This window comes from Pangasianodon hypophthalmus, chromosome 2, assembly GCF_027358585.1.
Source record: "Pangasianodon hypophthalmus isolate fPanHyp1 chromosome 2, fPanHyp1.pri, whole genome shotgun sequence".
Lineage (NCBI taxonomy): Eukaryota > Metazoa > Chordata > Actinopteri > Siluriformes > Pangasiidae > Pangasianodon > Pangasianodon hypophthalmus.
The window spans coordinates 23129973-23274151 of record NC_069711.1 but is presented as its reverse complement, the minus strand read 5'-3'; the positions used below and the strand labels follow the sequence as shown (position 1 = coordinate 23274151).

The window sequence follows — 144179 nt, the reverse complement described above, 5'->3', positions numbered from 1 at the left end:
TGTGTGTGTGTGTGCGTTTTTTTGTACACCAGTACCTTAACTTTGATCTCTACTCGGCTATGGGAAAATCTCTCAATAACACTTTCAATCCATATGAGGGGCTTCACCTATAGCAAGCACAATAAGTGTTAAATTAGGCATAAGGACATAATGCAAGTCATAAAGTTATAGAGCCTGATGCAAATGCTCACGGTGGTATTAAGGCGGTAGGACATGAGTTCACTCTCTCCATCAGGGGGAATGAAGGAGATGGTTCGGTCATTCTCAAAGCGAGAGAGCCGCACACACTGATGAAACTTCACATCCTCTAACTCCACAGACTTGCTCTTCTCCCCTGGGGGTTAGAAGTCACACATGCACACAGAGATAAAGCAAAAAAAAAAAAAGTAGTTACTGAAGAGTACATAATCAGTTTTAAAATAACATCTCATCAGATTTTATGCTATCTTAAATTTTTTACATTAATTTTGTATAGATATGGCCATAAAGTAATATAATACAGCAATGATGCATACACACACACAAAACACTGATGCTAGTGGCCAGAAAAGTGTACAAAAGATATCTCATGGGCAGAGCATCTGAAACTGAAACTACTTGTAAAATGACCCCAGCTTTCTAACAAGATGGGACATGTGAAAAAAAGAATTTCTCTGTACTGTAATGTACACTGATGAGCCAAAACTGCCTAATATGCTGTTGGTCTGCTGTGTGCTGCCGAGACAAGACCTCTGAAGGTGCTCTGTGGTATCTGGCACCAAGACGTTAGCAGCAGATCCTTTAAGTCCCATAAGTTGCAAGGCAGAGCCACTGCGGATCGGACTTGTTGTTCCAGCACATCCCACAGATGCTTGAGATCTGGGGAATTTGGAGGCCTGGGCAATACCAGGGCAAAACCATTCCTGAACAATGTGTGCAGTGTCTGCTGAAAGAGGCCACCGCCTTCGGGGCATACCATTGCCATGAAGGGGCATACCTGGTCTGCAACAATGTTTAGGTAGGGGGCATGTGCCAAATTGATGCCACATGAATGCATGGACCCAGGGTTTCCCAGCAAAACACTGCTCAGAGCATCACAGTCCCTCCAACAGCTTGTCTTCTTCCCACAGGACATCCTGGTGCCATCATGTCCCATTCCTCAAAGGTCCAGTTCCGACGCTTGCGTGCCCATTGTAGGCACTTTCAAAGGTGGACAGGGGTTAGCATGGTAGCAGGCTGCAGCTACCAATATGCAGCAAGTTATGATACACTGTGTGCTGTGACACATTACTCCCATAACAATCATTCAAATTATCTTGTCCCATAGTAGCCCTTCTGTCGGTATGGACCAGATGTGATAGTGTTCATAGCCCTCGCACATCGATAAGCCTTGAGCGCCCAATACCCTGTCAGCGAATCATTGTTTGTCCCTCCTTGGACCACTGTTGGTACATACTCACCACTGCTGAGAGCTTTGCCATAAAGAGCCATAAAGATTTGGCTCTTCAGTGGTCAAAGTCACTCAGGTCTTCTTGCCTGTCCATTTCTCCCACCTCCAACACATTGACTACGAGAAATGACTGTTCCCTTACCATCTAATATCTCCCAGACCTTGACATGCACCATTGTTATGAGATAATCAACGTTATTCACTTCATCTGTGAGTGGTCATAATATTTTCACTTAACTGTGTATAGGTGATAAATAATGGCTGTTCTTCTTCTCTTCTTCTAAAAAATATAAATTCAGCTCAGGTTTAACAACTGCCAACAATTTTCCTGTTCCTCCTAGTGATGGCAGGATGATGAAGAAATATCATACAGGCAAATATCATATGTTATTACTACAGCTCGTTCAAGCTGCCGACCATGCGTTTTGCAAATATAATGTGCTCTCTGTGTTATTCTGCTGACTCATTTATCAATGCTCCTGAGTTCATGTAAATTTATGTAAATTTATGTAAATTTATGTACAGGGGCAGTCGTGGCCTAATGGCTAGAGAGTCGGACTTGCAACCTGAAGGTCGTGGGTTCGAGTCTCAGGTCTGGCAGGGATTGTAGGTGGGGGAGTGAATGACCAGCGCTCTCTTCCACCCTCAATACCACGCCTGAGGTGAGACCCTTGAGCAAGGCACCGAACCCCCAACTGCTAACCTGGGCACCGCAGCAAAAAAGGCTGCCCGCTGCTCTGGGTGTGTGTGTGTGTTCACTACTGTGTGTGTGCGCACTTGGATGGGTTAAATGCAGAGCACAAATTCCGAGTGTGGGTCACCATACTTGGCCACAAGTCACAAAAATAAAAAAAATAAGACTCATGTAAGAGGCTCATTAATGTGAATGTTGACTGATAGGTTTTAAATAGGAGGTATAAGCAATTTTATATACGCATTTCACTGTCGAGAAAATTTTGTGAAACTCAGTCGTTTCATATTAATGACTTAAAAGAAAACCAATCCAAAAGAAATCCATCAATCCACAAAAAAAGTAAAATAAGACTAGCTACTCAATCAAGACAAAAGAAATGGCACCCTTTTAAAGGAGTAAGCATTAGTTCAATCTTTAGCAGGGTGGCGTTTTGTTGTGGGGTTTCCTTTGGGTTTTCCTTGTACTTCCATGGCTACTCTAAATTTGCCATAGGTGTGACTGAGAGTGTGAAAGCGTGTGTGCATGGTGCCCTGTGATGCCCATCCAGGGTGTATTCCTAGCTCATGCCCAGCGATAACTGAATAAATCTGAGTGATAGCTCAATGGTTAAGGCATTAGGCTACTGAATGGAAGGCCATGAATTCAAATCCCAGCATTGTCAAGCTCTCACTGTTGGAACCTTAATCCTCAACTGCTCAGTTGTACCCTGTCTCAATTGTAAGTTGCTTTGGATAAAAGCATTGGCCAAATGAAATAATTGTAAATTCATTAATAACTAGTCAATTTGGGATATTTGCATGTATGTTCAAGACATCAAAAAAACTATCAGATTGTCCTACATAAAGTTGGCCAGACACTGAAAATTGAATTGCATTTAAAATTAGATTAATTGCACCTTACTTAAGAGAGTGTGCAGGTGTGCCTTGTTTCAGTCTGTCTGAACTGTGAAAAGATTAAGCTGCAGCTGTATTTAGCATCCTAAAATCCCTAATACGACCAGCTCTGGGAATTTAACACTGTATTCTAAACTCCAGACTCTTGATTTTCAAAAAGATGAATTACAATACTGGGCTTACTTTGTATGTGTGTGTGTGTGTGTGTGTATGTGTGGTGTCAGGCGGACCACAGAACCAAAATAAATAGACGGACTATTTAAAGAAGCATTTACACAGGTAAGCCAGGTGAATTCTGAGTATTCTATCTTACTGCATGTATGCAGGGTGTCCTTGTCTACATATTGAGTGTATTTTCATGTATACACACAGATGTGTCTGTCTCTCTGTCTCTTGGCTATTGGCATTTACAGAGGCACATGAAAGGGCCATGAGGACAGTGTGGAAGGCAGAGCTCAGCAGTCTCTCTGCTCCCTCGGCAGCGGTGGAGGCCTGCTGAGACCCGACACTCATTGCTCATACTCAAACACCTTGGATGTCATCAGCCACGCTGCCTAAAGGTCACACAGGGGGGAGCAGCCTCTATTTCTAATGACTCCTGATTGATTCCCCAGGGGCAAGAGTAAGAAAAACTGATTGGTGTTCTGAAATAAAGAGCACTTGTCAATTGTAGCTTCTCAGAATACTGTTGATATTTCCAAGTTTAGTATAATGTTGTTTGCATGATGGTTAAGAAAATAATAAGAAATATTTAAGCATTTTTATAATTTATCAGTAGCCGTCAGTGGGTCCAGACTTGCATTCATTATGAAACTACAAACCGGTCCTATTGTTTCACTGCAGTTTCTGAATAATTTTTAGTTCATGTTATCATGAATAATAAACTGAAACTTTAAGAACCTAAACTATCACAACTAGACAAACCTCTATCAACTTGTTTGGCTTCACAGATAATCCTCACTGTAAGTCATTATGCACCACCCATGAACAAGAATATGTCCTCTGCTGATTTATCAGTCCTGTCCTGAAGAGGGCAGTGTTTCCTCTCATCTAAAGAATGTACATCACTGGTTTCATATCTCATCACATCTGAGGTCAGATGACTTTGAGAGTAATATTATCTGTTTGGAGCAGCTGCTTGATGCATTAGAGCGTCATTAAAGGAAGGAAATCAGGATGTCAGTCTGCCTTCAACACTTCCTCCAAACTCTGACATGGCCATTTTCTTTCTAGAATGTTTGTGCTCTACTTATTCCTGTTTGCGCAGTGACTTATTAATTGTTCACTTGACACTCTAGTATCTAGAATTTTCTAGCACTTGACAGGGATTTACTCTCTACTCTGTCAGAATGCATAGGTGAGTGTGGATCATTAGGGTTATTGACAGCTACAGTGATGGTTCAGGAACAGATGGGAAGATATCCTTGACGGGAATACAAATACAGTAGGTAGAGAATAAGTCTTTTTTAAAATCTCCTCCTACTCACACTTAGTCTATTGTCAGTAGACTCTTCAAAGCTCAGAGAGATGTTTTACTGTTTTTTTCACTATTTAATACAGTTTGCTCGATTAAAGACATCTGTGAGAAGTAAAACATATATACATTATATACATGATGTTTTCTTCCAACATTTCCTCCATTTTGATGACCAGGTCTTTCTCACAGTGTTAATTTTGTATGCAAAGGAACTCTGCTCTCACTGGACGCTTCACTGGAGGGCAGGGTGGGCATCGCAGCTGTGGTGCAAAGCTTAGCAACAGTCATTCATTCATTTTCAGCAAGCACTTTATCATGGTCACTGTGGATCCAGCGCTTAGCCCGGGAACAATGGGAGCAAGGCAGGATGTGATACCAGTCCATCACACACCATGCACACATACACACACATACAGGGGCAATATAGCATAGCCAATTCACCTACTGGCATGTTTTTTGGGAGGTGAGAGGAAACCCACATTGATTGACTTGGCCACTGCAGAACATTCTAATATTTTGCCTTAAAAATGTCTTGGGTTGCTTTCGAAGTATGCTTTGGGTCACTGTCCATCTGCACTGTGAAGTGCTGTCCAATGAGTTTTGAAGCATTTGGCTGAATCTGAACAGATAATATAAGTCTCTACACTTCAGAATTCATTCTGAAGCTTTTGTCAGCAGTCATATCAATAATTACAAGGGAAACAATTCCACTGGCAGCCATACACTCCCACACCATAAGGTGGTATGCTTCAGATCATGAGCAGTTCCCTCCCTTTATACTCTTCTCTTCCCATCATTTTGGAACAAGCTGCTTTTTGTCTCATCTGTCCACAGAATGTTGTTTCAGAACTGTACTGACTTTTCTTTAGATGTTTTTGGCAAATTCTAATCTGCTTTTGAGGCTGACCATTAGTTTACATTTTGTGGTAAACCCTCTGTAATTACTCTGGTGAAGGCTTCTCTTGATTGTTGGCTTTGACACAGATATGCCTACCTCCTGGAGGGTGTTCTTGATCTGGCCAGCTGCTGTGATGGGGTTTTTCTTCACCAGGAAAAGAATTCTTCTGTCATCCACAACAGTTGTTTTCTCTGGACTTCTGTGTCTTTTGGTGTTCCACCAGTGCATTGTTTTTAGAAACGTACCAAATATTTTATTTGGCCTCACCCAATGTTTTTGCTATCTCTCTGATGAGTTTGTTTTTCAGCCAAATAATGGCTTGTTTCACTGGCAGTGACAGGTCTTTGGACTTCATATTGAGAATTAGCTGCAACAGATTCCAAATGCAAACGCTACACTTGAAATGAACTCTAGACCATTTATCTGCATACTTCTAAGTGTAATGAGGGATAATGAAGGAATAAAACACCTGGCCATGAAATATCTGAGCAGCCATTTGTCCCATTACTTTTGGTACCTTAAAAAGCAGGGGACCACATAAAAAAATTTGTACAGTGCTCACCCGATTTGGTTGTAAATACAAAAATTAAAGCTTAAAGTCTGCGCTCTGAGCTCATATTCATGATTTAATTTCAACTCCAATATAATGTAGTAGACAGATAAAAAAAAAAAAGTGAAGGCCTGACTGTGTATTATTTCCTCTTGCCTTCTTGATCCAAAAAGGAGGTCAACTGGGCCTGCTAATCATTTTTATACATGGCACAAAGCATGGTAGGGTGTTAGTTCCTTAATTGCATCATGAAGTACTCGGCGCTCTTTAGGTTTCTATCTTCATTTATTTAGGGTATTCCTTTAATCATATATAAATAAATGGAGAATAGTCAAAAAATGTCTATGGAATGTAATCTCACCCTGTAATATTTCACCCTTATATCACTACTGGGAAAAATGACAAATAATTTATATGGGTAGTGACTAGAAAAATGCAGTTTGTTTGCTATATTCCCTTTAAAAAGTTAATAAATATGTGCACTCACTGCCTGTGATTTCGAAAAGCACTTTGTCATTGAGGCCTAGCCTCAGCTCAGGCATTCCAGAGAGAACAACCTTCAGTTTGATGCAGCCCAGAATCTCACTGCGCAAGACGCTGCCTGTAGCACTGACCTGAATGAAACAGAGGAGAAACATAGAGTGCATGCAAGATACAATCTCATGATAATCATCATCATCATCATCATCATCAAGTGAAAATAAAAAATATAAAACAACACAGGCAAAGACAAGGATTCCAAACGAAAACCCAATCAGCTAGAATTCCCAGCAGCAACAGAGAAAAAGTCAAAGAGAGAAACCTGCATGGGTGGATAGTAATGCCCCATTAGAAAGCAATGAGATGTGCATCTTGTGAAATGAAAAATGGTGCTCTCAAGAGCTGCCGTGGGCTGACTCTCAGACTGTGAGCGTGAAGGGCAGCAGAGCATTCAGCCTAGGACCAGGCAGAGACCAGACCTACAGCAAAAGTAAACACTCTTACCACCCTTCATGACTCAATGCAGGGAGGTGTGAAGATCTCAGCTTTGCCTGTAGACATAACTGTGAAGGAGGCACATCTTTCACTGGAACTAAGAGGCAATCCTCATTCAGTGGGACTAACAGGCAAAGAGGCCACACCTCATTCAGTGGTATGGAAAGGCACAGAGGCCACACCTTATTCACTAGGACTAACAGGCACAGATGCAACACCTCATTCAATGGGAACAACAGGCACAGAGGCCACACCTCTACCACAAGGACTAAAAGGCATATAGCCCACACTGCCTTCACTGGGACTAACAGGCACAGAGGACACACCTCTATCACTGGAACTAACAGGCACAGAGGCCACACTTCCTTCCCTGAGACTAATAGGCACAGCAGCCACACCTTCTTCACTGGGACTAATAGGCACGAAGGCCACACCTCCTGCACTGCAACTAACAGGCAATAAAGCTACAGCTCTTTCACTGAGACTGACAGACACAGAGGCCAGGCCTCTTGCTACACTGAGGCAACACGCCTTTACTAGGATTGAGACAGAAGCCATGCTTCCTTCCCAGGGGAGAACACTAAACACTAAACTACACTCAACTGACAGGCACAGAAGCCACACCTTTTTCACTGGGACTAACAGGTACACAGTGCACAATTCCTCAACTGGAAGTAACAGGCAGAGGCTACACCACTTTCACAGAGGCCACACCACCTCTTACAGAAAAACCACAACTTTTTTACTTAGAATAACAGGAAGAGTGGTTACACATCCTTCCCAAGGGCTACAACTGCTACATTGGGACTGACAGGCACAGAGACCACACCTCCTACACTGGGCCTAACAGGCATGACTTGTTTGGATGAACAGCATGCAGCAAAGTAATAGTAATAGACTAGTAATAAGTCTTTTTGACTGGACATGAACATGTTTTGCTACATCAATTCTACTGAATAATGGAAAATAATTAGTAATTTGCCATCAAATTTTGAGAATGTGCCATAAAAGAGAGATGATACTGAGGTGATAAACAAACCCTACAACCCCACTGAAACATAAAGTCTGCCAAATCCATTGTACGTTGGATTCATTATGCATCACAAATTGGGGATGGGACTTGTTTAATGGCAAATGATACTTGTATCTCGCTAAAAGACTACAAGTTTGAACGACACAAAGCTCCATTACTGGTAAAGTTGTGCTGAAATTGTCCCACTTACTAAGGGTGAAAACCGTAACTGTATTAGTGGGTGAGAGGTGGTGCCACAGACCTTCCACTCACACATTTATAGACAGTTGGTTCCAGTCTGACATAGATGACATAGACCTCCCTTATTCCCCTGACAACCCTCTGAAAGTCTCTGTTGAGAATGCGTACATTGTCCTCAAAAAGAGGAATCCTTTGTTCTTCGGGTTTAAGTAGAAATCTGACTCCTTACTTGAGAAATTTTCCCCTCTGTGTTGGGACATGCACCGATGAAGTGGCATAATGTTTTAATATACAAATCTGTACATTTCTGCCACACTGGAGTGTGTGTAATCAGTTTGCTCAGCTTCTGTTGCTCCATCACAGTGGCATCCCACCAACAGCTACAAAAAAGGGTTCATTGACTGCTTAAAAAAACTGGGTACAATCAGGGCCTGTGCCACTCAATTTACTCCACGGAAGACAGTTCCAGGCTTATATTGACACAAGAAAAAAGCCTCTTTCAGTAATACTGTCAGCTGTACCAACTCTGTGACCAAATATCGATCACTAATATCTAGCAACCTTCCTGGATTACCGAACTGCAAACAGAATGGCGCCCTGGGCAAACAGATCAAAACAGTGTTTCTTACTTGAACTATGTTTGAACTACTGCATATACACAGATAGCTGTAGATAGAAGCATGGATGCATTATGAGATACCCTATGGTAGCCTGTGGGTGACCTGGAGGACCAAACCATTGGCTTAGGTATGCATGTGACACCTGTTCCAAAACCAAAGACAAGGATATGAAAAATAGCAGTGAACATATCACCCCATTTGACAACCATATCACTCAAGAAGACACAACAGACAACAAGCCTAAACAACTGGAAAGAGAATGGTTCCAACTAACCACAGTTCCAACCAACAATGAGTCCAAGGACAAGTACAGGGGTGGACAAATGATAAATTCATTAGCTAGAGCAATGGGCAAGGGGAAGCTCCTCACTGATTAGGCTAACTGGGGACAACTGTGTAGCCATAGTCCCTGTACTCTCCTGATAAAGGGTTTGATGCAGCACATTGTGTTGGCGACCTTGACAAAAATAAATGACAGATTCGTTGGTGAATGTTTCAGTTATGAGGTAAGGTTTTCTTTCCTTGCATTTCCTTGCAAGTAAATATTTTTGTCTGGCTACTATCTTCATTTGTCTTGATATATTTTTCATTTGTCTTGATAACTGCAGGGAGACACTGCATTATGTTTAAACTTACATGACAAGCCTCTTTTTTATAAAAGTTAATAGAAGCTAGGGTATATTTTTCTTGCCATGGCTGTTAAACCTAACTGTCCACTGGGAAATATAAATAAAATACCAATAGCCCAGACATAAAATTAGCTTTTCCTGAGCATGCTAGTGATTCATCTAACCCTGAAGTAGATAAACATCCGAGAAAAGTTGCATTTGTCTAAAATGAACTTTAGTCAACAGATACACCAGACCAACAACTAAAGAGGAATAAAAGAGAAAATGGAACACCAGTGCTATGCTATGCACTGTGTGGCAGCAACAGGGCAACAACACACTTAGACAAAAACTCAAACCAATAGATCAGTTGTCAAATCGCAAGTGGAGACATTCCAGTGCTGTGAGAGTAAAATTCCTGGGGTCAGGACTTCCTAATAGCATCTTTGATTAGAGGGAAAGAGATGCCACATAATCACATACTTCTGCTGCTGTCCTGATATGTTTACCCCAGTACTCATTATTACTTCATTATTCATACACAACCCCAGACTCATGATGTCATGTGTGAATCCCGCACAGTGTTTAAATTGTTTCGATTTTCCTGCCATTCATTAAAACTTCTGATAAATGCAGACAAAGCTGAGATCCAGTTGAAGTCCAGTCACCAAGCCTTACTATTAGACATTAACTATGACCTTCATAGACCAATCTATGTCATCGGCAGAAAAGATTTTGTATTTACTAAATTACAAACATATTACAATTGGGTGAACTCACCAGTAGGTTTACAGACTCAATGACGTCCATGAACACTTCATTCTTTCTGTATTTGATGCCCTCTGACCTCCAGGACACAGCGTTGGTAACGGTTGCCGGGGGGCGTGGTGCACCCACCTCCAGTTTATGCCCTTGCTGGGTGATGTACCTGTAAACACCAAACAAATTAACCAACTAATTTAAAAAAAAATTCACAATTGTATTCGAAACTGAGTGGAATAAGGTATGAGACAGACCTGACAGACAGACTTAAGGTATCTGAATATAGGAAACCACTCTCACCACAGACAACTGTGATTAACAATATAATAGTTATTTTTATGGAACGCTCATGATATAAGCATAACCATTGTTAACAGGTAAGGAATAAAACAAGACAGGGCATAATTTCATAGAAAAATAATGAGGTGGTGTTTCCAATATGTGTTTCCAGCATGTGCTGAAGTGTCATATTCATTATATCACAGCAATGGGCCAACAATCACATTTTGTTACTTACATTCTTTACATGTGTTACATACTTTTTATCCATTCATACATACATTAATTATGTGGAACTTCTGCAAAACAAGTTATTTTCTGTTATTACAGCCATTACAGCAGCTAAAAATATCTTTGTTAAAAAACAAATCTATTTATTATTAGGCCTAGATTATGTATAACTTCCTTCATACAAATCTCTGTGCCTTAGCTTATACTACAGAAGTGATAATGTGAATGTGCGCATTAATATAAACCTGTGATCTGAATCATAGCTGGCATGACCATCAGAACTGCTGTTACAGAAAATTAATCAACACCTTCTAACCAGATTTGAGAATTCAACAGATCAGCTCTATAATGAAACTGTAATTGATGATCAGCTTGAATTATCACTACCAGCTCAAATAATACAATTAGCTGATTAGTTGATAACTGTGAGAGGATGATTTATGGTAGGAACTAACAAGGGATCCAAGCATGACTACTCATATCCCTTGTAACTTTAAAAATATACAGAGGTACTGAAAAGAGAGAAGGGCACTACAAATAAAAGCCTTAAAAAGTAAACTATTTAATTGGTTCTATTGCAGGGGGTATTGATTATGTTAAAAAAAAAAACCTGCAATAAAGGCGGAGAACAAGGTGCTGTACTCAGTAAACAAAGCTCTGCTGTTAATGTGTGTGCCAGTGCAGCAAGTGACTCCTGGGACAAACAGGACATCCATAGAGACACACAGGCACACAAACAACCTGTTTTTAATCTATTTATGTCACCTACATGGTCATGATGCACACATTAAGGCTCATACAAATCCATGGACTTTGAAGTATTTCACAGACTTATGAACAATAGAAATATTGGTTGAATGTGATGTGCAATTAACCATACTTTTTATACTAAATCTTGACTCATCTCATATTGAGACAAACGTGGACATAAGATGGTACAGTATATCAGCAGTATTAATAATTATTATGAGAGAACATAACAAACTAAACAAAAGCATAAATCTAAATACACAAAAAAATAAATCTATAAATAAATCTAAATGCTGGTTTATGCATGGAGGCTTGTGATTGTGATTATATCCTTGGGTTAGGGTTAGTAATCGTAAGGATTAAGTCTGGGGGCTTGTAATCAACATATTTAAGTAAATGAATTACAAATAATAAAATATAAATGTTGTGATTATTTAAGTTAAATCACAGAAATTAACTCTTGTTGACGTAAAACCCCTTAATTAGTTCCGGTACATTCAGTTGCGATCAGAAGTCCAATAATCGACCCGTGTGCAATTAAAGTGTCACGTGATCACAATATACATACACCTGTTCCTGGAAGGCCTCAGAGTTAGAAAATAAAATACTGTACCTAAACAAACAGCATCATGAAGACCAAGCAGCTATCAGAACAAGTCTGGGACAAAGTTCTGGAAAAGTGTCAATCAAAACAAAGTGTCCCAACCGTAAAACATCACATTTATCATGAATAAATCCATTATTTAAAAAAATATATTTCTATTTAATTAACCTTTGTGTCACAAAACATTTTATGGCCTTCAAGTGTTAGACATATTGTGTAAATCAAATGGAGAAAAAATTCTAATTAAATTATTTTCTTTTCCAGAATATAACACTACAAATATAGAAAAGTTCAAGGGGGTGAATACTTATGCAAGGCATGATAATAGAGGAAAATGGGGCTCTTTACCAATTCTCATTACTTTAGAAAAAGTAAAAAGAGAAAAAAGACATACAGTGAGGAAATGTCTTAATGTGAATTTGGGATATATAACAAGTTAAGAGAAAAATGTAATGCACATACATACAGTCAGTAAATAGTGCAGTACTGAAAATTCAGTACAGGTCAGCTGGGCTTTTATCAGAGGAACTACACTTACATTTCCATAAGTGCTGAAACCAGGAATATCTCACATATCTTATAGTGCTTCTATGTGTCTGCCACATGAAGTAAACCTCTGTTTGTAAAATGTTATCTAGCTCACAGAGCACGAATATAGCACAGGCAATGTATGGATGCACAGCTGTGACAAGTAACTGGTGGATGGGGCTTGTTTGAATAACTCCTCATGAATAAACAGCAATTCTGCCAGTACTCACTCCAGTAAGATCTTGCTGTCTGTGGTCTGAGGGAAACCAAAATCCATAACCTCATCCATTAGCTCATAGACAGTCACGAAGTTGTCACGTATGCTTTCCTCCTCCAGAACCTTAAAATACTCTGTGAAAATCTGTAACACATAAGCACACTGTGTGTCTTAATACTGAAAAAAATTCACTGGGTTCAGACGAGGTTTTGGTGGGAAAAAAAAAAAACAGAGAGTTGTTGAACTGATTGGTCAGAAGAAGCTAGGTTTTCAGCTCTGACAATAGTGCAAGCTGGTACTTGTATGATTGCTACAAAAAAAAATGAATTTAAAGAAAAAGGTGTGTAATTGTTGACATGTTTTCTGTAACCAGATGTTTATTTAGCATTTTTGGAAAGAGTCTCCAGTGTCAGCACTTTGTATGAGATAGAGTCAGAGCCAGTGATAAAGCTGTTACTTTAGGTTTTCTGCAACAAGAAAGTCTCGGTAACATGCATTTTGTTGGCTTATTACCTTCAAGAGAAAGATAAAGACAGGCTGGTGGAGTAATGATTGTTTATATCTGTTCTGATATGGTTTATCTTGGTTTCATTTTTTTACATCACAGAAACCTGCCATTTTAACAGGGGCGTGTAGACTTATATTATATACATTATAAGTGATAACAGGAAATAACGTCTGCCGACATACCAAAACATTACCTGTGACTATAAATGGATAAACAGTGCAACATGCCGTTCTTTAATAAATAAAACTTGTTATAAGAATAAAACACTACAGAACATGATGTTATAGGAAAATAATCAAGTTCAGGGTGGTAACGGTGCATCGCACCACCACGTTGTTGATAGTTTTACTATAACGCCGCGCACCCAGTGTTTTATTCCACATATTACAACCACTCAGGCTCTCCTTCTTAATATATATACATCAACGTGAGCAATTAAAACTTACAGGGCATGCTGAGCAGGCAGGACTGTATGGAAAGCATACTAACCTCCACTATCTTGTACAGGAAGGAGTACACAAGAGCAGCATTTGTATTCTTCTTAGTCATTGCTACCACTGACGTGTGACTGTTAAGGATCTTTCAGTTTGTCTTGAACATTTACACAGGCATTCAGATACTGTAATACTGTAAAGTATCTAAAAAATGTACTAAACAAGAAGAAGGACAGATCAGGGAATGGGAATGACAGCAGAGTAGTGGAGGATACAGTAGAGGTTGTTGTGTTTGATGTACAGGAAGTGAGTGGAGCCATGGCTCACTAGAGGTGATAATTCTGCATCTTCCTCCCTCTTCATCATGATGGGCATGAGGTGGTCGATCTCACTCATGTTAACATTGCCCATGTAGTTCCGGCATATAAGCACCTAAAGGGGTGACAGTCAACTCCATAGTAAACAAAGAGTAATATATATTTGGCACATAAAAATCTAACAAGCAGCTACACAATTTATGTAGCCAGCTAATGCAATAGTTTTTTTCAGTTTTCATCTACGTGGTATACTGGAAGTGTTATGAAACTCACATTCAGACGCTGCAGTAGATGATATCAGTTTCAGTTTTATTTGATCATACGAAAAGAGCTGATTCATCATGAGTGAGTGAGTGAGTCAAATATTCAGATCTTAAGCAAATCTTATTGCAAGAAGTTGGATTTACGAATAAACTTTCATTCATTTACATGAAAGAATTCTCACACAGGTCATTCAGAGATAAAGAAACATTCTGAAAATTAAAAAAAAAAAAACCATGGAGGAACTGCATATAATGATTACATGTCTCAAATCACATTGTTGTGTTGAGCAATATTTAAATACTAATAGTAAAAATCATGTAATTCAGGACTGCTTGTGCAGTTTTCAGCTATGCAATGTGGTTCTGCTCATTTTTATAGTTAACACTGCGTCATAGTACATTGTGGCACATTATGTGTTCAGCATGCAGTTTGCATTCTCTTGCTAATATTAATATCTTAGCTGTGGTTGATCTGCTATATCTGATGAAAGAGGAAATTCTGAGTAAATGTGATTTTCCCCCGTTACAAGGAAATGAGTTATAAGGTATGAGTCTTTGGGCTGAAAGTGAATCAATTTGATTACAATTCACTGGTGTTTGTGACCAATTTATTGTGAGCAAGGAGCAATGGCCAAGATAAATTAGTCAGGTGGTTAAGTAACAGTGAATAGCATGGCTATAGACTAATTTATATCATAGAAGACAAGCATCAACAGACGGCTATACTACACTGCTCTCCCCTTGCCAGACGTCCATTTATTGCACTTGCCAAATTTTAACATGCCATAACCTTATGACATTTTACTTATCCAGAGCAACTTACTATTTTTTCGTGTTACCCAAGTGCAAACTCCCGTGTCTCCTGCCATTGCTGATGCCATTGTATTTTTTTTTTGTCATGTTGTACACATTTTCTGTGTTATTTGTACAAGGAATGAAACATCTACTATTGCAGCTTTAATTCAATTCAATGCACTAAACAGCAATTCAGTGATTCATGCTTCTTTAAGATATATTATAATGTATAATTAAAATATTCTGTTCAATCTGGATAATTAATTTTATTTTTCTTTTTACCTAAATTCACTGTAATTGTAATTCATTGTACTGATTTGAAAACCCTAGTATAAAATTGAGTATAAAATAGTGTAAAGGAAATCAAAGTGTGTGTGCCAATCTAATGCGGAATGCCTTAAGGTATTGGATTACTGAAGGGAACAGACAGGAAAGCTTTCATCACTACTGCTAGAGACTCAGCAATATCATAGATTAATCCATCCGACCAAAGCCCTCCAGCTACACACACTGGCCTTCATTTCTCTCTCTCTCTCTCTTTCTCTCTCTCTCTCTCTCTCTTTGTCTTTCTGTCTCTCAGAAGATAATTATTCCTTACAAATAGAGGATGAGTTATACCAAATTCAGACTGGCTTTTCAAAGACTCAGACTAAAATAGACTAAACGGAAGATCAGAATGTGAGAATAAAATGAAGTGTTTGGAGGAAGTAAGTGTGTATGATAATAATTTGCACAGAGAGTTAACTCTCTCTCTCTTTCAGAAAATTGTTTTTCAAATAGCATGATCTATACAAAACTGAGATAAAATAAGTTTATTCAAAGAACAGACATGGAAATATTAAGCAAAATATTTGTAGTTATTAATAAGCACATGCTCATAGTAGGCATGGCTGATATGATGATAAAATAATCCAAATATACTTTACAGAGATAGTGAGTTTATCATCTGTATTTACATTGAAGTATGTTGTACAGAAAGCTTTATTTTCCACCCTTTTCATGTTAAATAGTTTTTCTGTGTATACATTAAATTAAAATAGAAAACATCATAGTTGTTCTGTTGTTGTTTCAGTGCACTGTGGTTTTGCTGGCATTTAGCTAACCTAAATACTGTAATACATATTGTATATTGTTGAAATGTCTGTGTTCATCAAATGCTGATCAACCAACAGGTGTTTGGTGTTCAAATGTTATTTTAGTTTAAGTACAGCTAACAGATTAAGTAATAATTAATAGGCCCAGAAGCTTGGCCAGTAATAAGACATAATGTGACACAATGTATGATGCGGTGACTATAAAAAAAAAAAAAAAAAAAAACAACCAAAACCACACTGCATAGCTGAAAATGTTTTGAATTGTGTGATTTTTAATATTAATATTTAATACTTATCTATTATTTTATGAATATTGTAGTACAGATTGGATGGCTTAGCAAAATGCCATGTTCTGAGACACATCCTCATTATATTCAATGCCATAATCAGTAGACCTAAACATATTTGAACATTTCTTTCCAGAATGTTTAAATCGCTATCTGACTTGTGTGCAAAGTCTTTCCAGTAAATTAATTATGTTTATTTGTAACTTCAAGTTCATCCAAGAAGATTTGTTTAACATTAGTGCTGTTAGAGGTCAGTGAATATTTGACTCACACTCACTCAGTCGTGCTGAATCAACCCTTTTCCAAAACTGGGTCTGATCCTATCTATCTGTCTATCTTTCTATTTATCTATCTAAAAAGTGGATGCTCTGTATAAAACAGGCTTTTCATCAAAACCCAAGTCCAGTTTAAGAACACCAGGCTATTTGCATGTAATCTCCATGATGTTCCACATAGCCTACAGTATACTTCTGCTTTTAATGACTAATCAGCCCTTCAGTGAAGTTAGATTAAGAAGTGCAGAATGGACTAGTCTGAACACTGTCAGAGAAAAAAGGTACTAAAATGTATCTTTCTTCCTTGTCGTCTTCTGTGGTTTTGTACCTTTAGTATGTAGGCCTATTTCTTTTACCTAGAAGCCTGCATGTAGTGTACCTTTCACCTAAAACCTAATCACAGTCCATTTATGTACCTTAAAAGATTTTAAAGGTGTACCATATCCACGTTTCCATGTGAAAGCTACATACTGAAGGTACAAAAGCAGGACTATTGAAGGTACTACTGCAGGGGCAAGGAAAGGTACAGTTTAGTTTGAGAGTCTGAGAGTGAGATTGCTTTATCACTTACTCCTACTTCACAAGTCAAGCTCTTTCACTGCGACTGCTTTATAAACTAGCTTCAAAACACTTTCGCTGCTTAATAACTGCTTATTTGTTAACCTGTAGTTAATATTTAATAAGTAAGCTATGTATGCAAATTACAGTCCATCTGAGCCATCCTCGTCTTCCGACAGGTGCAACTCACTTCTGACCGTCCAGTAGATCATTAAAACACTTTACCTTTCCCTTCAGGTCCAGGATGAAGACAGCAGACGCGGCCATTCTGCTCACACAACGATTAAAAAAACCAAAAGATTAACAAATAAGTAAAAATGAATGATTTTATGGTAAACCACCAGAAGACAAATGACAGACTTCCATCCCTCGCGTGCTCGCTCACGCTTCCGGGGTCTTGAGCCGTCCAGCCGGTTTGGCAGCTTTTTGAAAGGTGGCTGCTGCCGGTTTAGTTTTTGTTGTTGTTGTGGTTGTTGTTGGTGTTGTTGTAATCTTTCAATGTGGCATCATGTGAAGTTTATATGCACATCCCTGCGCACAGAAGTTCTTTTAAAGCAGGGTTACGTAGTCAAAACAGCCACTGTGTGTGTGCGTGTGTGTGTGTGTGTGTGTGGGTTATCTCACCATGCTGAAGCGAAACGTTACGAAGGTGTGATGGGCGAGTCGCGAGCGATTTGTTTCTTTTTGAGCGAGTCTTCTAAACGAGTCAGGAGAATCGACTCGCGACTCATTAAAAAGCCCAAAGTTTTTTTTTACTGTTGTCTTTTTGTTTTTACAGTGCAATTATAGAATTAATTCTATATTAGTGACAATAATGCGAATTATAGAATATCAATTTATAGAATTAAATGCAGACTTTTGCATATAATGGCCTGTTTAAAGGGGTTAAATGAACAATGGAAGTGGAAATGAAGGCATTTGAAAGGTGTAACATCTGCCATATGTACATATTCTGTTATATATAATATTATATATTACAGAATTATTTTACATATTAATTGTTATTTATTTTATCTATGTATCACTATGATGCAAGCTCGCAATGAAGTAATATGTAATAGACTATTGAAACATTTAAATATAATAAAAATGTCTGCTGTAAGCCATAAATGTAAATGTAACCCAGTTTAATAATATTCTGTGGAATTTGTCTTGTGAATTGTAACAGCAGTATTAGTATTACTGTTATGATATATGCACAATATATCAAAGACACGTTGTAGGTATGCAATTTCTCGAGACCTGTAAGATTTATAAGAATGACATGATCAGTTATTATCAGTTATTTTCAATTTTGTGTGTGCATATATATATATATATATATATATATATATATATATATATATATATGCACACACACACACATATGCTTTGAGAGTCAAATGTGTATGGCTCAACATCTTATAAATTACAATCTCGCAATTCCAGGATCTAAATTTTGGAAAGATTTCTCTGACTGGAGAATCAATTAATTTAAAACCTTCCACAGCTCGATTCATGTAAACGGTTTGGTTCAAAAGAATCGAATCAGTGCGGTAAGTGGTAGTGAAAGCGACCACAGTGTGTCATGTGACATCTGACTATGAAGCCTGTTTGTCATAGTTAAGCCTTTTAAAAGCCATGAAGCTTAAACTGAAGCGTTACGATACAATGTTATTAGAACTCTGAATTAGAACTTAAAACTAACACTCTGGAAACTAAATGTTAGTGTTACTACAAGTAAAAATGTGGCAGTAATGCTTTAACGTTTATAGAAGAGTAGAACATCAGAAAACCTGACAGACTGAACATTCTTAGTGCCAAAGGACGCTGTGCTAAGCAAAAAATGGTTAGCTGGGTTGTATGTAACCTTTTGCTTCGACCAGCAGGTGTTGTCAAACTTTCTGTAAAGGCACCCCTATAAGTGTAAAATAAATTCCACTGACCCTATCTGAACACAATCCAACTATTCAGGTATTAGGCTCATTATTTGAAGGTGTGCAATAATATCACTGCTGAAAAAAAAAATAAATAGAAACCATCACAGAAATTCTAATGGTTTCCACTACAAATGCCATTACAAACCATCAGCTAACCATTGAAACCATTACCATTACCATTACTGGTCCTTAATGGTATCCACTAGACATAACATGCCACTAGTAAAAGGCAACAAGTTACCAGTAGAGACCCACAAGAACCATTACAGTTTCCATTAAAACCAATACAATTCCCATTATAACCATTACAAATTCTATGAGGGTTTCTACTGTTTTTTCAGCATGTATTGTAGCCACGGAGGCTTTCCACCAACATAATACATTAGATACAATTTGATATTATTTTTAGGCTGACTAGTTTTTGAATTATTGAAGTTTGGATTAAACCCATTCAGTTTAATTGAACAGTCAAACACAGATTAATAACTATAAAAGCTCAATAAATATAATAACTTTGACTTAGACAATGCGAAAGCACGCACCGAGATCAGCGGATATACTGTATGGCGATATTGCTTTTATTAATTTAGACTGAAAAACTTAGCAAAACATGAAGAGATGGCATGTAGGCCATTCAATCATTACGCAAAATATTAATGTTAAAGTATGAAAATCATTAAACTAGATGTTTAAAAAAAATAAAGGTCATTTGTAGGCTAATCAAGTCCTGCTGCTAGTTATCATAATCCATCTCATGGTAGAAAACCTCTAGGGACTGGGCTCCTGCAGCATCCAGCAATCATTTCTACTTTCTTGTGGGCGGGAGCGGGAAGTCAGATATGAAGGTTGTGGGACATCGAAAGGCTCATTAACATTACCATGAGATCATATACAGTGTTTGAGTGGTGCTTATGTGGCCCTGTGTGACATTTTATGCTTTCATTCATTCATCATCAGTAACTGGTTTATCCTGGTCAGGGTCATAATGGTATAAGTTACTGACCAACAACTATATTCAAAATAGTTGTCAAATAGTTTATATTTTGGCAACTAAGTTCATCAGAAAATTTCAAATGCAAGTGCAAACAATATTAACTGTGGGAACAGGTAGAATTAGTCAGATTTCTTCAGGAGTAGGCAGGAATGGGATTAAAAACAACAGTCCCACACACACGTCACACTCAGCTCATGGTTTTGTTTATCCAATGCTGAACTCTTCCATATCCTCATCCTCATCCTCCTCCTGCCAGTGTTCGGCCTCTCGTGCTGCTCTTTCCCTCTCACTTGCTTGAATGTAGTTGTCTTCAATGAATCCATCATCATCCTCCATGTTCCCATTTGATGTGTCTGAATTTGGGATGTTACCTTGGTTGGAGAATCCCACCTCAAAACCTGCAGGGTCACATTGACTGACTCCGTCCCCCTCACTGAGCCTCGAGTGCCTGTAGCTGGCTATATACCGATGGAGGAGTTTACACTTTGCCCCTATGGCAATGAGCACAGAGAGACTGATGGCTGTCACCAGAGCTGCCACAAGGTACTTCCAGCTGTCTGAAGACCTTTTTTCATTGGTATCTGTGGACATAGGACAATGAGGAAAAAGTGAAAAAGGAGGTTACTCTGTAGTTCTTTTCAGAACAATTATGGAAAATTGACTATAATATTCTAATTCGAACCTGTTATATTTTTGGTTGTGGTGGTCTCCAAGGTTTCTACCAGTAGTTTACGTAGGAATAGACTGTGGGTGGCCATGTTGAAGGCTGTGGCAATAGAACGACAAAGATAAAGTCTGAAATTATCTGAAATTGTCAGAAAAGCAGGTTAATAATAAACTGCATCTTGCACAAGATGTGACAAGCTGTAGCAAAAAAAAACAAAAAACACATACCATCACCAGAATGTCTCTCCTTCCTACAATCACTGGCACCAACTTGCACCACCTCTTTGGTTCTGTCACTTGCTTGAAGATTACTGGCGTGATCTACAACCTCAACCCATCCATGATCTTGAAGTACAGCAGACATTGGGGTTTGGAGTTCATTGTTACCTAGAAACAGCTTTTGCAGTCTGGGGAAGCTGAGCAGAGCCCCAGGCTCAATTGCCACCAACTTGCATCCACTGAGGTCCAGTATTTCCAGAGAAGGGAAGTGGTAGAAGTGCTGCTTTACCAGCAGGGGGAGGTAATTCCCTGATAAATTGAGCTTGCTCAAATGGTCAAAGTGCCTCAACTTCTTCAGGGCTTTAGTGCGTAATAAACTTAGGTGGTTCTCCGATAGGTCCAGCTCAGTCACATTTGGCCATATTTGCTGGGGTACAGACATGAGGTTACGTCTGCTGCAATCAAGTGTAGCCTGAGAAAGTAACAATGTGACTTAAGATTGGGGTTATAGGGTTGCATTATAGGTTGAAATGCAAACAATCTGAGTTGTAATTAGAGGAAAAATCCTCCCTGAATGACTTGTATATCAGCATTTCTAATCAACATGTGCAAAAAAAAATTTAATGATTAAATTCTGAGTTTACATTTTTGGTTTAAACTTCTTTCATCAACAATTTGGTCTATTGTCAGTTTCCTACATCACCCACAAAGCTGTTTGACTACTTGCTGATAGTGGTGCCAGTGGAATTTATCCCTTTCTCCATCTCTGCCCTAGGCTGATGCAGCAGAGCTTTATTCCTTTAGTCCTTCGAGCTCTCTCACCTCCTCGTCTGTACACTCTGCTCAAACAGATCAGCTTCCAAAACTTCAACTTTCATGCTAATACCATCATCAACACCATCTTGCTCATCATCTCATAGATCGCTAAAAAGCTGAGCTGAGTCACTTATGTTGGAGATTTCGAAAGAAAAAAAATTTCCTATTAAACACCACTGAATCTGCACTAGCAATATAGAAATAATAAAAATACTGCACCAACCAACCAGTAGAACAAACCAATAGAACCACTTGAAGTTAAATAATGAGACTTGTGTTTGAAAAAACCAATAACTCCAAAATTTCAAGACATCAATTATTATATTGTTTAAAGTTTGGTCAAACTCTAACAGTTTTACTCGTGACTAATAATTTTAAAAACACTGTCATCAGACAGGTCTATCATTACATTATCATAAATAAAACTACACATATTATACTTTTCCTCAGCTGGTATACACTACAGCTAATGCCTGTTGTTGAAAACAGGAAACACATGAATGCAAACAGGATGTTCCTAATGTGGCCGTGATTTTCATGGCTTGTGAATAAAAGGGGGAGTGGGGAAGCTGTTTCTCACTCACCTTCTCTGTGTCGCCCACACAGGGCCCCACAGTTGCGAGTGTGTGGCATAAACATGAGGCCCAGAGACTGAAGAGCGTAAACAGAGTAAAAGCTACAGAGCACATCCTCTACTGTTTCCTGTCGAAGTAAAATAGCAATATGAGATCTTTAAAGCTGATTAGAGAGATATCTATAAGGGGCTGTTTTCAGAAATAAGGAGTTGTTTTTCTAGACTAATCTGGTGATTCAATGATTGTCCTTTTATCATTTTTCAATAATTAAACTAAGAAAACATGCATTTTACCATTCAAAGCAATGTTTCATCCCATATCATGCAACAATATAATATTTACAAGGTTTTGCTGGCAAGTTGCAAGTGAATAAGTAAAAGGGTTGAGTTTTTAGAATAGTAGTAACACAAAATGTGATTAACTAGCATCCATGCTAATAACATGACAACATTAAGAACACTGTAATGATTTCCTTTTTTAAATCAAACAATTACATGTCAATTAATAATTAATAACTTCCTGAACATGTGATATATGAAATAGTCCAAACATTTCATAGGTGTAACTGTGTTCAGGTAACAGCGTTGATTGAATGTTGTGTTAAATATGCACATAGATTGACACTTTACCTATGTTTAAATTGCGGACATAATTTATTTGTCAGTGTAATATCAGTGGGATACAAATGGCATTTTATGCATCATTTTATGGGCCAATTTAAGTCTTGATTAGTCAAATCAACTGCATATTATGTATTCTGTATATTATGTGCAGTGCACTATGGGAAAAAATCATAAAGCTTTTGAGAGTAATGTAGGAGTTCACACCAGTGTATTTTTTTTAAAATGTTTTTTCCCCTCTTTCTTCTCTTAGCCAAGGAGCCATTGTTCACAAACTCTGCTTGTGTTCTTAGGGCCTTTCCTCTCTCTCTTTCTCTCACTATTCAGTGTCAGCATGTTGGCTGTAAACACTTGTCTGGAGCTCACATTTATCTTCCTGCCTTAAGGTTGCCTCAACACAACAAAAACTCTTGGTCCAAAACACCACCAAGTGTGAGTGGTTGAGGGTGTGTGTGGGAGTATCCATGTGTGTTTTTTTTTTTGTTTTGCATTTGTGTCTGAGTAGGAAAATCATAAACAGTGAGCATGTCTTTATGTAATGATCAGGAAGGACAAACGCTAGGCTTTTACAGTCTGCCTGTGCTTGAACACTAACTGAAAATGCCATTCATGTAGGTACTTTATCTCAGTATATCATTTACAGAACAAACTGGTAGTGCTTTTTACACATGTCTAAGATCAAGCAACATACAGAGATATGACAAAGTCCTTCACTTGACCTCCTCAACAGCACTCAACAGGTTTATTGCCCTTCCCCCAAGTGAAACTCCTTCTTTCTTAGTGCTAATCAGACTCAATAGTGATTACATTGTCATTGGGACTTTGTATTGTCATTGTCACTTTGTCAAGTTGGTGAGATCTCCTAAAGAGGCTCTGTTTTTGAAAACGCTGCATAAATCATGCAAGGAGATAGAAACCACTTAACGATACACATTTAATCATCATCGTGTTTACCACAAAGCAACAGTACAGGTGAAAAATAATCATGACCCCTACCTTTCACCACCTCTGCTGTCCACAGTCTATAATATCATATGACAGGAAATACCGTAAATTCTTCCCATAAACCCAGCAGAATAATTGTAAACCAGCTTCCATATGTCTGTAGTTAAACTCCAGGTTAGAGTCCAGCTTTCCTAGCGCTTGTCTTGTTGTGATCGAAGATGAAGAGTCATTGGATTTTACCAAGCATATTGTGTTTATAGTTAACACATTATGAGTAACAGCAGCATACACTGAGACACGTGATACCATCGCTTCTATCTATTTCCGCAGCCTTATCAAGTCACAGTTGAGCAGGATAATATCAATGAGAATATGCAATGAGATCCTGCGTCATGTTGTCAGGGTTTTGAGTAAGAAGCTGCTTAACTTTCTTAATCTTTTATAGTACATACAAGTTTTGCATTCATTTAATTCCTATTTTTCAGTCACAATATGAATAGTATTTAATTAATGGAAAAGACAGTATAGTAATATGTAAATGATACATATTTAAATATTGAATATAACACCATTTATGTAAATAGTCATGTGACAACTAAATACAATAAGGTAGCTACCTACCTGAGCGTTGATCCTTCAGTCTCTCTAAATATAACAGAGAGAGAAATCTTCAATAATTCACATTTTAGCACTCCAAAAACTCCATTTAGCCAGATGTTTCCAAAGGAATAAAATGGAGGCATGTTGTGCAAAGGTTGCTCGAGGTGTGCCTTTAACTTGTCACCTGAGGAATAAGTTAATGAGTAACAAGATAACCACATCCAGCTCTACATGGGCTTCCGGCTCCTCACAAGAATCATTCATATGTTAGACACCACACTGTATTTAACTCTGCAAATGTGATCTAAAGTTCATGAATGTAATCACCCTTCACTTCTTAAGCATAGGACCAATGTGTTATGCAGTAAGGTGTGATTAAAGACTCTGTGCTACATTAATTTTTCTTGAGGTGTAAGCATGGGTGCTATAATGGTGGTTTATTGCTCTTGCTCTTTACTCTTCCTGTTCAGTGGTTATTTTCATAGTCAGAAATTATTACACCTGCACTGATGTGGATGAAGCAGTACAACAAGTTGTGCAACATACAAAATCTGCCAGTGCAGAGGGATTACTGAATTGCACACTGGTCCACAATTGCATTAAGTTTGCAATCACTTCTAACCCCCTCTTAGTGCAAACACAAGGTCAAAGTGGCATTTTCCCGACTGCTATCGGTGCCTTAAAAGTCCTGTCGCATTTCTTACATCTAGGATTTGTGAATGTACCCTGCTTTAACAATAAATAGGTTAACCTTCTTTAAATACAAAATAAATACAACTCAGCAAAAAGACATCATACTTTTAGACATCCATGCCATATTATTTGCTGTTAACTAATGTAGATTATTTTGGATTTGGTATGAAGAAGCAAGGCTTGAGCTGATTTCTTTTAGCCCAGACTGTTGATTCAGTCAGATTCATCAGTGACAGTCATGTCAGGTGATTACACAGAGTGAAACACCCTCTAGATTTGATCTCCTTAAGCTGATATTTTTCAACCTGCTTCATTGACACATGGACACCTGATCATTAACAGAATGAGATGGATTATTTACTCAAGCATTTTTTTTTAATCCATGCATTTGGTGAAGAAACTAAAAGACTAAGTATGCATTGTCCAAAGTACAAATTTCACAAAAGGGCAGATGACAGAACCATAAGTTTAGGAGTTTTTTTTTTTTGTTTAAACTGTTTAGCATATTTGGTATTTAGCGGAAGCATGGCATGAACCCAGCAGAGCATTATGTGATTCGAAATCATGAAAGCAAATGCCAGTGTGTGTGTGTGTGTGTGTGTGTATGTGTAAAATAGTTTGCCCCACATACTGTATATACAGTATTTATTCCATCACTGATACAACTGTTTATAACATATCAGAACAAACATCTTAGTTGTAGCTATTAAATGTGAGTCAGAAAAAATAACATGAACTTCTTGTAACTGATTAATGTCTAATGTCTGTTTAGATAAAAACTATTTAGATACAAAATTGGCCAAATTTTACTGTAATCACGGAACAAGAAATTAGTTCGTGTAAACACTGGCTTGGAGGTTTAAACAAGTGCAAGTCAACAACCACAAGCAGAAAAATGTTGAAAAATTGTTGTAAGTTATCTCTGCCAAACAGTTATTTGTACCACTTAGATATCAAACTTACTTATAAACCAAATAGATATCTAATTAAATAGAAATCATATTATGAAAATGTCAATCATTTGACAAACCATTTGATTGGCTATAGCAAACTATGCCTCTCTGTCAGTGTGCAGAAGTGACCATGTGCACATGAGCACATGAGATGTATGACACAGTGGATATAAGAAGTCTACACAGCCCTGTTAATATTGCAGGTTTTATAATGAGAAAATTAAACCAAGATAAATCATGTCAGATCTTGCCCACCTTTAATGTGATATAGCAACCAACAAAACTCAAGTGAAAAACAAATACGGTAGAAACGCTTTAGAAGAAAAAAAACTTACAATATCCTGGTAAAAGTGTGCACACCCCTTTACTAATACTTTGTTAAAGCATCTTTTGCTTGTAATCCAGCACTTAGTCTTGTTAGGTAAGAGTCTACCAACTTAGCATATCTTCATTTAGCAAATGTTATACCACTCTATCTTGCAAAACCACCCTAGATCTACCAAATTGTGAGGGGATCTCCTGTGCACAGCCCTCTTCAAGTCACTCCATGGGTTTGTGATAGGTTTTAGATCTGGGCTCTGCGTGGGCCATTCCATCTTCTTCTTCTGAAGCCATCCCTTTGTTGACCTGGATTCATATTTTGGGTCATTATCATGCTCAAAGTTTACATTTTTCATCTTCAGCTTGGTATTTGGAGCTATCCATGATTCCCTCTATTTTGACAAGAGCCCCAGTCCCAGCTGAAGAGAAGCAGCCCCATAGCATGATGCTGCCATCACCATGCTTCAACATGGTTATGGTGTTCTTTAGGTTATAAGCTGCAGTATTTTTGCAGCAAACATATCTTTTAGAATTAGGCCAAAAAGTTCTACCTTGACGTCATCAAATGTTATTTTTAACGAGAAAGGGCTTCTGTCTGGCCACCCTACCCCGCTGCCTAGACATGTGAAGAATACAAAAGATTGTTCTCACATGCAGGGAGTGACCAGTACTTGGCAAATATTCCTGCAGCTCCTTTAATGTTACCGCAGGTCTCTTGGCAGCTTTCCTGATATGTTTTAATCTTGTCCTCACATTAGGTCTCTTGGCAGCTTCCCTGATATTTTTGGTCTTGTCCTCACATAAATTTTGGAGGGACGTAATGTTCTTGGTAATGCCCCTGTAATGCTTTTTATGCACTTTGCGGACCACGGCTTCGGCAGTCTGATGAAACCAAGAAGATGTCAAGAAAATCCTACAGAAACAGCTGATCTTAATTTATGGTTACTCACAATTACTTCATTGATGACGGGTGCATGATAATTACTTTTGACCATAATTTTGAATGAGAGTGGTTAATTATAAAAGGGAATGCATACTTATGCAACCAGATTATTTTTTCCCCTAAACTATTTCAGTTTGATTTTCACTTGCATTTTGTTGGTTTCCATATCACGTAAAAGGTGGGAAAAGTTCTGACATGATTTATGCTGGTTTCATTTTTTACATCACAAAACCTGCCATTTTACCAGGGCTGTGTAGATTTTATGTAATCATAGTACATCTGTTATAACAGGAACTATTTTAGGATTGGGTTTTTAAGAAGACTGGATGCAGCACCACTTCTGCTATAAGTGCTGTTTGGATTGAAGTGTGCTACCTTAACAGTATTGAGCAAAAGGAGCATGGGATCAGAAGGGATCATGAAAACAATAGGGTCATTTCCTGTATGACTCTTAATGTTTTGGCGCCATTATGGTGCCTCCAAGTCACTCTGAAGATATGTCTGTAAAACATTAGCTCTGTTTTGCGTATGTGTGTGTGTGTGTGTGTGTGTGTGTTTATGAAAAAATGGGATAAGAGGAAGGAGAAAGAAACCCTGGAACATCTGCAGCAGCTTCACTGTTTAAAGGGAAAAAACAACACGAGGATGAAACAATGGACAATTTGTCTTACGACAGATGCAGATGAACTGGTCAAGGAATTCATGTTTGGCACCTACACTGCTGTTATTGCGGTCAATACAAAAGCATCTGCAGCCTTCCTTATTACACACACATAAACACATGCACACACACACACACACATACTTTTGGCTCTTTAGGTTTTTGAACTAAATTAATCTTCATATGGATAAAAAAAGCCCCAAACCCATATGAACCAGATGATTTGTTGGCTCTCAGCAGTGTTGTTTAAAAAAAAAAATTACTTGAGTAAAATTAACGAAGGTGTCTGAGGAAATTTATTTTGCATTTAAAAAAAATGTAATGACATGCATGTTAAAGTTGACAGGAACCAGTGAGGGAACACACCATCACAGGTCACTATGCACACACACACACACACACACAAAAACAATTGCACATGCATTCACACCTAGGGCAATTTGGCGTAGTCAAACCACCTATCAGCATGGTTTAGAGAGGTGAGAGGAATCTGCACGACCCAGAGAAGGCCCATGTGGACATGGGGAGAACATGAGCTGTATGTACGAACAGTAACCTGAGATCAGGCTCGAACCAGGGACCCTGGGGCTGTGAGGAGGTTAGATTTCCTACATTACATTTTAGATTTTACATCTATAAAGAATATCATTAGTGAAATGAAGTACATGTTAACTGTCTGATTCATGTCCAGTAGCCACATTTACAGTAGTAGCCACAGATGTTATGGTCTTCAGAGACTGAGCTGAACATTATGACCATGCCGTGACACGCACAAATATGAGCAAGTGTGAAAAAAAAGTATGCAGAAGAGATTCTTGTAAAAACCAACCAGCCAATTTCCTGCAACACAGTTCACCTAAGAGAACTGATCAAGGGTCGGTCATGCCAAATGCTGATTTGATATAAGTTTTTGTTGTTGTTTTTACTGTTGTGTGCTCTTTAAATTTTTTTTATTTTTTTTATTTTTTTAATTTTTTTATTATTATTATTTTTTTTACAATATACTCTATATTTATATGTTTACAAAACATTTAATTATTTGAAACCATCATTTTTAATATGGAAATATGTATGTATATATAGTTTTAAACATACCCAAGGCTTTTTCGCTGTATTCCCACAGCACTTTCTTACATGTGTATGCTTCCTTAGGTGGTCTTCTTTTACTGACTCTTTTTGTTTTTTTGGCTCCCTTCAAGTGTTCAAAAAAACTCTCATTTCCTTTTGCAACGTGAATTGCCAAGTCTGGTTCCCGAGCAAAAGAGAAGTGATTTGTCCAAATGATATGTTAATCAGTGATTTTATCAGCAGAATGTTTGGCTTGGCCATGCTGAGTGTGTGAACACACAGGCACAGAACCAACAAAAAAACTAAAACTGTGTTCAAACTCTAGGAAATTGAAGAGATGCTAGTAAACACAATTCTACATAGTCTTAGTACATCACTTTTTGTTAGTAAGCAACAGATTCCATATTATTGTAATGTGTAAAGAAAATAAGTACATTAAAATATTAGGGCTATTGAATGTAATTGAAATATGTAATTTAGACAGGTATGATTGTTGTATATATGCCATACTGCTATCAGGTCATCAGGGTGTCCAAGCAAACTTGACAAGAACAAAACCCATAGTTTGTTATTTTGTTATCTACTAAACAGTTTTTTTCCCTCCCTTGTTCAAATCCTGGTTCAGTAAAGGGTAAGTATCCACCAGCTCAGCTGTGATCCAGCAGAACCTCATGGGAAAGAGAGGTAGCTGGCTGAGCAAACACTCTTAGCAGACAGGAGACCAGCAGCTTTTCCTGTTTCTCCTCGCCCGCTGTTTGATTCCTGATTGGCTTGCTTCCTGGTCACATATCAGGTCCAGCGGCACTGCTTCCTGCACAAAGTCTCCACAGCACTCTCTCTCCAGTTGCTTTTCTCCACGGCTCTCATTTTCTAGTGGAGTATATCTATCTTAGTTTATCTCTCCCTCCCTTTTTTTGTGTATTTACATTTGCGTGTGTGGGTCTTAATGTTCTTGAGGACAAAATCTCTCCCACTGAGGCAAACAAAATTACAAACACCCCGTGCCAATGTGTTTTTGTGTTTAATAGCTGTGCTTGGTCCACAATGCTTTAAAATGTCTTATTAGCAGTGACAGTGAAATGAAACATTCTGCTCAGACAATGGCGTTTATGTTAAGAAGCAACAGGAGAGAGGATAATGAACACGTGGGCACAGGAAACAGGAAAACACATTCAAGGTTGAAGGCTATTTGGAGCATATTGCATGTACAGTATGCAAGTTTTTTTTCTTCTTCGTCTACATCCACATACCTGTTACTGTAAAGTCTTTGTCATCACTAATTGGTTTTGTGTCACAAACATTAAGAAAGGCTTAACAGGTAGAATTTGTTGTAATACATTTGATATTGAGTTGAACATTTTTTCCTTGTTTTTTAAAATACTGTTCTACAAGTTACTTCGTAGACCGTAATGGGAAAAATTTTAATAATAGCAATATTCACTGGTGTCATGAGATATTAGAAATGACATATTAGAAATACCTTCTGCTTTAGAAATATTCCAACTTCTGTCATCTTTGACTTTTACTACATTTTCATAAGCATTTTTAACTCAAACAAATCTCCCACAGGCTTTACTGCAATATTCACCCTGCAAGAACACATTTAAAAGATTTTCAACTGTTATTTTTCCTCTACAGAAAATTACTGTAGAAAACGGTCTGAATTCCTCCTGCATTAAACTGCATTAAATCCAGTAGAACCTTTTAAAATCAGTTTTAAAATCACATAGCTATGGAAATGGACTACATCTGTAGGGCAGGAATGTCCCGTTCCAAATTTAAGCCATTGCAGTTCTGGTGGTCTTCTGCTGGTTTCTGCCCACTGAACTAAATTACTTCCACAAAAAACATAAGTAACCAATTAACCAGTAAACACCAGCTGGTTTTTGTATTGAAATACAGGACTTTTTAGCTGTATTCATTAGATGTGTGAGTCAGCTCCCAACATTCACCTAAAAGAGCCCCTGTTTCAAATGATTCAAAGAGTTGATGTAAAAAACGAACTCATTCTGGAACAAGCCCTCAGCGATGATAAGATGTTATTACTATGTATAATTATTTTTAGTCTCCCTCCCTGTTTCTCAAATACCTAATGATTTGGATATACACTATTTTTCTTAGCTCATGTATATTAGCTTGTCTCAGCTAGCTGTCTAGTGTCTAGCCTTCAGATCCACCATAACCCTGACCTGGTTACTACACTTATTGAAAATGAATCTCAGATTGAATTTTTCAGTTTGTAAGAACGTTTCTGATCATATGTAAAACATAATAAAATGAGAAAATATCCTGACACTTTTCTCTTTCCTTTTTTAATGTGCAAATAATTTTGATATGTAAGTACATATAATCACATTCAGATACTTCTAGTTTCTTTGGGGTTACTTAACATTAATAAGTCTATTCCCAGTAAGTTATCTTTATGTAAGTATGACTATACAGTATGTACAGTCATCTGTATACAGTATCTGTAACAGAGACAATTACCTGTAAAGGTGTCAGGTAAACAAGTTTAATAATAAAAAGCCATTGCATCTGCTGAAAGCACTAAAGCACAGTTATGTTATGATTAACACTTCCACACATTTTCCAGCATTAAATAGGTAAAGCTGTGGGGAGTATTGATTGAGGAAACTGGGTCAGACATGTATGCCTTAAACAGGTTCATTTATATAACCTGAACTTCCTGCATAAAAAAGGTTGCAGGTCAACATGGAGCCATGTCTCTTTTTAATGACAATACAGAATCACATTTCTGCCATTGCCTCAGGATTCCTAAGATCATTTTTATACAATAGATTAGTCAATAGTTTAGTTAAATCATTGTCTAACTAGAGACACTGCCCATGTTAATCTGTAACAGGCCCTGGGCCTTCCTGAGCCTCTCAATTCTCCTATAGTCATCCTCTTACTCAGTGGTGCCAGAGCAAATGCTGGGCCAAGGAACCAAAGAACTTTTGTATAACCAGCCCATGCTTCCATTGGTTTAAGAGCTGAATGATTACATAAAAGAAATTTGTAATTATTGTTGGTGCCAGATGCTGTTTAAGAGATTTATATGGGTCAAAGTTGACCAAGGTTTTTAAAACAGCTAACAAAAAAATACAAATAATTAGAACATTGAATAATGTTAAACAAGTTGGAGATTAATTTGCTGACCAGCATTCGATAATGAGTGATGAGTAGGTGAATTTACACTTCCTGTGATTTGTTTTGTTTTGAATGAATGAAATAAACCTAGTTTGAGATCTACACTCACCTGCTACACTCACAACTCACCGTGTTATATATAATTATAGCCACAGTCTCCTGACATTATAGGTTACGTAATGCTTCTAGTAGATACATTTTATGCTTCACTTCTGGAAACATGTGGAATCTTTTATGGTGGAAAAGTGCAGAGCAGTGAGATTTAGTGGCTCTTACATCAGGTTCTCTATCAGAAAAACTCTTGAGATGGCTTTCAGTGCTCAAAAAAGTCTTTCCATTCCTAGGAAAAGCACTGGATTTCCACCTCGTCTTGCCCTGAATCAACAACGAAAGTCAACCATTGTTTAATTTACATAATCTGTTGTAAAAGCAAAATTTATTACTATAATGGCACCCATCACTTTGGACTGGATAGTGTATGAGGTTTGTGATCAAGAGGTCAAAGTCTAGTTTTGTAAATACAAAGTTCTAGTAAATACAGATATACAGGTGTTAATATGTCAACAATGTATAGATTTCATAGGTAATGCAGTGCAGCAAAGGATACCCCTGAAATGAACACCACTGTTCTTTGTAAAGAGGGTGTGTTACAGGATCTAGAGCAGGGGAAACAGGATAAATGGTAACTGCCATTCTCACCTCTTCAGTTCTTGATATACAGCTGATTACAGCAATGGAGGCTCAGTGGTTAATGCATTGGGTTACTGGTCAGGTGGTTGTGAGTTCAAGTCTCAGCACCACCAGGTTGGCACTGTTGAGCCCTTGAGCAAGGCCCTTAACCCACAGTGACTTAGTTGTATCCTCTCTCAGTTGTAAGTTGCCTTGGATAACAGCATCTTAACCAAATAAGGAAAAAGTGTTGATAGGAGTTACATTCTCTCTATGTAACTGATGTATTATTTAAATTACATTTCTTTACTTTTACTCAGCACTAGTCGATGGTTCAGGTAAAGTCCTTCCTTAAAAACTGCTCGCTTATATATATATATATATATATATATATATATATATATATATATATATATATATATATATATATATATATAAAAGAATCTAATGTGGCAAGTACAAATCAATCTCACTATTTGATGTCTGCCTCTAAAGCAGTAGAAATGAACTATAATCCAACACCGACACTCTGTTTTGGGGGTTTTAGGGGATGTTCAAGTAGTGTATGTTCCAAGAATGTTCAAATGGTCACTACATGTAGTTTTGTTTTTGTTGTTGTTTTGGTTTTTTTAAAGAAGATGACAGGAAAGGGATCAACATTTAACTCATACTTCAAAACTAACGAATATTATTTTTAATAATAAAAAAGGTGATTTTGCCCTCGGGTCTATTAATAATACGGTCTATTATTTTTATTAAAAGAAAAAATATAGAACATATCATTTTTTTCCACCTGAAACTTAGTGGCCTTTGCTTATTTCAAGTGAGGACAGCAAAAAAAAAAAAAATTAACACACATCCTACACCCCCTACACATTTACATCCCTTATAAGGTTCTCAAGTTAATTTGACCCAAGGGTAATATATGGTTGAAAAGAGTATTTGAAATCAGATGGGTCATGGTAAATATGAAATTAAAACATGAGTTTATGTGAAAGACACAAAGTAAGGCACATGTGACCCCTCATATCCAGAGAAGGGAACAAGTCCCAAAGTCCTGAGCATCTGCAGTCACGGTGAGAAGGATTAAGAAGGAGGATCTTGTTACCCCAACTGCACATCCCAGACAACCACCACATCCAGGGCCTAAAGTAAGTGTGTGTAACTTTTTTGTTATCAGTGTGTGTGTGTGTGTGTGTGTGTGTGTGTGTGTGATTGTGTGTGTGCACATCTGTGAACATTTTAGAAGTATTAGGTGTCTAACAATTGTAGGTTGCAGCTTGTGGCAAAAGAGGAAGCTTTGCCGGGATTTCGTACCAGCAAAGGACACTAAAACACCTTCTGCTTGTACCAAGTGCAGCAAATACATTTGTAACGCGCACTCTGTGAAATTTTGTTCATCATGTGCAGTGTAGACTGACATGCACATTCTAATGGTGTTTGTTTTTCCACCACTCAAGTTCATTATTCTAGTTATTAGAATCGAATTCATCTATTTTAGGCATGAATGCACACACACTGTTCTGTTTTATCCGATGCTATTTCAGAAGGATGTGATTCATTTTTGAAAGCATAAATGAAAAAACAAAAACAACACAGATTTGATTGTGTGTGTTTTCTATTAATTTTTTATAGCTGTCTTTTGTTTTGTCATAGCCATTACTACATTGAATATAACAAGATATACATACAAATTTAGAGTAACAGTTAAACACAATAAAAAAAAACACAGTAGTCATGAAAACCTTGTTTCACTTAAGTTTTACAAGAAAAATATCAGGTCCAAGCAAACCACGAACTCCACTTCCCAGAACACACCATGGCATCCAAACATGGCTGCCCCGGACTACAATCTCCAGAACACACTGCCGTTAACCCGTGCCCAATCACCGGACTTCTGAGCACACACACCTGTTCCCAATCCCACACACACACACTTTAAAAGAGACTCCCACTCATACAGAATTTGTGAAGTAACGCTCAGATCTGTTTACATTGCTTGCATTAAAGACTCTTAACTGCAACTGCATCTGTCTCAGTCCACCTTTCATAACAAAAAAATGATTTATGCTACAAATATTTTAATTATGTTGATTCATTGCTTATATCACACAAAAACAGATGGCACTTCCATTGTTAAAAGTAATATAGCAGAGGTAAATTTCAAATTTTTAACAGATTTGTAATGGAGTTAGAGACATTATATACACTAGAATTATGTAATTTTTTTTCATGTCTGTGGTGTTTTAAATGTCCAGTTATATCCCGGGTCAGTTTGACCTGGCGGAGACCCCCAACAGGAGCAAAAAGTGAGGGTGCACAAGGGTCAAGTAAATTTCTTGCTGTACATTCAATTCTCCTCTTTTTGAATCCAGGTCAAAAACAGGGGGATTTATAGTTTTTAATAGTCTGTAATTTTTGCAGTTTTAACCTGACATTGTGCATATTTATTGTTCAATGATATGTCATCCATCCTCCTTATAGTCAAACTTGTCTTAAACAAACTCATCTTTTTTTTCTTAGCAACATCCACTATGCAGTTTGTACTATACCAAGCAATGCTCTATGCATGTCTAAAGCCTCCACTGATAAAATAAACCAAAAAGATATAGATTATTTGTAGACTAAGTTTATTTTCACAGTCTACAATGACAAATTTAAAAACACAATTTTCGTGTTTTGGCCACACTAGTGTTTTTCCAGTCCATTTCCTAAAAGTTTCCTGTCCAATTTGATAGAAAAGAGCAAGGTGACCATGCACATTTCTGCAACATGAACATAAAACAAGCATCGGTCCTATACTGTACAAAGCAAGAAAACATGAAATTAAAATGCCTAATACAGAACACTGCACAGCAAGCATGTTCCTCCATCTTGGAATTACAGAGATCACAGAGTCTGCTACACTTATAGAGATCATATGTCTTAACCCCTAAATCCCTTATCCACTCTAGAATGTGAAAATGACATTTTCAGATTTATCCACTTTGGAGAGCAGATTCAACAGATGCATTCTCGGAGGATGAAAATGACATTTTAGTGTGGAGGAAAAAGCAAAACAATTACGAAAAGATGCATTTTCAGATTCACTGATGTTAGTGTAGACTAGGCTTCAGTAATAAGTAAAACTTTAGAACTATAAATGCTTGGCTGATTGATATTTTAAGCCTCAAAAAGAAGACATCGCCAGGAATGAGATGATGTCTGACTTCCTCTGTATGTATCACTTTATTCCACATAATCATTCTCTTCAGGAGGCTTGTAATTTTGGTTTCTGCCCATTCATTTCTAATATGTGATGCATGACAAGCATGCTCACATTGTTCTTTGTACTCTTTCTGACTTTCTGTCTCCAGAACTTCATCCTGTTTCCTCACTGTTCCTCTCTGTCTCCTTTCTTTCAGAGATCCTCCTGTCTCTGGCAATCTGTAAACATTTCAGTAAGTAGAAACTTAAAGACATCTTATTTTCCTGTCCAGTGCTGCGTTTATTATTACACAGATGTTTGGGTGGGAAAATCATCTGGGCCAGTTGCGCTAAATTGACAGATTTGTTCCGGTGGGAAACTTATAGTGAATCTGGACTTGCGTGAGCTTTCACCAAGTGCCGTTCAAGTCTGTGCCATGCATGTAAACAGTCTTCAGTATGGCGTGAGGAGATGATAGATTGTCTTGAGAGCCTTGAAACAAGTTTACCAGCACATTTTTTAATATTTTTCACTGTTATCATTAGAGGATTTCCTGTAAACTCTTCAGGGGCTATCAGAGCACCCACAGACTCCTGGGGTCCCATGCTTGGCTTCCTCAGCAGCAGTGGTGACCTTGGAGCCTGACACTGCGTCTCAGGCTCTCACTCTTTCTCTAACATCCCAAGCAGCACGAGGAGTGTGTTGGTGCGTGTGGAAATCTGCCAGCTCCTACTACAATGGGTGGAAATGGGAATTTAATACAAACTTTCTCACTAAGTTCCACAGCCATTACAAATCACACTGTACACAAACACACACACACACACACACACACACATGCAAAAATAAAATGGAAATAAAAAGTTTCAATTCTGGGTGAAGGCACTGGTTACATTTTGGGGTAGCACTCTATTTGAAGGTGCCTTCAGAATACATTCATAAGCATTGCACAAATATTTTGTAAAGAAAAATTCAAGGATTAATCTAAAGATTGTACCAAAAACTTTTGAGCTAACAAACATTGTATTGTCTTTAAATTAAAGAAAGAAGGGAGAAGTGGCATCATTTTCCATTACGACTCAACTGTTTGAGATTGTTATGTCTTGGAAGATAATATTTGTCTTTACTAACAGTACATTCATCAAGTATTGTGAAATCTTCTATAAACTATCTTTTAATCATCTAATATCTACTGTATACGTATTCTGTCTACTTCTTATAGGAGCATGGAATTGAATGCTCTTCATAGTTCGAAACTGTTACAAATGACCATTCTTACTTATGAAGAGCATACAGTATGTCAGACAAATGAATATTTTAATACCCTCACACAAAAATGATAATCAAATTTCCATTTGTGACGCTATGTATTCATCTATCACACCTCTGCACCTGTCATCTGTGTGTTACTAATAACCTGCGAAAAGAAATTACAGCGAAAATACCTACATGCCCTTGCTAATTTCTTGCCATTTTTAAATTGTAGATAAAATATATCTATACATTTTCCTTTTTTTTCACTCAGAAGCTTTCCGCTAAACTGCTAATATACATGACAGTTCTCATGGGACTGCTTCAGAGATATTGGCATGTACATTGTGTACATTGCTTTATACTTGCTTATTATCAACTTTGAAATATGTATAGTGTTTTATGTTACAAGTAAATAAATATAATTTCTTCGATAATGTTATTTATACTTATAATCTTATGACCTCATTGTGCAGAGGCTGTGAGCATAAACAGGCCGATGCAGCTTTGTCTGAGGGAAAAAAGAGAAAAAAATCATCATCACATCATAACAACAGCGAGAGATAATTGCAATAATACAAAAAAAAAAAAAAGGCTAGAGGACAATGGCCGACAGTCTGATGAAAGTTATGGAGGCCAAATGTCCTCCCCCTTCCCCCTTTATTATACAGAAACACCCACCCTGTCTCAAAGTACCCAGAGTCTGTATTGACACAGCATCCAGTGCTTTCCCTTATGGCTTCCTGCTGCAAATACTCACTACTCTGTATCAGCTTTTGTATCTCTGTATGCAAACACACACACACACATACAGAAGTCCAAACAGTTCTGCTACAACTACAGTTACATAAAACAACTGCAGCAGGATATTAAAAGGACAAAGGCCAGAAAAAAATGTGAAATAACTGTTTTAGTTGGCAGTTTTTATTAAAATCTCAGAGTCTTGTGGATGGTCTTTCACATGGGTATGCTAAAGATCTGCACTCCCCAAAAACAGTTTATGTTTATATCTAACCCTTGCTTCAGCGGATAATCTCACCTGGATACTATAGACTTGTACCTATGAACTGCTGCTGTAATCATAAATACTATCCTGTGCTCATCCCAAGAGTCTTAGTCACAATCTGCTCTTAGTGAGTATCATTTCAACACCATTTATATTGTTTGAATTTATAGTATATTGTTATAGAAGTTTAATGCTTTATTATCTCACTATTCCGTGTCATCCAGAAGAGGATGGCTTCCCTACTGAGTTTGGTTCCTCTTAAGGTTTCTTACTCATGTTGTCTCAGGGAGTTTTTCCTTGCCACTGTCACCTCTGACTTGTTCATTGGGATGTAAATCTACATCCGGATTTCTGTAATGCTGCTCTGTGACCATGTTTGTCGTTAAAAGCAATATAGAAATACAATTTAAATTGAATTGGAATAAAACTTTGAGACTCTGACACATTTCCTCAACATATTATAACTTTCCTGACAATATGATATTTCTGGCTATAAAATAGTGCCATTTCTAAAGTGTTTAATTAGAAATGATCTTGACTAAAATGCTCTTAGGAATAATAACAACCCATGATAGTACTGTTTTTATACTGTAGCTACACACACAGTAAACAGGAATGACTCCAGAAGGTGATTTGCTATTTGCCACTGTGTCAGGTTCACTGGTCAGATATGCAGTGCTGAAAAAAAAAAAGCCTAAGGAGGGTCAGATTCCTATCTTTAAATGTCTGCTGCACACCTCCTGCAGCTGCCCTGATAACAAGACGCAATATATTTCCTAATCTTCCCACAGAGCATTTTTATCATTCTGCAACTCATGTCCAATTGAGTAAGTGTTACTAAAAATATCATTAGAATCAACCCATACCACACTAAATCAAAATGCATAAATGGTATATAATCTCTGTTTTATTAATCATGCTTGAACCTCTGGGTCACTGGAAAACAGGAAAATCCAAGCAATGTCATTCTGACTCAGCTTTGATTATCTGAGGTTACCAGAAATTGTAAAGAAAACAGAAAATCAATCATTTCACTGCCCACCTGTGCACAAATTAGAGAACTGTGAACTGGAGTAAGACAAATGTTTGGGTAAATGGGCAGCTCAGGCCTTTTCCTCACAATTAAAGTTGATTTGAGTGAGCATTCAGACACAACATGCAGACTCACATTGTTCCTGCTTTTCCTGACTCGGACTGCCACATTGACAGACTGGTCAGAGGCGTCCTGAACCATTTACTTCTGTTCTGTTTCCTTCTGCGGAATATATAGTAAAGCTGAATATACAGCACATGAGAAAAGCTGGTGTTAAGTGTCAGATTTTCAGGGTTTTCAGTGTCAGAAACTGAAAGCTCAGCTGAAAGCATAGCACCTGTGCACTAAGCTGTGTCAGCATTAAAGAGACTGCATATGAGCAGGCAGTAAACACACAAATTACAAAAACAAACTATCATGTGCCCCTGATTCAAGCAAATTATCTTATTATTGTGTTATATTGATTTAGCAAACAAATTTAGCAAACAAAAATACTTGTTTACACCGTCATACATGCACATGCTTCAAACAATAGGAACACTAACTGTTAGACAACACTTTCATTATAATCCCTTCATTATGAAAACTTTCACTGAAACAACATTAATAGATATTAACAAATCATTAGTCATATGATAATATTAATGAATGTTTATAAATGGTGGTTTATGTTAATGTGTCTATAAATTATTAACTAATAATTTAATAATCATGACCAAATCATTACTTATTCATAATTTGAATAAGTTTATTATTGAATCATTTATAAAAGTTATTCCAAATTTGAAAATTAACAGATCAACTGAGTCTTCATAAATAAAGTGATTTTTAAACATGTACTAAGATTTTTCAGCTCATTTAGTAATGAAGGAATACCTTGTAAAGATACAGGTAAAACATTAACGGTGTAAGCATAAATACAAAGATGAGCCACTACAATATAAATGAGCTGTCATTTATAAACATTTTCAAGTCGAGAACACGACAACATAACATAAATTACATAATCCTTCTGATATTTGTCAAAGAAAAGAAACCTGACATTGGTTTTGAACTTCATTTCAAAATCTTGATGTCACAGTCTGTAAGCTTTGAATCAATATGTAATAATAATAATAATAATAATAATAATAATAATAATAATCAAGTCAAGTCAAGTGGCTTTATTGTCATTTCAACCATATACAGCTAGTAAGTACACAGTAAAACGAAACAACGTTCCTCCAGGACCAAGGTGCTACATAGGACAAACACAGAACTACAGGAGACATTATATATATTTATGTAAAGTGCACAGTGCAGACATGTGCAGACGGCACAAGACAGTACAAAAACTATCAAAACAAGACAATGGGCACGGTGAGTTACAGTGCAGCGCCGACTAGCACACAGTACTAATGAAAAAGTGAATCTTATGACAATAGTGCAAAAGATTGACAAAATAAGTTGCTGAACGTAAACATAAGGAGTATCAGCCAGGTGGAGAGTATAAATATACAGTATATAATAAATATTTATAGCAGCAGAAATTGAATGCAGGTGTGTGCAAAAATTGCAAAGAGGATGGGGTGATGCTCAGTTGAGTGTGTTTTCAGTGCAGTCCCTGAGTGTTGAGGAGTCTGATGGCTTGGGGGAAGAAACTGTTGCACAGTCTGGCCGTGAGGGCCCGAATGCTTTAGTACCGTTTGCCGGATGGCAGGAGGGTGAAGAGTTTGTGTGAGGGGTTTGTGGAGTCACCCACGATGCTGGTGGCTTTGCGGATGCAGCGTGTGGTGTAAATGTCTGTGATGGAGGGTAGAGACACCCCGATGATCTTCTCGGCCGTCCTCACTATCCGCTGCAGGGTCTTGCGATCCGAGACGGTGCAATTCCCAAACCAGGCAGTGATGCAGCTGCTCAGGATGCTCTCGATAGTCCCTCTGTAGAACATGGTGAGGATGGGGGGTGAGAGGTGGGCTTTCCTCAGCCTTCGCAGGAAGTAGAGACACTGCTGGGCTTTATAATAATAATAATAATAATGTAATATCCTCATCTCACATTATCATGTGATAATAGTAATAATGAATAATAATAATGTAATAGCTTGACAGCAGAGGTAATCATATTTTATTCTAACACACCTTGAAACTTTAGTTTATCATGCCAAAGAATCTGTCATGATCAGATTTCCAATATCTTTTGAAGCAACACCTGAATACCTAAATTATCCTGCAGACAGTGAAGAAGATTCTTTTCTGCTTGATCATTGCTCTGGGTTCTTCTGACAAACCCTCATTTAGTATGTGTGTGCAATAATTTTGGTCTCCTACAACGTTCAATAAAAGTTCCAGTGATGTCTATCAGATTCTCTCTTTTGTGTATTGATGAGGTTTAGAACTTTCTTCAGGGAAACCTTCCACAAATCGTATCTTGTCAGCAATTATCTACAGTTGCTTTAATGAGTTACTTCAAAGTGTCTGACTTCATATTAAGGCTTCATATTTTAAGTATTTTTTATATAAGATAAAGGATTTATTAGGTTGCCAGAGATTCAGAAAGTGCAGATTGAATGTGTTGTTTAAAAAAAAAACCATAAGAAATATATGGACAAGAACAAAATATTTTTAAATATTAAACCATGAACCAGTTTTCTTCATGCTGCTCTAATTTAAAACATCTTACAGTCACCTAGAAGTGACAAAAGAAATAATATTCGATGCTGGCCTGCTAATTCATTTATAGTTTATAATTGCTTGCTAATATTTATTGTTATTGGAATGCGGTTGAATGTCTGATTACCAATTTCTAATTTCTCTCTCTCTCTCTCTCTCTGTCCCACTCACTCCCTCACTCTCTCTCTCTCTCTCACTCACTCTCTCTCTCACTCCCTCACTCCCTCACTCTCTCTCTCTCTCTCTCTCACTCTCTCTCTCTCTCTCACTCCCTCACTCTCTCTCTCTCTCTCTCTCTGTCTCACACACTCCCTCACTCTCTCTCTCTCTCACTCCCTCACTCTCTCTCTCTCTCTCTCTCTCTCTCTGTCTCACACACTCCCTCACTCTCTCTCTCTCTCACTCCCTCACTCTCTCTCTCTCTCTCTCTCTCCGCCTTTTCCTTCCTTTCCCACCCTGAGTCGAGTAGAGTGGAGTGGTCAGTGAGCTGAAAGAAGAGATTCGGGATTTGGTGTGTGAAATGTGGACATTCGATCAGAAAGGACAGTTCTTGTGACAGAAAATTTTACTTCAAGTTCCTTTACTTCAAGTTCCACACTCCCTTTGGAAATGTGTAATACTGTACACTGCCACCTGCGAAACTGGGAAACCCCACTGGAATGTGTTTATTTCTGATGCCTAAAACACTTGGATAATTTTGCTTGGATTTCCAAATAGAAAAGCAGGATTTAAGTAATGATTTACCTCATCTGCCTTTTGTGTTTCATCGGCACATCAGGTAAGTTGATCAAAACTACAAAATTTTCAACCAATACACATTTTATAATTTAAACCATTATTAACTATGTAAATATTAAAATTAAAAGTTATTATTTATAATGGTCTTGTTTTACGTCATGCCAACATTGCAAGAATATTGGCAATAATGTGAAAAACGTGGCTGGGCTAGAGTAATAATTTGCCAGAGCTCTCTCTGAAAGGCTTCTAACATGAACCAGAAACACACTTTCTACAATAAGCCTAAGAATTTCTGTTTATCTGGAGCTGGAGTCTACTAAACCAAAAGTGGTGTTATATGATTGTTTATAAACATATTGTACATGGTTCAGTAAAATATAACTTATCTTTTAGTCTTTCTCACTGTGCCCTTAAGAATAAGGTGATTAAGGGGGGTGGGGGGCTGGGTGGGAGATTCAGTATTATTCAGTATTATTCAGTTTAGTAATTTAGCTCAGTTTAAATTTGTTCAGTTTAAATAGTTGTTTAAATTTTGATTTATAATTTTAAGTTTTAGTTTTAGTTTGAATAGTCTCAGTATTGTTTTATATTTTTAGAATTTTTACTATATTTTCTAAATATGCTATATATATATATAAATATGCTATTTAAAGATTTCACACTACTTCTGTTAGTTTTAATTACATTTATTTATTTATTTATTTATTTATTTATTCATGCTTCACTTCACTAATTGTTTTGGTGATGTTTCACTTCACAAACTCTGCTGTGCATGGACGCCTATGGCTCATCCTTGTTTCCTGGTATTGTTCTTGCCATACAGACAGGGAACGTGGTGGAATAGCAGGATGTTGATGAGCACAACTGTGAACAGAGTTCAGATAATTTGTAATCATGTGGAATTTTTTTATAATTAAATCTGTTCTAGTCTTTATAAATAATTAAATAACTGTGCCCTTCCTGCTGACATACTTTATTCACTGACACTTGCAAAGTCACACCTAATTTTTTGATAATCTGAGAGTCATTAGTATATACATTTCCAATTAAATGTTCTATAGATTATCTACTAAAATCATTAACCAACTGGACTATCCAAATACAGTGAAGGAGAAAGGGCCAAGCTGCAACAACCATAAACTAACTTTCGACATGTTGTTGAGAATCTGTTGTTAGGCTGGGTGATCACAGTCACCTGACAGGTTGTTGTCTGGATTCAAGACCCTTACAGAAAAATCACATACATTTCACTCATCTCATGTGAAGAGCAAGTGAAAGTGCATATCCATATGTTGTACCCTTAAAGTGCACATGTGACATAATGTGAACAATATCTGATCAAGTGTGAGGAAAAACAGCATTCAGGTCAGAACATCACATCTGAAAACCATATGCCCTACATGTGAAAACAAACAAATCATATTTAAAAAAATTCACGTGAAAATGAGAACATACGTGCTACATGTGAAAAGTCCATTACATGTGAAAATTCACACGTGAAGTTTGTGTGACTGTAATGAAGTTTTACAATAAGGGTAACTTTTTGTAATAAAGACATAACGGCCCAAAAAGCTGTCTTCTGCAGTAGATATTTAGTCCACAGATGTTCAGAAGTAAATATGTATATACTATAATGTGTGTATATCCTCTCCAGATGCAGTCATGGATCTCACCATGACATCAAATGGGCGCAGTTCTTCGCAGCACTTTGCCCTCTCCTGCGTCACAGGGGAGCGCAACACTGATGGATTAGAACTTAGCATCAAAAAAGACAACAGCATAATGCGTATGACAAACATGCCTCGTTTCACTGTGCAACAGCCTCACTCTAGAGAAGTGCTGGCTTCTGGTTTTAGTGGCATGGAGCACAAGGGCATCTTTTACTGCCATTTGAAACAGGGCTCAAATCACCAGACCACTGTCACTCTCATCAGCAACTACAATAACGGTAAGTGTCTTCACAGGTTTGTAAGTATTTTTGGAAGCCTGGCCAGATAAGAGGTTATATATGGTCGTATTGTTTATTTTCTCTAAGGTCACCTCAGACCACAGAGGCTTTCTCTTGTGACTAATAAAGGAGATATGGTACATCTGGCAATGGAAGTTGTGGGCAAGGAGGAAAGAGATGTCACATGGAAATTTAATGGTAAGAGATTCACAATTGCAGATGTTTGCAGTTCTTGATGCAACATGAAGTTATCCTTCACATGCATTCTACAATTTTAATATCACATTCTTCAATATTCAGTAGGATTACCAGAATTCAGCTGTGTAATATGTAATTACTCCCTGCAAAAATAGTGCAAAATATGTTGTTGTTGTAACACACACACACACACACACACACATATATATATATATATATATATATATATATATATATATATATATATATATATATATATATATATATATATATATATACCAAGGGTCACTACACCTTCTGTGGTTTCCTACCACCTCCAAAAAGGATGCTTGTAGATGGATTGGCTATATTAAATTGCCCATAGGTCTGAATTAGTGTGTGAATGTGTGTACATGATGCCCTGAAATAGACTGCGATCACATCCAGGGAGTATTTCTGCCTCACACTCAGTGTTTTCCGCAATAGCCTGCACCCTGACCAGGATAAAGTGGTTATGAATGAACAAATAAATGAATGACAGAAAGAATGAATGAATTACTGTGTTTTCCAGGCAATTATTACTACATGACCAACTGGGGAGATGTTGAAAATCAGACAGCAGTTCTCACCATAAATGATGTTAAGCCAAGCAATGCAGGGATATACAGTGCAAGCTACGTAGGAGACAGTCCCATCTATGGAGCCTGGATGCATCTAATTGTTCGCGGTATTGTAGTCATATCTTAGTATTTGGTGTTTAATCCAAAGTGTACATGTACATTCAAAAATTGTGCATGTGTTTGTTATTCCTTACATAATTTTGTCATTTTTGTTTATCTAGATTGTCCAAAGAACAAATGGGGCACATCCTGTGACAAGGAATGTCCTGAGTGTCTTAATGGTGGTGTGTGTCATGACAAAGATGGAGACTGCGTTTGTCCTCCAGGCTTCATGGGGACACGCTGTGAGACAGGTATTGTGGTATTAGAGATGCAGAAATCAGCTCACTTGCTCAGGGTATAAGCCAGTGATCAGTTATTTACTCTACAGCTATTCAGCTAATTAATTGGGAAGACATCCTCTGACAGGTATGACAGGTCAGTGTATTAAATGCCTTTTGTGTTGATGTGGCTTGTAGCTTGTCGAGAAGGTATGTTTGGAAGAAACTGCCAGGAATCCTGTAAGGCGGAAAATGGATGCCAGGGTCAGACCTTCTGCCTTGTTGAGCCGTATGGCTGCTCCTGTGCAAGTGGCTGGTATGGACATCACTGCAACAAACGTAGGTTTGACAGGTTAATACATTTAGTAATCACTATTGGTGGAATTTTAGCACTAGTCACTCAGTGAGTGAGGTTCTGGGTTCTGGAAATCTTGAGAATTCAAATCCCAGGACTACCAGAAAGCAACTATTAGGCTTAGTCATAGCTGTTAATACTCCAGAGATGCCATACAATGGATAACTCTGAGCTCAAAGACCACTTCCTTTCCAAAGTTGGGATAAAGACAAAACTATTTCCTTACTGGGAAATGAAATAATAACGATACTAACAAAGACGAAAATGATAAATATTATTTTGGGATATGGCTGAAATCGGATCTCTGTAAGACAATGTTTTTGCGAGAGTCTCTCAAAAACAACTCTATAACTCTATAACCTTACTGGCAAGCCTACCCCGTTTGAGATGCTGACTGGTCTGAAAAGATCTAGAAGAGTAGTAGTACAACAAACAAAAACATTAGTAATGGTAATAAACTAACATGTTATAACTGGTAAAATAAACTAACATGTTGTCCTGTGGAGTAAACCTCAGCCTTAAAGTTGCAGTATTTAAATAGCTCAGAAATAATCACTACTCAATATACTGTATGTACAATAACAATGAACACTAGAAATAATCTATAATAGTAGAAAAGAAGTAATGCTTTCAGGTAAAAGCTTATTTACTAAAGCTCTAAAAGTTTTTTTTTTTAAATCTCTTCCTCAGAATAAACTTAAACCAAATTTAATTTCAGATAAAAAGTTACGAACATGAAACTTCATGAACAGTATGTTGACACAAATAGATAGTGAATGGTTCTTGCTAATCTTGATCTTGTTCTTTAGCCTGTCCTGAGGGAATGTATGGAGCTGACTGTCGTCTGAGCTGCAATTGTAAAAACAAGGGTAAATGTAGTCGCTTCAGTGGCTGCCAGTGTCCTACTGGTTGGAGAGGACAACACTGTGAGAAACTAGGTTAGCCTTCACTGTGTTTTCATCCTATTGACCTCCACCTGTACAATGGAATTTACTCTTTCTTTATGTAACAATACATCTGTTTTAATATTTTCCCTCAGATCATGCTCCACAAATCCTTGACATGGCTAGGAACCTGGAGTGGAACCTGAAATCCAGCCCAAAAATCTTATGCTCTGCCACAGGCAATCCTCTTCCCAGCCATACCAGCTTCGAGCTACGCAAGCTGGACAGCACAGTTCTTATGGTTAAAAACATATTACCTTGATAGTAATGTTGGCTTGTAGCAAAGCATCATTCCTGTTGTACTATGAATGCTGATTCATGTGATATATTAAAGCAAATTGATTTAGCCATCTTATTTAGGAAGATATGGACATTGTATACTACAGCTTGTATACTACGTATAATGTTTGTTTAAACAGAATCCAAAAACTTTCTCTTTTTTGGTTTAGCAGGCCTCCCACATCACAATGGACTCAAACAAGAGCACAGCTCAGTTTGAGATTCCACACTTGAATGCAGAGCATGGGGGGCTCTGGGAATGTCGGGTCTCAACTAAGGGTGGCCAAGACTTCTGTAAGTTCAACCTGACTGTTAAAGGTGAGGCGCACTTATATAAGGTTCTGGTTATCAAACAAATCATGACCTTGGTACTATTTGGCCGAAGAGCCATATTAAGGTACAGGACGTCAAAGTTTTGAGACTCTGATTACAAAACTGTAAATTACTGTGATTTACATTTACAGCTCAGCAAAACTTACACTTTAACATGATTTCAAATGAACATTATTAAAAGTAAGAAGCATTTAGAAGTCGATTTTTTTAACTACATGGCCCAAACACAAGTAGAACATTATTATTCTGTAAGCTCTAATACTGTTTGTTTTTTTTAAAGATCTGTCTATTTTTTAGTATGTAATCTCTCAATAATCTCTCACTAATAAATGGTATAAACACACACACAGAGAAAGAGAGCAAAATTCGCTGTGCTCTCTGGGTGGGAGGGATGGCATACTCTCTCTCTCCCCATTGAAGTTTATATGGTTAACTCATTTTTGAAGGAAATGTCATATAAAACCTTATAATACTGAGATTGCTGACTAATGGAATGACTCCTATTTTCATAAATCTTTAACAAGAGCCCCCCTATCCAACCACTCCTCCAAAACTGATTGAGAAGAGCAGCAAACAGCTAGTTGTAAAGCCTATGGAGAGCTACAGAGGAGATGGACCCATTTTGTCTATAAAGATCCTCTATAAGCCCACGGAGTCAGAACACCCCTGGTCTTCCATTATAGGTGGGAAATGATCATTCTGTTACTCAATTTTATAAAATTTCAACTAGTTACTCCACATGCTAAAAGACACTAAAGGCCTTTTCTTGTTTTTCTTTTATTTTCAGTGTATGGTGAGGAGCCTATTACACTAATGAACTTAAAGCCTATGACTAAATATCAGGTTCGGGTGCAGCTTACCCGGCCAGGAGATGGAGGAGAGGGGCCTTTGGGTCCAGAAGTTACCATGGAGACAGACTGTCCAGGTGAATTCTTTGTGACACCATGACAAAGACATGTGGAAGCAATCAAATATAAGCTGAGAAGAGTATACAGGAAAGTCTCAGGATAATAAAGTAATGTATGAATAGACAGTGCCATAGCTTCTATTGGTGCCCTCTAGTTCCTTAAAAGGCAGAGCTTGAAATTTCAGTGCTTGTGACTAACAGGAACCAAGGTCTGAAGTCAAGGTCTTGACCTTTTGTGAGTCAGATCTCTGTTGGCTAGCATTATTTCAGGGTTTGTCTGCTGTGGATTTTGAATGGGTTCCAAAGTCTAGGCTGTTCTGTGAGGTGCAGCAGACGGGTTCTGACTGTGTATTCTGTGTCATTAGAGATCACAGCCAGGCTGGAGATTGATTTCAGCTCTCAGGAGGGGCAGAACGCCACAGTGAATTAGTGCCTCTCAGGTGGTCCAAATGAGGCCAGTGGCTGTTTAGCACAGCTCTATGGACCAAACAATTAGAAGCTGATCAGCTGTGGTAGCCTTGGGCCTGCCTCAAAGCCATATCCCATGCACCTCAACAGCCAGGGTAAAGCAATCCTTTCTAGTCACTGTGGCACTCATAAATAGTGGATAGTGATAGATGTTCTCTAATGGGTTAGATGTCTTGTAGAATGATTATACTAACTAGGATATGGGATGTTTCATGTTTCAGAGAAAAAGGATTATAGCAGAATTACGAAGAATTGTAAGTTTGTGTTTGTGGCCTTGATATGAGCACCTTCTCTGTGCTCCATAATCCTTCCTTGAAATAGTTGTTATTAAAGTTGAACTCAAAATAGGGGAAAATATAGGATGTTTTTATTTCGCAAAACATCCACAAAAAAAGGTGGAAAGTCTGCCCTATTCTAGTGGAATACTCAAATTGTGAGCTAAATGTTGACATGCTAGCCTAACTTGCACTCTTTTTCTCACCCATTCAAGGTCCCTCTTCCCCAAGGAATGTCCAGGCTAACCCCTTGACCGTCAGCACAGTTCAGGTTCGCTGGGAGCCCCCTGAGGAGCCCAATGGAGACATTGTGAAATACGTCATTGAATACCAGCCAGTGGGCCAGGACAGCCTACACCCATGGGTGGACACTGATGATGGGAACAAGACCACCAAGGATGTGACAGCATTAAATGGCAGTACCTTATACCAGTTTCGTGTGCGAGCTTTCTCAAAGGTGCCCGGGGAGTGGAGCAAGTTTGTGCAAGCCAGAACCCAAGGAGATGGTATGATATTAGAGGAAATAAATGGAAGCCATTTAATATGTTTATTTAGTTATTGTTATTGCTTTATGTTCAATAGTTGATGTTCAACAATAATGTGTCCATCAGGCCCTGCCAGATTCATTCCAACCACTCAGGGGGTTGGAAGGCCTAGGAAGGAGGAGCATCAGCTGCTCTGGGCCGTGATTGGCTCAGTGGCAATCACCTGTGTCACCATCCTGCTAGCGCTACTGGTCCTCTTCTACATACGAAAATCCATTGTCAAACGCAGACGCACCTTCACCTACCAATCCGGATCTGTGAGTGTACATAATTCTTTAAAACTGTAAAGCTAACTTCAGACCAACTTTTAGACATTTTAGCAATTTTTATACATTCTATCTGATTTGTGTCTATATTCAATTTTAGAATAGTTTCTCTAATAATATTTCTCAACCCTATTACACCCCAACCCCTACCCAAACACACTTATACACGCAAAGGGAGAAGAGACCATCCTGCAGTTCAACTCGGGGACTCTCACACTGACTCGAAGACCAAAGCCCAACCCGGAACCCCTAACCTACCCTATTCTGGAATGGGAAGACATTAAGTTTGAGGATGTCATTGGTGAAGGGAATTTTGGGCAAGTCATTAAAGCCATGATCAAAAAGGATGGAACCAAAATGAGTGCTGCAGTCAAAATGCTTAAAGGTGAAGCTCACATTTCAAACTACCATGCACTACAAAATACATAGAGACATAATAAACATACAGTGGCAGCATTGTTCTCACACACCTGTTTTATAGTGATATGTTTGTTTGTGCAGAGTTTGCCTCAGAAAATGACCACCGGGACTTTGCTGGGGAACTGGAGGTGCTGTGCAAGCTGGGCCAGCATCCCAACATTATTAACCTTCTAGGAGCTTGTGAAAACAAAGGTGAGTGTGCCACCTATTGGTCATGCAGGCTGCTCATATACTGTATACTAAGCAGCTACTGAAGGTCTGATTAGGCTATGTCTAGTTAACCTGGAGAATTCAGGCTAAATTAATGCCAGCACTTTAAAAGGCTGGCATTAAAGGATATAGTAGTTTATGTATGCTGAAGATAAGTTTGTCAGGCTCTCACTTTCAGTCTTACCAATCAATGGCAGGACTATATGAAAGGAAAGATGAAGTTGTTTTTGTTGACTTGCCAAGTGATTCACATGTCTTTGTGGAAGTGAACAACTTCAGCTGAAATACTGAAGAATTTTAAAGCTGAAATACTTTACAGTAATACTTAAAAATAATTACTAGAGAGTTTTATATCATACAATATATCAACAATATAAAATCAATAGACAAAATGATTGCAATAAAAGCCTGTTGTATTCTTTTTTTTTTTTTTTTTACAATCTCTGAACATTGACAGATAATTCCATAATTTTGGGACACTGAAAAACAATTTCTTTTTGACTTTTCTTGATTTGACTTGATTTTGATACCACATTCAGACATGCATTGTGTGACCTTAATGAATGAAGAGGATTATAGGACAAAACTATGTCACTTTAAACAATGTCAAAATTAGAGTGGTAAACTATGTATTGTTTTATCAACAACAATTAGCAGTTGATGCAAAATTTAATGGAAAACCAGTGCAAGGTTGATAAAATAGCCAAATATGGTCTAATATGATCTATATTCTTAGTTTTAGTCAGAACTCTCACTGCCGAATTTTGTACAACTTTACAAGGAGCAAATGACGATAGTCCATTGTGGGCATAATAAGGTATATATATATATATATATATATATATATATATATATATATATATATATATATATATATACATATATATATACCTATCAGCCATAACATTATAACCACTGACAGGTGAAGTCAATAACATCAGCACGTGAACAGTCAGTTCTCAAAGTTGTTATGCTGGAAGCGGGAAAAATGGGCAAGCGTAAGGATCTGAACGACTTTGACAAGGCCCAAATTGTGATGGCTAGACGACTGAGTCAGAGCATCTCCAAAATGGCAGGTCTTGTGGGGTGTTCCTGGTATGCAGGGGTTAGTACCTACCAAAAGTGGTCCAAGGAAAGACAAATGGTGAACCAGTGACAGGGTCATGGGTGCCCAAGTCTCATTAATGCACATGGGGAATGAAGGCTAGCCTGTCTGGTCCAATCCCACAGAAGAGCCACTGTAGCACAAATTGCTGAAAAAGTTAATGCTGGCTATGATAGAAACGTGTCAGAACACACAGTGCACAGCTTGCTGCATGTAGGGCTGCGTAGCTGCAGACCGGTCAGAATGCCCATGCTGACCCCTGTCCACCACTGAAAGTGCCTACAATGGGCATAAGAGCATCAGAACTGGACCATTTAGCAATGGAAGAAGGTGGCCTGGTCTAAAGAATCACATTTTTTTTTTTTTTTTTTTACATCTTGTGGCAGAGGCAGTGTGATGCTCTGAGCAATGTTCTGCTGGGAAACCTTGGGTCCTGGCATTCATGTGGATGTTACTTTGGCATGTACCACCTACCTAAACATTGTGGTAGACCAAATACACCCCTTCAAGGCAACAGTATTCCCTAATGCCAGTGGCCTCTTTCAGCAGGTTAATGTGCCCTGCCACACTGCAAAAATTGTTCAGGAATGGTTTGAGGAACATGACAAAGAGTTCAAGGTGTGAGGACTTGGCCTCCAAATTCCCCAGATCTCAATCCGTTGAGCATCTGTGGGATGTGCTGGACAAACAAGTCTGATCCATGGAGGCCATAGCTCACAACTTACAGGACTCAAAGGATCTGCTGCTAACGTCTTGGTGCCAGATATATACACCAATCAGCCATAACATTAAAACCACCTGCCTAATGTTGTGAAGGTTCCCCATGGACCCCACAAGATCTCTGAAGGTGTGCTGTGGTATCTGGCATATATATATATATATATATATATATATATATATATATATATATATATATATATATATGTTTTGATCTCATAGGAGATTTGATCTCTTACAAACTGATCTCATAGGAGAAACTATAGAAATAATAAGGAAATCTTTCTTCTGATCCTTTTTTTTGTATTTCAGCATAGGAAGGACTTAGTCTTTTTGCTAAATAGTATGCAAGATTACAGTACATCAGCTAGCTATTGAGTGAAGTCCAGCATAGAAATCGATTAATATTAATGGACAGTTCTGCATTTTACAGACATGTAATTTTGTTGACAGAAGAATATTATCTTATAATCTGCCTCAGTGACTGTAAAAATAAAAAAAAAAACAAGCAGGTAGCTTTTCCGGACAAAATCTGTGCATTTTTGACCTTTTTTTTCATTCATGTTGCTATTTTTCTTGTTTTTGTTTGCCACTCTTGTTCCGCAGGTTATCTATACATTGCTATTGAGTATGCTCCCTATGGGAATCTCCTGGATTTCCTGAGGAAGAGTCGTGTTCTGGAGACGGATCCAGCTTTTGCTAAAGAACATGGCACTGCCTCCACACTCACTTCACAGCAGCTCCTGCAGTTCGCCGCAGATGTGGCAACAGGCATGCATTACCTTAGTGACAAACAGGTAAGCAAATAATAACTATGTACATATACTGTACATTTTACAGAAAGTGTACATTTTGAATTTTAATCTTTGCAATTAACAGTTTTGCAGTGCTCTTTTACAAAGTAATAATGCCCTGTAGCACTGACACTGTAATTTTTCTAATCTGTAATGATCTCATAATAGTGTAAATATTGTCAAATAATATTGTCAATTAGTAACACCATTTTTTTACATTTATTTATTATGTGCTGCCAGTTTATTCACAGAGATCTGGCAGCCAGAAATGTACTGGTTGGAGAAAACCTGGTGGCAAAAATTGCTGATTTTGGACTCTCACGTGGAGAAGAGGTGTATGTCAAAAAGACCATGGTAAATAATTTTCTAAATTGTGCAAGTGAATAAGATAATTCTGAAATGTGGTAATATGAGAGATGGAATGCCCTCTCAACAGCCCAAAATACTGACAAGTCCACTACAAAGTAAGTGTTAATGTATGCTGTGAATACCAGATTTGCATTTTATCACATTTTAAATAGTGCTAACAGCACTTGTCAGAGGTGCCAACTGCTACACTTTAATTGTAGCATTTCTAGATTTTTGACTGCTTGTTACAGCAATACAGAAGACACTTGCAAACTAGTCTTTTCTGCTTTAACTTCAACTAAAATTTCCAGTCAGACCAAACACAAATAAAATTTGATGATGAGGAAAAAAGTAATTCAGTGAAGGGGAAATGACAGAGAGTGTGAAAAATACTCTATAAGTGCTTCTGGTTGTGGTTATTTTCATTTTATGCTGACTTTATTGCCAAATTTGCAAACCTTGGACTTGTGAGCCAATAGAATACAATAAGGCAGGATTGTGGTCATTTCCTACTGTTGCTTGGCATGCATCTTAAAAAATAAGAAGCAGACTGCAGACCAGACATGCTAATATTAATTTTGTAACAGCTGTAGAGTATGTTCTGTAGAGTATGTTCTGTAACATACTCTAGGGATTTTGTGTTAAAATCCTTCCCTCTCTCTCTCTCTGCCTGCTATGATTTTCTTGTTTGCAATCTTGGCATATCTGGCGTGTTAACACTGTCATAAACCACTGTCATAAACCACACATGCCTACATGCACTGGATTTATATGTTAGCTCTGTATATTATCTAAAATAACATACACAATCGAACGGCAGGGAAAAAAACATCATCGTTTTCTCCTGATTAAACTTAAATCTTGCATACTTTCTCTTCTTGGGCAACATAAAAGATCAAATGTTTACATCACACATTAGGTTTTGAATAATTTCAAACATAAAATAGAACACTGAGCTAAAAAAATAACTAAAATTATTAAAGTACTAAACATAATCACAATCAACTCATCTTCCCTCAGGGGAGACTTCCTGTACGATGGATGGCTATTGAATCCCTCAATTACAGTGTCTACACCACAAAGAGTGATGTGTAAGTATCTTTTACAAATGTGTGTACTTATAACAGTTTACCCTGAGTTAATCTTTCCAGGACTTTTTAAAACTAATTTTTAAAAAACACCCTTTCCCTGAGAGTATTTTTTTGTGGTTAAGCCCATAAAAAGAATGTACTGAAAGTAAAATTTCAAGGAATACTATATTATTACACTATAATACTATAATGTTATTCTCCAATTGGTCTAGCTGTTTTCTCAGTTTTTATTTTAAGTATACTGTTAAGAACACTGTATCAGTTAATACAGAGAGCAGTGTGTCACGTCATGCTGTGGTTTCAGTGCAAAACAACAAATCATTCTGCGATCATCCTGTCTGTGTCCCTCTCCCATTGGTCACTGAGCAACTGATAAATATGAAGGGAGGAACTGATAACAAGGCAGGAAACTCAAAAGCAGCTAGTTCTTCTAGGCCACAACGACTGTGTTAAAACCCTACTTTTAGCCACTAAGGAACTTGCTGTACTGACAAGATGGAAAACAAAGAAAGTACTGGTTGTTTTCTGAACATAATGTGTTGAAGTTGGCAATGTAATGGTTGCAAAAAAATGTCATTTGCAGGACACATGCAGGGCTGCCAGCAGATATAACCTCCAAAATCAGGGGTATTCAGCTAAAATTTATGAAATTTTAACCAGTTTCATAAAATACCTTTCATTACAAAGGTCCAAATAAGTGACAACATGACAGAATTGGGTCATTAGTTACCTTTAAATCCTTAAGTATTCGTGATTAGCTTATGGCTAATAAATAAGACATTTTGAAGTGGTTACGTTTTGTTTCATAGTGGAACTTCACATTACTCAGATTGACTAAACCAAATGAGACGTGGTTTGAATTTGCCAATGAGAGAATAAACACATTCTCTTTTCAACATTGACTTTTTTTTAAAACAAAAAACAAGCCATGCCATCAGTTCACTACTCCAGAGAAGGTAAATTAAAAGCAAAATCTATGAAAGTCTGTGAAGATTTTTCCCAATGAGCTGCAGTCAGCCAAATAATTTACATAAATGCACTGGGTAAACTGCAACAGTGGATCTTGTATAGAAGCCGAGCAGAACTACAGCCAGTTTTGCTTCATACATTTGTCAGCTCTGTTACAGTAGTTTTTCAAGTACTCAGTTTAGCCTGCTGAAATACGCATCAGCATCTGGACCACAGTCCACCAGTTGACAGCTCCTGCTCTAACTGTACTAGATGATTTTATTCTTTTCTCACAAGGCATAACAAACACTTGAGTGTAAAATCTTAGTCTAGGATGATGCAGAATAAGTCGCATTTGAGTGTTTACTATGTCTTGTAAGTAAGAAGAAGCAGAAAGACACTTTTCAGTAATTAAAATTCCCAGGTCTGTGCATGAAAGACATGAACTCTGTTGATGTTGATCCTTTCTCTGTTACTTTCAGTTGGTCTTTTGGGGTGCTCCTGTGGGAGATTGTAAGTTTAGGTAAGTTTGAATCGAGTTTGTATAATCACTACAGCCTCCACAAAAAGTTCAAGCATGCAGTCAGCAACAGACACAAACTATCTGTAGACTCCAGCAGCAAAATCAAACACAAACACAGTAACAGGCAGAAACACACCTAATTTTCATGATTTGCAGAAAATGTAGTATTCACCCCCAATCCAACCAGGCAAGTGTTGGTGTTGGATAAATAGATGGTAAATCTTTTTCTGCCACATTAAGCAAATTAAAATAGGTACACATAAGTTCAGATATTGCTATAAATTTCTCAAAAAAGTCTCAAATAAAATGCCATTATTTTCCCCTTGCATAAGTGGAAAAGATGGCTATATGAATTACTAAAAGCAATATGAACAATAATGCATTATGCATAGGGAACAATACTAATATAAAGTAAATGTTAGGCTTTAAAGGTTAGTAATAACACTAAGAAAGTAGCATACCATGTCAAAGCTTGAAAGCAACACTAACTTTGAGAAAGTAAAAGTTAATGAAAACTAGTCAGTGTAAGGAACTGTTAATGACTGTTATTTTCCAATAACAGTACATCCAGAAGTGTTTTATTTGTATACCACACGAATTTCCCAACAATTTTTCACAATTTTTAATTTACTAAAGAATGACATTTGTCATGGACAAAATGTTATACATTTTATCCATTTATAGTTACATTTATCTTACAATATAACAGCTATCTTTCCCTCACAAGCCTCTCTATTGTTCTCTCTCTTGAAGTTATTAAGACAAAAAAACCCAGCTTTTTTTGGTAGCGAGAAATCGGAAAGCAAAAAATTCCTCTGTCCTGAAGACTTTCCCTTATCAGAAAACTTAAAGTTACAGCTGTATCTGTAAACTGTTACAAAGTGCTGACACTCGAGACTCCTTCCAAAAATGCTAAATAAACATCTCACAGAATACTTCGCCATATCAATGACTTCAGATTTATTATTTTTTTTAATCTGTTGATATAGATTATCTGGCATGTAAACCCCTCTATTGTTGTTTCAGAAATGATAACAGATTAGAACGAGTGCAGTAAAAATATACTAGTGATTTGTCTTGCAGCCTGCACTACTGTGAGAGCTGCTGTTATAGAAAATTGATCACTTTCTGACCAATCAAAATTCAATATTCAAAAATGCTTTGGTATAAGTTAAAATAATTGATAAATGGTAGTGACCTATGACATTTGGACCATAGGTTTTGTTGGCATACATGATCTAAGCAATGTACTATACTCTTTTACAACAGGAGGAACTCCTTACTGTGGGATGACCTGTGCTGAGCTCTACGAGAAGCTTCCTCAGGGCTACAGGATGGAGAAACCCAGAAACTGTGATGATGAAGTGTAAGGCTTAAGCTCTTGAAGTGTTCTTGTTTCTTGCACAAAGAATGGCGTTAGAGGCCAATTTGATTTTTTTTCAGTACCATTCATTAGCAAAGGAAACTACTGAGAAACAACCAGCGATTCCTTGCTGTGATATGTAACATTTTTTCCAGGTATGAGTTGATGAGACAGTGTTGGAGGGACAGACCTTACGAAAGGCCGCCATTTTCTCAGATATCTGTTCAGCTGAACAGGATGCAGGAGGCAAGGAAGGTAAGAACCAGTAATGTAGTTTTCAGTGTTTGGGAAGCTCTACTTCATCAAGCTACAATGATCTAAAACAGCTAAACTGCAGCCACACTGCCTATTTGATAAAGTAGCTAGCTACACTACAAGATACTAAGAAAATGTAGCTAACTACACTGAAGCTACTTTGTCAAACTGAAGATAATTATCTGTGAGAACTTTGTACAATTTTGTAGCTACTTAACTGGACAAAATAAAAAATTACATGGTTTTGTATGGGACATGCCATAGCATAGATTTTGCTTTTCTGTTTGTAAATGGCACTTCGTAAGAAGCAGTTAAAATTACTTAACTGTAAAACAAAAATCATAAAAAAAAAAAAAAAAAAAGCAACAGATATAGAAAAGGCTCATTAAATTACTTAAATTACTCTTGGTTCAATTTGTTTCAGCAATATCTAGCAAGCTAATTCATTTTAAAAGGCATATGGTAATCCATATAGCACTGAATTAAATAGCCGCATTGTGGCATTTACGGCAATATGAATAATAAGCTTGTCATCATTGCTTGTTATTTTAAACTAGTTGATGCTAGCTACTAGGCTAAGACATACCTGAGGTCAGTTATCATGCTCCATCGAGACAGTTAGCTATTTTGATAAATCATTGCTTTATCACCTTAATGTAACAGAAAATACTCAACACCTAATGCTTTCACTCTTGATCACCATCTCACCTTAATCAGTTAGGTTAGGTAATTATCAACAATAACTAAAACAGATCATGTGCTACCCGCTTTATATGCAGCTTAAAGTCAACAGGACTATAATTTCCGGTTTGCACAGGTTACGAACAAAAGTATATCCTTTGCAATGCAAAACTCTCACCCTCATACACACGAATATATATGGCCATGGATGTTCGATAGGCTTGTTTTCATCACTGGAAGAAACCATTCTCTGTAACTTTGTAGCTGTATTTTGAAAATAGCTCAGCTACTGCCATGCTACTAAAAGCATAGTCAAGTTAGTAACTTTGCCACATGTAGCCAGGTAACACTAGTAGATAGATACATGCAGTCCAACTAGTGCCAGTTAACTCTCCATCCATCTGTACATCGCATCACCCAACATATAACTCCTCTATGTTTTTCGTACAGGCCTACGTAAACATGGCTCTGTTTGAGAACTTTACCTACGCTGGAATAGACGCCACCGCTGAAGAGGCCTGACTACTCGCCCCCCCAGATTCCGGCAGGTTCCACAGTCAGAGGGAGTCTCAGCACAGCAGGGCGATACGTTACTGCCAGCCCCCTGTTGTTCGATTCCATCGCTCAAAGAAGAAGCACTTGCCCGTGACTATGGGCTGTAGAGGAAAGACTGTGAAAGGACACTTGTAGAGTCCCTACTCCCTTCCGTTAAGCTGTGGATGATCTCAGATTATTGTTATACACTGGTCAGCTTGATGATATATCAGTGTTTGAATGCTCAAAAAAGGGCATCTAAAAGAGATCACATTTGTGCTGTACCTGTACCTGCTGGGATCTGTGGGGATTTTGACATCTCTGTGAATATATTGTTCGCTATTATGCGTTGCCTTGTAACATTGTTGCAATGGAAAAACATATCAATGCAGTTCATACAGATGGACATCGTTCTATGTAGCACTAAATATAATGACAGAAAAACAAGTGTACCATAGTCATTTCAGCACTACATGTATACTGTATATTTGACCTTGGCTGATCTTATATGTTTGTAAAGGCAGTGTTCATAAGGCTACATGACACCCTTAAAAGCTTTTCCTGATAGCTGACATAACAAATATAAATTAAAGGCTTATTCTGACACGTCAGCTCCCAAAAACTGCTTTTATCAAATATGATTTCAACTTAATAAACCACCTGAGTTAACTTACAGATTTTAGATGAAATAAGGTTATGTTATAACGCTTTCCAGGCTGGGTTACTTTAGAATGTTTGACAGCTGACTTTGTATCTCTGTAAACTCTGTGTATGTCCGAGTCACATAATGGTAATGAAACTACATGACAAACATCAAAAGCAAACTTGCTAATTTAGGACCAGAGAAATAATACATAACTCTGACATTATAGTGTCATAACATTGCCATAAGGATTCATAAAAATCTTATAAGCAGCAATATGAAACTCACTTTAAAAGCCAGAGAAAGCATACATAACTCTGCTGTAATTTAATTCAGTTTTGTTTGTATATCACAGTAGATATTAGCATAAAGCAGCTTTATGGTGTAGTATTGTCATTGCTAAAACTTTCACTATGTAGCAGTGTTATACAGCAGGTTTTCACATCAGTGTTATTACCAGCATCGTTAGAAGTGCTCATGTTTATTCATTTTTCCAGTTTAGCAGGCTATGTCTCTCTGCGTCAACAGAAGCTGTGCTATTGTGCCAATTTTCGATTTAGGTAGTTTTTATGACAGCTTCTTCTGTTGTAGTAAGCCTTTATAAATTTTTAAGTTCACAAATAAAGTTTAAATTCATTATAGAAAAGCTTATGTAGGTGTTGTGTAGTTGTTTGAATAGTAAAGTCATGCTGTTTGCTTAGAAAACACCTTATCAAATAGCTTTTCTATGCATTTATTAGCAGCGATACCAGTTACATAAATTTGTGTATCTGTCTACATATATTACATGTACAGTTAAAAAAAGAACTGGAAATTCCATAAATTTCATTTAATTTTATAAATAAAGCATTTATACAAAAAGGGCTTGTTGCACAAATACATTATGTCTGATAATATGATGATTTAGTTACAGCAAGGAACAAAGACCATATTTTCTCTCCCATACACATCCCCCCACCTGCCCACCCATCTCTCTCTCTCTCTCTCTCTCTCTCTCCTTCTCTGTCTGTCTATCACTAGAGGTATTGAGGTTGGGCCTCTCGCCTTCTGCAGCTCAGTGATCTGTCAGATGGTTTCCTCTTTAAGCGAGCCACAGGCACTGGACTTGTCACGTTGAGGACACTCAGTTTCCTTCCCACTAGCACAATCTCTCACAAACTCTTGCTTACACATACACACTCTTATATGCATACATTAGAGGTGTCAACAAGTCATCATTCTGTAAACAGTTCATTCGACTCATGTCTTTTTAATCATTGCTATTCTAACATAAGAGATTTTTGGTTATTGGTATGCCAGCTTAAGAGGTGTTTGGAAAAGGATAGCAATAGTTATCAAGCCACATGACCATAGTTTGATATTTTCTTGCTTTTTCTAAAGAATGTCCAGTTGAGGTATGACACAATGCCACTATCTGTTTCTGCATTTGTTTGGTGCTCCAAATATTCATATCTCTATCTGTATTCTATAAAGAAAATGAATAGTGCACCTCCTCTAAGTATCTGTATTTGTTTCTATTTATAACACATTACGTGTTCAGTCTGAATAATATATTTGTATTCAGTTACATTTGTAATGTCCAGCATGTTAAGGTGTTTGTGTAACTTCAGTATCATAAATGTATATTCTATACACGGTACTGTTTGTCTTTAGAATGTTCAGTACCCTGTTATTATTACCCAGTATTTTGTACTATCTTTTTCTTTTTAAAAAGAAAAGAAAATGAAAAAGCTTACAATAACCTGGTTGCATTAGTGCGCACACCCCTTAACTAACAGTAGTTAAAGTACCTTTTGTTTGTAATACAGCACTCAGTCTTTTTGGGTACGACTCTACCAGCTTAGCACATCTTGATTTGAAAATTTAATTCCAATCTATCTTGCAAAAATGCTCCAGATCTATTAAATTGTGAGGAGATCCCCTGTGCACAGCCCTCTTTAAGTCATTCCACAGGTTTTCGATAGGATGTAGATCTGGGCTCTGACTGCACCATTCTAAAACACTGATCTTCTTCTTCTAAAGCCATTCTTTTGTTGACATGAACTTGTGTTTTGAGTAGTTATCATGCTGGAAAGGGAAATTGTTCTGTATCTTCAGCTGTCTAACAGAGGCCTGCAGGTTTTTTGCCAAAATAGATTGGTATTTGGAGATATCCATCAATGGTGATCGCGTTTTTACAGTTTTATAAACAAAAAATTAACTAACTAAATAAGTGACATTTCGGATACAATGTGAACTTTTTTTTTTTTTTTTTGCTCTGCTAAAGTAAATAGATCCCAAAGAAGCCACACTCAGCCCTTCAGCCAGGTGGCTAGGTTAGGTTAGGTTAGGTTCAACTTTATTGCTATTGTCGAGTACGAGTACAGAGACAACAAAAAGCAGTTAGCATCCAACCAGGAGTGCAAATAGGAAATAAGTTAAAATGAGGTAACAAGGTTATGGTGCAATAAGTTAACAGTGTGCAGTGTATGGTGGTAAACAACATGATGCATACCAGTAATGCAAATGGCAATTAAGTTAAATGAAATAAATAAGAATTATGGTGCAGTTAGTTGAGATAAACAGCATACAGATAGAGGTAAACAGCATGATGCATGCAATATGATGCAGTCGATACATAGAGTGGATAAAAATGCAGATGTGCAAATAGCAACAATGTGCAAATAACAGTCTCATATAAGTAATAATAATAATGACAGATGCAGTAAAGTGCAAGTACTTGCAAATAATTGCAGATAACAGTAGTGTCTAATGCTAATGTTTAGTTATTAGGTGGAGGTTGGCAGTTAACGTTTGGAAGCTGAGTTCAGCGTTAGTACAGCTAAAGGGAAAAAGCTGTTCATGAGTCTTTTTGTGCAATAACAGACTTCTGTAGTGCTTTCCCGATGGGAGACGTACAAGGAGTCCATGGTGGGGTTGGGAGGTGTCCTTGATAATACCTCTCACTCTCCTCAAGCAACGTTTTTGATAAATGTCTGAAATGTTGGGCAACTGTGTTCCAATGATGTGTTGGGCAGTTTTCACTACCTGATGTAGTGCCTTCTGCTCACACACTGTGCAGTCGTTGTACCACACTGTGAGGCAGTTTGTAAGGATGCTCTCCATTGTACAGAGATAGACGTTCACCATGATCTGAGGAGCAAGGTGAGCTTTCTTCATTTTTCTCAAAAAGTACAGGTGTTGTTGTGCCTTTTCGAAAAGAGAGGAGGTGTTGAGGTTCCAGGAAAGGTCAGTGGAGATGTGGACACCCGGAAGGGCTAGCTTACTGCTCATTGGGCCCACATTGTTTTATATATTAAAGGTGCAATGGATGCTGGATTTTATGCTTTTAGAATACTAGATGTGAAACTATACATTATAATATATGTCAGTTTTCATCCTCCATGTGAAGATTTGTGAGAACTTTGTGACTACTGGTCTGTGAATGTCCGAAACTGAGTGATTATGTGTGTGTGTGTGTGAGAGAGAGTGTGTGTGTGTGTGTGAGAGAGAGAGAGAGAGACAGAGTATATGAAGAGTGTTTATGTAACTTCCTACTGTGCGAAAGCCCAACACATTAGAGCCGCCCACCACCCAACAAAAATTTGCTCCTTTACTTGTTCTGCACAAGTACACACATGTAGCAAGACGATTAACTCTCACGGTTCTGAATAGTCATGACTTAAAAGAGTAGCTGCACAGACAATGGATCTACAGATCACCTGGTCAATATTGTTCTTCTGTCTGATTGTGCAGGTGAATTGCGACCCTTATCTGTCAAAACAAGGTAGGGAGAAAAACAGAACAGCATTTTTTTTATCATTCTATTAATTTAACACAGGAAGTGTCTGCTTATTTTAAAGTATAGCTTTAATACATTGTCCTGTGTTAATAGTGTGAAGGTACTATCAAATTACAGATTTAAAATGTACAACTGTCAAGATAGACTTGTGTACTTAAACAAGTTGAGATGTTTAATCCAGTGCATACTTTCTTAGTAGCTACATTATAGGTGCTTTTTTTTTTTTCATCCAATTTGATTACTTACCGATGAATATTTGATCTTTCATTGTTGTCATATGTATTATTTAACATGATACCGCAGTGCTGTTGAATTTATGAATCTGATTGGTCAGAAGGTGTGGATTAGTAGTGCCAGGTGCAAGACAAATCACAGGTTTATATTCATGGACTTGTATAGTGGATGCTCCACATAAACTAAGCCTAAAAACCACATTTAAAGAACACATTGCTGTTTAATAATGAAATGTATAATCATTGGTATGGGGAAGCTTTCCACACAAAGATGTTTATTTAGCATTTTTTAAAGGAGTCTCCAGTGGCTTTTTAACAGATATAAAAGTAAAGTTTTCCACCATGGGAAAGTCTTCAGGAGAGTTTATAGCTGCTGTAACATAAGTAATAACAGAAACTTTTTTGCAGATGCTCTACATCATTAAATGTAGTTATAAAGTATAAGAAAGTATCATATGTCATTCTTTCATTAATAAAAAAAACTGTAATCACTGACAAATTGCTGGGGTATAAGACATTTACATTTACATTTATGGCATTTGGCAGACGCCCTTATCCAGAGCGACTTACAATAGTGCTTTGAAGTCTATCAAAAATACATTCTGATATTGGCTCGCTAGGTCACAAACTAGGAATACCATCAGTCCAAAACTCTGTTGGGGAGTTTTTTTTTTTGTTTTTTTTTTTGTGAAAGTGCTAATTTAAGTATTTTATGAAGAGGTAAGTCTTTAGACGTCGTTTGAAGACTGCCAGTGACTCAGCTGTTCGGACATCTAGGGGAAGTTCATTCCACCACCTTGGTGCCAGAACAGAGAAGAGTCTCGATGCATGCCTTCCTTGTACCCTGAGAGATGGTGGGACCAGTTGAGCAGTGCTAGAGGATCAGAGGGAGCGTGGTGGCGCTCGAGGTGTGATAAGCTTTGAGATAAGTGGGTGCTGGTCCGTTTTTGGCTTTGTAGGCAAGCATCAGTGTTTTAAATCTGATGCGGGCAGCTACAGGAAGCCAGTGGAGGGAGCGCAGCAATGGGGTGGTGTGGGAAAATTTAGGAAGGTTGAAAACCAATCATGCAGCTGCATTCTGGATCAGGTGCAGAGGACGAATGGTGCTCAGAGCCAGACCTGCCAGGAGTGAGTTGCAGTAGTCCAGTCTTGAAATGACAAGGGCTTGAACAAGCACCTGTATGGCCTGTGAGGAAAGAAATGGACGAATTATAAGAGGAATAGATACTTTAGGATGTGCTGATAGAGGAAAATAATCCTCTGGATGCTAACAGCATACCCTGTTCTGCTTTGTTCCTTACTTATATCACAGCATTCATCATGTTTCTGTTTTCAGATCTGGCACTGCTGGCTGCTGAGCCATATCCAGCGTGTTTCACTAGAAGTTTTTCAGACTTCACCTGCTTCTGGGAGGCACCTGCGGGAAAATCCTATGACTTCCTTTATAAAATAGATGATGGGTGAGTACTATATGCAATGAAACTACTTATCTATTAAAAACCTATAATAAAATGCAATAAAGAAAATATGTAAAAATTTTTAAAAAAATCATTTGTATTGTTAATAAAAACCTCAACTCAGGAAAGGCTGTTGATTAGCTGACATGACATTAATACATGCAGTAGGACAAGGGGTACTCCAGGACTAGTACTGGGAACCTTTGCTTTAATTAATACGCTGTTTGTGATTAACTGCAGAAATTCAAAAGTGAGGCTGCAGTGTGGGTTATATTTACACCCAGAGACCTGAGCCCTTTTGAATATCAAGATTTAGTAACATACTGCAATTTAATTTATACAGTTATTATTAGTAGTAGTAATAGTAGTAGTAGTAGTAAACAATAACATAATAAAACAAATACTACAAAACAAACTATCACGTATTAACTGATGTCTGTATAAATGTTAAACAGATACATTTACACAAACATCAGTTAATACATGAGTTAATTTGTCTTGTTTTATTTGTTTTATTATGTTATTATCTACTATAATCTCTATTATCTACTATGATAATAATAATAATAATAATTAGTAGTAGTAGTAGTAGACAGTAACATAATAAAACAAATAATACACAACAAATTAAGTTAACACATGTATTAATTGATGTTTGTGTAAATGTATCTGTTTAACATTTATACAGACATCGGTTAATACGTGTTAGTTTGCTTTGTAGTATTTGTTTTATTATGTTATTGTTTACTACTACTACTACTACTAATAATAATAATAATTGTATATTATTATTATTATTATTATTATTATTATTATTTTATATAGTGTTTTTGTGGATATGTCCTTATGAGTAATTGTTATTCATTCACAGTTCAGAGAGCAGATGTAACACAAGTCAGCAGGAGACTGCAGAAGGAAAAATCCTCCATTTCTGCTTCTTCCCACCCAGTGATATCTTTATATTCGCCTACACACACGTCAAAGTGGTGGATAAAGACACCAATACATCTGTCTACACCCGCACCCTTAGTGTAGAGGACAACCGTAAGTATAATGTACACATTAGGCAGAGTTGGTGTCTGTGAATGAGTTATTAATAAGCGTTTCCTCTCTATAGGCCTGTTTTATCCTCCGTCAAATGTATCTCTTCACTCTACTGGAAAGGCAGGGCAAATTCATGTTAAGTGGCCAGCACTATCAGAAATGAAAGATCAGGTGCAGTATGAGCTACGTTACTCCTCTAAGGAATTACAGGATACAGTTGTACTGGTGAGTTGCAAACAGTCTCAAATTCATAAGCATACTTCTTCTATAAAAATGTTTTGTAGTTATTATTATTATTATTATTATTATTATTATCTTTTTGTAGAAGAAAGGCTCCAGATGTGAGCATACGTTGCTCTCCCTGGTCCCAGGACAGCCATGCACAGTGCAGATCAGGGTTAAGGCCAGTTTTGCTGATACTGGAGGCCACTGGAGTGACTGGTCAACTCCAGTTACAGTCATGGTGCCTCAGACAGCAGGTGATTTCTCACAGACGCTGTTCAACTTTTTGAACCTTTCAACAAAAAACATAAAACTATGACGAGATTTCCATGACTCTTTAATGATATAGGTAATGGGCTAGGTAACACACCATTATATGCTTTTATATGTATTGAACAATGTATCAAACTTCAGGCAATTGGTAAATAAGCAGGTGCTAATTTACATTTTACAAAAATCCATGGATTTCCCTTTAAATAATTTTTGTTTATTTTTTGTAAAGACATATCCAGACTTTCAAATGTTTCAAATTTATATTTATGGGGTGCCATTTTTAAACTTCTAAAAGCACTACAGGACAATGTCCTTTAATTTAAAAATTCTATTAAATATATAAATCCAGAGTTTTATATATTTAAAACATATATATATATATCTTTTAAAATAAATATTTAGCAACATATTAAGTATGTCATTTTTCCATATTTTATTATATTATAAATAACAATTTCGGGCTATGGTAAATATTTAGATTAAATCTAAAAGCAATTTTGAAATATATTGTTATGCTAAATATTATTTGTACTAATTAGTGTATAATGGAAGTAAATACTGTATAAGCAATAAATCTAAATATTTTATTAAAGTAAATAAATAAGGCTTGAAATTAAAATATACAAGACAAAGATTAATTAAATCTTTTAGTTTGGACACCATATTTTAAGTGATATTTGGTGGTGCATTTATTAAGTTTCATCACTGTAAACAAACAAACCCCTAGTTATCTGGCGAGATTTACAAATCTATGCACATGCTATATATTTAGTTTAAATGACAAATGCATGATTATGAACAAATATATAAATGAAAACTTATTTGTATATGAAAGATGTATGATATAGTATTTCATGCTAAATTAAATATTTAGTTTATATCTTACATCAGACATGTTAAATAAATATTTTAATAACATTTGATATACTTAAACACATTTAAATATTTCAGCTGAACATCTGACACAAATATTTGACTTATATAATCTTCCTCCCCTATCAGTCACAGCGACAGTAGTCAATCATGGGGGTCTGTGAGCTCATGCATGCAGAAGGGGGTGGATTGCACTTTCCTCCGAATGTGTTACGCCACCCCCTGATGTTACATGAGCAGCAGTTTGAAAAGATGTGGTTGGCTTCACGTGCCTTAGAGGAGCCCTTCCTGGTTGATAGCTGTCGTGTGATGGGGAGAGCTGTCTGATGGGTGGGAATTGGCCATGACTACATTAAAGAGAAAATTGGGGAAAGATCCAAAAAAGAAATCTGATAAACTGTCACAAACATGCCATTCATTCAGTGCAGCACATGAATTAATTATCTGTGGCTTTAAAAGCTAACCTCCCCTTGTTTTTCTTGTAGCTGACATTGAGTTAAAGTGTCACACTTCTGATCTGCACCAAGTCCAGTGTCAATGGAACGAGGAGCGATATGGGTATGCGAACCTACATTACCGACAAACCGACAGGTAACACTACGTCTTTTCATGGAATATACACTGTAGTCTCTGTTATTCATAATAAAAGAAATCTCTGGTTGAGTATGATGAGGCATTTGTTTCAGGAATATTTGGGGGAACTGGAAGACCTGTAACAAGAGTAATTCTTCTGCAAGTCAGTGTGTGCTCTATGGGGAGGAATACACCATGTTCCAGGTTTACCTTACAACTACATTCGGGCTCCTTAACCGAACCTTTTACATGGACGTGTTCAGGATGAACAATAGCAGTAAGCTAATTTCACACACTGTAACTTTCTTAATATGCACATTTGTGTTTCAAGGGACCGTCCTAGTACAGAATATTCACTACCGATTCTAACAGTTGATATTTATTAAAGAATGACATTTATCAGTTTAGAGCTACATTTAATGTTGTGGAATATCCACAAAACACGGTACTTCCTGTTATTCAATTCAATTTAATTTTACTAAAATACCACTTTATAGCGCTTTTAACAATGGACATTGTCACAAAGCAGCTTTACAGAAATATATAAATTCAGGATATTAATTTTCAATTTATAAATTTATGCCTAATGAGCAAGCCAGAGGCGACGGTGGCAAGGAAAAAACTCCCTGACAATATGAGGAAGAAACCTTGAGAGGAACTAAAGAGGAACTCAAAAGGGAACCCATCCTCATCTGGGTTCAACGGATAGTGCGATTATAAATAATTCCCTTCTATAACTGTGTACTACATAGTCAAAAAGGCCAATATAAACCGTCGTTCCCTCAGCAGCCTTCCCAAGCAGCTTTCCTAAGTCACTATGCTGTGCAAAAAAACACAATGGACCTCATTTATCAATCTTTTAGTAAAGCTGTTTATAAATGTTTGCATAAGCTAAACTGAACAAAAAATTTCCAACAGATTTACAAACGTTTTGGTAAGGCTGATTTTCTTCATACTAGCATGCACATGTTCATGAATACCAGTCACCTTTAAATTACGAGGCTCGTGCACAGGCACAAAATGACAAGTAAATGGCAGACATAGAAGTGAAACTTATTTTTTACTCGCCTCTATGCCAATACGATGTCTATTATTCAACCGTATAACAACTGCCAAAATCTGGAGAAAAAACTTTCTGCTGTACCCAGGTGATGGCGGACACTAAGCACATCACACAGAAAAACCACTTTTTTTTTTATTCAAAGCAAAGTCTCTCAGCAGCTGTTGGCCAGAATGCAACAATCTGCCCTTCTTGATCCCATGTTGGAAAAGCAGGAAGGCATGTGATTGACATAGCCCAATGATAGCACACTAGAGAATATAAGGCACTGCTTGAGACGTACCAGATCGGTCGCTTATCGGTCTCTTAGTGCTGGTTCTAAAAAAGTGCTGCACAGCATTAAAAGAAGATGCCACAGCAAATGGGGCTGACCTACACACTGCAGCCTGTCCTCCTTTTCTTACTTGAATGACGGGTCTTATTTGTCTTAATTTACAGATTTATTTGCTTACTTCTATTTTTTTCCATATTTAATATTTCTTTAGTTAATGCCTAGTTTAATCTGAAATGTCTGGTTTTCACAAAATATTCATTAAATTTCTCTGCATAATTGAAATACATAAGCTATTTAAACTTGATAGCATAATGTGTACATAAAAGTGCAGTAACTCATCTCAATGTATATGATTTGAAACCGAACAATCGAAATTTACATTAATTAGTCTTCTTATGCATAAATTTAAACACACACTCAGGACCATGAACATTTTTTTCTGAATTTACAGGATTTTCATGAATACCAAATATCCTATGAACAATTTATAAATAAATCCATCCCATATCCAGATTGACACCTGATCAGAATCGAGCATTCAACAGTGCTGTGATTATATATATATATATATATATATATATATATATATATATATATATATATATATATATATATTACAGTTAAACCACTGTTCTCAAAAGGAAATGCTTTATGTATTTAGAAATGTTTCATTTATTGTAATATCCTTACTTTGCACCAAGTCATTTTTTCCATGATTAGTCAAAACAGAGCCTCCAGGAGGACTTAAGGGAGAGATCATTGGAGAAAGGCTTTGTCTGAAATGGATCTCTCCTCTTCCACAAATATCTGAGCATTTAATGTATCAGGTTCGCTACCAGCTACAAGGAGAGAACAAGTGGAAGGTAAGGAAGAAGCACACACACAAGCAATAAAACTATTGAACGAAGTATATCTAAACAAGAAAGGAATATGATTAGATAGAAGAAACTTCCATCTCATACATTAACTCTGGTCGTAAATAAAACTCTTTACTGTGCCAGCTTTTTATGGTGCAAAATCCTAGTACCAGCACCTGTCTGGATGTGCAAGCAAGTGGCCAGTACACCATCCAAATAAAAGCTATGCCCAATGGATTACTGTACAGCGGGGTCTGGAGTGCTTGGTCTAAACCTCTCACAGAACAACTGTCTTCAAACACAGGTACTCAAGCTTTCACTTTGCTTTTGCTTAATAAGATGTTCACCAATATTTCTTCCCCAATACAGGGTTGCTGTTTATTGCATGTGTACCCTTTGGCTTGCTCATCATTTCTGTTGTATTGTTCTCCTTCTTCACCAGATATACTAGGTCAGTTTAAACAACATATTAACACTATACAAAATTCTAAAGAGGCAAACATGTATTTAGTGTGTGATTCATGTTATGTTTACAATCTTTGTTCTTTAGTAAGCTCAAGCAGGTTCTGTGGCCACCAGTCCCAAACCTGAATGATATGCTGGAAAATTTCCTGAAAGATATCAATGGACAACACTGGGTAAATTACATCTTGGCATACTAATAATACAATTCTGCAAGCGGACCATACTAGCTGGCTTGTAGGGTGTCACATATTATTAACCCATAGCTAAAATAAGTGCACATAATGTTGCCAAATAACTACTTTATTCACTATTTATATGCACGTTTTTGCTATATATGTCTAATATGTGACCCATGGTACTGGTGTTATGAATTCCATATTTATTTTATTTACCAGAAGTAATAATGCTGTGCTAATACTCTAGGAGCCCAACATCAGCATCAAGCAGTGTGATGACGACACCCCTGCTTCTGTGGTGGAGATCATGTCTGAAAAGGAGGCTCAAGTCATAAAGAAACCTTCCTGGCCATCTAACTGCCCATATTTCCCACAATACCGGTCGGCTGTGGATAGCAATGAGGAGCATGCAGTGCATGGCCTAGAGATGACCCGAGAGTATGTAATCTTAAAGTCTAGCCCTGTCAATGACATCTCAAGCCTGACTGGGAATGATTATGTGTATGGACTGAATGCCTCATCGGATCAGCTTGAGGAAAGTGTCTGCTGTTATTCTTCTCTCTGTTCGGACACTTTTTCAGCCTCCACCACCAACATCGTCAACCATTCCTATTTGCAGGCTGAGTTTGGGAGCCTCCACACCATAACTGGCCATTATACCAATCTGGAAAATGTAACAACGTCTAAGGAAGAGTGAAAAGAAGGAGTAGATTCATCTTCGAGTAGGCATAGTGCAGTAAAAGCAGGGCAAAACCTTTTGGAGTTTAACCTACATGCAGTAGGTAAACCCTGTCAGGTTTGAAAGCATTGAAGTAAAATAGAAAACAAGGTCAGAACTCTGAGATCAAGTGTAAATATGCTTAGATTGCATCTCTAAGAGTAGTGTAAATATGCTTTTTGCTTCCGAACTGAAGGATAGAGGTTGTACCGTATGAAAAATATCTGAAGACATTATTCTCAAAGTGAAAGTCAGGCCAATTAGAGGAAGAAAAAAAAAAAAACACCACGGCGCGTTTCAACAAAACCAAATTAAAGAAATTTCAAAATTACTCAACAGTAGTTCCCGGTGTTAATAGCCTCTTATTTCTCATCGTCATAACTGATATTTTATAAGACAGATGAAAAGCTACAACGCTCATTCCAACTCAGCTCATCATATTCTTAGGCACATAAATGTAGATGGAACATAAAAAAATACCTTGATGCATAAGAAGTTAAAACCTGCCATACTTTTCTGACCCAAATATTGGAAAAAGAACTAATCTTTGTGGCAAACATTTATTGCATTTTTGCCAGTTGTATAATTTTATTAGCGGAGAAATGAAGTTCACCGTATTGCAAACTATTACATTTATTCAGTGTGAAATCACTAAAATGAGCTTGAAATACATATTATAAAATGGCTTTATATAATTAACATATACAGTATAGCAAAATATTTTGCAGATGTGTTATGTATATTTAGCAATCTTATGTATGTTATTTTAAATTAGATTAATATCTGCATTATTTTCTCAATCTATTTTCAAAAAATGTTTTCATTTCTAGTTTTTCATTTCCAGTTTTTTTTACCTTCCATATTTTAATTAAAACATTCTACCTAAACTGCAACTTCTTGTACTTTACTTATACTAATATCTCTCATCCAATAATGAGCATTTTTGTCATTAGAAAGTTGGTTTTTGTTGGCAGTTATTTACTTAAGCTTTGGTTTGACCACTTCTTCATGAACAGAAAGTCCTGAGTCAGTGGTTTTAGTTTCTTATGAAGTTCCCCAGAAACCACATTCACACTCACGCTAAAATATGGTATACTTGTGTGATCTAGTTACTGTGGTTACAACTAACCGGATCACCAAAAAAAAAGAAGAAAAGGGGAAAGAAAAAAAAACGAAAAAAGAAAAAAAAAACTTGTAATTATTTTCGACAGCTTTATTTAGAGTTCATGTATATTAAAACTAAAACCATAAAGATCATAAAATATTATTTGGCTCTTGAAAGCGCTACAAACTTCATCCCACACACATAATGAGACAGACCTTACTGGATTATAAGCAGTGAACACAATAGGGGGAGGCTTGCTCTCCAATGTTAAAAATGAAATATTTCTTTACTTGTAATCAGTCTATTTTGTGCTCAACACCAGAGAATTAGTAAAATTACCTAACTGAGAAGCCCAGATTGATGTAAAAAATACTGTTATTTTACATACAAAGCATTAAGTGCTCAGTGCCACTAGCCAAAGAATGCCAGAGTCTGAGTCTAATATATATACATTTCCTGTGAGGGATCTTGCATCACTTGTGCATTGAAAGAAGATGCACTACTTCTGTTAACTTCTAAAGACATCAGCCAGTCTGATACTTCTAGTCAAGCAGTACCAGGTAGTATCATTTGGTCCAGGGGTATAAATCCAATCAAGTATGTCCTCCATTTCAGCTTTACTGAGGTTTTAATGTAAAGTTTCTTTGAGTTAGATAGCATTACACACACACACATTCTCAGTCTGCCTTCAGGGCATACAGCACATCATCCTGACTGAGATTGAGGCGAACACGGAGGAGAAGATCCAGACGGCTGGGCTCAAGCAGGAGCAGACGACAAGCTCCTAACCTCTGACACACTGCCAGGCTCTCAGACACGCTCACGGGCTGTAGGCCTTCTACCCGACACAGAGCCTGGTGCTGTACAAACACCTGAGAAATAGGAAGAGAAACAGTGCTTACTTAACACCAACTGACCATATTCACAGGTCAACCACACTGCTTGTCACATCAGGCTCAGGGTGTGAGAAATATGTGAAAAAGTTGTTGGGATCCATTTCCCCAGAAATAACTACACCACAGCACTGCTGGAGTCTCGAATCAGACTGGTCAGAAAGTTGATTAACTTTCTATAACAGCAGATCTGACAGTAGTACAACAGGCAATCTACATAAATGGATTAAAAAAATGTGTAGTTTTCTGCATTTTATTTATGTTTCTTCGAGGAGATTTTTAGCGTTTTGGAAGGAGCCTCCAGTGTCAGTGTTTTTAAACAGTTCAGCAGTAAAGCTATAACCAAGTTTTCACACACAGGAAGGTCTTCAGGACAGCTCTTCAGGGTTTTGTGGTTTCTTGGGAACATGATCAACTGCACTTTTTTGTCTTATTAATTCAAGAGAAAGAGGAAGAAAAAAAAAAAGAAAAGAGGTTGGTGGGGAAACATCTGTCTAGAAAGTATGATGTGTCATTCTTTAATAAATAAAAACTGTTGTGGTATAAGAGGAATAATACACTTTGGGATATGGTGTTATAGGAAAAGAATCAGCTTCGCCCCAAGCTGTTATGTATTATTTCTTACTTATCACATTGATAAACACAAAAGGAATACAGTACATGTCACACTTTAAACGACTGTAGTTGGCTTTGTATTACACATTTGACTTTTCCCACTCTTGGGTTTCTCATGAAAATCCAAAATACATCTAATGCTGTACTTTGCACTCCATTTTCTCTATACTCAATATAAAAAATATATATTTCAAAATATATTCCATTAATTCTCACTGAGAGTACTGTTTTAGAATTACCACTGCATGCTGTAAGATTAATTTCCCACAACCTGGCTAATAAGTCTCATTTTATCCAACTGAGTGGAAATTAATCTTCCAAAAACATCTAGCACTTTTTATGGTTTCTTTAATGATCTGTTCATGATTAAAGCACCTGTAATGTGTTCCTAAAACATTAACTTCAGTGAAATTTAACTGAGCATGTTCTGAAAGTGTGTTGAGTTTGGACTTAGTCAACAGACAATGCAAGGATGATTATTTGGGCATGTTCTGAATAAATGTTATGTGCGCAGTGAATATGACGTTCATCACAACCTTACAGCCACACATCAAATCAGACACTACCTGCTGAAAGGTGGCCTCTTCAAGACCCAGTCTGCGAAACTCTGCAATCACGGCCCTCAAGAAGAGCTGCTCCTGCAGAGAGGCACATCTGAAATAAACAGGACCACGATTAAGTACCAGGAGCAGGACTGCATCATACAAACATAACCATGATTGAAAATGATGCTTATTTACTCAAATTATTCCGTCAAATGAAGAACGAAAAAGTGGTATAAACAGCCCTTTTTTTTTGCATTGCACATAAATGCACACATAAATCTTTGAATAATAATAAGCTTGCCTCTTGGGCACATTTAATCACAAATAAACCCAAAAAGATTTAAATACATACACATACATACATATATATAAATGCAATAAAACAGACAACTAAAATATAATGTGCCAACTTAAGCCAAACTCTATTCAGGAAACAAACACCACACTTTGCATAAACCCACACCCAGGAATTATATGTCCACACAATCTCAAACACACCTGATAGCCGTGATGTAGGAGGAAGAGAACATTTCATCTAAGGCTTCCATCACATGACTCATTCCAACCAATCCGATGGCACCCTTCTGACCAGAGTGCTCACAGATCTCAGTAGCACGTCTGCAGATATCTAGACAGCGACGCGCATCACCTGACAGCGCTGCAACCTGGAGTGCAACATGACAATCACAATCAGAGAAGCAATCAGAAAATCAGGAAAGAGTACATTTAAGAGCAGTTTCGATGGGGAGTACTCAAGGACACTTATTCAACGTGGTCTTCCTGCAATGTTACGTCTATGGCAGAATCCTACATTATCCTACATCCCACATTACATACGGTCTAGAGAAGCATTATGTCATACACCAAGTCTGTTAAGCCTCATAGATGATTGAAGCCCAAGATTGGGTGATTAAACAATCAGACTGAAGATTTTCTTTTCAACTACTTTACTTTTGATGATTACTTTTAGTGAAGACATAATTTTTTTCCCCAAAGTAACAGTTTTTAGAATAAGGTTTTTTTTTTTTTTTTAAATATTCTACCACATCTGCTTCAATTTTCTAAACTGCAGTAGTGGTCCTTTTGTGCCTGTCAAATCTGTGATTATCTTTGGTGCGTCTCCGAGGGCTTTTGGAAAGGCATTATACAATTTCAACCTCATTACCTTTCTGGAGACCAGCTGAAGAGCATCTTCCTCAAAAGCTTTTACTCGGTTCAGGCGAGATGTGATAATTTGCTGCAGCTGCTTAAAAGTGTACGGTTGGAAGGACATGCGCGTCAGCCCCTGCAAAGCCACACACACATATTGGTCGTTTTTCTTAAACATATTTTACAAATAATTCCATGTGATACTACTAATACTAATATTCCATGTCACAACTCATAAGACACACTGCAGTTATTGTAAAAGCTTGTTGATGGGAGTCTTACCAGGCGACTGGCTACACGGTTGATCATGATCCTCTCAGGCAGGTCCATAGTGTTAGCGATAGTCAGGACCACCAGGCGCGCATGCCGTCTCGTTGGCCAGTCAAATAAATTATACATGACATTCTGCTTCCTGGTCCATAAAAGGTCCAGCTGGAAAATGTTCATAACTTTATTAATCATGTGTTATCTACATAATGTGTATCTACACTATACATCTAATGTATACGTTTATTCATTTAAAACAGTACTTTTTTCAGTACTTTTTCCAAAAGAGTGCCATGTAAGCATTTAATTAGTGATGTCATAAAATAGGCTGCAATACGCAAATTAGCTGATTTGTGTAGTACAGTGTGCACTGTACTTGAGTGTCTTATTGTCTGAAACAAAATACATTTTTGTTTGTGTTATATTTTTAAAACGTTTGGCTACTCGCTGCAAATTGAGATATTCCCACTGACTGGTCATACAAATGCTAAAATTCAGTTAGCTAGTTAGTCAGGTAATTGGTATAACAAGGGGGTGTGAAGGCATTTTTAAACTGGTGTATCACACAAATTCATAGATACTGGATTTTGTTTTTTTTAATAAGGATGAGGTGTAGATGTTCTTAGGCCATTGGCAGTACTTTCTTGAGCTCACTCTCTCTTTTTGAAAACAATTTCTTAGCCATTTTAACAAATATTGAACATTATATTTGTCAGAACATGACACTTTGTGAGAATTCCATAAAGCAAACCTGTACTGAACATTTATGCTGCATTTAAATTCAGACCAACCCTTTATATCCTTTTATATAATAATTCAGAATTTAAAATGCCATTTAGGAACTTTTAAAACAATCTGATTTACAATTTTTTATGCTCAGATTTTTTTTTAAACATCCTACAGATGCCCTGTATTGGTTTTGGGAGCTCACCTCGTCCACCAACAGCACTGTGGTCTCTTTCTTCGGTGCTGGTGTACTGAAGCGTTTCTCCAGCAGGGCAGAAGCATGGTCCGCTGTCACTTTCTGATCAGTCAGTTTCTATAACATGCCACACCATAACATTAATAAAAAAAAAATCAGTATGAGTAGAAAAAAGATGGAGAAAAAAAGAGGATTGATGGAGGAAATACAGCCATAGTACACACCTGCAGAATCTGGACATAGGCCTGGTGCGGGTCGGTCATCTTCATGCCGTTGATCTCTATGAAGCGGAACGGTGGGATCTCGTCCTGATCTGCTGCCTGCTGCAGAGACCTGATCACTTCATGCACCGTGGCCGTCTTCCCCGTGCCAGGAACGCCTGAGATATACATACACCTGTAGAACATCAAACACACAGCATGCAATTAAAAACCACTTTTTATCCAAATGAGCAGGACTGAGTTGGGAAATTTTATGCACAACACAGCTGGACACACCCTCCAGTGCCATCCATGATCTTGCTCTCCACAAAGTTGTAGATATCTTGGAACTCCTGCTCTCGACATGGCAGAGACTCGGGAACTGAAGATACATGCAACCTATTGAGGAAAGAAAACGATTTAAAGACACGGGGTAAAACCAAATGAAAACATATATACTTCTGGAAGCAATTTCAAAGTGATGAGTAAAATATTTAGAGCTCTGCAATGATATATGTATCTGTATCTGCTGCTAAGTCACAATGAACCTCACCAGAATGCAATCAGATTGGACTGAAGCAGCAATGATGTGGAATAGCAGAAAGACTCTCTATTAGCATAGGTCATAGACTCTACTAGTCTATACTTCATTTGCACACCAAGGTTAGAGATTTCATATAGCTACAGAATTTAATAATAAATAAAAGGAAAAGTATAGACTAATATCTTTGCCCTATGCATGTGGAACTCACACAAATCACTCAAGCATGGAGAACACGGAGCCAGCATTATTGCTGGTTATATCTATTTATATAATTATATCTATACACCACAGGAAACACTGCTTTGTAAAATAGCCTCCAGAAAGAGTTACGACACTGTCTTACCTTGCCCTTGCTTCCTCCAATACATTCCCAGGCTTCCTGGCTGGCAGACTTCTGCTAGGAATGCTGGGAGTGGCATGTCGAGGCGTACGGGGAGTGGGAGGAGCAGACTACATTCAGTGGGAGTGGGGGGGGGGGACAAAACATAATATAAATTTAAAATGTAATTAATTAGACACGGTTCTATTTAGAACAATACTTTTAATGCGTTTCTCAGTACTGAGAAACAAATGTAAAACTCGTTTATAATGGAAAGCTACAGGCAACTGAAACTGAAGAACTCCGTCTGAAAACTATAAAGGTGAGTGCAAAAGGTCTGCATCCTTCATGACGAATGGAGAATACATACAGAATACATACAGAATACATACATAATACATGAGGAATGGAGAACACATTAGCAGAAGTTTGTGGCACTTCACGATATGATGTGAACGAGATCATTATGCTCTTCTCACTATTAATATCTTAACCTAGACTATTTGACTACATGTGGGACATGAAAGAAAGAGCAAGAAAGTGAGTGATTGCAAAACCGTGCAGGAAAATATAAAACAGTGATAAAACAAACAGACTGGTGAGAAGAGTCCTTCAAAAGCTGTTGCCATGATCACATTTCAGGAGTGTAGCTGATCACAGTCTGACTGATGAAGAAGAAATGAAGAGGCTGTGGAACCTAACACACTAAAGATTTTGTTGCTATGAATTACATTTGCTTAAATTTAGACTTTAATTTATAAATATTCTTAAGTTTGACTGCCCCTGTGCATTAACACCAACTTCTTTCTAAACGCTAGAATGTGCAAAATGTCTCAAAGATTTTTCCTCCTATTTTAACAAACATATATAAAAATGTTGAGGGGAAAAATTTTGCTATTTATTTCTTTTTGTTTAATCTGATTAAATAATAAGATTATCATCATCCGGTTTAGACTCTGAGCTAGTGATTGAGAAGGTTGATGATTGAGATTGGGCCATTGAGCAAAGCCCATAAACCTAAAATGTATAAATTTAATCCTCTCTTATTTGCAAATAGACCTAGTATGAACATAAATATGAATTCTTTAGTCACTCTACTACGTTTTACTGCTTTGTGTTGCTGTACCTTCTTGTTCGGAGTTTTGCGAGGGGTTCTTGCAGAAGCACGGGTCCTTTCAGTTGACGGTGTTCTCGGACCTGCCGATCGCCTACTCCTCTTCACCACGAGCTCGTCTTCACTGTCCATTTTCGTCTCCTCTTCCTCTTCACTGCTGCTCTCCAGATCAATCTTAGAGGGCACGAAACAGCCGTCATCATCAGCGTCTTCCCCATCAGACTGCAGGTCATCATGGCTAGTCAAGATGTTCCTATTGCACAAGTCAATACAATACACCAAAATAACCATGAGAGAAATAAGAGAGAAGAGTGCACAATATCCCAGCCTGAGAACTCACAGCTGCTTTCGTATGCGAGAGGACACAAGCTGGGCCGATTTCCTCTTGGAGAGTGGAGTGGCAGTAGTTTGCGGAGGCGAATCTTCGTGCTCTTCTTCAGCCCTGAGAGCAGAATGATCACAAACACAAAGCAGTGTTTACATGCAGAGATTTTCCTCAGTGCATACGTACACAAACTTAGCACCTTGGCAACACCCTTATTACAGTACGTGCACTTTACCTTTAATCCAAGGACGGTCATATAGTGTCAATGTTAACAGAACGTTTATTCGATTTGGCCAAAAGCTGTTTATTCTGTTTTCTGACTGAGCCACAGAGAAACTTATCATAAAATTTATAGCTGTGTGTGTGTGTGTGCGCAAGTGTGTTAGGTTTCATATATGTGAATTCATTGTCACAAATCAAACAAGTGGGCAATAGGATAGTATTAATATTTTTAAAAAATGAACCAAGTCATCTCAGTTCAATTCAAACAAATTTTCTTTGTTAATTTTGCAGTATATTTTTGGACTGTTGTTTTGTCATAGCATACACACACACACACACACACTTCAAAAACCATGGAAGATGCTTGTACTGAACTGCACATACAAAAATGTAGAGGGAGAACACAACTTAGTGCAAATGTTTTGGCTCAACAGAAAATATAACTCTATATACTTACAGCACGGCAAGAGCAGGCTCTCGGACCGTAGCTGACTCTCTCCTCCTGGATGGAGTTCTTGCGCTGCCAACAGACAAGACACACAAGAGTTACTAATGTCATCACTTTTCAAGATGCTTATCCATGTTCCTCCCACTGTAGACATGTTTGGTGAAACAGATTTCCAACAGATGCACATCGAGCTCTAGATAGGTGCGTCCTCTATGTGCTGCAAAATGATTATATTATGTCCACAGACAACCAATCATATTCCAAACAAATAGATGCCATGGTGTGCTGTCCAAAATCAAACAAAGATTCTGAACCTTCACCAATATCAGTGCTTTGCAGTGATGTAGTTCTTTGAGGAAGAACCATGGTCAAAGTAAAACTGCTAGTGCACGTCATCAGAAATCAGATCAGTGGGAACAAAGTAGTTAGAAGAAAAAAAAACAAGCAATTCAAAGGTGTTGAAATCAGGTTTTGTGACTTGGCAAAACATCCCCTTAACTCCACCAACAGTGTTACCAAGCGTGCACTGCGTGTCTGCTCACATCACCATAAAGCAGGGAGTCGAACTTACTTGTGCCCCCTCAGACCAGCTCTCCTGGGAGTGGCCTCTCTCCTACGAGGAGTCCTGCCTTTACCGATGAGTGGCTCTGACTCAAACACATTGTCTTCCAGAGGCTCGACCCCGAGCAAGTCCCTGAGAGAGCAGCAGCAAGCTTTGCAGAAGGCTTTTCTTTACATTAATCATTAATTAGAGTGACAGCTCTGAATTAAATGTATAACTTTGTCTTCTGCTGAATGCAGCAGAGAACTAGAATGAATTATACCATGGTCTGTCTTATTCGATTCTGATTGGCTGGAAGGTGTGCGTTCAAATCGTTAAATGCACAGATAGTTCCAGTCAATTTAATCACCGTTCAAAATTAATGCACTGCCTATAAACAATAATAATCATACTAACATACAGTTACAGTTACATACAGTAGTTAAAGTCACAGCTTCGTTATTAGCAGAAATGCGGCACAGGCGCAGGTAATTCACACACGCTCACACTCTCTCTCTCTCCCGCTCTCTCATAACTATTTATAATTATTTATTCAAATAAACGTAATCTTATTGTAGCTCTGACAATAGAGCTGCAAGATTTATTATTGCACTTCTAATTCATTACAGTTTCTATATTAACAACTTCCACAAGGACTTGTATGGTGGACGCTCCATGTAAAAATTTTTTTTTTTAATAAAAATGTGTAATTGTTGATCTGGTGACATTTTTGTGAGGAGACATTTATAAAGAACATTCTGGAAGGAGTCTCCAGCGTCAGCTACTTTATGATGGTCAGGGGTAAAGTTGTACACAGGTTTTCTGCTACAGGAAAGACTTTAGGGTGTCTCTCTGTAACTTGACAAGCTATGCTTTTTGTTTTTTTTGTCTTATTAACCTCAAAGAGACTGGGGGGAGAAAAAAAAAAAAGAGGCTGCTGAGAGAATGACTGTTAGAGAATAGCTGCCATAACATTAGTGATATCAGGAACTAAGTTGTTTCACAAAAGGTCCACAACATTAAACATAACTATAAATGGATAAAAAGTACATGACGTTCTTTAAAAAAACAATACGGATTGTAATATTTGTATAAGAAGAATGAAATACTAAGTGGTAAGAGAAACTGTGCTTTGCGTCAGGCCGCATCACACCGCCACGTTGTTGATTACGCTCCTATAACAGCACATCCCCATGTCTTATTTTATCTTTTTTTACATAAAATACACAGAAGACATGCACATCTGCTAACATCATATCTCTAAGCTGACCTGGTGGAGGAGGTATCACAGGCAGAGTGACTGGGTTTATCGGGGCTTTGCAGAGGCTGGATGGACAGATTCTCCTCCTCAGGTGTGTTAGAGACTGTGCTTGGGAGTGGGGTCAGATGGATGGAGATGGAGATGCGACGAGGTGGAGAAGCACCTAGTTTGCTGCCCAGCACTTCCTCCGTCTCCTTGTCATCATCCAATATCTCTCCAAGAACATCGTCTCTTGTCGGTTTCTTCCTCGGACCTAAAGCGGACAATAAATAAATAAATCAATCAGACATCATTGTGTGTCTGTGTGTCATTTATTTTGCTGGATTTAGATGTTGAACTAACCAGATAAACACATTCTGAGCTTATAATAGCAGTATATGAAAAGGTTGCTGCCTTATTGGGTAAAGCCTTCCTTCTGAATTAAATTACTAGCATCAATTAATAATTTCTTCGAAAATGTTGGCACTGTGCTAAACGTGATGCGTGTTTACATGCACTTTTACATTTACTTCAACACTAATCAGCTGCACCTGAAACTGACGCCATCTGCAATAAAGCAAATTTTGTGAAAATTAATTGTACATAAAGTGAATTACAGTCGACTACATGGGGCAGATCTGTATCCCTCCGGAGACTTCCACTAGCTCAAGCCAAGACTAAACACAAAGCTAACTAACATGATGGCCCATGAGTATAGAACACATTAACAAACAAAAAGCAAAACAGCAAATAAAAACACAGCAAAACCAAAAAACACAAAAACAAAATCAAAAAACCCACAACAAATACGAAAACACAACACCAAATTCGGAAAAATATACAGCATTAACTCAAAGAGGAAAGATCCTTATTGAACATCACATACTCGCTGCTGATTGGCTACAGAGCCTGTCAGTCTGCAAGACTGTGGAAAACGGAGCGCTGAAGGAAGTTTACGGTAAGAGGACATATGAGCCTGAATACGTATATTTATTCTAGCTAATTTTTATCAAAGATATTCATATTATGGTATTTTAGATATGCGGTCAACTTTGCGCTGCATTAATATGAGTATGAGAATGCTGAAAAGCTGTGTAAAGAAAGCCGTTTTCACTAGGCTAACTAGATAATAAACTGAAAAAGTGCAGTACTGGAACTTTGTGATAGCTGTAAGCTGTGTCCAATCAGCAACAAGCATGGTGATGTTCAATAAGGACCCACACATTCTGTTCTTCCATTAATTTTGATGGGTTTCTGAATTTGGTGTTCTGTTTCTTCTGTGGTTTTGTTTTTTTTTTTTTTTTTTGGCATTGTTAGTCTGGTACTGTGTTTTTCACTTATAGGTCACTGTAATATAAGCTGTTTCCATCTAAACTTGCACAAAAAGCAGAATAAAATGTCAACATAAAACAAAGGAGGCAACAAGTTCAGTCAAAGCATTTGAAAAGCACGGACTAGGAAACTCCACCAGCACTCACTGCACAGGTCGAGCTTCTTGCGGATGTTTGGGTTGGAGGAGACTCTGCCTCTCCTCTTCACGTTCAGTAGTTTAGCGGCGGACAGTTTGGAGGCGGAGTGAGCCGACTCGGCCTCGGTGGAAGCCATCTTGCCGGTGCTCATGCTGCCGCGCGTGCTGACGCCGGACATGGCCCGCTTCATCACGCTGGGGTCCGGGGTGGGGAGAGCACGGAGTCGTCGTGCATGCTGGGCCGGCGGTGGGGATTTAGGGCTTTGAGGGGGCTTAATCAACTCAGAATCCATGACTTGAAATTTCTTAGTGTCCCATGTAAGTTTAACAAACAGAGTGTCTTTGCTCTTGTCATCAGGGAAAGGAGCCTCAGCAGGAATGTGTTTAACCTACATGAGAAAGGGAAACACAAAGCAAAGACCATGCATATCACTATTTACAACACAAAACCCTACACTATTCAGGTTATTAACTAAAAAATCTTCTGCATACATTTTCTGCCACATCATAGACTTTTTACTGTCTCCTGCCTGAACTAATTCATTTTTAAATAAATACACATATACACACCTGAACTGTTGCTAGGATGGTCTGAGCGTCCACTTCATTTTCACAGGAGCGATCCTGGTAGTAAAAGATTTCTTGTGGATGAGGGTCCCGGCCCAGTAACTTCCTTTTGTTCTGGGGTATTTCACACATCCGCACAAACCACTGCACCACCGCCCTCTTCTGCTTACCCGTATCTAACGGACATTCAGAGGTTATTAATCCCAGGAACAAGCGCTGAGCTGTCGCACAAAGGCTATGTTCACATTACTACGCTGAAGTGACACAAATCTGATTTTTTAATGACTGTGTAGATGCAAAAGTCTGATCTTGACCTGAGCCACTACGTTCACATTACAAGCTTCTTTGCACAATTCTGATTTTTTTACTCACGTTGAATCTGCCCATTTTGATGATTCACATTTGTACAACATACATACACACATGGCCCATACGTGTCTATCTTTAATGAGAATCCACTTGTCCTCCAAAATATCCAGCATGCGCACGTTAATTTCCTGAGCAATAAACATTTCTTGGTTTTGGTAGGTTCCTTACAGTTTTGCTTGAAGCGATTCCCCAAATATGAAATAACCGATCACCAATTTTATCATCTTTCTACTAAATATAGTCATCGCTGTTGCTTGTCTCCATTGGTGATCTGTTGAAATGCAGATATGACAGTGATGCGCAAATTAAAGTTGGCACCAGGCCAAAAGAATTCCGCACAGACATTTTTCGGATATATATCAAAACTAGGAGCACATATGAAACTGGCTGATTTGAAAAGATTTTGTTCTGTCCATATGATCATGAAGAAACAGGATTAGGGCTGTAGTCAAGACCGTCACTGCCAAGTCCAAGACTTGCAAGATGCAGAGATGGAGTCAAGAGTCAAGAACAAGTCAAGATTGAGTCTAAATGAAAGCGTGACAGAGTCGAGATCGTGACCGGAAAAAAAAAAACCAAAAACATCAAATCCTTTTCAAGGTCAAGTCTTTACTTCATCTAGGTGGCTTCAGAAATAGTAATTACTTCTTGTTCGGCATTGTGCATGTGGAAAGAAAGAACAAACATTACTTTTCACAAACTCTCAGTCGAGACCAAGACCATGCTGCCTAAGTCTAAGTCCAAACACCAATATGTCTGAGATATGTCCAAGTCAACAGAGGAAAAAGTCTCGAGACTAGACTTGAGTCCTAAATCTGTGTCCCTTCAACCTGATAATGTGAGCTGAGCCTAGAAGATGAGACGAACATTAATGTGACAGTGTGGAAGGAGACAGCACTTCTTACCATCACAGAAAAGCTTGAGGAGCTGTGCGACGTACGGGTTGTCATCGTCATCTCCTTCAATCAGAATGCACTGACCCACTGACACCACTACATCGTCCGGCCTTCCTTCCACAGATACGGTCAAAGACCTGAGAAGCATTTCATACATCTTAAAACTGCCATGATTTAAAACCTAAACAACTTCACACCAAGATCTGAGTTACACAGCTGCTTTTTATTCCCAGCTGAAGTCCAGCTGTCAGAAACAGGACTGATGAGGTCTGAATCCCAAGCTCACTGTGTGCTCCAGCACTGCACTTACTCGTGATAGAGTCTCTTCAGCTTTCTGTCTTCACTGATCGGATTTCCGGGCCATGTGTAAGTTCTTCGCACGCGCAGTCTTGTGAAGTAACGACTCATTTCCCTGAAATGATACAGAAGAGGTACTAGGCTGCATTACAGGCATACACACATTACCTACTGATCAAAGTACTGAGCCAAAGTACTGTGGCTGAACCCCAAATGATTCGTCCTGATTCAAAGTATAAAACATCATATAAAGTGTACAAGCCATTAGTTCACAGCTGATGCAGTGCACTCATATAGGGAGCAGGGAGCCATTTGGGATTGGGCCTTTCATCACATCTCTGCCCACACTGATCTCCTTACCTTTAAAACTCCTTTAAATTATATTAATGCGTGTTAATCCGGTTGCACGTGTGCACATTGACCGTGTAAGAATAGTACAACTCGCTGTAAACTCAAGATAAAAGTTTTAAAACCTAAATCTACAACTAACACAACTATAATCTGAACAAAACCTCCGCTACATAAAGTCACGACCACTTTTTCGCGCGTAAATGACGTTTTGTTACTGTCTACGCCTACTTGACCAGCGGAAGTGGTTAATATCACACCCGGAAGTTGTTAGTTATTGGCGGAATCTCAACCAAAACCCTGTTTTCTGTATGAGTGCACTACGTAGTGTGTTACATTTTACATCTTAAATAGTGCGCTACACTTCACACCCGGAAGCATTTAGTCATTGGCGGACTCTCAAATAAAACTCTTTATTAGTGCACTACGTAGGAAATGGCTTATATACCCTTAGTGTCTTATATGTTCAGTAATTAGCTATTTGAAACGCAACTATTCACACCCGGAAGCGTTTAATTACTGGCGGGATGTCAAACAAAGCTGTTTGCTATACGAGTGCACTACATAGGAATGAAAGTAATGGATTCTGCAGCCTTAAGTAGAGCTCTATGAGTGCAATAGGGAGCTGTTTGTAACGCAGCCACTTGCACCCGGAAGCATTAATTTATTGGCTTCATCGCAAACAAAATTGTATATGAGTGTGTAAAAAATCCTTCTACATCCTTAGTGTGGAATAATGAGGTGTTTGCGACAAAAAAAATATTAACACCCAGAAGTTTTTAATTATTAAGGAAATTTTAAACAAATATCAACAACTTTTTCTTCTATACCTGTGCACCACGTAGGGTGGGAAGTAACGTAATCTACATCCTAACTAGTGCACTTAATCTTCAATAGGTAGCTATTTGCAACGCAGCCATTCGCACCCGGAAGCTTTTAGCCATTGGTTGAATCTCAAACAACGCCCTGTTTTTATATGTGTGCACTCCGTAGGGTGTGATGTAATGGATTCTACAGCCTAAGTAGTGCACTATGCGATCAATATTGCGGTATTTGCGACGCAGCCGTTCACTGGGTTTCCGCCGGACTGCATGAGCGCGTTTGAGTTGTGCAGTTGCTGTGTTGTTGTGTAGGCCATGGCGAACAGAACAGTTAAAGATGCGAACAGCATACACGGAACTAATCCGCAATATCTTGTGGAGAAAATTATTCGGACGCGAATCTACGAGTCTAAATACTGGAAAGAAGAATGTTTCGGGCTCACAGGTGTGATAAAGAGGCTTAGCTGGTGCTAATGGGGTTAGCCGGCTTGTAGCATTAGCTAGATAGCAGAACAGTACAAGAATATTATTATCAGCCTTTTTCCTGATCCTGGAGAATATCCAGTGCTGCCTGCTTACATTTAGAGTATTTTAGAATTAAACCTACAATATTTCAAGTTATAGCTTTCATCATTTATTAAGTTAAATCCGAGAGTTTCTCTGTAATTTAAATGAAGAGTAATAAGGCAGAGTTTATTACACTAGTCCAGTGTAAGTCTGCAGTAAAGCTGCATCTTTATTCACATGCTCCAGTTCATTTACTGCGATTTGCCTCACTGAGGTGTTTAATGACTCAAAACTGTCCATTTAAACCAGTTTACTTGACTGTAAAGTCTAATTTAAGGCATGAAAATTCTCTCATGCAGGTTGCTGGGAGCAGCTGGCACAAGACCTTCAGTAGAAAATAAAACTTTATTATTATTTATTTATTTATTTATTTAGCTGAGCTGAAGTAAAGGATACAAACAATACCCAAAAAGTGTTTAGTGATCAGATTCTCAAGACTCTCTCATCATTTTAATACATATACATCGTGATTGATAGATAGAGTTGCAGAAGGACAATAAAAATAAATTGCATGGTCACAGACAATGCACAGAGAAGACAGATTACAGTATCTGTACTGCAGTCAACTAAGCAAATAAATATAAAATAAGATCAGCTTATCAAGTGCTATCTTCATTTAGACACAAAGACAACCGAAGAAAAATAACTGACCGAGATTTACAGAAATTCAAAACAAATGATCGGAGACTTGAAAAAATCCTTAGAGGGAAGTGGATTAAAAAAAGTCCACGTCTGCACCACATTAAGAAATATCATTCTCATTCATGATTTGATAGATTTATTTATTTTTTTTTCAATCATTGGAAAAAAAAATCTGTTAAAATATTAGTTTTTTTGTGGCATTGGGAATTGAGGGTCGTAACAGAAGTCAGAGAGAGCAGACATCAGATTATCTGTTTTGATTCAAATGTATTTTTATAATGTCAAAAAGACGCTTGCTGCTGGAGGAATAGCATCACATTTCTGTAGACAGCAAGCAGAAAATAATGATTGTTTTTTTGTTTTTGTTTCTGAGTTGAACTAAATGATAAAAAGGGTGAAAAGAATATAGTGAAAACCTTCAGTTAGATGTGAAAGAAATATAGATGCAAGGGCATGACCAAAAAATGGAATAAATGTCTGTATTTATGTCACATTCAATAATCATTTGTCTCATTATTGTTACAAGCCCATTTGTTAAGTAAAAAATCATCAGTCATCTTCCAAAATACATCCAGGGACGTAAGACTAATGATATCTTAGTGTACACGTTTCAACCACTTGTGTTACTTTTTTATAAAACATCTACAAAACTTGCATTAAATGGCTTATGCGGGGGTGTGCAAACTTTTGCACTCACCTCTACAGTTATGTGAATACTTAATTTTCTGTGTGTTTTTCTCTTTTTATTCTTCTCCCAAATGGTCACCGCTTTCGCTGCCTAAAGCCGAGCTGGTTGTGGACAAGGCGATGGAGCTGAAATACATCGGCGGTGTGTACGGAGGCAACATCAAACCCACGCCGTTCTTATGTCTCACTCTGAAGATGCTCCAGATTCAGCCGGAAAAAGACATCATTGTAGAATTCATCAAGAACGAAGATTTCAAGTATGGAGAGCAGTTTTATTTAGTGCTGTTGATCTGACGTTGCTGTTTGGGTTCTGTGTAGAGATTTGCTTTGGCATTGGGCTTCATGATACCTGAACATAATCCCGAATTACTGTGTGTTAATTCCTACTGGATTATGATTGACGTGTTGACAAGCAAACCTTAAAAAAAAAAATACTAATTACAAACTCGCATATATTCTAACAGAAATCCAAAACGGTGTAAACTTTTAATCTTCTGTTATGTATATGATATGACTGTATTTAAAGCACATGTCTGTTCCACTGATTCACCACAGCAGTGGTAGACTTGTCATCTGAGCAGATAAATCAAAACATTGGACATTTTATCTGAATTTTCTGTAACACCAAGCCTTGATCACGCTTATGCACATCTGTAAGATTTAAAAGCAGCATTTACTAGACGGCATATCAGAGCTAAAACATCCCAGTCCGTCACATTTCCAAGTCAAACTGTAAAATGTTTGTTGATTTTATGCACAGTGACGTTAAACACACTGATGAGCTCTGTCTCTCTTAAAACTCTTAGTGCTGCATCATGAATATTTCCTGGGCTGTGTCTCAAATCGAGAACTCTGACCTTTCACTCACACGTATTTACAAATTTAGAAAATCCAGAAAGCTGGTACACAAAACATAGTTTTGGTGGGTCTGAGGGCTACAGGAGAGGTTTTTTTGTTGTTGTTTGTTTGTTTTTAATTTAAACACTTTAATTTAAAACAGGTGTGTATTAGTATTCAGTAACAGTCCAGAGTATTAGATAACTATGCGATTTCAGACACAACGCTAGTTGATTCAGTGGCGGTAGATAGACTGGGAAATTTATTTATTTATTTATTTATTTTAAGTATAGTGTGTCAGGATAGTGAAAAGACTAAAATATTTACTAAAATATGTATTTAAAAGTGGTTCGTCTGAATGTTTTAATATATATAGCACACACAATCCATCTTTGTAACATGAATTTGTAAAATTAATGAATGAAAGAAAAGAGGAGGTTGTGAGTTTCTCTCTCCGCCCCATTAGTGAATCAGGCGACTCCACATTTGGGAACCCTGATGTATTGTGAAGCCGAATGCAAGAGCTGAAATCGATCACACAGAAACAAGGTTACTGTCAGTTTTTTTTGTAGAAATTATGTCATTAAGTGTTTTGGACACTGTCATGCTTTCTGTCCAGATATGTCCGCCTGCTTGGAGCCATGTATATGCGCCTGACGGGCACCTCGGTGGACTGCTATAAGTATCTGGAACCGTTGTACAATGACTACAGAAAGATTAAAAGCCAGAACAGAAATGGAGGTAAGCAACACCGTAGTCCAGGGGTGGACGAATCACAAATCACTAATCCATTAGCTAGTCCACCAGGTAAGTGTAAGCTCCATGTTTTGGTTGCCTGGAAACCCATGTGACTAGGTTGAATTTGTGGTAACTAATGGAATGTAATAAAGAATGGAGCGCTAGTTAGTGTCTTACATGCATCAGTGCAGACACAGACGACTATACAGACCATAGCATACGAGTTTGCCATAGTCTTTAGCTCTGTACAGACTGGATTAAATGTACTTACATTTACATTTACATTTATGGCATTTGGCAGACGCCATTATCCAGAGCGACTTACAATTATCTCATTTATACAACTGAGCAGTTGAGGGCTAAGGGCCTTGCTCAAGGGCCCACAGTGGCAGCCTGGTGGTGCTGGGATTTGAACTCTCAATCTTCCGATCAGGAGTCCAACAGCTTAACCACTGAGCTACCACTTCTACTTGGGGCCCTAGAGTAAATTTCATGTTTTACAGGTGCTCCTCTGTGGTTTTATTTCCTTCCAGATTGGCCATGTCAGTGTTTTTCTCCCGTCTCCGCTGAGAAAGTTATGTGCCAAATCACCTACTGTTCAAACCACCCTCAGCACTCGTCTGATAATTTTAGTCTCATCCGGATAAACGTTAATGATTTTCTATGCAGATGTCTCCTCGTATTGAAACAAAGATGTTTGCCTGCTGCTACTTGCTGTATTTATTCTCATAGCACGCATATCAGAGACCCTCCCCCAGATATTAAAGACTTGGCAAATCGTGAAATGAATAAAGAATGCTTTAGAAAAGGCGTCTCAGGTATGTTTCCAGCATCTCATCTCTACTCCAGTGCCTCTTCGAACGCTTGGATGCCATGTTGTGAATGAAAAACTGGAATGAAACGGGATCATATGACCACGTAACGAAAACATCTGGGTTCAAAGAAAATACAACTGGCTAGAAACTCACTCCTCCTGTGGTCATTGTATTGCTTTCCGCATGCGAGAGTTTTATCGCCGAGTAGACTTGTAACGCAGATGTAACGCAGATGTCCCCATGATAAACTAACCTAAACCGAATAGGGCTTTTTAAAAAGGTTCGAAGCTAGCACATTGTGTTTGCTCCATCAACCAGCATCTCCTCTAAGAGCTGTGGTGTCACTCGGTGTGTTAAACTGTGAGGTGGCTGTGTTAAGCTAGTAAGAGAGTTATGTAGCAGCTTTAGACTTATGGTTTTGTCAGCGTTTCCACATACTTATGTTTCTGATTCTGATCTGTGTATGCTAATTAATGTGACTAGGAAAAAAAAACAGATCCTTGGGTGATGTGTGTAGTGCTGGTGGGATTCAGAGCAAGTAACATTCTCTGAGATTACAGCATTAAGGTGTGTCACATCAGCCTGAAGCGTATAACGTTTATCTGTACCTACTGGGGTGGAGGGAAAAAAAAAACTAGGACTGCAAGTCTACTGAGCCTACTTATACACTGGGCAACTATGAATAAAAAAACCTAATTGTACAGACACATAATCCGATTGTCCTTAGCACCTGGGCCTGTGATTTGTCCACCCCTGTAGTAAAAAAAAAAAACAGGTTTTTTTTTTTTTTTGCTATATAAACATAGAGGAGGAGTCTCTGACCCTGTGTTTCCTCAGAGTTTGAACTGATGCACGTGGACGAGTTCATTGATGAGCTGCTTCATGCCGAGCGCGTGTGTGACATCATCCTCCCAAGGCTTCAGGTTTGTTGTCTAAATTTTTATCGAAATACAAAATTACATATTAAGGTAAGCATGTGTGCTCTAGCATGAGTCTGTGCTAATGGATGTGGTGTTTGTAGAAGAGGCAGGTTCTAGAGGAGGCTGAGCTGCTCGATCCACGTATCAGTGCCCTGGAAGAAGACCTGGATGAGGTGGAGTCCAGTGAAGAAGAAGAAGAGGAGGAGGAGGAGAAGGTAGTGATCTGATGGCTAATAAATTCATGATGGATTTTTCTTAAAGAAGGCCTGGTTTTTGTTCAGTAGTTTTACAACACAGATAATTGGATGTTCCATAAAAATTAAAGCACAGCCATTGATGTCACAGTGCCTAAAAACTGATAGCTACAGACACATTAAAAAATGGTGAAAGATTTTGTGTTTGAAAATGAAGGATCAGAAATATTCATCCATGTAAAAAAAATGAACAAATTACTTGGATTTTTTAAATGTGTAACAATAGTTTCTTTTTTTTTAATTTAAAAAAAAAAAAAGATTATTTGTTTTTTTAATTTAGTTTTTTTTTTTTGTTTTAGTGTTTAAAAAAATGCAGTGAATATATTTAAAAAAAAGAGTGCACAAATTTATTGGAAATTGGTGACGTAAAAATAACGTTCTTTTTTTCTGCAAATATTTTTTTCAAATATTTAGTTTTCATTACAAAGGAACGTTTTAAAGCAAATTGCAGTGCATACATTAAAAAAATGCACTGACTTGAAAATTGCGCGTGTCTGATTGAATGCTTCATTCATTAACAGTGATCTGTGTTAAAACTCTAAAATGAAAATTAAAGAGACTTTTGGTGAATACAAGGTGTATAAATAGCTTCCAAATATTTAAGTAACTTCTTTCTCTCTTTTGATTGTGTTTAGCCGGAGCGAGTGCAGGCGCCAGAGCCACACAGACGGAGTTACAGAGATTTAGATAGACCACGCAGATCTCCATCTCCTCGCTACAGACGAAGCCGCTCGCCTAGAAGGTCAGTAATTGACATATAAGATGAAATCAACTATATAGTGAATAAAATTCAGGAAGATAAGCTAAAGTTTTATGAGTGTTCTTGGATAAATGTGTGTTCTTCACAGTGAGAACTGCGTGTGCATGTTCTATAAGTACTGCTAAATATTTCCATTCTGCGCAACTAGACTAGTTGAGCGTAATGAGATGAACCTTAACATATGTATTGATGGAGTGTATCACGTTTCTAAACAGCCTGACTGATTTCTAATTATCCTTTTCTTTTTACATTTACAGACGAAGCAGATCACCGAAGAGACGAAGGTAAGCATCTGCAGAAACATTGTCAGTCTCTGTTTTTATACAACTTTTCCCCATTCTTCATAAACACATGTGAGGATGTGAGCGAGTCATGGAGTACCAGTCAAAAGTTTGAACACTCCTGATTGACTATGATTTTTATATGAACTTAACACTTTTTATAGAGAGGTTTTGTTGATTTGGAGCTTAGGAAAAGCTGTTTGAAAGCTGTTTCACAGTATGCTAAGAGTGCATGCAGCTGTCATTTAAGGTACCAAGACTTTTTTAAGACTAAGAATATTTGATTTGTGCAAAACAGAAATCATAATACATTTTTCTTTCATAATGTGATGCATTTCAGAGTGCAGGAAACTGGTAAAATGTGACATTAATGGGTAATATATGGTCTACAGGTGTAGAGAGTAGAGACAGAGTAATGATCAACAGTACTAAGTGTGTTTAAAGGATGTTCAGCATGTGGATATTGTGAATAAGTGAATCTTTATGATTAGGCACAATTCTACAGTATTCAGGCGAGAATATCCACTGAACCAAGAGTGAGAGTTGAGCATGTTGACAGGTTTACTTTCTCCTGTAGTCCTTCTCCCAGACGGGAGCGAGAGCGCGATCGCCACCGCAGTAAGAGTCCACGCAGACACCGCAGCAGATCCAGAGACAGGAGGCACCGCTCCAGATCTCCAGGTAAGCTACATCTCACTACAGTCTGCTCAGAGACTCCTCTCTTAGAGCTTTATAATACCTAGTAAATGTCTCAAAATGAAGACAGGTTCTATCTGTCTGTAGATTGTTCTAGTGATTGAATGGAAAATTTGAATGCATAATGTTTATTTTACACCACCATCTTTCCTCATTTTTATGAAAGTGCTACTTATTCTAGAGAGCACTGTGTATTTAGTGGCATGTAAATAACACTTATTACATAAACTCAATTTCATTAACACAAAAAAAAAAAAAGGTAATTTAAGAGTTTTGCCTGAAGAGAATTCATCTACTTTTGCTTTTTTGTTGCCGCAGGTCATCACAGAAGCCACAGGCACCGCAGTCACTCTAAATCACCAGAGAGGTAACAGCACTATTAGACATTAGCTCAATATTCATTCACAGTAAGATACATTAGTGTGGCACAGTTTTTCAAATTGCAAGCTTTTCTTTATATGTTTAATATGTCATGGCTTTCTCTTTTGTATGCAGTCGCTCAAAGAAGAGTCACAAGTCGAAGAGGAAATGAATGTCACAGGAGTTTTTTGTTTTGTTTTGTTTTTTTAATAAAATTCACTTTTATTATTGCTTCTGTCAGTAATGTAAAAATCCATGTTGTGAATTTTCTTATTCGCTCATTAAATCCACAAATGTTTTTGATGCTATCTGACCTTTTACTTGATTCCTTTTTACTTTTATTCTCCTCAAACAATTTTATTCTGTTCTAGCAGTCCAGTGTTTATCAGGTTTATCTGATAACCTGGCAGTTATGAATCAGCTTAAATAAGCCATTGTTCATGTTGTTCATCAGTTACTTCATATTACATTAAAGTAGCAAAAACAGTGTTTTAAAAAAATTACAAATAAATCGTTTTTTTTTTTTTAAGTACCACTTGTAATTTATAATGCCCTCTGCTGCCTGCAAGATGAATTGCAATTGAATTGAACAGATTAAAAACTCTTGCCTGCCCCCACAACTGACCCTGTCTCCTATCTTGAGACTACAAATGGACCCAAACCATGCCAGCAAAATGCATCTACATCATCACTGTTTTTTTGCTTTAATAATTAAGTTGCCATTTCAGGACAAGCAGCTCTGTTCTGGCTGGGTGTGGAGCTCATTTCCGGGCCAGAGACTGTAAACGGAAGCCTGTGATGAAGGAGCTAGCCAAGAGCCAATGTATGGCAATATTTTAAAATCTCACTTTTTCCAATGTTACTTTTTTTTATTATTATATAACAGCTACAGGCCTAGAGGCTTTTTAGAAACTGAGGTTTTAAACCCCTGTCTGTGCACAGCAGTCATTCTGCTCACTGAATCTTCAAGGTAAATGCTTCTAAGCCAAAAGAAACATCAGAAATTTTTCTAGAGGCAAATACAACTGATATGAAATGGAAAATACAAAAATAAGAGTAATACATGCAACATTTATACTCTGGGGAAGATACAATACATATGTTTGAATTGAGGGTTGAATTTTTTTTTAAATGCCAGAAGATACCCTCATGCCCTCAGAATTTACATTCATCAGTGTAGGATTTATCCATGCAAGTGTAAGCTTGACTTGGTGATTCTCTAAAAGAAAAATATGTTTCGTCCCCAGTTCGATCTTGAGCTGGGGTGATTGTGTGGCATTTAAATGCACTCCCTTTTTGTGTGGGTTTCCTCTGGGTTCTCTGGTTTCCTCTCCACTCCCAAAAACATGCCAGTAATTGGATTTGTTGAATGTTAATGTGTATGGTGTCCAGTGATAGACTGGCGTCCCATACAGGGTGTATTCCTGCCTCGTGCAGCATGTGTTCCCAGAATGGACTTCAGACCAACTCTAACCCTGACAAGGGCTTACTGAAGATGAAATTATGATGAATACTTCCACAAATTGTATCAATAAAGATTTGAGATTTTCTAACTGCCTCACTGTTGTGTTATTTTCTTAAAAATAATTTTTCTATGATGCAACATCACAGTAGTAGCATCATTAGTATCATTAGCAGCATCAGCTCGGCCTGTGTTTCAGCAGCTGGTTAGACTAAGCGGAATTTTTTAAGCAGGGAGGGAAATGATGCTGGAATGAGCCAAAATAAACTAATAACAATAGGTAATGACTACAAAAGGTACATATACAGGTTTTTATCTGGGTAGATTTTATGAGTATGCTGAAGTATCACTTTTTTCCAGTATAATAGCTAATAATAAAGGCAATGTCATGATTCCACTCTGAAACTGAGCTCTTATTGATTTAGTATTGTTACAGGACTGCAAAGAAAGAAAAGAATTTGACATATGAGGTAGGGGGGTAATATAAAGGTATGTAATTCAATTTTTTTGTCATTTTACATCCAAAAAGTTAAATATATTACAAACACTGAAAGCTCCAACCGCGGGACATTAGACTTTTATTATGGAAACAGTACACGCGGCCGCCATTGTGGCTTTAATAACACTTGCTGTCTTCATTCTTGTACAGCCAGCGTTCAGCTGCTCATGGCAAGCTGTATGAAATGTAACATAAAACAGTCTGTCTGAACATGGCTGACATATAACCTGCAGGAACGGTAAGCGCTTTCACTATAACATGCACACTTAGTAATGTTTACTTAGCTTTGCCTTCCTTGCTAAGGGTAGAAATCTAGCTAACGTTATCTGTACTGTTGCTTATAGAGCAGTTAGCTACACAGATAGAGGGAAAGTCTTTGTTTTTGTGCTGTACAGTGTTATACTGTATATTGTTGTATAACTGTGCATCATATATTTTGGGCCTGTTTGTATATTTCAAGCAAACTTCAGTGAAATACCGCTAACAGTTCAGGAACGTTAGGAACTCGAGTTATGGCTTTATAACGCAGCGCTGTTGGATTCTTCATTCTGATTGGTCAGAAGGTGTTTCTATAACAGCAGATCTAGTTCCGGCTACAAGGCGAATCACAGCTGTGTATTCATCCGCTCGTTCAAATATAGAAGCCTGATTCAAAGTGTGTGTAATCATTGATATGGGGAGGTTTTTCATGAGGAGATGCTTGTTTAGCATTTTTGGAAGGAGTCTCCAGTGTCATCGCTTTTTGTAACAATGAGAAATAAAGCTGTAACTTTATGTTTTTCCGTCACAGGAACGTCTTCAGGACAGTGATTACTAGCTAGCCGTATTATTTTGTCTTTGCTATAACATCACTTGCTATAACATAAGTGATAACAGGAGCTAACTTCTTGCACAGACATTCCACAACATTAAATGTAACTATAAATCGATGAAGTCTTGGCATTCTTTAATAAATAAATATTTTAATTGTTGGGGAAATTGCTCTGGTATAAGAAGAATAAAACACAATACACTACCTGCTGTTATTGGAAAATAATCTTCGGGGTGGTAACAATAATGCCTTGCCTTGTTATTTTGTACATATCATTTACACTTAAAAGCTCGTAGCACTGCAGAGGTTCGCATTTCACCTTTAACGCCACTTGATTCAACTTCTCAGATCTCTGATTATCGGCTGTGTTAAAGCAGGATGACTAATTCATGCAAGAATGAATTAATATGTACATAAATAATAGTTTCTCTGGTGCCCTTTTTGCCCTCAGTAGCAGCAGCAGTGGGCAGTGAGTTACAGGGATAATGGACTCCTGGACCCCGAACCCCAGAGCCAAACCCTTCATCCCCCGACAGCAGCGCAGCCTCTACCTTACCTGGAAATACAAACTCACCAACAAACGCGCTCTCCGCCGAATTTGCCAGGTAACATCCTTTATTTCCATCAGGAACGTGTATAATGAGTAACATGAATGCATCATTTTGCACTTTTGCAATGTGACTTTGGGTGAGTTTTTGTGATTTTATTTTTTTTTGTGTGTTTGTCCTCAGGGCGGTGCAGTCTTATTCTTGTTCATTACTGTAATTGTGAACATCAAACTTATTCTGGAAACCAGGAGAGCAGCGAGCGAGGAAGATCCTGCTCCAGATTACGGTACTCTTCAGTGTGGACTACTTTTGGGTCAGACTTGACATTTAAAGGAATACGCCAGGGTGTTGTAACTCCTGTACCAAATGCAGTAACCACAGACAATGATTTTGACACGTTTGCTTGTATCGAGATAAAAAGGGAAAAGTCACTGTGCAGTTGTTAAACACAATAAACTTTAACATATGTGTTTAGAAAAAGAAAGGTCTTAGGATGAGACATGAGAAATCTCAGAGCTTTTACTATCTAGTTTTATACCACACCACTGTTAAAGTCGATTCCGATTGGTCAGAGTGTGTTGATTAATTTTTGTATAACATCAGCTGTGACAGAGGAGACAGAGATAGGGGCTGGTGAGGGAACGACTGTGTATCGCTGCTGTAATGTAAGTGAGAGCAGGAACTAACATGTCTTTTGGATGTTATACAACATTAAATTACTATAAACATTAAAACTGTAAATGGTTAAAACCATGATGTTAAAACCATGATGATAATCTTTGGCAAAAGACAAATAAAGAACTTTGTGACATTCCATTCTAGGAAAATAATCATCTTTAGGGTAGTAGCAGAAGTCTGCTTGGTGTCAGTCCAACTCACACCAGGGCATCATTGATTATTTTCTTATAACAGCATGCTTCTATGTGTTCACCTCTTATGTATCGAACTGTACAACACCAGCATACTAAAGAAATTCCCTCACTGTTTTGTGGTATCCATGCACTATTAAAACACACACAGTAAAACTTGTTACGTCATAAACACACACGCACACGCATGCACACTTCCCTCTGAAAACATAATCCTATTTCTGAAAGGATAAATTATACACATTTACATCTTAATAACATACCAGTAACTATATGAAAGATTTATGTTTTGCATAAACGTTTTCCCGGCAGAATTCAGCATCGCCCATTAGACAGCTGTTAAAAATGAGTTCTGAGTAAATAGGTTTTCTGTTCTTTTCTCAGAGCAGGAACTGTGTCCAATTTCTTACCTGTGATAATCACACACATGCTGCAGATGCAACAGGTAGAGATTAGGTTGAAAAAGCTTGGAGTTTTTAGTTAAGGGTGTTAGTAATCCAATGTGATGGTACAGTACTTCTAGTGTGTCTGTCATTAATGGATCATTATTTCCTGGGCTGTGTTCCAATCCCACTTATAAAACCCTCTTTCCACTGTCCCCGTGGTTAAATTTTCTTGGCTATCTTGAGGGTCATTCTGTTGTTTAATCAGATCAGGTAAAATTAGTCAGATAAGGTATTGAGTTGTCAACACTGTAGATTTCAGTATTTTTGTCTGCTTCACGTGACACGTAAACTGTCCCAATCATCTTTCTTATACAGTCAGAGTTAGTTTATTTCTTATTCTGTCTTTCATTTTATGCTGAACTTATGATTTATTACCCAGATGATGCCTTGGCCAACATGGAAACGCCTCGAAGACCGGCCAGCGGACGCAAAGTGTTGGACATCGAGGTGTACTCCAGTCGCTCAAAGGTGTATGTGGCAGTGGACGGCACCACAGTGAGTAATTCTTCCCGTTGAGCCCTTTCTACTCTTTTTGTCTTGTTTCCTGATAGTTCTTTTCATCCTGAATTTGTTTTTTTGCTTGTCAGCTAAGATTCAATTCACATGCTATTACCCAAATTTCTGTTACCTCTACAAGAGCCCACAGTTTGTGACGGTAGTTTAACTGGATCAGTACTTTCTCCCAGACACGTCCATTTGACTTCCGATAATCTATTAGCAATATTTGGGCTTGATGAAATGTTACTGTGACCAAATGTACTTTTTGAACTAATATGTTTCAGTAAGGCATTTATGAGAATAATCTTTTTATTTTGGGCTGCTTTCTTCAGGTATTGGAGGACGAGATGCGGGAGCAGGGAAGAGGCATACATGTTATAGTGCTCAATCAGGCTACTGTAAGTAGAGCTGAAGATTTTCTTTAACCTGGCAGAAAAGCAGTCCAATAGCTTATTTTACATTACAATGCGAACTTCTGTTAAGCCTATTATATTATTATATTTCCAAGGCTTAAATGACTCTTAATGCTTGATGTACAAATATAGCCAAATAAATATTTGTAATTTTATGTTCACATATTTTTTGAATTATGCATCTCTTTCCTAATCTCTCAAAATGTGTGTCCTATAACTGATATTCAATGGAAGTAGCATGTTAGACCCTGTGTAGTGAGTATGTACAGTGACACAATTGAAGAAGCCATTTGAGACATAGCCTATGAACAAGAATAGTTGAAGATTGAAGGAATTAATGAATATAAAATATTAGCTAAATATTAGTGACAAGAGAAGATTATTTTGGGTAAATAATTAAAACTAGTCTAAAGCATGACAATACAAACATACATGTTTGTACTGTATTGACCCCAATCAGTACTCAGTTTTGAATTGGTACATCTTTACAGTTACTATATAGTGATTCCTATGTGTCCTGAATATACAGTTACTATATATGACCGAAATCATGTAAGGTGATGTTATGAAGTTATCCTGTAATGTCTTGTCTTCCCTGCACAGGGTCATGTAATGGCTAAGCGAGTATTTGACACCTACTCTCCCCATGAGGATGAAGCTATGATCCTCTTTCTCAACATGGTCACTCGTGGCAGAGTCCTAATCTTCACCATCAAGGTCAACCTCAAACATTCATTTTTTTTCCTCTTGGATATATAGTATGTCTGGTAGTGTGATAATAGCTGATTGATGTGTCCTGTGTGCTGTACTCAGGATGAGGGAACCTTCCATTTGAAAGATGCTGCTAAGAACTTGTTGAAGGGACTGGGCAGTCAGGTGGCTGCTACTCTTAGCTGGAGAGACATGTGGACTCTGGTTGTGAAAAAAGGAGGTAGGGATGCACCATTTGTAACATACAAACACAACACAGTGCTGTGGGTTTTATAATTGCTTTATTTACTTCATATATTAATTATGTCTATGGTAGGGTCCAAGTGTCTTGAATGTATTACCAAAGACTTATGTCATTAGCTTTTGGAAAAAAAAGGGTTGTGTGTGAAGTTGACACTGAGGCCTTTAAGAAATTTTAGTAAATTTTCCTGACCATATATCAATTTATCAAAGGCTGTTTGCTAGAAAACCCATACATTTTCATCTGTTAGAAGATAAAGAAGATAGCCAGATTTGAATAATATCTTTTTAAAAATTCGACATGAGGACAGAACTCATCTCATACCCCAAACATTGGCCAGTGACTTGGTGGCTTTTTGTCAGGGCTGCTACATTAGAACCTATGGCTATTTTGTATGCAGCATTACTGTGAAGAGGCCCATGCCGATCGAGTCAAAATCACACCAACAGTTAAAACAGTGTATTAGGAGCATTACACAATCTCTCATTTGAATGAAGCATATGGAGTCACAACATGCTGAAACTGTGTTCTTAGGTCAGGTGTATGGGGAGAAGCACTCAAAATCACCTGCTCTCTCCACCTGGGGAGATCCTGTGCTGCTGAAGACCGAGGTTCAGCTCACGGCGGCTGAAGGTACAGACCTGCCTTATTTGTTTGATTCTGTGTTTATTGTCTTTCAGTCCTGATCATTAGCACTGCTTTTATTAGGGTTTGGTAATGTACACTACCTGAATATCATGACCAAGTTTAAAGGTTCAGCCACTGGACAGGTTATTTTAAGTCTCAGCTGTCTTTGAGCTGCATGTTGTGAAGAGAGTGAACACCATGACAGTCAGCCCTCGACGTTTATCCCAGTAGTTGAACAGCACATCTGTGTGTCATTATATTAGAGGCAGAGTGCCACTGGGCAGACACAGAGCTGAACCGAAGGAGGAAACTCTTCTGCAGTAAAGTGGAGGGTTATGGCAGCATCTGCAGTTGTAAGGATCCAGCGCCAATAGAGTTCAACCCAGAACCAGTAAGAACGTATTGAATTGTTCAGGGTCTATTTTAGATTATAGGAATTTTAATTTTCTTCTGTATAGTCTGTCCTGATTTCACCATGTGAATGGTTTTCCCAGGCCACCACACACATATAACTGATACATTCCAATTCACATTTTACTTTGTTTGGAGAGTTAATATATAATGTATTCTGTGTTGATTTAATGTGTATGCACAACAAAATGTGATGAGTTTAAGTTCTTGTTTTTCTTGTTTAGCTTCCCAACAATAATGTCTACAACGTCCCAGTTGCTGTCATCGCAGGGAACAGACCAAACTATCTCTACAGGTTAGTAGTGAGTACAGTCCTGTTTTCCTAATACAAGGTGCAGCATGTCTGATAAATAAGCAACACCGGTTGTGTCTGCAGAATGCTGCGCTCCCTCCTGTCCTCCCACGGCGTGAACCCACAAATGATCACTGTTTTTATTGATGGTTATTATGAGGTACGCTTTCTTTTGTCTTCTCTACGTTTGTCTTTCCTCACTTGATCCTCTCACTCTTAAATTAATTGAGGTCAGACTAAGTAAAAGTACTCGAGTGAAAGTGCCGCTTCAAATTCTTTTGTCAAATTAAAGCAGGAAAGATAAGATGATGCTTTATTGATCACAAGGGGAAATTAGAGAGAGAAAAGGACAAGGTCCCACTGAGATTTGAACATGGATCGCTGGATTCAAAGTCCAGAGTGCTAACCATTAACCATTAAGTTCTTATATTTGCTTAAAGTATTAAAGCAAAAGATGAAGAAAGAGTCACAAAAGACAATGTCTGCCTCACATCATTCAATGATTTTTAGTTACTGCTGGTAACATTAGCTAAGACTAACTGACAACAGCTTTATTCATAATCGCTCAAATGTTAGCTAATATGAGAATAATTCTGATGATGCATACTAGCTGAATGCCAGCGTCTAGCTGTTAGAATACAAACTGCATTAAAATAATGCAAAGTGTATACAGCAGGTAGATCTCTGTGATAGGTTTCATTCTTGTTTTCACTTCTGTTAAAATTTAGGTTTGTTAGGAATTTAGATCACCTCCTTGAAACTGTCAGATCTTAACAAATATATGATTATAGAGACATGTTGTGATGTAGTATTTGAAAATGTAGTGAGTAGAAAGTTTTTCTTCTGAAATGCATTAGATGAAAGAAAGGCTTAAAGTAGAGGAAAGTACAGCTACTTAAATACAGTTTAAAAAAAGTTTATTGTACTTTGTTGTTCCTGATCTCTGATTCAAGGTTTAATAAAAACTGTATGTTTTTATAAAGGTTTCACAAACTTTGATTTTCTCTAATTCTTTATCATATAGGAGCCTATGGATGTGGTGGAGTTGTTTGGGCTTAAAGGAGTTCAGCACACACCCATTAGCATTAAAAATGCCCGCGTGTCCCAGGTGATTAGGCCTGTACTGTTTCATATCCTGATACAATAACAGAGTTATTACGGAGCAATAATTTATTCACAATTGACTTTTGTCATAGCACTACAAAGCCAGTTTGACTGCAACTTTCAATCTCCATCCGGTGAGGATCATTCTATCCAGTAGGATTTAAATCCGTGAAATCTATTACAGCAGTTTGCATGTTTACGGCTTTGACAAATTCATGTTGATTTTTAGGATGCAAACTTTGCCATTGTCCTGGAGGAAGATCTGGATATTTCCATTGATTTCTATAGGTATGTAAGCATAATAATGTTTGCAGCACACGGTCATGCTCAGTAGAGGGCAGCAAGCTCCATCAGAAAGAGTTACATCCATGATTGGACATAGGAATTTGTTTAAGTATTTAAGAAACCATAAACACCTAAACAGCAAAACTGTGCCTTGTCAGTTGATAGCATATTTATTGTATAGTTGTTTTAAGTGGCAACTGTTTATAACTCAATCAATTTTTCTTTAGTTTTCTCAGTCAGACCATTCATTTGCTTAATGAAGATGAGAGCATTTATTGCATATCAGCCTGGAATGATCAGGTGAGTTTTACAGTAATATAATATATTGTGTACAAGAGCAAGTGCAATAACAGCACTTTTTACTGGACAGTGTGGTACAGGGCAGTATTAATCTAAATTGAGAACAGTTTGTACCCTGAGCTTCTTTCCTGTCTCATATGATGTGAGTGGATGAATACCACAAATGCTCTATATTTAGATTTATTTAATAAAGACATCAAGGATTTTCTGTGTTCTTTACACTTGATCGGTCACTATGGGAGAAAATGAGAATAAGAGGAAATACAAACGGAATGAAGCATGAAAATGGAGAAAGAAAAAAAATAGAGCGTATACAAAATATAAAATTTTATATATAAACTTTAAAGTATAAAATGTGTCTTTAGCTGACTTTTAAAGTAATGCATTGTAGTTTCGTGTCTGATCTCGGTTGGTAAATAATTCAGTTTTTTAAGGACATAAAAACGGAAGGCTTCTTTGTCACATTTTTTTTGTTGATTTTGCGTTCACTGAGCAATGCCTGCAGTACTATAGCTTAGTGAACAATTTGTAACATGTAGAGACAGACAATCCACAATATATGATAGTGCTGTAAAAACTAGTAACAGTACTTTAAAATCTATACTAAAAGAGACTGGGAGTCAGTATAATGTCACTAGGTGTAAATTGTACTTTTTTGCATTTACTTTCTGCAATTCTGGTTGCTGCATCCTGAACACCATATCTGTTAATGATTTCACTCCGTGCCAGCAAAGAAGAGGACTGAGTAAGGATCCCTGTGGACAGCCACACAGAATGTTGCGAAACATGATCACAGTGTTACAACAAATTTCCTACACAATGAGTAAGAATAAAACCATTTAAGGACATTCTCTAATAGTCCAACCCCCTTTCTCAAGTCTGTCAAGTAGTATAGAATGATCAGCAGAAAGAGCTAACAGTACAAGAAGAGATACACTGTTCTCATCAGGATTACCTTTAGCAGCACTTTTAAGGGTGGTGGTACACAATTCTTCATATTCAGTGCTTTTGGTACCTTAGTAAGAAGGATAACCGAATTCAGGACAGACACTTGGTTACCGTTTGGTTCTCTTGGCATTTGAAAGAACAGCAAAATGTGGGATTAGGTATTTATCACTGGTCCATGCCATACCCCACTGTCCAGCTGAAGAGAGCTATTACTGTACAACGCATGGTCAAGATTAGAATTTGTACAATTGTTACCAAAATACAATGTTTTTTGTACCATGCTAAAGCAATGTGTTTTATCTCTTTGTTTTTAGGGCTATGAGCACACAGCAGAAGACCCGTCACTGCTTTACAGGGTGGAGAGTATGCCCGGCCTCGGCTGGGTGCTCAAAAAGAGCCTCTACAAGGATGAACTAGAACCCAAGTGGCCCACTCCTGAGAAGGTCTGAATGCTATATTTAGAACATAATTTGATTTGTTTTAGGCATAGAAGTGAATCAATCCTGCTACCCAATACACCTGCTAAGAGACACGCTCATTTCACACACTGTCCATGTTCATGCATGATTCCTCTTTGGCAGTTGTGGGACTGGGATATGTGGATGCGCATGCCAGAGCAGAGAAAAGGGAGAGAGTGCATAATTCCCGATGTCTCCCGCTCCTATCACTTTGGCATCGTTGGCCTCAACATGAACGGTTACTTCCATGTGAGTAATGATTTTGCCAATTGCTAGAAATTTAATGATCATCTACAGAGCCTGCACTTAAAATTAGAACTGCAACTAACTATTATTTTGATAATAGATATTGTTAATCTATACTACTCAGATTGTTTAAGTTTTTTTTTTTTTTTTGAAGACTACAAATTCAGCTAAAGCCTAAAAATGTGTAATTATGCATATTTTATCATTCTTTTTCTGTGCAGGAAGTATACTTTAAGAAGCATAAGTTTAACACTGTCCCAAATGTTCAGCTGAAAAATGTTGATGGGTATGTATGAGATTCAGCTGTCAACTTTCTTACAGCTGCGGTCATAAGTTTACTTACGCCTTGCAGAATCTGCAAAATGTTAACAATTTTAAAAAAATAAGAGGGATCATAAAAATTTCTTTTTTTTTTTTTTTTTTTTTATTTAGTTCTGCCCTGAATAAGCTATTTCACATAGCAGATGTTTACATATAATCCACAAGATAAAATAATAAATGAATTAGCACAAATGAACCAGTTCAAAAGTTTACATGCGCTTGATTCTTACTGTGTGTTGTTACCTGGATGATCAACGACTGTTTTTATGTTTTGTGATAGTTGTTCATGAGTCTCTTGTTTGCCCTGAGCAGTTAAACTACCCACTGTTCTTCAGAAAAATCCTCCACATCCTGCACATTCTGTGCTTTCCCAGCATCTTCTGCATATTTGGCCCTTTCCAACAGTGCATCTTTTCACACTGAGGACAACTAACGGACTCGTACACAACAATTACAAAAGGCGCAAACATACACTGATGCTCAAGAAGGCAGCACGATATATTAAGAGCCAAGGGGATGTAAACTTTTGAACAGGATAATCGGTGTAAATTGTTATTATTTTGTCTTCTGGGAAACAAGTAAATATCTTAAGTAGCTTCTGAAGGGCTAGTTAGTTAGGGCTAGCTTCTGAAGGGCTGAAGAAAAATAAGATCTTTAAATAAAATGATAACACACAGTATAAAGAATCGAGCGTATGTAAACGAACTGGTTCTGTAAATTGAACTGGTTCATTTGTATAAATTCAGTTATTACTGTGTCTTGTGGACTACATGTAAACATCTGTTATGTGAAATAGCTTATTTAGTACTAAATAAAAAACAAAATGCAATTTTTATGATCCCTCCTTTTTTTTAAATTATTAACATTTTGCACATTCTGCAAGGCGTAAGTAAACTTATGATGCCAACTGTACAGTTAAATAAAGACAAACTTTTTTTTGTTTTGTTTTTTAATTTTGTTATTTACTCGTATTGTTCTGTGTTTGTGTTAATAGCCTGAAGAAAGATGCCTATGAAGTAGAGATCCAGAATCTGTTACGGTAAATCCAGTTTGTCTTATTTGGTTATCAGAATAAACAACCTTAGGCCAGCATTTTTTTTCTGTGTTAAATATTTTATTTTGGAAGATGTCATTTTTTACTTTTTTTTTTTATTATTTTATTTTTTTTTTTTTTTAATTACAATGTGTTGTTATTATCTTATATTCAATGCATACGCTATATGACCTATTAAAGAGAAACACAGAGATGTCATATCAGTGTTGTTTAATTGCAGTGAGGCAGAAGTTCTGGATCACAACAAGAACCCATGTGAAGACTCATTCATCCCAGACACTGAAGGAAAGACCTACCTCATGTTCATCAAAATGGAGCAGGAGACGGACACGAGCACCTGGACTGAACTGGCCAAGGTACAACTGACGTTTATTAACGAAGTGTAAAAGATCAGCTGATGTGGCACATAAAAAACATTACTTTTAGTAGTGAACTTTGTTTTAATAGCACTATAAAAGATTTATATTGAAAAATCTTCTGTATGGACTGCTGTGCGAGTGTAAAATAGAAGCTTATCAGGACACTTGATTGAAATTGAGCACGAAATTGATATGGACTGTGAATTTTTTATTCTGTCATTGTAATTTGTCATTTTGTAGTGTTTTTTTTTTCCCCCAAAATGAGGTGTCTTTATTGCTGTCTATAATCTTGCAGTACTTTGTATTAGTATTCTGTTTTGTAAATGTTTCATGCTTTTCCCCTTAAATATTTCCCCTTTAATATATTTTTAATGTATATTTTTAAAAGATAGAACTGATCAAACAAAATCATGACATTGCATCATGCATACTGACCTCTGGTTGTTGCTCAGAGATGTTACCAGTACAAACAAAGGAATGGAGATTGAGGTTTATGTTCTCCGTCTGTAGTGCCTTCATGTGTGGGACCTAGACGTGCGAGGCTATCACAGAGGGCTCTGGAGGCTCTTCAGAAAGAAAAACCACGTCCTTGTTGTAGCTGTTCCAATCTCGCCTTACTCGTAAGTCATACATCCCATACCTCTTTTGCAGCTCTGTGTGTCTCTGTAGCTGTGTTGGTAGATCTTACAAACATAACATATCGCTTACAGCACTCGGAAGCCTGCCCATATTACCCCTATTCACTTGGAGCCGCCACCTAAAGATGAGGCAGCCCCTGTGGAACAGCTCTAGAGCAGCTGCAGTTGAACAGGTCTCATTAAACAAAGGGTCCCACTTGCACTAGGCCTGTGCTGAGAGAACCTTCTGCCTTTAGGCCACAGCGTAAGCTGCTACAGCTGCTACAGCTTCTCTACTGGAGAATCCTCTGATACGTGCTGCCTGTGTCGACTAGAAGCTCTTACGTTATGTGAGTGAGGAAAATGCAACTGGTGAGTAGAGTAGCTCTTCCAGTCTAATGGGAAATATGTGTGTTCTGTCAGCGATGGGAGAAAATGGCAGCGTTCTTTCTGAAAGAAGCATGTCATTTGGTGAAGTGATTGGTAAAAAGGGCTGTGTTACTTCTTAGAATAGTTATGAACAGGAAAAGTGGACAAGAAGGGAAGAAATTAATCTGATTTTTAAACACTACTGAATGCTTTTGGTTGTACTGTATATACATTTTAACTTAAGTCTATTTATTTTGCCAGTATCAAGCTAGTTAAGGTTGTCGGCAACACTTAAGGGTGGTTTTTATAGGGCTACGTGTAGCCTACATGAGTCCTTCATGATAACTGACCTAAGTGTACATAAATATTCATAAATGCTAATGGGGATCAGCTATCGTAAAGGCTAATTTTTTTCAATCTTGATGTGAAGTTGACATCCTTCAGTCAGGTGACAGTGTTATGACACAATCCAGCCTAATGACTTTATAGCGTAGTGTACTTTTTGTTTGTCACAATCTCAAAACAGTAATTGTCACAAATCAAATATCAAAGAAAATGCACATAATTCTGACATAAGTGCAATGATATTGCCATAGGCATTCATAAAACTCTTATAAGCTGAATTATGAGATTCAAGCTATGTCACATCATTGCCATTATTTCACTATAACATATCAGAAGTACACTGGGCTACAAAGTCAGTTGTCATGACAACATTCTAATGTCAAGTGTCATTAAGACAACAGCAGTCTTTATGATAGCTGATGCCTGTTGAAGTAAATATTTATGTAGGGTTGTATCAGTTGTCATGAAGCACCTATGGAGGTGTTATGTAGCCCTATGAACACTGCCCTGAAATATGTTATAAGTTATGACTTTTCTGTTTTGGTCAGTGAAATCATTATACTTAGTTCTAGCAGTGTTTTGAATAAAAAGTTTTATAGGCATATATTTTTGCAACAAAAAAAGATCATATTTTTGATCACGCATTTCAGATGAGAGGTGGTTGTGTGTTTTTATTTATTAATCACCAGAGGTTGATTATTGGTGGAGAGAATGTCTGGTACACATCATTGCCTGAGGTGGAGTTTTCTAGTTCAAGGCAGCATCAAGATGCCTCCTTCTAGCAGACTGGAGTATTGGCAGGTCTTTGTATTGATGATGCAGCCATAGGCGTTTTTACAGACTGCAAGAAGTTCATGTATGTTTCGTTTGCTAGAAAACAACACCTCTACCTGATCTTGAATCGAACCTGCTTGTATTAGTCAGAGGTCACTTGAGGTTGTGTGATGGTTTTGATGAGTTCAGCCATAGGTCTGTAAAACACTTTACACTTATAACATTGTTTTATCATTTCAGTCTCAATTCTTTCATAGATTTATCTGTATTGTGACATTTATTTTATTATATTAATGTAAATGACATGTCGTACAATGTTTTCAAATCATTTCAGGACTGAATTTGTTTAATTATAAATCATAACGGTACAACTGGAAGTATTGAATTTATAGTTTGTAAAAAATGTGCAATAGGTTTGGTTTCCCCATTTCAAACTGACTTATTGGAAATTCATTTGAAGAAACCACTAGTCCTCAAGTCCTTTAAACATTTCCCTGTTGAGTTTTCTATAGTTCTAAATTTTGTTTTGTATTTTGCTGTTGACTTTTTTTTTTTAATAAAATGAAACGTTTATAAACTTTTGCTTTGTATTATGCCTTACTATTTTTTTCAGTTAAGGACACTTTGCTTTGTCAGCTTTTATAATATATATATTTTTACCAGGTATATTGTCGTAAATCCTTCATATTAAGAAAGTTTTTGTATATATTTAGATCTTGAGGGATGGTTTGCAGTTTTTACTAATGTAATAATTTACCTAGTCATGCTGATATTTACTCAAATGAAACATCCAGAGTAAATAGACATCTATTGAAATTAGCTGCTTCAACATTGTGGTTAAGAGAAAAGATCCCATTATGCTTACAGCTGTGTCCAACACTGGCCCCATACAGTAATTTTTTTTTTAATTTACCCTTTTACAGTATGTTTTTATTTGCCCTTTACAAAAGTTTTAAATTTGCACTTTTCCATCGTTTTTTAAAAATTTCTCTCTTTTACTGCAAGTTGTTTATTTTCCCCATAAAATAAGTTTTATAATTTTCCCTTTTACAGTAATTTTTTTTTATTTGCTCCTATAAAGTATGTTTTTATTTACCCTTTTACAGTAAGTTTTTTTTTATTTTGCTTTTTTACGTTAAGCTTTTTAATTTGCCATTTTACAGTAAGCTTTAATTTGTCCCTTTACAGTATTTCTTTAACTTGCCCTTTTACAGTAAGATTTTTATATTTGCCCTTGACGATAGGGTTTACAGTACTTGGTTTTTCAATATGCCCTTTTTACAGTAAGCTTTTTTTATTTATACTTTAGGATTTTACAGTACGTTTTACAATTTGTTTTTTATTTGCCCTGTTAAACTAAGCTTTTTTATTTGTTCTTTAGGGATTTACAGTATGTTTTACAATATGTTTTTTTTATTTGCCTTTTTATACTAAGCATTTTTTATTTGTCCTGATTTGCAGGAGATTAGATTGTTTTTACTAATCTAACAATTTACTAAGCCATGCTGATATTTACTCAAATAAAACCTTTAGAGTAAACAGACATATATTGAAATAAGCTGCTTCAACATAGTAGGTAAGGGAAAAGTTCCCATTACACTTATAGTTGTGTCTAAAACACTGCCATGGTTATCATATGACTTTTCATTGACTGGATGATTATCTACATTTCTATAATACTTAACTCCACACATACTATACATTTCCCCCAACCTTTATTTAACCAGCTGTTCTGTAGAGACTCCCCTGGCGAGCAAGTCTTTATACTCAAAAGCATTTAATTGCTGTATTATGATACTGATACCAAAAAGTTCTTTGTGTATTTTACTCATGAAAGTTGTGTACACAGAAGAACAGTGTGACTCACTGCACTTCTGGTAAGCACAGAGCGCCGCAAGCAAATCAGTTCTGAATAGGAAATTGTGTGGGCAGTGAAATCCAGGCAAATTTGTCCTCTGCTCGGTTTCTGATGTAAATATAGTTGGTTCTGTGGATTTATCTGCATGGAGGTTTTAAGATCCACTGATTTTATATCTCTATTCTGGTATAAAGCCAAAAAAATAATAATATACATACATGTATGTATGTGTGTGTGTGTGTGTGTGTATGTATATATATATATATATATATATATATATATATATATATATATATATATAAACAAAATGTAAGTTTTAAGATAACTCAGAACAGCAAATAGTCACAGTGTCGCACTTAATTCAGATTGATGGTTGAATTTGCTTGTTTACAATAAGGTTTTACAGTAAGGTGTTTTTTGTTTTTTTTGCCTTTTCAGAATAAGATTTACAGTAAGATTTTTTATTATTTTATTTACCCTTTAATTCACCCTTTTACAGTAATTTTTTACCCCCTTAAAGCAAGTTTCTTTATTTGCCATTTACAGTAAAGTTTACAGTATTTTTTGCCTTTTCGGAGTAAGATTTACAGTAAGGTCTTTTTAAATTATTTTATTTACCCATTATTATTATTTAATTCACCCTTTTACAGTAGGTTTTTACCCTCTTACAGTAAGTTTTTTACTTGCCCTTTACAGTAAAGTTTACAGTATCTTTTGCCCTTTTACAGTAAGTTTTTTTATTTTTGCTTTACAGTAAGTTTCTTTATTTGGTCTTTTACAGTAAGTTTTTAAAATTACCCTTTTACAGTAAGATTTTTTCAAATTTCCCATTTACATTATAATTTTAGAGCAGTTTTTTAATTTGCTTTTTATTTTTTATTTATTCTTTTACAGTAGTTTTTTAAATTTCTTTTTATAATACATGCTACAGTAAACTTTACAGTAAGTTTTTTTTTTTATTATTATTTATTTGTCCTTTTGTAGTAATTTTTTTTAAACAATGTTGCTGCTCTTTTTATGAAGTATTTGATTTCCCTGGTCTTCTGTCAGAAGTCACAAACTCCAGATTAAGTCCATTTGCATCTGTTGAAGTGCTTCTTCACTTATGTATTTTGTACTTAATTTTAGGCTCTGGCCTTTTGTGATTCCTGGCTGTACTTGTTTCTTTTCTGATGAGGATTGAATTAGACTGAGTTACAGACTTTAATGCATTAAATCAAAGGTCTTGTTCACCCAAATTCAGTTCCAGTATTTTCTTAAGCGATCTATAAGGTATTAGCTGTGTTAAAAACACAGTAGACAGCTCCCTGTCATTTGCACATGCAGATAGAAGACCGCATATATAAGCTTACTTACACATTACTGTCAATTACAGACAATAAATGAAATCTTCTGTGCTCCATTGGAAAGCTGTCTTATTTAACCAGGACCCAAGACCATTCATCTCTTTTCTCTTGAATAACATTTCTTCATTGCAGTCCTATAAAATTAATGGCCAATAGACTTTCCTCCGGTGAGTGAATCTAAAAAGCTTCAGACAACAAAATAACGAGCAGACATATTGTTTATTGATTGCGGTAGTGAATATGTGATAGCTAATCTTTCCTCTAAAGACTGGCACCTATCACATAGTGTTTCTTGGTTCTTATCACTGTTTATTGTGAAGCTAATCTACTGTTATGAACAGTTATAAAAACCTGAACTCTACAGTAGTATTTAAAGCTGTTTCCAGCATGCATGCTGTAATGTTTTGCAATGGCGAAAATAACATTATTCAGTACAAGATATACTTAAAGTGCATAGAATGTTTAACATTTGAACTAGTTATTGTTACTGTGTGTGTGTGTGTGTGTGTGTTCAAAAGTTTGGAATCACTCACCTTGTTTTTGAAAGAAAAAAAAAATCACTATTTTTCAATTAAAATAGCATTAGATTGACCAGAAATACAGTCTAGACATTGTTAATGTTGTAAATAACAATAATAATTATAGCTGGAAATGGGTGATTTTTAAAGGAATATCTACATAAGCATAGAAAGGCCCATTCTCAGGAACCATCACTCCTGTGTTCCAATGGCACCTTGTGTTAGCTAATCTTATTATGTTAAAAGGTTAATACGTGTTAAGGTTAATATGTTAGCACAACTGAAAAATCATTGTGCTATTCAAGGAAGCAATAAAACTGGCCTTTCCTCGGGCCACTTGATTATCTGGAGCATCAGCATTTCTTGGGTTGATTATGGTCTTAAAATGGCGAGAAGGAAAGAAAGAACTTTCTCAAGAAACTCATCAGTCTGTTGTTGTTTTGAGAAATAAAGGCTATTGCATGCAAGAAATTCCCAAGAAACTGAAGATATCTTACAAAGGTGTGTACTACCCCTTTCGTAGAACAGTGCGAGGATAAAAACATCAGAGTCTCTAGTCTGAGAAACAGACGCCTCACAGGTCCTCAGCTAGCAGATTTATTGAATAGTCCCCGTAAAACACCACTCTTCAACAGTGAAGAAGCGACTCCAGGACACTAGGTGATTGCATCACAGAGAAGAACATTTGTGAGGCAGGGAACAAATGAAAAGATGCTGGAGGAGTGCTTGACGCCATCTGTCAAAGATGGTGGAGGAAATGTGATGGTCTGGGAGTGCTTTGGTGCTGGTAATGGGAAATTTGTACAGAGTGAAAGGAATCTTAATCAAGGAAGGCTATCACTCCATTTTGCAAAGCCATGCCACACCCTGTGGACAGCGCTTGATTGGAGCCAGTGTCAACCGTACATCACCGCAATGACCCAAAGCACTGTTCGAAAATTAGGCAAGACCAATTTAGGGAAAGAAACAGTCAGCTGGAATTCTGTCTGTAATGGATTGGCTTGCCCAATCACCAGATCTCAACCCTATTGATCTGTTGTGGGAGCAGCTTGACCAGAGGGTATGTGAAAAATTGCCCATCAGTCCAATCCAACTTGTGGGAGGTGCTTCAGGAAGTATGGAGTGAAATTTCTGCAGATTACCTGAATAGACTGACAGCTAGAATCCCAAAGGTCTGCAAGGCTTTAAATGCAAATGGAGGATTCTTTGATGAAAGCAAAGTTTGAATTACTAACTTATTTCAAGTGGAAATCATTTTGTCTAACGGTGTCAATGTCTTGACTATTTTTTTTTTTTTTTATTTTGCAGCATATTTGTTGAATAAAAGTGATAGTCATTAAAGTTTTTATGAAAAATGTGATTTTTTTTTGAGTGATTTCAAACTGAACAGTAGTGCATACATGTATAAACTGAACGTTAGTGAATACACACACGCACATATGTATAAATTTGGGTTATAAGCTTTGACTTTCACTAATTTGAAATATATTAGCTATACATACCTATATAATAAATATTTTAATATTGTAAGTATAATAACTATGTGGCTGTCTGGGAAAACCCTTCATAGCGTGAAACTTTGTCATTTTCTTCTCTATATAATTTTGAAAACTACAGTTTCCTGAACTATTTCTCAGAAATATGAAATAAGCACTGAATTATTTGTTTTTAATGTCTATTTACCTCAGTGGTGCAGGGGCACCACAGACATTTGACAACTGATATTTTATTGCAAGCTTAACTCATTAGGCTTATGTCCATTTCTCTATGGCACATTGTTATCCAACAACTTGATCAAAGTGTCACATTCCCTGTAAAGCACTGACTGCTTTACCACCATGTTTGTTAAGCTGGCTCTTTACCCAACATTATCTTTGCTGGTAGACATCCAAAGACAAGATTTAAAAAAAAAAAAAAACTATGTTGGCCAGAAACTCAACTTTTTGATTATTTGCCAGAATTCAACCACATTGACAGCTGATGGGTTTTCCCACACTGCTACACTATTGTAAAGGCTATTTACAACTCAGAACTTACACTGCTGAAAAAAAGGCTAAATCTAGAACCCTCAGAGATACTTTGGCTTGTCCTTCTGGTGGAACGCTTTGTTCTAAGTGTAACCATGCAGCAGAGTGTTTCCCTATCAGAGAGGGTTCCGAGTAGAATCCCTTTATTAAGCCAAGAACCCTCAATTATCCAAAAAAAAACTTTTGAGGAACCATTTTTTTCCTAAGAATACAGCTTTGATAGTCTCAGCTGGCATCTTTGTCCAGGTAACAGAAAAGGTACAAGGACACCAACATCGCTCCAGTCTGAAAGACAGAAAGAAAAGCACAAAATGATTAAACTTTGTAGGTTTGAACAAAGTTTGAACCATGATTATCTTGCAAATTTTGATTATGCTCTGAATGTACCTCAATACCACCAACCCCTGCTGCGATTGCTCCAAGAATGTAGAGTTTTGAATCTAGGGCCTCTACAAGCCACTTAAAACAGCCCTGAAGAAAGAAAATACTGGCACTATAAATTTGACCAGCCTTATAGTATTATAAATATACCATTTAATACCACAGAACTGTTGAATTCTCCATTCTGATTGGTCAGAAGGCATTGATTAATTTTCTGTAACAGCAGCTCTGGCAGTAGTTCCGGCTGGAAGGTTTATATTACTGTGATTTTTGTAAGAGTTATCATTTGTATAGTAACAACTCAATATTAACAGGTTAAAAAATATAATAGTTGATGTGGTGAAATTTTCTGAGGAAAGACATTTATTTAGCCTTTTTTGGAAGGAGTCTCCCGTGTCGGTGCTTTGTAGCCATCAGAGGTAAATCTGTAAGTTTAAGTTTGCTGAGACATGTTCAGGACACTTTGTGATTTCTCAGTAACGTGACGAGTTGTGTGTATATATATATATATATATATATATATATATATATAAACAGGAGTGAACTTGTTTTGATGTTCCACAAAATTAAATATAACTATAAACAAATAATTATGTATGATTCTTCTTATGTATGATTGTTGGCATATTGGTCTGGTATAAGAGGAAAAAACATGCTGTTAACATGCTGACAGCTTCAGGGTGGTGACAGTATTTCCACTTCTCATCAGGACACATCACACCACCCTGTTATTGATTAGTTTCCTATAACAGTATGCCCTGTAGTTTTACTAGTAGATAGTGTGTACGTAGTGGATTGGATGTAGAAACCTACAGGTAAAATTGCTGCTGATTCTGCTATTATAACTTTCAGGCAATACAATTAGTTTAGCAGTGTGCTTCCTCACCTGTACTGTGCTGTTCTGTGCATGCTCCAAATCACATATGAATGTTGTGTTTCCACAGCAGCTGGGATGGTAAATCTCACCATAGTGCTTAGAATAATAGGAGCCAATGAAGTCGGTGTAGTTATCAAAACCACAACAATGCAGCTATCATGCAACAAAACAGGAGAGATGGCAGGTTATAGATTCAGCATGTGTTGCCCCAAGAAAGGAATGAATGGTTAATTTTAGTGTTGCTTCATGCCTACATGGCTGACTATTGATCCCAAAGCACCACATATGTTTTCATTACACTTTCATTACAAATTCCCTTTGGCAGTTTATTTAGCAAGCCAATTTGAAACCCACATATTATCTTCACCCACATTACATTGGCCTAAAGGTGGTCTAAAAGGGCTAGGGATATATGAATAATAAATTCTAGGTATCCACAATCCTGAGTTGCCACAGCATTGTGCACTGGGTCGTTTAGGGGTGGCTCTGCAATCATGCCATCACCATAGTGAGAGATGCTCTTCGATTAAGCCTTGGTTTACCTTTGTCATGGTCATGTTCCACAAGTTCGTGAAGTGGAAATCTCTTCCATATTGATCCTGCAGAACAGGTCTGCCCCATGATCTTAGGAATTTCCCAATCTGAAAGAAGAGAAGAATAGACAAGGCTAGATGTCCATGCACATTTTAATTCTTGCTAACCCATTTTCCTTACTGTCCTTGCATATGGCCATCAGTGAGGCCTGTAAAGGTATTCAGCCAAAACAAATAAAGACTCAAAGCAATAACACTGGAGATGATGATCTTCTGTAGGTTCTGATCATGGAAAATTTCCATATATATTGATGCATTTGGTTGGGAAGGCTTCAACCAATTATGTTAGGTCAGATTATCATTTCATGCAGCAAACCATCCAAACAGATACACTGATGAGGCAACTATCTGGCAGAAAATGTGGTGCCAATCTCTCCTTCTCTCTTTGTTTCTCCCTCTGCTTTGGTTAAAGTGATGAGAGGGAGAAAAAAACCTACATGACATTCTGTGAGAAAGATGGATGGATTGGGGGAGTGAGTGAATGAGGGGGGTCAGCGTGAGCGGTCCTCTATATGCCTGGGGGGACGTGCAGACAAGCGGCAATTAAAAGACCCCCCTCCGTCCCCCAAGAAGAAAGCAGAGGAACACAGATCAGTAGGGTTATTATGCACTAGCTTGACTAATCCATCACCATCTCCAATGGCAGGACAAAGTGCTGTAGGGAAAGTGAGCCTGCTAAAAGCCAAGATCACTAGCACTGTAAAGTGGAGAGTGCAACTCATAACTGGCACAGACCTCAGACCTGCTGAGAAAAGCATATTCCACAACAATACAGGCAAAGAGGAATCAATACTCCACTAATATAGCAATAAGGCATATATAAACTCGTACAAAGATGCTGTCTTAACAGTATACTTCAATCATGTGTTTTCTTATACAGAAATACAGCGTGTGTTGGAGATACGGTATAAAATGTAAATATTCAGGCTTTCAATGTGATATGTTTCTGTTTATTTATTGCTCGATATCACTGAAGCATGTTCCCATAAGGTGAGCAAAACAGTCCCGAATATGCCTTTGCACACTTGTTATCTCTGTCCATACATATTAGGTTTCTGATTTATTCTCGAGCATGAGATTGCAGCAGGGAATAGAAGCAGTACTGCAATACATTTGAACATGTCAGGACTTATCACTCTCACCAGTACTGATTATTCAGTTAGATGCATATACCGTTCAAATTTACATTACAGTGATATTGTAATGCATTCGCATTCCATATTTATCTAAAATACAGCAGATGCAGCCAGTTACAGACAAGCATATACATTATTAAAACGACATTTTCTGTTGGCACTGAAATGAATAAATGGACATTTGGGTGTCAATGATGGTGACAAACAGCACATTAAATGAGCTTGTGCATGCCTAATGTTCCCCCAAACAGTTCAGACTGTCCATAATTCAAACATATGTCCTTCTCAGGTCCTTCCTGTTTGCTAATAAATAGCCTTAGCAGAATTGGATAAGCTGATGAGCTGTTGTTCATTCAGATAGTGTTTTTTAAGTGTCAGAAAGTAGAATTATTTGCAACAAAAACGAGCAAACTTTGTATGAATAATGGACTATTCCCCATGACATTAGAACATAAATAAAACTGAGCATTGCATTTGACCAATAAGGTTTGGGAATTTGCCTAAAAACATTTTATTTACTTCATTAAAATGCATTATTTTCCTAAATCGGTTTCCATAACTCACTCAGAATTATTATAGGTTTCACTAAATGGCCACAGCAATGTATGTAAATAGGCTGTTTTGCATATAAATGCTTGAACTTGAGTTGTAGAGGTGAATAAATTGCTGGAAGTGAGAGCGCTGGCACACAGCTTGGAGCAATCACACAGTCATTAAGAAGCAGAATGCACTGGAGCCACCGCCAACTCCTCATATTTAATAATGGTCAGAAAAAATGATTTAAAAAATGTACATGCAAATAAAATAGGCAGGAACAGGAAAGGTCAGAAGGCACATGAGGAGGCTGGAACCTCAGAGCAAAACTTACATATGAAGAATAGGCCAGGGCAAACAACCCAATCGTCAGCTCCGAGATGAAAATGATGACAATGATGGAAAAGAACTGTATGGGGAAAGTGGAGAATTATAATGAGCATGGCTGTACTACCAAGTAATTAAATGTATCTGAGGTCATATGGCAATGTGCTAATGTATAGGAGACTGGAAGGCAACTTTACATTTTGTGCAAAGTAATTACCAAATGATTAATAATATTTAATTTAATTTAAAACTGTGAAAAAAAAGTTGACAAAATTCTAATCTAAAACTCATGTCTTTATGTACAATGCTTGATAACGTGATTGGTTTTCATTACCATAATCAGGAGACATTTGCTCTCTTTTTTTGCCCCACAGCAGCCCAGAAATCCCAGCAGGACCATTATAATTCCAACACTAATGAAGAATATGTCCACTTTGATGGTGTACGCTGCATTTATAGAGAACACCCCCAGTACATTCGACCCCAGTACATCTCCACTTAAACGCATCCAAAACCCCACAGCTATCAAGCCTGATCCTCCCACCTGAAAAAAAAAACAAACTAGTATTAAATAATATTGAAAACACTTAAAAGGAATTCAGTATTCATAATGCATTATAGTTATTCAACATGCGCAACACTTCATGAAGTATAAATATGACTTTATATTGAACAAGGTACATACTAATGTTGTGCTTTACTAAAGTACTATTGTACCACAGCAATTTTGATTTATTAATGAACAATACATAATACAATACATAATAAATGTTCATAGTTAAATTTAATGCTGTGGAACGTCTGTGAAACAAGTTTCTGTATTCATTTACATTATAGCAGCTATAAACAGTTCCCTGACCAGCCTCTTTTTTAGCTCTCTTGAATTTAATAAGACAAAAAAACACAGGTTGTCATGTTGCCGAGAAGTTTGCTATCCTGTAGACTTTCCCGTGGTAGAAAACATACTGACTGTTACAAAGTGCTGGCATTGGAGACTTCTTCCATAAATATTAACTAAACATCTCCTTACAGAAAACTTCACTATTTCAACAACTGTAGGTTTTTCTTTGCTAAATAGCACATTTTTAAAAATCTGTTTATTGTTAGACTTGGATTATTGTTGAGTGTCTTCATAGAAATGATAATGTATTAAATGAGCACATTAATAGAAGCCTTGCAGCTGGTACTACTGTCCAAGCTGTACTGTTATAGAAATTTAATTAACACCTTCTGATCAAGGAGATTTAAGCATTCAATAGTGGTATAAAATGCATTACAACATTAATGTCTTATCAAAAGATATTATAATGCATTATGTCATCTGTTATTATGAAGTCATATAGTCATAGTACATTATATAATATACAGAATACCATATAAAGCCTGGCGTAAATCTGTTTTATTCAAATTTAAACAGACTTACGCCAGGTTTATACGGTAGAAAATGCTACCCAATGTCTTCCCCCCAGCTGATCATAGCAGCACTTCCTCTCCATAAGGAATTTATTGTCTACCTTTAAGGGACTCGATATCCTTATTTGTTAATTTACCAGTGTGTAAGATAAAACAGTGATTTGATTACTCGTTTGGCTATACAACTTGAGAAACCGAGTTCTTCCCTGAGCCACAACTGAAAAACAGTCCCATCTGGGTCTATCTGTTTTAGACATTCTGGTTATTTGGGATTCCATGCCATTATATTCCCAGTACATAATCATCATTAACAACTGTCCCTCTTATCCTTCACATTTTCCCATGGCTTTATTTCATCACCATTTTTTCACAATACCTGAGGCAAGTGTGCAGCAACATGTGGGTCATTAATTAATGGTCATTAATTAATGTTAAAAAGCTCCATAACAAACACAAAAGAGTGTCTCTCTCTATTATGTGCCTGAAGCATCATGTATAATGGTGTAACCTTTCTAATAAGGGTGCAACCCAGTGACACTATCTGTATCTGTATCTGATTTGTGCTCCCAATATGCGTGTCTTTAACTGTATTTAGAATGAACCTGAAGTGGGTGTTGCCTAAATTGGTAGCTGAAGCCTAATTTAAACCACAGTGACCATGATCAGGCAGTTACTAAGGATGAATGAATGAAGACTGTAAATGTGCTGATAATGTTGACATTAATAAATGTGGTCTTTTTTTTTTTGTCTCACAAGCCTCATATCTCTAGCTCGCCAGCATGAAAATAAAAAAAAAAAAATGTTGCTCAAGAGTATTGCAGGATACAAGTCTCAACATACGCTTCCTTATCTTTGTATCTGCTCATTTTTCTGCTCATTCCTGTTTGTTTGGAATAATGTATCAGTATATATTCATTACATCCCATCCATCCTTTTACAAATCAAGCTCTAATTCAGCAGCTGTATTGCTCTATTGATATCAGTGATTCTCACAAAAAAACTCTTAATAAAACTGATTGGAAAGGTTAGTATTATTTTGTCTTTTTGTGTAAAACATGTTGAACTCTAGATCAATTTTACTTCATTTTTGTTGCAGTAGCATGCAGTTTAATGAGAGGGTTGATCTCAGTGTGTGAGTTCAAACATGGCACTGTAACCATGTCTGAAACCTGACAGTTTATGTCAAAGGCAATCACAGCTGTCACAGCTGTTCCTCTGTGATTGTGCTGCATGTCCGATAAAGCATACATGACTCCATAGTACCTTTCTCTGACACCAATTTTAACGTGGCTTCCAGAATAGTTTATGCGTTTACCACGTGACATTTTCCCCACCTGCTTTTGATAATCAGCACAGCTCACAGATAAACAAATATGACAAGCATATTACTCTCAAGTTCCTATCTCCAAATGTTTCCTGCTGCCTGTCATAATTGTTTTTGGCATTGTCCATTCTTTCAGCAGAACAAGCTCGAACCTACAATAAAATACACTGTATGGAGAATGTCATGTGAGGAGAAGTGGCATAAAAAATATTACATGTAAATCAGTTTATGGGAAGGGTACACGCAAAAAAAAAAAAAAGTGCAAACTGCAAAGGACAGAATGGACTGCCTTTGCAGAACAGCAAAAGGCCATGGAGGTCCCCAAAGGGCAGGATCTGGATGAAGAGGACAAAAATAGAAACCCTGCCATGCTTGAAGGAGACATGAAATAGAAGTGAAGGTACCATACATCAATAAATAGGAGAATTTGTAATCTTGGGACTCCGAAGCATGAGTGAAGCATGCACTTTAAACTAAATTTCACCAGGGATTTGCTTTTCTGAGAAAGTAGAAGCTATTTGGCTTGTATTTGCAAGTGTTGTCTCAGGGGATTTTTCCTATGCACTATCACCATTAGGTACCTAAATATAAATCTTCTGTAAAGCTTCTTTGTGACAATGGCTATTTTTAAAAGTGCTATTCAAATTAAATTGAATTCAAACTATGATAGCAAACCAACATATACTAATTCAACCTCCAGCTGTCAGAATCCTGCAGTCAGACTGATGTTAATTTGTTGTTTATTTGGCCTCGCAGGCTGTGACAGGCTTAAAGCACACATGAATGGCACTTAGGTTATGTATGTAAATATGCCACAGCCCATATTACTGCGAAATGCTACCACTAATTAGCATAGTTTCCTAATATATATCTAACACGTATTAATAATACAATAATATGCACTTCTCTATATTATAATACACCATACTTTATATTCTACAGATATGGATAATACAATATAATAATACAACTAATATAATAATACAACTTTTAGACCTGACTTCAGTACCATCCAAGTCAGATCGCTAACAGGTTCAGTGTTAAAGCCATCTAATCCCAAAATGCCATTTAAAAATTGCTTTTAGGAAAATAAAAACCATCCTCCATTATGCTATGAGATCACCCTTAACAATTAAAGCATACAAAACAGTCAAGAGTGCAGAATCAACTGCTCTAAAACATCTACTAGCGATTGCAGAGTTTCATCACCATTAGCTATCAAACCAAGTTGGGAAAATTAGAAGCTTTCAAGTTAATGAGATGAAAATTGCTGCATGTAAGAAATTGTAATTGCCTTGTTGACGATATAGACTTCGGTGCACGTCTGTGACATATAGTTTGAAAGCTCCTTTGTTATATGTTTGCATTATGGTGAGTGTAAATTACTGTGTGCATATTCACAGGCAAACTGAATCTCTTTAATACTTTACATGCCACATAAAAATCTCAGGCTATAAATACAGAAATGTAATTACTCTTCTAAATGCCACCACTGCCCCTCCCATCTTACGCTTACATGCATACATGTAATGAGAAAACACAACACGCTTACCAAGATTAACAAGTTGTACACAACCATCATAACTTTGGCGAATTCGAACAAGCCCATTTTAATCTGTAAGAAAACAATAAAGGTAAATTTTGCGCTGAATCTCAGTCACAGAAAGAGATCATTTATGGAACAGTGAGAAAAATATTAGAGATTAAAATAAAATAAAGTAACGTACCTGCTTCTAGGGAATGGTGATGAGACAGGTTGAAACAGGTGAGTGAAGGTGAGTGAGGTGAAGGAAATAGAGAGAGAGCAAGAGAGAGTGAGAGAGATGCACCCAGGTAGAATGGGTGTGGTGTAGGTCGTGATAGAGGTTACTCAAGTGGTCAGAGGTCTGTGTGTGTGTCGGCTGCCTGATTTCCGCTGCAGTGCTAAGACACACCTATTGTATCGCCACATTAAAAGAAGTGGCCTTCATCTGTCATGGCCTAATGGAACTATTTAAATACCATATATAACAGTAAATGAAATGAAAAATGAATATGTGATTGATGTGTGATGAATGGGAAGTAATAATCTGGACAAAAAACATATGCACAACCACTGATTGCTTGTTATTAAAGCATAGTTATTACTGACAACGATACAATTATGCCCTATGCATAAAAAAATAGATGCTATGCTTCTGGTTAATAGGTCATGTTTGTTTGCTGCCTTCAGTTCCTTTGTGTTCTTTCCTATGGGGCTCCTTTGTTCTTTTGTCCACAACTCTCAGCGATATTTTCTCATTTCCTCTGTAGAGGGCAATGTTGCAACACTCAGGTTCAGCTTATTCAACAGCGCTATAGGCTTCACTAATTCACTCTTGTGGTGTGTAGGGTTCATGGAGCTGATTGATGTTCCCAGTGTGTAGGACGCTGTCTTTCTTTGTTCAGTTTTCTCTATGAAAAATGCTCAAGACAAAACAAAGAGATAATCAGCTCAGCCAGTGGGAGACTTAAGCAGTGACCTGCTCTGGAGGTATTATTGAGGACTGGTATTATGATTTGGGTTAGCAAATTAATGTTTGATAACAGAGAATTCTTTTTTAAGAACACTTCATTTTTTGATAGAAGAAACATTTGGAAATATATCTCTGTAAACACAAATATGTTTAAAATATTTCATTTTCATTTCTTTCATTCATCCTTAGTAACAGATTCATTCCAGTCAGGATCATGGTGGATCCAGAGCCTTTCCCAGAAACACTGGGTGTGAGCCAGGAATACACCCTGGATAGTGTGCTAGTCCACTATAGATCTAATGCTAGCACTAAACAAAATTGTAGTAGTTGTCGTTATGGTGTTTTACCAAGCTTGGCTACTGTGGTTCAAACATATAGGGTTATTTTTCCCAGATGTTGACACCTTGACTTTTTGATATAGTTTAGTTGTAGTGTAGTTAGCTTACTTTGTATGTAATTTTGGAGTTTTGGATATTGATAATTCTTGCATTCATTGTATATCCTTGCATATTTTAGCACTTTCTTAGGTATCAAAAGGGAAAAAACGAGAATGAATGACCATTCTATCATCCTATAGTGGCCCCTTTTCATTTATGGATGGGACAGAGGCTGGCATACAAACTGTGCATGCAACAGACATGCTACCTTCAGTAAATTTAAACCTACAAATTGACCTGTATGGTAGGTGGACCTCATAATTGTTGAGTTCTTATCAAGTTCCTATGACTCAGGTGCTGCTATTTCATAACTATTAATAACTATATACTGTACATTAACACACTCATTCACTCCCAGGCCAGTTTAGCTAAGCAGAGCCTCAGACCTGCATGTTTTTGGGAGGTGGAAACCCATGTAAACATGTACCTGCTGTGCCACTGAACCAGACTTGATATACAACATGTCAAGTGTAATATGAACAAAAGAAAAAGAAGTCATATTTATGTACCAAATCAGGACCTTTGGCCCAAACTGAGTCCAATTTCTAGGCTCACTCGGATCTGCTTCTACCATTGATTCCTATGGGGAACCATAAAATACTGCCAACTGGTCATTCCTTATAGACCACTTTCATCCCCTCTCTCTATACCTTCCTCTTTTACTCCCTCTCCATCATTTCCAACCAGCATTTCAACATGTGCAATCTCTCTCCCTCCCCTCTTTGTTCTGATATCCCTCTCATTTGCTCTCCCTGTAATAATGGCCAGTAATTGATATGACTCACACATCTCAGAGTGGTGGCCCTGCAGGCAGGAGTTAGGAGGAAAATCAAAAATAAAAAAAATAGAAAAAAAAGCGATAGATTGCTTGGTGCCTCCATGCTGAAGTTAAACACATAAAAGCTCCAGCCTTCTCTATAATAACCTTTTAATGGCCCTTTTATGAGTTATGACAATTTCAGCAATGCCATCATTAAACGTCCAGTCCTTAATCTCAGTGAGAAGAAGACCTGTCAGGCTGTGCAGGGTATTAAAACCAGTTAATAATAATAATCATGCATAGTTCCGCATTCATAGACAGAAATGATCAGTTATTAATTTTTCATCATCTCAGTTATAGGCAGCAATGCTTCCGTGGTGCTGATGGAGCCAGTAAAACATGGATGTCCGTAACAAGGTTGGCTAGATTGCCCATTACCTGCTTGCTCTAGGGCAGGTGCATAGGTGATCCATCTCGAGTCCTAGCCTGTGCACCAGAGTGGCCGTGCCTCATGAAACTCCTCTTCCCTGGGCTCTTTTTTATAGCCTGGTGAGATGACACAAGCCCTGAACTTGTGCAGCAAGCTGCAAAACCTTTAATGGAGACAAAAGCAGCCTGACCAAAGCAAATAAACAATGTGCTGTGATCCTGCTGTCACAGGAAGAAATAACCTGTAAAAAGCCAGAGAAAATCCAAGTTGCAATGTCATAAACATGGAAGCACTTTTAAGCGCATTCTCTAAATCATGGCTCAAGCTCACCATCAGAATCATTATTACACATTATCCAAGGCTATAAAAGAATAGCTGTAGGGGAAAAGATGCATCACGGATCCTTCAGTGCCAGTGAATGAACACTCTAATGTACATGCCATGGACAGCAATCAATATAAAATAACTCTTTGTAAACATGTAATGTAGCCACATGTCATGCTTCTGGGCCCATTTAGGTGAGAAATTGCAACAATAGTAACAGGCAAATGCTGTAGAGACTATGCCTAATCACCCAGGCTCCTCTGTGACCCCTATTCTCTTTCTCTGAGACTTAATTCATCACTAACAGCTGTAAGCAAACACATATTAATTTTTAGCTGCTCCTTAGTGCAATAGGTGTCTGGGTCAATAACTCAGAGCAACTCAGTACAATTTATGCAAGGCAAAACGATGGCGAGAGACAGTGAGAGAGGATGCTGGGTTATGGAGATATTTTGCCTTTGTTGAGTGCATTATTGCTCATCAGACTGGATGGCTACTGGAGCACGAAGCAGATAAAAAGCTTTGATAGTCACTTGGCCATCTTCTTGAAGCCTTCAGAAATATGCATGTAAATGTTTTCAATAAATGCTGCTTGTGAAAATCCTTCTATGGACTCTCTGGAGATGCATATTCGCCACATTATATCAAATTCCAATATCCTCAAAGATAATATCCTGAAATAACGATTTGCATAAACACATGACCACATTGCAATATTTGGTGGTAACAGGGTTGCAATTCTTTCTGTATCTTCATGGAAAAGGCAGAAGAAACAGAATGAATCTTGTTGCATTGTAGAAATAGATTACTGCAGTAAAATTATTTATTCACTTCAGCACCTAATGAATGCTACTGTCACACTAAAGGGGTCAAGAATAAGGTTTTCTATTAGTTCTGAATCATCCACACACTACAGTTGCCCAGAGGTTAACAGAGACAGGATGTCTCCTGAAACCTGTAGCAGCCGAGCAAATTAACTGTAGGTGGTCCACTAACCTTGTAGCTTTTCAATCTGCTGTAGCTTTTGTCAACATTTGTTCTTTCAATTATGGAACTAGATAGAACAGCCGAGGTTGGAGGATAAATCTGAGCACCTCCGTTTTTCAACTATATTTACTGCATTATTTCACGTTGTGTCCATGTTTTGTGCACATTATAAGTATTTAGCTGTAGTACAGAAGGGAAGTCTAGAGTTTTAGAGATGGGATAGCAAAGAGGGGACAAGAGCACAGAAAGGTGTGTGTGAAAGGTAAAGTGTCCTTCACAACAACCTGTGTGCGTGTACAAATGAATATTAAATATTAAACACTTAGAAAACAGTATTTTTTTCTGTCGCAGCTCACTATAATGACACTTTACCTTGAAATATAATCATTAAAATACTTTAGTCCATTTGCTTGAAACATTATTTTCCATGAGTCATCTGTTACAGGTTATGAAAAAAATTTATATTTTAGCCACAAAACATTCACTCAAGCTGTTACCTAACATATTCACCCCTATGAAATATTTGAAATATTCCATGTTCCCATATGACCATCTTCTCATTTTCTGATGATCATGGGAAGAAGAAAATTAAGTTTTAATTTTAATAAAATGTATTTTAAGTACATCATCAGAAAGTCTGAATATAAATGTCACACAGCTTGACACAACTGCCATATGTCTTTATAAGTATTTATAATTGACCCAAAACCTATGATTTTTAGGTTATCCCTCAGCTGCCTGTCTTTAAGGCAGAGATGGTCTGGCTATAAGCCTGTGGGGTTCTGCATTGCCTTCTGGTCCTTGGCAAGCAGATTGATGGGGATATGGAGGCTTTCATGCAATAAATGGCTTCGGGCTGTGCCGAGATGCGCATCCTTGGCTTTCTTTAATGACGCCTCCCCTTTTACCTGCGGAAATGTTAACTACGTCCTCGAGAGCACTGAAGCAGTACGCCGGCCGGTGGCCATATTTCATACAGATCGGCAGGTTAAATATGCCAACCTTACATTCAAGCATGAACCACTTTTTCCCTCATTCTACCTTAAATCCTCAATTTTCCTTTTCACTTTTTTTCTTACTCTCCCTTCCTCGAGGCCCATTCCCCTATCTTATATTTATCAGCCACACAGAGCATCTCATTCAGGCATTATAAGTGATAGCTTGAGAAAGGTTAATGTGCAGGATGAGTGTAAATTGTTTTGCTATTTCAGTGGACAGAGAGAGTGCTGGAGAGCTGAACCGTAAAATTTGATCGTTTTCACAATCCCGCTTACATTTTTTCTCTTTTTTCCAATTCCCTTCTTTCTTCTGCCTCTTTGTCTCTGTTAAGCAGTGGTTCAGACAGAGGTGAAGGGAAAAATGGCTTTTAAAACACTAGTGAAAAGAGAAATGGCCTCTCGTAGCCTGAGGGTTTGGGAGAGGTATGTAATCAGCTAGAGCTTATTGTGATATGTAGTAAAGAAAAGTGTGATGACTAAGTGTCATTTGGTGATACTGCATTTGTGAAACACTTACTTCACTAAACCAGCTATAACCAGTATATTCTAGGTTCAGTAGTATAGCAAGTACTCATTTATTATAGCCTTAAAGTCTCAGCTCGAGTTATTCAGCCTATAACATATTATTTCAGTTCTTCAATTATTTAGAAACTACAGTGACATTAATAGCAAAAGTATGTAGTTATGAGAGTGAGGAATATAAGCCTGGACTTGCTGATGCTCCCTGGTAGTTTAATAGTTTGAAGAATAGAATGTTTAAATATGATCAGAATGATTTTATATTGCATGCTAAATATGGGGCTAATTTTATATCTGCTACCAGCTTCATTATTCTGTGTGTGTGTGTGTGTGTGTGTGTTGTGCTAGAATTTGCTAGTTCCATTAGTGATCTATGAATGGCCTGAGAAAAGTATGGGTTGCCGTTCACAAAGAGAGCCTCATGATCGCTGCTCTTTTCTATGGGGTGCCATTCAGGAAATAATTCATGCTTGCTGTGTGCATATAACTTGGATTATTTGGAAATTAATGGGCTTAATTTCATATACACTGGTTTTGAGCTATACTGGTTTGCTAGAACATATACTGGATTTCTTCCATGTATACTGGCATATTTATTGGATTTTTATCATACATATTGTTTTTGTTGCTTGCTTACCGATCTGTTTTTTGTTTTTTTTTTTGTTTTGTTTTTTTTACATGTTGACTGTGAGAAACATACTGTTGCTATAACATGCCCACTGGATTGTTTATTACCACTAAAGAACTGGTTTTAGGATAAGTATTGATCTATCAGTGTATACACCAATTATCTGGGATCTATATTGGTTCATATACATTGGTTTATATATAAATTGGTTCATATATCTTGGTTCATATACTGTATATATACGCCAGATTTTCAATGTGTATTCTGACAATTTAATATTTGGAAAATAACACACAGGCCAAATAACCAATACATAAATGTGCAAGGCACTACATATGTCAGCAAATAAGAATGTTTGCCAGAAGAACAATTTTTAAATCAGAAATCTGATGTTTTTCTCAGTATATGTAAATACGTAAAAAAAAATTGTAAAATAGCAAATCAGAAAGCAAGCAACCAAAACAATATGTATGATCAAAAGAAATGTCTAAAAGCCAGTATACGTGGACCAAATTCATTACATGTTCAACAAAACCAATAGTATAGTTCAAAACCAATGTATCTGTATTAACCCCATTAGTTTCCCAATGAACCAAGTTATATGCACACAGTAAGTATGAATTATTTCCTGAATGACTCTCCATAGAAAAGAGCAGCGATCATGAGGCTCTCTTTGTGAACTTTGTGTACAGTTAAACATGGCCAAGTGACACAAACATACACACACATACACACACACAACTGTGTGCGCATACACACATGCACGCACACATACTTAATTAGTTCCCTCGCTCTCACACTCCCTCTTCTCTCTCTCTCTCTCTCTTTCTTTCTCTCTCCGTGAAACCCTTATCACAAAATCTCTCTCTCCCTCCCTCCCTCACACACACACACACACACACACACACACACACACACACGTTTTCTCTCTCTCTCTCTCTCTCTCTCTCTCACACACACACACACACATGCACACACGCACACACACACACACACACACACACACACACACACACACACACTGTTGCTCTCTCTCTGTGAACCCCTTATCACAAAATCTCTCTCTCCCTCCCTTACATGCACACAAACACACATTCACTAACCTTATGGCTTCAGGCTGGTCCACAATCCGTCCCTTTGATAAGTCACAGTGGATTTAGGAGAGAGATGGACTTTGACAGCTTCCACTGGCAGCATTCGTGCTCCACTCACTATAATCTCAAATTAAAATTTAATCTGAGGCAACCCACTCTGTGTGTGTGTGTGTGTGTGTATGTGTATAAAAATATAGATTGTATTTAAAATGGAGATTTATTATTTATTGGACATCCTCAGCTGGCTGGGCTTCATTAATCATATGTCATATATACATCCTCTTTATATAGACCCATCTCGCTGATATATAAAAAGTCGTAAAAATGCATGAGAACTGAATAGAGGGGGGAACACTGGAGCAATGGCAGGTGCTCGCCAACACGTCTTTGTCTTTCCTGTGCTCTGTGCTAGCTTTTCCCCAAACCACCTTCCTTTGCTGCATTGTGTGTGTGCATGCCCTCTCAATGATAATATCCTCTCCGCTTCTCTGCTCAACAGATGGACTGCTGCCTCATTAACTTTAATACATCCAACATCAATTAAGAAGGAGTTAATTGGGATGCTGAAAAGGTGATTGCCAGCCAACGCGGTGCATACGAAAGCTCTCCTCTTAATAAATGACACTCGTCAAGGCAAAATATGCCAACGACGGAGCCCGATGAGCCTCATCGTAAGTGCCAGTGCTAGCTGGGATTATCACTTCAGTTGAAAATGCCTTTTTTTTTTTTTTTTTTTTTTACCCACCATAAATAAGGAGCTGTCCTTGATGGGTCCCAATAGCTTCACATGTCCTGGCACATTTTATACAGAAATGGATAATGTTACACTGAGTAGCATTACATGCATGTAAAACTCTATAGAATTTTAGTTGATTACTTTTGTCATTCTTCTACTTACTCAGTATTTAGACTACACATTTGATATCGATTGGGAGGTCTAAAACGATTCTACTACTTAATAGCAACTCTGTGTACTATTTTGAAATCTTTAGGGTTGAACCTTATATCATGGGGTTTAATCATAGGCATAAAGATATTATGCATGCACACAGGAACACACTCATTGAAAGACAGTGGTGAGAAAAGCCTTCACCCTACCATTGGTAGATTGTCAGGATTGTGGCTGTGCTATCTGGGTGAGAAGGATGGCACACTCTCTCTCACCTGTCACTAGCCAATAGTGGTCATCTGTGAGTTCATGTATGTGGAAGAGGGCAGATAGTGCTTTCCTACAAGAGTGTTGCACTGCCCTGTGATGCAGCATGAGTAGCCGCTCAGAAAGATCCAACTGGCTGGCTTCACATGTCTCGAAGAAGGCATGTGTTAGCCTTCACCTTCCCTGGTTGGTAGTTTTCATATGATATGGGAGAGCTGGCTGGTGGATGAGAATTGGCAGGTGACCAATTTGTTGAGAAAAGGTTAATCACTTGACACCACTGACTATGTGAATATTTTGACTATGTGATTCTACAGTCTGGGTTAGAAAGAAATCAGCCCCAGCATCTACTTACACTTACACCATCATGTGTATTCTTACTGTTGGTGTTATTGTTCTTGGTTCTTCAAGAAATAATCCACTTCAAGCCAGTGGTTTATGACAAATAAGACAATGTGCAGGACAAAAACTGAGCCTTATATTGTATATTTTTCAGAGAGGAATGACTCAGCCCCACTAGCACACCAGCCAGCTTTGCATTTACTGCTTTCCCTCTCACTTTCAGCATGCTTTATAGCAAATATTAGTACACTTGCTTTGCAAACTGAAGCCAATACAGACTTCTCAGTCAATCTCAGACCGAGCTGTAACTGTGAAAGATGAGGTGTTTTGGATTTGTCGTCTGGCTGCCGTAGACTCATGGGACAGCATTCTGGCCAAGGACCTATGCCAGGCCTGTTTGCTGACTCAGTGCCTTATGTGTCCTGCCTTTTCCTAGAACAGGTGCTGAGGAAGAGACAACAGATCAGTGACTAGTGTGACACATGCTTCATTAGGAAGATGAATGGTTTATTTGGAGTATATAAATCACTTAAACATTGTATATCGAGAGACAGAGAGGATGCCAAAATGCAGCTTGAATCTCATCCTTACTGCTCAAAATGATGCCTGGGTAAGACGATATGTTAGCATTAAAACAGGACAGGACATGCTGTAGGAAAATAATCCATGATGGTGTGATGCAGGGAGTTACTGTTACCATGCTGAAGTTGACTATTTTTATATAACAGCACCTGCAGTGTTTTATTCCTCTTATGCCACAGCAAATTTACCAACGATTACAATTCATACACATCATATTTTATATCCATTTATAGTTACATTTATTATTTTTGTTGAACATTTTTGAAACAACTTGTCATGTTACCAAGAAACCATAAAACTCTTTGTCCTGAAGTCTTTCCTATGTCAGAAAATGTACAGCGTTACCTCTGACTGAATCATAGTACTGACACTGGAGACTCCTTCCAACAATGCTAAATAAACATCTCCTCACAGAAAACATCTGAATATGTGGAGCATCTGGTATATAAGTCCTTTCATAAGTTGTTACTACAGAAATGATAACAAATTAAAACAAGCATGTTAATATTTAATGGAAGGTTCAATCCTGAGCTCAAGTTGCTGAGCTGAGATTGATCAGTTTTTTTTTCTCCCAGCAAAGTATTAAATTCATATCAGTGGTTATTCTTGATATATACAGTTATTTTTTTAGATATAGGCAAAAAGAGGTCATTTCAACATTTCCTGAGTGGAATCTACATGTGCAAAAGACCATATGATTAGTCACAGTAGACTTATCAAACCCTGGGGTTTTTTTTCAGGTTCAATTCCCTTCATGGTACACATCATATGAAGAAATCAAATTAAATGTCAGAGTGCATCAGGTTATAATATATTCACTTTTCCAATCTATGTTGTCACTGAACCATTGAATAAGGAATGAGCTACCTATATCTAGTCTTTAAAAGATTCCCATATGGTGCCAGGCTGAAAAAAAGTCAGAATGGTTCATAGAGGCTTTTCTTTGTTTTCTTTTATGGTTCTACTATACTGGCTATACATTTTTTTTTTTTGAGACCCATAAATCTCAGTCAGGAAACCTGTAAAAAAAAATCACTGGAATGCAGATATTTAAAAGAGAATAATAATAAACCTGAGGAAACTGGACAAATTAGTAAACAATGCCATAAGGTTTGCAGGTCCAGTGTCACCCCTAGATGCATCTTCAGGATGGATGACTCATTACACTTGCAATTTCTCTCTCTCTCTCTCTCTCTCTCTCTCTCCCTCTCTCTCTGCCCTTTGATAAATGCGCTGGGCCACACTACGGAAAGCAGACCTCCTACCCGCTGCTTCACCATGGGGAAATTTGCATGTGCACTGACTGTAAAATTGAGGGCTCCCACAGAATCAAGTCTTAATCAACCAAGCTTAATGATCTTCCACAAGGAAGAGATTCTTTTTGTTCTCTTTCCCTTCTGAATCTGCTTTGTATTTATTATAGTGCATGGATGGATGGAGAGAGTATAAACAGAGGGAACATTATTCTAACTTACACATCCATTGATGATGGAAGTATACTGGGACATTGTTCCATTGTGTTAGATTATACAGCTTAGCACTGGGATTACTTTTCTAGGTAAAAACAGCTCAGTGCACTTTGGACTAAATGTGTGCCATTTGATAGGGAGGATTTGAATAAGAAAGTCTTTTCAATACTTGAATACTAATATATGTTTTAAAATTAAAGGTCATTTGATACACACTGTTCATTGTTGTAAGGAGCACAGTTTTTACTGACCAAAGCAACAAGATGAGAACAAAAGAGTTGCACACCTGTTTGTTGTTTTTGTCCTTTTCACAAATGACCACACAGGGGCGCTGTGCATCATACTGAGGAGAAAAAAAACACAGGCTTCTCATTGCTGTAGAGAATGCATTTCATCCCTCGGTATGTTTTCAATGAAGTTCACACACAATGGAAATGTTGGTACAGCACATGTGGGACCCATTCAAAAAGGCCAGTAGGGGGGTAATAAAGCTCAGCTGATTTTTACTACATTCTCAAGGTGATACTAAGGTGATACTGATGCTCACAAAGGGGAGGCTATGAAACACATAGAGGACAGACAGCTGCTAGCCTAGGGAGTACTTTTTATCAAATAATTGTGTGTGTGAGATACAAGAGATCTATTAGCTTCAGTATGTCTCAAATATTTAAGAATAGGTAACAGGTAGGGGCATGTTATAGAAAAATAATCAATGACACGGTGGTTTGATATGGCCTGGCATGAAACAAAGTGACTTTTACCAACCTGATGGTGATTATTATTCAGTTACAGCATGCCCCAAAATGTTTTACTCCTCTTATACCACAGCAATTTATAGTTACATTTAATGTTGTGGAATATCTGCAAAAAAAAAAGTTAGTCCTTGTTATCACTTACATTATAGCAGCTATAAACAGTCATTCTCTCTCTCTCTCTCTCTCTCTCCCTCTGTAAGCTTGTCATGTTACTGAGAAATCAGAAAGCACAAAGCACAAACTCGTCTGTCCTGAAGACTTTCCCATGGTGGAAAACGTACAGACAATCGAGACTCCTTTCATAAATACGAAAAAAACATCTTCTTACAGAAAACTTATAAATGATCATAGTTTCTTTATTAATATCAACACATGTTTAAATCAGTTTATTATTACCCTTAGATTATATGGAACAATCAGTATACAATTTCCAGTGAAAGAGCTGCTACTATAGAGACAATAATGTATTAGAATAAGTGTGGTAATATAAACCTGTGATTTGAATTACAGCTGGAACTACAGTCAGAGCTGCTTTTACAGAAAAAGAATCAACACTTTCTGACCAATCAGAATGAATAATTCAAGATCACTGTGGTAAAAATGGACTTCATCATATTTACCATCCATACCAAAATATTATTATATACATAATATGATATACATTCATGTGTCCTTTGTCTCCGGGGACCAGATAAATGAGGAGCAGTCCAAAGTGATGCTCTGCAGTGTTATGCAACGTCTGTGTGAGGGACGGGACGAATTGAATGTGGATCAGATGCATGCTCACTGAACCAGCACACTGAGTCTAGAGACACTAAACCACACACACACACACACACACACACACATGTGGTGAATGGGCAGTGTGAAAGAGGAGAAACCGAAGACACAGCTGGGGGAGCTGATTGAATGACATATGATCTAGAGAAAGAATAAGGGGTGTTGGAACAAGAATAACAACAGGTCAAAGCAAGCATTACAAAGACAAACAAGGCAATTAGCCACAGTGTAAACAATAAGTGGGGAGATACATGAAAAAAAATTAATCACTCTCTCTCTCTCTGTTTCTCTCTCTCTCACACACATAAACACATACATACATTTTTGTCTTGCTATCCTTATGAGGACTTTTCATTGACATTACTGACAATTTTTAATATATCTAAATAATGCTATGCCTAAACCTAAATCTAAACCCAACTTCAGAAACTCATGAAACATTCTGACTCTTAGTTTTTTAAATAAAAGCTGCAGATACACACACATACACACACACACAGTTTCAGAGCAGACGATATGAATGAGACATGGCAGGCCAGGTCAGAGGCATTGAAGAGAAGGTCAGCCCATAGCCGTACACATTACTTCCTGCTCCTAACTAGATTCAAATATAGCCTGACAACACACACACACTCCACAGCTTTTATTGGGGCAGTGACCTCTTTAGTAGCCAGTAAGCTACAAGTCATATCCAGAAAGCTTGATACGCGTGGGCTGTATTTTCTCCATATAAGATAGAAAAAAGTTTAAGGTGTGTTTTACCTTATGGTGCTATATGTATATATATATATATATATATATATATATATATATATATATATATATATATATATATATATATATATATGTATAGTGTTGAAAAATCCAGCTTGGTCTGACCAGCTACCAGCTGCTAAGACACAGAGTAAGCTGGTCAAGCTGGAAGACCATCTTTCCCAGCTAGAAAGATATTTTCCAGCTTCCTTATTAATTGACTAAATTGATCATGTAATGTGCAGTGAGATGAAGGAAGACACAAGTGCAGGTGCTATTTATTTGAATGAACCCAACAATCATTTCCAGTGTCTAGAAGTCAAACAAGGACAAAACACAAAAAAAAAGAACTATGAGAACAATGCTCAGACTTAACATTGCCAAAGCCATGATAACACTTTGCAAAGATACACAGATACAGCAGGGTATAAATAGTCAAATTAATCAAGGAGTTAACAACGAACAGGTGAACACAATAGGGTAACCAACCAATGACAGGACAGAGGTGGAGACAGGACTAGAACAAAAACATGAGCACATGGCATTGTACACAAAGCACATGAAGTGAAAACAGTGCTCATGGCACTGAGAACTGCAACGAGCCCTAAGAGGGAGAAATTCGGACAGATCAATAACTACTTAGGACTTTCTAATTGATGGGGGCCACTGTGGCTTAGTGGTTAGCACTGTTGCCTCGCACCTCCGGGGTATCGAATCCCACCTCTACCCTTTGTGCACGGAGTTTGCATGTTCTCTCTTTACTTCAGGGGTTTCCTCCAGGTACTCCAGTTTCCTCCCCCAGTGCAAAGACATGTGTCGTAGGCTGATTGGCATTTCCAAATGATCCATAATGTGTGAATGGGTGTGTGAGTGTATGTGTGTGATTGTGCCCTGTGATGGGTTGGCACCCTGTCCAGGGTGTTCCCTGCCTTGTGGGATAGGCTCCAGGCTCCCCACGACCCTGTGTAGGATAAGTGGTACAGAGGATGGATGGATTTTCTAATTTTGTTAATAATAACTTTAGTCACATTAGTAGCATTAAATCAGAAATGGTTTCCTTTCTACTAGCAATTACCAGCTGGGAAGAAAGTGGTCTACCAATTTGACTAACTTGCTCTGTGTTTTGTCAGCTGGTAGCTGCTCAGAATAAGATGGGTATTTCAGCAGGGTGAGAGTGTTAGAGAAAGGGACACTTTTACTGTAAAATATGTTTTACAGACCCCCTCAGCCCATTTCCAACTATTATATACAACTATTCAATTATTCAACTATTACTATTCAGTTATTTAAATGTGTGCAATAATATTTTGACTATATTTTGACTTTTTTGACTTGCACATTGTATTATCTACCTTGCTATTGGACCTGGCTCCTAATTTACATAATATAATAATTTACAATAGCTAGTAACATTAGCTAAGCTAACTATGTTGTTGAAAACCTGCTGAATTTAGGTTGCCTATTTAAACGTAATCTTGCTTAAAAAAAGAAGAAGATGGGGCTGTTAGATGTTTCACATGGTATTATTCATTACATGAAGCAAAACCTGGACTACAACCATATTTTGGGTGAGCAGCTGCATTTCAAGTGAGTGGAAAATTATAAATTTCTCCAAACTCCCTTTTTTCCTTTTCTTTATTTACAACATAGAAGCCAAGAACCGCATTCAAGTACAAATTGCTGGCAAAAACTCTCTAAAGGCTTCAGATCAGAGTTTAAGCATACTGACATGTTTTGCTCCTTTGTTTAATCTCATTTACATTATTTTCTCTTGTGCCAGTAGAAAATGCGCAAAATGTGAAAGGTAACCAGAATGCATGAGTGTTTGAAACTCATAAATATTTTTGTAGGGAAATTAATGCTTGTATGCAATTCTGTTTTACATGCATAGAATTAGAAATGTTGAGTAATGCATTTAGATATGTTTACACAGTAATATAGACCATTATGTAGACCAAGCTGCTGCATTCCCTTTTGTACATATCATGTCAAGACTCTTCCCCGGAGTTTTTGTGTGCACCATATTAGAGTCTAATATGGTTTACTGCCATTTACAGCCAATTAAGGAGAACATTTGCTGCCCCCAAAATTTACTAATGAATGCTACACCTCTTGCTCAAAGAGCGGGAACATGACTCAAGGTGGTTAAATGTACAGTAAAGAGCACTGCCCACTGTTATACATACTAATAAAATAAAAAGCTCAGTAGGCAAATCTTAATTGGCATTTAATTCATTATGAATTTAAATGAAAATGATGTAGAGAGGATAATTTGAGTATTAAAAAAGTAACCCTTTTTACTGGCTGCAGCCAGCTAGTTACATTTTTTGAATGTCAAACCTTTAAATGGCCTTAATTCATTCAGCACTTTCAGCTGATGTCTTTCCAAGCTGCCTTAATTCATATGTGCCTGAAGCTAAACAGCATCAGCTGTCATTCACTTCATCCAAGGAACACGGCTAACAAGGGACTAATGGCCAATAGGAGATGGAAGTACATAATAAAACTCCTGAGGTCAGAAATGAATATTTAACCTTTAAATGCATACCATGGGTCACCAGTGACCTGTGATTTCACCCCCCTCTACCTTGGATTTTTTCCAGTTAGCTTCCCACCTCCTCAATGTTTCTTATCCCCTTCATTTTGAATGTAAAAAATACTGAAATTACAAATTGTAAAAAAACAACAAAGAAAGCTTTTTGTTTTATACAAGGTATAGTTGGTGAACAGCACTCTATAATGTTTAATATTGCTGCAAACTGTTAAATAAGCATTGTTTTTGTCTATTAAATAGTTTATATTCCAAAAATCATGTTGGATACTGAAAGTATAAAACAGCAATGCTGTAAAGAGTTAAAATGACCTCACACTGACCTTGAATGAATTTTTCTGCTCATGAAGCTTAAAAAATATTAAAAGTAGGGTCAGTGATTTTTAAGTCAGAGCATTCCTTACATTCTTCTCTCCAAAAGAGGAAAAAAAAACTTGTTGGCTTTTACAAAGAAACCCACAGGGAAATAAAACAAATGACCCCTTAATGTTCCTAGATTTAACCTAAGATTTAACCCATGAGCTATTAGGTTGAGTAATGAATCAACTTGTAGTAATCTTAAATAACTTTAAGGATAAATGTAGGCACTGTGAAAGATGTTTTTTGTTGTCTTTATTCTATATACACATGTACGGTATACAATGGTGCGATGCACCTTGATGCTGCAACTATAGTTCATGCTTCAAAAACTCAAGTCCTGCTGCACCATGCACATCGACTGAGGTATAATTTGGCTGTTGATATAACAATTTTTACTAGGTGGATTTATTAGCGTGCAAGGATGACCTTTTTTTTACTAGGTGGATTTATTAGTGTGCACGGATGAACACAGATGGGCAGAAACACTAACAAACCCGAACACAAATAAAGCACAAAGCAAAGCCATCATGTAACTCTCCTACTTACTACATGAAGACACTCACTGTTAAACATGTCACGAGAAAATAATGACACCATATTCTAATAATATCATTTATGTGCAATGTGAAGGCAGAATACAACATTTTATAAGACTTGCTGACTTTTTCATAGGCACAAAGATGATGTGTTACATTAGAAACTCTGCTAGAAGAGAAAAAAAATGATCAAGTACTTTTTCATTTCCCTTAGACTGTGTTAATGCAAATAACTAGCTAGCCATAATATATTACATTATATACTTTTTGGGGGATTGTTCCCCCATTTTAACTCCAATGTGCCAATTCCCACCCACCTGCCAATTCCACCACTCACCAGCATTTCTCCTATCCTCGTGGTGCAATACCAACGTAAATAGTGGAGGCAGTATAGCGCCATGTTACACTGTGATGGCAACTGAATAAACAAACTAAAATCACCTCTCAAATCGCATACATATGTACTATTCTAGACCGTGATTTACAGGAGAGAGAATTTTGCTCCCTTGGCTCCATAGTATCTTTGGAATTCGATCTCCTGATGATAGGGCAATTGTTTCAGGCAAGCAAAACATGGAACTGGACAGCACACTGGAGCTTTCTCATGCCTGGTGGCCTAGCTAATAAAATTTATGATTCGTTCACCACTGGAAGTAAAAGAGCCTTGCTTAAGGGCCCAACAGTTGTGCTGGGACATGAAAATGTAACTTTCCGATTATTATCCCAGAACCTCAGCCACTGACCTGCCGTATTAGACTTATGTATAAATAAAAAGGTCTTCGTAAGGAGCAGGATTTTATATGCTTAGCCTCTTAAACTCCCAGCTTATTACACAGCATATTGTATATGAATTATTCAGTAAGTACAATGAAGAACTACGAAAGGTTTGTAGTTATAATAGTGAAGAATGACAGTCTGGACAAACTGACAGCCTTTGAGAGTTCAGGTGTTTAAATAGTGCTCATTCTGTATTCAGATACACTGAACCTTACACATTGCTAATTTCTCCCTGCCAAATAAACAGCACTAGACATCATTCAAACAAAGCCTGAGCACCAAGGTTGTTAATGGAAAGAGATAGCATTGACTCAGAGCAATCTCTTTAAATAGATTCCAGAGCAGTTAGCTCGCACTGTCCTTTATGCTCACACATAGCAAAGGCACCAGAGTCTCATGCTAATGCAGATTTGATTTATGTGGGGTCACAGTTCTACAACCTCAGTGTGATGCTGCTCTAATTTGCTGCTCAACATTCCTTGCTAAGCTAAATGGACCGCAGTGCCTGCTTTCAAACACACTGAAGCAGACCTGTGGGATTCGAGCGCACATAAACCCAGATTGGTGCTGTGTGCAGCCAAGGGTAAGAGGAGGTGCAGTTTAATTTAGGGAGCATATAAATGTGAACTTGACTCCAAAGGCTTGTGAGGCCACATAAACAGATGACACAGTGTACATCTGAGTCTCCCCAAAGAAGCAGCAACACTGACAGTCAAATCAATCCATCCATCTCCTTAACAGCCTGCCCCAGGCCAGTGTGCTGGAATTGATTGAACATCGTCTCTGCTCCACATCACTGGCTCTTATGAGATTTGTCTAATGCCTGGTGATGGCACACGGTCAGCCCTGCTTTGCCTCTGAACTGCTGTCCTCTTTTTTCATTTATCCTCTTTTGTTGTCATACATAAAAATATTTCTAAATTATGTTTAAGTATCCCATTGCTCTGTATTTAAACTCTTCAGTGTCTTGTCAAATTTATTAAGATCTTATCCGTAGATATGAAATGGTACTTGCCTCATGTTAAAGGTAACTCTCCAAGTTTTACATTTAGAGCATCAGTTGTTAGGAAGTGTTAATCTTTAGAGTACCCATTTTGGACCATCTACAGCAGCACCAGGTGAGTCACATGTGCAGAAAGCTGTTTTTCTTAATAGTTGGTAGTCTTAATAGTTGGTGGCTTAGTTCGTCTTGGTTAGCACTTGCCTCACACCTCCAGGGTTGGGGATTCGAATCCCCTCTCCACCCTGTGTGCATGGAGTTTGAATGTTCTCCCTGTGCTTCGGGGGTTTCCTCTGGGTACTCTGGTTTCCTCCCCCATCCAAGGATATGCATTATAGGCTGATTGGCATTTCCAAATTGCCCGTAGTGTGTGAAAGTGTGTGTGAGTGTGTGTGCAATTGTGTCCTGTGATGGGTTGGCAACCTATCCAGGGTGTCCCCCACCTTGTGCCCCGTGTTCCCTGGGGTAGTCTCCAGGCTCCCCTGTGTGGGATAAGCAGTATGGGTTGAATACCGCTGACTTGGTTCATCTGGTCTGTTTATCATGATGTAAAATATGATAGCTAATTTTACCGCTGTCTGTCACGTTTTATTAACCAATGTTATATCAGTTAATTAATCTATGATGAATATTTTAGAAAGCACGGTGGCATGGTGGCACTAGCACTGCCGCCTCACAGAGACTCCCACTTTCGCAAAACATACTGGTAGGTGGAATGGTGGAGTTTGTAAAATTCTCTTGAATCCCAGGTATCTTTCCATAGAGTTGCACTAGCTTAAAACAGAATCAGACCCTTTTCAATATGGTTCACAAATCACAGTAGCTCCTAAAATTAATGAGACATGTAAGATGTAGAATTTTCCTGCATCTGTGACCTACAGTATATGTCTCAATACCAGGTGATTGCTTGATGCACTGTTAAAAGACTGTTAAAAGTTCTATGCCTAGCCATTTATGAGATAATTTGCTATTATTTCAAACTCTCTCGTAGAGTTGTACAAATTTATATAGAAGTGTGCATTATGTTTTCATTCCACCTTTAGATACGGTCTTTTGGACACATTTTTATGTGGATAATGACTACTTATTCAGATTCAATTTTTACTGTCATGTCAAATTTTATGCAAAGTTTAAATGTACATTTATGACATCTGACCAAAATGGTGCCGCAAAGGAAGGCTGCCTACATTAGTGCTCGCAACCCACACTGCAACTTTTGTGTATTTTACCTTGTTTTTTATCTTGCTTTTTGCACCATTATTGAGCTAGCCCACGGACACATAACATACGACCAACAAACTTTATCCAACAATATTGGAATAGTAAAAACATTTCACTACATCATATCATATGTCATATGTATGTGACAAATAAAGAACCTTGAACCTTGAACCATTTATTGCTAAATCAAGTCGACTGAGCCAGATTTAACAGTAAACTCTGCTACAGGTTTTTGCTCTTAGATGAGTTATTACTCAGTTTGCTCTCTGGTGTGACTAAACAGCTTGGGGGAATAAGTGCAGCAATTACAAACTTTAACAGGTTTGAATGTCTGTGAAAATTGTATCCTTCCCCAAGGACAAGATCCATGGAACACCTTGATTATGATAAAAATGAATTTGAAAATGAATATGAATCACTTGGAAATTAAAATCAGCTTGCAGTACACCTCAGGAGTTTCTGAGTAGGAAAAGTAATGATAAAGGTCTACACTGTAGAATTATACTCTGAACTACAGAAGTAATTTGCACAATGTAATTTACTGCATTTACTGGAAAATCTGTCATTATACCACAGCACTGTGGAATTATCAAAGCTGTTTGGTCAGAAGGATGTTGATTAATTATCTATAATGGTAGTCTATAATAATATAATTATTATCTATAATAATAGTTCCAGCTGAAATTCAAGTCACAGGTTTATATTAATGTACTCGTTCTAATATGTTATTGTTTGCTGATACAGGAACTTGTATGACAGGTAAGCTACATACGCTAAATCTGATAATCAATATTTAACAAAGAAAAACTTATACTCTTTGATATGGTGAAATTTTATGTAAGAAAACTTAGAGCTGGGTGATGTGACGCTAGCATAATATCAATACCGCGATAAATTGTCACAATATGCTTTTATACAATGGATATCACAATATCTTTTTTACAATTTTTTTTCAATGTATTTTTTGGAGGTAGTTGACGTGGTATTAAAATTTTGAACCTAATCTTAAAAAATGTAAAATGTTAATTTTTTACAGATTTGTAATTGTTTTTTCTCATTTTCAGTGTTAAATATTTTTTAATAAATGTTTTTTAAAATA

The 144179-nt window shown here is 37.4% G+C and overlaps 8 protein-coding genes across 19 annotated transcripts in view; 4 read left to right on the top strand and 4 right to left on the bottom strand.

The window, feature by feature from the left end:
* Positions 1-18023, bottom strand: part of ap1m3 (adaptor related protein complex 1 subunit mu 3) — a 22748-nt gene extending 4725 nt beyond the window's left edge. Inside the window, exons 1-9 of one of the 2 annotated variants that reach the window (XM_026933483.3) lie at positions 17884-17961; positions 17485-17790; positions 13946-14102; positions 13726-13793; positions 12742-12872; positions 10138-10285; positions 6429-6555; positions 192-334; positions 36-107 (exon numbers count right to left, since the gene is read on the bottom strand). In XM_026933483.3, the coding sequence (XP_026789284.1) occupies positions 36-107; positions 192-334; positions 6429-6555; positions 10138-10285; positions 12742-12872; positions 13726-13793; positions 13946-14102; positions 17485-17526 (888 nt within the window). In that variant the 5' untranslated portion in view covers positions 17527-17790; positions 17884-17961. Of the gene's footprint in view, positions 1-35; positions 108-191; positions 335-6428; positions 6556-10137; positions 10286-12741; positions 12873-13725; positions 13794-13945; positions 14103-17484 lie in introns of both variants that reach the window. The other variant, XM_053232051.1, reaches the window with a different exon arrangement.
* A 1712-nt stretch (positions 18024-19735) lies between these two features.
* c2h1orf210 (chromosome 2 C1orf210 homolog) lies at positions 19736-24784 on the bottom strand. 4 transcript variants are annotated; one of them, XM_026933544.3, is made up of 6 exons: positions 24635-24772; positions 24065-24090; positions 22458-22575; positions 21067-21529; positions 20855-20938; positions 19736-20753 (listed from the first exon to the last, which is right to left on the bottom strand). In XM_026933544.3, the coding sequence occupies exons 3-6, from the start codon at positions 22560-22562 to the stop codon at positions 20377-20379; spliced, it is 1029 nt and encodes a 342-aa protein (XP_026789345.3). In that variant the 5' UTR covers positions 22563-22575; positions 24065-24090; positions 24635-24772; the 3' UTR covers positions 19736-20376. The 4 variants fall into 4 exon arrangements, with proteins under 4 accessions (XP_026789345.3, XP_026789344.3, XP_053088183.1 ...); XM_026933543.3 differs by lacking the exon at positions 24065-24090 and having other exon boundaries at positions 24635-24784; XM_053232208.1 differs by lacking the exon at positions 24635-24772 and having other exon boundaries at positions 24065-24584.
* A 17884-nt stretch (positions 24785-42668) lies between these two features.
* Positions 42669-59969, top strand: tie1 (tyrosine kinase with immunoglobulin-like and EGF-like domains 1). Of its 2 annotated transcripts, none has more exons than XM_026933374.3 (22): positions 42669-42977; positions 44592-44885; positions 44973-45083; positions 45634-45789; positions 45904-46035; positions 46201-46341; positions 47167-47295; positions 47397-47542; positions 47754-47898; positions 48438-48596; positions 48701-48838; positions 49779-50069; positions 50175-50365; positions 50549-50759; positions 50876-50986; positions 53433-53623; positions 53861-53974; positions 54989-55059; positions 56490-56530; positions 57800-57896; positions 58049-58148; positions 59280-59969. In XM_026933374.3, the coding sequence occupies exons 1-22, from the start codon at positions 42935-42937 to the stop codon at positions 59349-59351; spliced, it is 3084 nt and encodes a 1027-aa protein (XP_026789175.3). In that variant the 5' UTR covers positions 42669-42934; the 3' UTR covers positions 59352-59969. The 2 variants fall into 2 exon arrangements, with proteins under 2 accessions (XP_026789175.3, XP_026789174.3); XM_026933373.3 differs by having other exon boundaries at positions 47751-47898.
* A 3627-nt stretch (positions 59970-63596) lies between these two features.
* mpl (MPL proto-oncogene, thrombopoietin receptor) lies at positions 63597-72348 on the top strand. Of its 2 annotated transcripts, none has more exons than XM_026933572.3 (12): positions 63597-63772; positions 65357-65480; positions 66349-66521; positions 66595-66746; positions 66847-67000; positions 68375-68480; positions 68576-68739; positions 70517-70659; positions 70798-70957; positions 71023-71104; positions 71204-71291; positions 71542-72348. In XM_026933572.3, exons 1-12 carry the CDS (start codon positions 63691-63693, stop codon positions 71989-71991), a joined length of 1878 nt encoding a protein of 625 aa, XP_026789373.2. In that variant the 5' UTR covers positions 63597-63690; the 3' UTR covers positions 71992-72348. The 2 variants fall into 2 exon arrangements, with proteins under 2 accessions (XP_026789373.2, XP_034167954.2); XM_034312063.2 differs by lacking the exon at positions 63597-63772 and adding an exon at positions 64782-65148.
* Positions 72349-73210: 862 nt separating this feature from the next.
* Positions 73211-86930, bottom strand: orc1 (origin recognition complex, subunit 1). 2 transcript variants are annotated; one of them, XM_026933081.3, is made up of 19 exons: positions 86419-86930; positions 86072-86173; positions 85771-85898; positions 84500-84672; positions 83940-84318; positions 82492-82735; positions 81252-81374; positions 80690-80752; positions 80026-80127; positions 79698-79938; positions 78596-78702; positions 78006-78107; positions 77733-77904; positions 77518-77625; positions 76602-76751; positions 76336-76455; positions 75669-75835; positions 75192-75279; positions 73211-73989 (listed from the first exon to the last, which is right to left on the bottom strand). In XM_026933081.3, the coding sequence occupies exons 2-19, from the start codon at positions 86167-86169 to the stop codon at positions 73795-73797; spliced, it is 2760 nt and encodes a 919-aa protein (XP_026788882.2). In that variant the 5' UTR covers positions 86170-86173; positions 86419-86930; the 3' UTR covers positions 73211-73794. The 2 variants fall into 2 exon arrangements, with proteins under 2 accessions (XP_026788882.2, XP_026788884.2); XM_026933083.3 differs by lacking the exon at positions 81252-81374 and having other exon boundaries at positions 86419-86929.
* Positions 86931-87413: 483 nt separating this feature from the next.
* Positions 87414-95404, top strand: prpf38a (pre-mRNA processing factor 38A). Its single transcript, XM_053228889.1, has 10 exons — positions 87414-87672; positions 89221-89380; positions 90580-90701; positions 92351-92436; positions 92535-92648; positions 93323-93429; positions 93705-93731; positions 94306-94409; positions 94743-94791; positions 94920-95404. Exons 1-10 carry the CDS (start codon positions 87543-87545, stop codon positions 94954-94956), a joined length of 936 nt encoding a protein of 311 aa, XP_053084864.1. The 5' UTR covers positions 87414-87542; the 3' UTR covers positions 94957-95404.
* A 1423-nt stretch (positions 95405-96827) lies between these two features.
* pomgnt1 (protein O-linked mannose N-acetylglucosaminyltransferase 1 (beta 1,2-)) lies at positions 96828-110374 on the top strand. Of its 2 annotated transcripts, none has more exons than XM_026933621.3 (22): positions 96828-96983; positions 98008-98161; positions 98288-98390; positions 99799-99914; positions 100250-100315; positions 100934-101047; positions 101144-101261; positions 101817-101915; positions 102173-102300; positions 102545-102615; positions 102697-102772; positions 103637-103720; positions 103809-103850; positions 103946-104004; positions 104229-104301; positions 105564-105692; positions 105831-105956; positions 106175-106239; positions 107269-107313; positions 107549-107684; positions 108198-108307; positions 108398-110374. In XM_026933621.3, exons 2-22 carry the CDS (start codon positions 98042-98044, stop codon positions 108477-108479), a joined length of 1962 nt encoding a protein of 653 aa, XP_026789422.3. In that variant the 5' UTR covers positions 96828-96983; positions 98008-98041; the 3' UTR covers positions 108480-110374. The 2 variants fall into 2 exon arrangements, with proteins under 2 accessions (XP_026789422.3, XP_026789423.3); XM_026933622.3 differs by having other exon boundaries at positions 96833-96983; positions 98011-98161.
* A 2549-nt stretch (positions 110375-112923) lies between these two features.
* Positions 112924-131856, bottom strand: LOC113538154 (tetraspanin-1). Of its 4 annotated transcripts, none has more exons than XM_026933025.3 (8): positions 130808-131856; positions 123679-126411; positions 119724-119933; positions 119397-119471; positions 117342-117440; positions 116809-116952; positions 115929-116012; positions 112924-115826 (listed from the first exon to the last, which is right to left on the bottom strand). In XM_026933025.3, exons 2-8 carry the CDS (start codon positions 123733-123735, stop codon positions 115767-115769), a joined length of 729 nt encoding a protein of 242 aa, XP_026788826.1. In that variant the 5' UTR covers positions 123736-126411; positions 130808-131856; the 3' UTR covers positions 112924-115766. The 4 variants fall into 4 exon arrangements, with proteins under 4 accessions (XP_026788826.1, XP_034166208.1, XP_034166205.1 ...); XM_034310317.2 differs by having other exon boundaries at positions 115796-116012; positions 123679-123741; positions 123854-126411; XM_034310314.2 differs by having other exon boundaries at positions 115796-116012.
* Positions 131857-144179: the final 12323 nt, after the last annotated feature.

What these genes read in the sequence shown, in the direction of transcription:
- c2h1orf210 (XM_026933543.3), bottom strand. Translation starts at nt 22,562, where the DNA reads ATGTGCTCTGTAGCTTTTACTCTGTTTACGCTCTTCAGTCTCTGGGCC. An exon ending in GTGTGGGCGACACAGAGAAG is followed by an intron (nt 21,530 to 22,457) that starts GTGAGTGAGAAA and finishes TTACTTTCTCAG; the next exon opens with GCTACACTTGATTGCAGCAG. An exon ending in CACAACCAAAAATATAACAG is followed by an intron (nt 20,754 to 20,854) that starts GTTCGAATTAGA and finishes CTATGTCCACAG; the next exon opens with ATACCAATGAAAAAAGGTCT.
- tie1 (XM_026933373.3), top strand. Translation starts at nt 42,935, where the DNA reads ATGATTTACCTCATCTGCCTTTTGTGTTTCATCGGCACATCAG. An exon ending in TGCAGTCAAAATGCTTAAAG is followed by an intron (nt 50,760 to 50,875) that starts GTGAAGCTCACA and finishes TTGTTTGTGCAG; the next exon opens with AGTTTGCCTCAGAAAATGAC. An exon ending in GGATGCAGGAGGCAAGGAAG is followed by an intron (nt 58,149 to 59,279) that starts GTAAGAACCAGT and finishes TTTTTCGTACAG; the next exon opens with GCCTACGTAAACATGGCTCT.
- mpl (XM_034312063.2), top strand. Translation starts at nt 65,004, where the DNA reads ATGCGGGCAGCTACAGGAAGCCAGTGGAGGGAGCGCAGCAATGGGGTG. An exon ending in CAGAGCCAGACCTGCCAGGA is followed by an intron (nt 65,149 to 65,356) that starts GTGAGTTGCAGT and finishes TTCTGTTTTCAG; the next exon opens with ATCTGGCACTGCTGGCTGCT. An exon ending in CATTACCGACAAACCGACAG is followed by an intron (nt 68,481 to 68,575) that starts GTAACACTACGT and finishes CATTTGTTTCAG; the next exon opens with GAATATTTGGGGGAACTGGA.
- orc1 (XM_026933081.3), bottom strand. Translation starts at nt 86,169, where the DNA reads ATGAGTCGTTACTTCACAAGACTGCGCGTGCGAAGAACTTACACATGG. An exon ending in CTGAAGAGACTCTATCACGA is followed by an intron (nt 85,899 to 86,071) that starts GTAAGTGCAGTG and finishes AATGCTTCTCAG; the next exon opens with GTCTTTGACCGTATCTGTGG. An exon ending in CAGTGCTGTTGGTGGACGAG is followed by an intron (nt 76,752 to 77,517) that starts GTGAGCTCCCAA and finishes AACATTTTCCAG; the next exon opens with CTGGACCTTTTATGGACCAG.
- prpf38a (XM_053228889.1), top strand. Translation starts at nt 87,543, where the DNA reads ATGGCGAACAGAACAGTTAAAGATGCGAACAGCATACACGGAACTAAT. An exon ending in AGATCACCGAAGAGACGAAG is followed by an intron (nt 93,732 to 94,305) that starts GTAAGCATCTGC and finishes TTTCTCCTGTAG; the next exon opens with TCCTTCTCCCAGACGGGAGC. An exon ending in GCACCGCTCCAGATCTCCAG is followed by an intron (nt 94,410 to 94,742) that starts GTAAGCTACATC and finishes TTGTTGCCGCAG; the next exon opens with GTCATCACAGAAGCCACAGG.
- pomgnt1 (XM_026933621.3), top strand. Translation starts at nt 98,042, where the DNA reads ATGGACTCCTGGACCCCGAACCCCAGAGCCAAACCCTTCATCCCCCGA. An exon ending in AGATCCTGCTCCAGATTACG is followed by an intron (nt 98,391 to 99,798) that starts GTACTCTTCAGT and finishes TTTATTACCCAG; the next exon opens with ATGATGCCTTGGCCAACATG. An exon ending in ATTTCCATTGATTTCTATAG is followed by an intron (nt 104,005 to 104,228) that starts GTATGTAAGCAT and finishes ATTTTTCTTTAG; the next exon opens with TTTTCTCAGTCAGACCATTC.
- LOC113538154 (XM_034310314.2), bottom strand. Translation starts at nt 123,735, where the DNA reads ATGGGCTTGTTCGAATTCGCCAAAGTTATGATGGTTGTGTACAACTTG. An exon ending in TGTACAACTTGTTAATCTTG is followed by an intron (nt 119,934 to 123,678) that starts GTAAGCGTGTTG and finishes TTTTTTTTTCAG; the next exon opens with GTGGGAGGATCAGGCTTGAT. An exon ending in GCAAATGTCTCCTGATTATG is followed by an intron (nt 119,472 to 119,723) that starts GTAATGAAAACC and finishes TTCCCCATACAG; the next exon opens with TTCTTTTCCATCATTGTCAT.